Source organism: Pieris napi, chromosome 23 (assembly GCF_905475465.1).
Source record: "Pieris napi chromosome 23, ilPieNapi1.2, whole genome shotgun sequence".
In the NCBI taxonomy this organism is placed as follows: Eukaryota; Metazoa; Arthropoda; class Insecta; order Lepidoptera; family Pieridae; genus Pieris; species Pieris napi.
Genome location: NC_062256.1, coordinates 7,800,401 through 7,936,651, shown reverse-complemented (window position 1 = coordinate 7,936,651; position 136,251 = coordinate 7,800,401). Strand labels below are relative to the sequence as shown.

General features: G+C 34.8%; 1 protein-coding gene across 1 annotated transcript; it reads left to right on the top strand.

Moving 5' to 3' along the window:
• Window positions 1-16,795: 16,795 nt before the first annotated feature.
• Window positions 16,796-110,611, top strand: LOC125061612 (semaphorin-2A-like). Its single transcript, XM_047667121.1, has 14 exons — window positions 16,796-17,181; window positions 91,538-91,625; window positions 93,817-93,868; window positions 94,513-94,683; window positions 95,935-96,205; window positions 96,889-97,119; window positions 98,136-98,281; window positions 98,889-99,004; window positions 100,338-100,492; window positions 102,221-102,401; window positions 105,006-105,281; window positions 106,617-106,751; window positions 108,574-108,682; window positions 109,378-110,611. Exons 1-14 carry the CDS (start codon window positions 17,043-17,045, stop codon window positions 109,447-109,449), a joined length of 2,142 nt encoding a protein of 713 aa, XP_047523077.1. The 5' UTR covers window positions 16,796-17,042; the 3' UTR covers window positions 109,450-110,611.
• The last annotated feature ends 25,640 nt before the right edge of the window (window positions 110,612-136,251 follow it).

Sequence of the window (136,251 nt, the reverse complement as noted above, 5' to 3'; positions counted from 1 at the left end):
ATCTAGACTAACAAGACCAACCAAGGAGGCTAGTGCGCGAAGGTTTTATTCACACCGGAATAAAAATATAAAAACTGCATAATATTTCTAGATCCAAAGCCAAGTCGATACGTTAACTGACGCAGTACGTGTAGGTTGGTGCTGACACAGAGGAAATTACATTTCACTGCTATTCTTCATAATCACAGTAACCTCCCAGGATTCTAGTTTTAAACTCTGTATTTTAATATGTATTAGACACTATTGTAAACTAAATTTATGTTTAAGTGTTGACTTCTGAGAGTATTGGTTTAATTGAATAGTCCTTTACGCAACGTGTAGCCAAAGCAAATATATTAAATAAATAATGTAGCTACTTAAAAAATTAATATAGTTCATTTTTCAATCTAATTGGCAAGTAGGTGATCAGCCTCCTGTGCCTGACACACGCTGTCGACTTTTTGGTGTTTCCTCACGATGTTTTCATTCACCGTTCGAGCGAATGTTAAATGCGCGTTAAAGAAAGTCCATTAGTGCACAGCTGGGGATCGAACCTATGACCTCAGGGATGAGAGTCGTACGCTGAAGCCATTAGGCCAACACTGCTATATGTATCTACTTATAAGATTAAAAATGTATCAGAATTTAATTTAAAAATTAACTATAATAAACCATGCCCATTCGCAAGCTGTGCCTAGCGAAGGTCCTTATTGTAACAAAATCATAACATGTAAAATATGAACATAAGGAATGCAAAAAAGATTTGTCCTTTTTCACTTTTGAATATAGGGAACATTGAAAACCCTGATAATGTTGTACGCGTACCAAAAGAGAGTAATTGTTCTACCTCCATTGCTGCACACATGGCATATAACACGGAGTGCCTGAGTTCGAATCCCGGCATAATAAAATATACCTAATTATGTAAGTAAATAAAAAGCATAGTATAGTGAGAAAATACCAGTATCCTAGAGAAAACTTAACGACTCGTCGCAGTTACGAGTGGAATTTAGATATAGAATCTGGTCGTAAATACTAAAAGTATGATAGTATTATGACATCACTCAGCAGGGTACTTTATTAGGGAATGCAAGAATCATCTCAATTATGAACCATTTCTTTACCAATTCTTGAAAGGCCGGCAACGCACTTGCGAGCCTTCTGGCATTGTGAATGTCCATGGGTATCACTTAACATCAGGTGAACCTCCTGCCCGTTTGCTTCCTATTACATAAAAAAAAACCATTTTACATAATACATAGTAGCAATGCTGATTTCCGTGAATGCAAGAATTCAGTTCGATAAAATGTTTTCAGTCCATTGTCCTTATTGAATAGAAAACCTATCTAAGCGAAATAAATGCTTGTTGTGTTCACCTGGTTGGTCTGGAATGTTATTTTAAACAGGCATCATTGTAAAATGGTATTATATACAAATATATTATCTGCTGACAGTTATATTATGTATGTACTACAGCACTATATAAAATAATAGTACGACATTAATATAAAAAGAAAACACTTTTTAACCGGATTGAAGTTATGTTTTTAATTTACAATTATTTTACATAATTTTAAATTTAACCAACGTTTCACAGCTGTAGAAATTATATATGATACTTTTTGAGATTCAACACCTTTTGTCTTCAGTCACCGTGACCACGCACGCTATAAAGCACGCGAAACGTCGGTTAAATTTAAAATTATGTAATATAATTGTAAATTAAAAACATAACTTCAATCCGGTTAAAAAGTGTTTTCTTTAAATGTGTAAAGGTTATGTCAATAAAAGAGAACCTTAAAAAATATATATTATTAAAAGGAGTTTCTTCAGGATAGGCTCCGAAGATACTGGCAGCAGCATAAATTGTATTGTAATTAGCTAAAACCCGAATCATTGTCGAACGCCGATAATTCGCGTTCGTACACATAAAACAATTGTGAATATCATGTTGCATACATTTTCCTAGAAAAATTACGACAGCAAATAGGTTTAAGTAAACTCTTAATTACCGACTCAGAGTACGGGCGGGTACGCTTAAATTATTTGCTACATTAATCCCTGCACGAGAGAATGGTTTAAAACAAAAAAATAAAGTGCATGTGGTGTTACGTAGTAAATAATTCCGGTGCGAGCCCGCCATCCGCACTTGAAATGAAATGAACAATGCAATTTTCGTTGAATCCAACCGATTCCTCCATTGTGTACAAATATTTCTGTTCTATGAACCGTGACTTTATTAGTAATAATGCCTCAAGTGATTTGTTTTAATGCCAAATAACTTTGTGCAAATAAAATGTAAACAACTCTTTTCAAAAAAACTCTTTTTAAAAATCGTGGGATATCCTAATGAAAAAAGCGTATTATTAGTAATGATTATGGCATAGTGAGACGACTCATTGGTCTAGTGGTTAATACCCCTGACTGCGAATCCATGGGTCCCGGGTTCAATCCCCGGCTGAGACGAACATCGATGGTATGAGCATTTGGTGTTGTGCTTAGGTCTTGGGTGTTTAAATATGTATTTATATGTCTATCTATCTATAATATGTATGTATATCCGTTGCCTAGTACCCATAACACAAGCTTCACCAGCTTAGCATGGGACTAGGTCAATTGGTGTGAATTGTCTTTTAAAACTAAAAAAAAAATAGTGTCCTGGTATTACTAAATGTTATTACGAACAGTAAACGTGCCTTCATTTTCAGATTCTTCGTGTTTTTTTGTAACCTATACCCCCCTACCCCCAAAACGTAGTTATTTAGCCAATATTCATTTCCAGCATCTCTTGACATACCAGCAATTGCGATCAGGACTGCTTGTAAGGTGTACAAGTCACTGCTCTTTATGATCTTTCCGAACCAATAAGGGAGCGTTCAAGTTTTACGTAACGAATTTTGGGAGGATTTTTCCTTTTGTAAAACGTTACGATGCGGGGCGGGGATTGAATTACTGTTAATATTATTTTCTACTTATACCACATAATAGTAACTAAAGAGTCACTAGGTGGTCATGAAAAGTTTTACTAGACTTGGGTACTGAAAAACGTTACGGCGAGTTCATGGGGGGGGGGGGGGGAGTCAATAATCTCCAAAAATTGCGTTACGTAATACTTGAACGCTCCCTAATCAAGAAAAGATCTGATCTATCCGAACCAATAATCAAGAAGAGAAGCAATAGTCAAGAGACTTACTTGACTATATATGACCCCTAGATGGGCCTAGGGCTTCCACAGTGAGGCCCATATTTCACCTCGCTCCAAGTCTTTTCGTCAGTTTTCTTGGGACTGCGGGTTCCAATAGAGCAAGATATATAGATAAGCTCATGAGATCCGCTCTGCTTTCTTTCTCTTCTCTTTCTTGAAATTCAATACAAAATCAATTTAAAAGGACAAGGCTCATACAATTTCCAACGTAACCCAATTTTGTGGGAAATATAAATATTTTAAGGCTTTGCTGTACTTACAATGCACTGTCGGTCGTATCACTCGCCTGCATAAAACATGCAAATTGGATTCGCTGCCGGACCTAACTCGCATTTGCACTTTTATTTCAAAATTAGGGGCATTAGTCATGTAAATATTACTACGGAATGCTAGTATCGGAGTATTTCTTAGGAATTTTTATTAATGTTAGTTGTTATGTAACTTTTATTTTATTTTTATGTAATAGGAGGCAAACGGGCAGGAGGCTCACCTGATGTTAAGTGATACCGCCGCCCATGGACACTCACAATGCCAGAAGGCTCGCAAGTGCGTTGCCGGCCTTTCAAGAATTGGTACGCTCTTGAAACCTAACAATTAAAACATAATCGGAAACGAGAATGTTAAAATACAATTTATGTGTGTAAATAGTCTAGTCAACAAGTTCAAAAACGTGAAAAATAGAGATAAAGGTCCTAAGAATATGAGCGATGGCTCATTCGATTCGGGATCAACCCCAAGAAAAATGTTTTTGAAGGATTTTGGTGCAGGTTACAAAATGCAATTGTTATTAACAAAAAAAAATCATATTTCGTTTTTTGTTAAGAACTCAAAAAATATTAACATTTAAGCAATTTTGAAAAAAGATCGTTAAAGAGGAGGAAATCTATATAGGTATATAAAAATGAAACCCGTTTTCCGTTGTCACGACATAACATGAAAACGGCTTGACCGATTTGTCTGATTTTTTTTGTTGTGTTTGTAATTGTCAGGAGAAGGTTCTTATAAAAGAAAAAAAATGCGCGGAAAATTAGAAAATTTAAGAATACTTAAACACCATATAAATCGAACTTTTTGATGTAACCTTATGGCGTTTGACATAACATTGACAGAATGCGTGCTGCAAATATCGTCAAAGAGGATGTAAGAAAAATTTATATCGTTTAAAATAAATGCTTCGATCGGAGTTATTATATTGATAATATAATAATATGCGAGCCAGAAAAACAAACAAAGAATGTTGTATAACATAAAGCATTAGAATAATAAACACTTTGTTTCTGAAATATTTTTTAATTAATTATACCAATTTGAAATCAATATTCATAGTTAAGACAGGACAACGTCTGTCGGGTCCGCTAGTTTCCAATAAAAAAAGTCTAGACTTCCGGAACTCTATCTCCATTATTTATAATTTTAATTAGACGTTGAAAATAAAAACGCTAAAGAGAGTTCAGCAATAAAAATATTTTTTTTATAACATAAAATGTGATTTTAAAAATTAAAAAAAATTCTAGTATTTTCTTAACACTTGAAAGAATCGATTTCCGAATCGAATGAGCCATCGCTCATATTTTTAAGACCTTTAACTCTATTTTTCACGTTTTTGAACTTGTTGACTAGACTAAAAACTAAATGGCTCTATATTGGCTTCAAGCGCGAAGAGTGTTTACATATTGTTTACGTTTCTAATTAGTATATAGTGTGTGTGTTATATATATATATATTAAGTATGTAACTTAACCAAAGTTAAATTACATAACTCGAGACTTAATTTTTTTTAATGTAATAGGAGGCAAACGGGCAGGAGGCTCACCTGATGTTAAGTGATACCGCCGCCCATGGACACTCACAATGCCAGAAGGCTCGCAGGTGCGTTGCCGGCCTTTCAAGAATTGGTACGCTCTTTTCTTGAAGGACCCTAAGTCGAATTGGTTCGGAAATACAGTGGGCAGCTGATTCCACACAGTGGTAATTTTTATACAAGTTATGTTTTTGATGGCATCGTTATTACAGAAGTGTTTCACTGTCCGCTGACTTGCCGTGGCATAAAACATTCAGAGCAGCGAAGCGACTTGAAAGCATTATTAGAAGTTTACACAATGGAGCCTGATCGACTTCCATACTAAGCGAATTGTTGGCATTTGGCGTAATAATGAGGCTTTGTATCTTAATGAGTTAGGTAACGATGCTGTAATTTACAGGACGCAAAATGTTGGTAATTGCTTGCTTTCTTTTGTATTTAGAACGTTTAGGATCTTACCAATTCGACTTAGGGTCCTTAAATAAAAGGGTTGGTGGTTTCTTCTTAAAAGACCGGCAACGCACTGGCAAGCCCTGTGGCAATGTGTGTTTATGTATATCGTGTAATTGTATTTTGCGTACAAATTTAAACTTGTAAATCTCAACCATGAAAACCTGTATAATAGTAGTAATTAGTCTTAGATTTCTGTTTTTCTTTATAATATAGTTTTTTGGTTTCAATTATTTGTTAAGTTACTATTTCGTTATACCATTGGAAGAGCGGAGTACCCTGATGTACAGGTCTCCCTAGACTTAGTTCAGGGGCTCCAATATCTGCTAAAAACATTTTATATTTTTTTTATACCACTCAATATCAGGTGAGCCACAGGCACGTTTACCCCTTGTTATATAAAAAAACGTATTTAAGTTAAGTTTATATAAATTTTGTCCCTCTAAAGATGGCAGAGAACCACTGAAACTTAAAGACACATCACTCATCTGTTCTTAAAATGCCGGCAACGCACTTGCGAACCCTCTGCCAATGTGTGTGTGTCTATCACTCAACATCAGACGAGCCTCCAGCCCCCCCCCCCTGTTATGTAAAAAAGAGTCTTAAAGCAGTTTGCTGCTTTTTTTGGCTGGCCACTGAACCAATTCTTCTTAGGATCCTTCAAGAAAAGATCGTTCCAATTCTTAAAAAGCCGCCAATTCACTCGTGAGCTCTCTGTAGTTGAGAGTGGCCATGGGTATCACTTAACATCAGGTGAGCTTCCTGTCCGTTTGCTCGCTGTTCAAATAAAGTTCCCACGTAAAGCAAACATGAGAATTAAGGAAACATCTTTTCAACCTCCAACCGACTGAGTACAAAGTCACTCAAAAGTTAATTTAAAATATATTGCGTAGGAATGTCATGGCCAAAGTGTCTCACGTCGCCATCATCAATTATCTAGCCCCTCCTACCCCGAACCAGTCGACTTCTTGCATCGCTGCAGACACGCCTCACATCTGTTTCGAATCCTTGAATCTCATGATTAATGTCTCTTAAACGATACTCTTATACGGAATATTGTCTTTTGTTTACGGTAGTACTATTCACATTAATCTAGACAGCCCCGAAGCATTCGTTACTTCGAGTGTAATCTAATTCATGGTTAAACCCGATGTACCATGGATACAATTCAAGACTGCCCTGCGATTCTGTAACTCACTTCACGAACTCACACAGCGGTTTTCGCATCGGCGGTCGCTTGTCGCGAAAAGGTGGGAGCTTGTAGTTTATTGTTTATCAGAATGCCAAATCATAAAATGACTGCTTGACGACTGATTTGAGAGCGACCGCCGATGCGAAAACCGCTGTGTGAGTTCGTGAAGTGAGTTACAGATCGCAGGGCTGCTTGTGAGGGCCTGTGTAAGAACACATTTCTTGAAGGACCTTTTTGAAGTTATACTTCTTTAGGCGCGTTATGAAAAATCAATGTGAGTGAAATTTTACGATCCGCGCGCACCGTGACACAATATTAACAGAATGAAGTTGCCCACGGAAGATGCTACGGCATTGGACATAATTTAAAAACAACATTCGAATAATAATAAATATTTATTTATTTAATTTTTCAAATGTAAACTGAACTTTATTGACTATAACGACTCCTTTTCCAGTCTTTGATTATTTAATTGTAATTAATTATTTGCATGCAATCAAAAACTATTTTTAATAATGCCAAATAATATATATAATGTTACGCGCGTATAATAGTACACGCACCCTTTTTGAAGTTGTACTTCTTTAGGCGCGTTATGAAAAATTGATGAGAGTGAAATTTTACGATTGCGCGCGCACCTATGACACAAAATTGGCAGTGTGATATAGCGTGCGCGAGCGAGATGGGAATAAGACAAACTACAAGTAAAAAGAAATAGAATATGCGTGAAGCTAACTTCACGCATATTCTAGCTTAGCAGCTTAACAAGAATTTTGAATGACCATGACAATTGACATCTGACAATGACATTTACCTTTTAAACAAATATAGGAGTTTTAATTATTGTTTAAAATTAACAATTATATACCTAGTTATTTTCATTATACAAAATATTTGTGAAATAATATAAAATATTTGTGAAAAAACTGTGCTAACCTTCCTGAGTGCTTCAATACAATTGAGGTTAACTATCCGTATGTATTATCGAGTATTATTGTTGATTAAAACTGAAACATGAACCATTATTCATTGCTTTTGTTTATTGCGTTTGTTACAGCAACTTTTTAGAAATATTCTACGACCCTATATATCAATAATTGAGAACAAAGATTTAAGCACGAATACTAATAAGGAGAAAATGAAGGCTTGGAGCGATATAACAGAGAAGTAAACATTTTAATAAGTACCTGCATCTCAAAAAAATGACCACATTATTTAATCAAAACATCAGATTTAATCTAGCAAATATAAGGACAAGAGACAAAAAACAATTGATGAATCAGTGGAAGTGCACTAAATTGAATACAAAAAAAGAGTTGTCATCTTATCGCCGTGAAACATCAAAAACTGGAGGTGGAACAAAGCCACCATCACCTTCTCGAGACACAATGGTTTGAAGTAGATTTCAATGAATTTGATTGTGATGGTGTCGAGGTAGGAATGTTAATTATAAATATGATGTATGGTGATGTTCAAGGTTCAACCTTTCAAGCATAGGCATATGCTTACAACATTACTTTATTCCCCTACAGGGTAGTTAGAGATATTGTAATACCTCAAAACATCCATGTTGCACTTGTAGTACCGAAACTCTGTCCTGCCAGAAGTGAGCCCATTCCCACTTATAATGGACAGTGGGTATAATACACCTTAATACCTGAGTGCGAACCACTCACCATGATACTTAAATTAATAGATGTTATTTATATATTTCAGGTTATTACAAATAAAATCATTTTGGAAACAATTGATATCCCAAAAGCAAATAAAGCCAACAATGACAAGGTAATAAATCAGTTTTGACATAACTTGAATACTAAAAAAGCCAAACAAAGGTGTGCACAACAGTGACAACATAACTTAACAATTTCATTATTTTGTAGGATTAAAGAAAGGTTAAAGAAAATCATGTCGAACTGAACAACAAGAATCCCCAAACAACTCCAAAGAAACCTACAAGGAAGACACCGGTATTATATTTAAATTATCTCTATCTCTAAATAGAATAAAAGAAAGTTGCTATCCAGGTCTGTAGCATGTGCTACAAATTATATTATTAACACATTTATATTAATATAATTATAATATAATTATAAAAATGTATAATATGAATTATAAAAAACTTTAAGTTTTGCATGGACAGAGCTTAAATTAATATTCTCTTATTTGTTGCAGAAAGCAAGTAGTTTTGGAGAAGCCTCGTAGATGCACAACCAAGTAATGATTAATTTAAAATTACAAACCGAAATTCTGATGAAGACATTAGAGTCACTTAAAAATAAATAGTATAATGAAATAAAAATGTTTTAAAGATAAATAGTGTTTTATTTGTTTAATGTAAGAGAATAATAATAAATATTTATTTAATTAATTTTTCAAATGTAAACTGAACTTTATTGACTTTAATGACTCCTTTTCCAGTCTTTGATTATTTAATTGTAATTAATTATTTGCATGCAATCAAAAACTATTTTTAATAATGCCAAAGAAGTATAACTTCTTACGCGCGTACATAAGTACACGCACCCTTTTTTTTTTTTAATAATTAATGCACTAGCACTCTAAATGCATCAGGGGTAAGAGGAATTCGACTTATTCCAGATACTCTGCTACTCAGAGAACGGTGTGAGCTATACCCACTAAAACCACCTCGGGTAGTATCAATAGCATCAGAGGCCCTCGGGATCGCTCTCTCATTCAACCGGGACGTCAGTCATGAATCATGCGGATGACATTGAACTGTACCTACCAATACAATAATAGGGAAATATTTAAAGTCGCGTCTAAAGGACGATTTACATTATCTTAGTGTTTAGGAGAGTGCTTTAGGATAGTACTTTAGTTGAAACATGTAGACGCTACTTGCTTTAGTAAACGCTACGCTAAAGAACTTGCCTTTCAAGTTGTACTAAAGCACTCTCCTAAACACTAAGATAATGTAAATCGGCCTTTAGACGGAGATTCAGAGACGTATTGTACGACGGTTCAAGTCCGGACTAACCCGGGTCGCGGCTAAGACAAATTTAAAGGTGGGAACTGACCAATGTTACGAGGTGTAATGTAACATGTAATGTTGTACAGCGAGCATTCGTGCAGTCAGTACGTCGTGTTACGTTGTTTTTCCCCGTAACACGACGTACTGACTGCACGAATGCTCGCTGTATAACATTACATTACATGTTACATTACACCTCGTAACGTTGGTCAGTTCCCACCTTAATGCTTTAACATTCATATTTATTTTAATTAAGGTGGGAACTGACCAAAGTTACGAGGTGTAATGTAGCATTCGCATCGAGCGTGTTACGCATCGAGCATGTTTTAAAATCGGCGTAACATGCTCGTCAAAACTCTGTGCTCCACTTTCGCCGCCAGTGTTCACGAGATGTGATAGTGATAATGTTGATATGTTTCATTCTATTTAATTATTGCTTCATCCAAATTAAGAAGAAGAAAAAATGTTACTGGACATAAAACTTATTTAAAAACACAGGCGTATGAGGTGGTTTGTTATTGATTGCAATATTAAAAACCAAATGATTACTGGACAGTATAAAAACTTTGTACGCAGCTCTCGATTTTGAAGAACTGTTGAATTTAATTGGACCAAAAGTACTTAAAAAAGACACAATTTATTGAAAATCATAATCATGATCACTCGCGACGTGCGACGCGTAATTACTGAACCGCGTAACAGTCAAAGCATTCGCCAAAAAACCGACAGCCGGGTGGAGCACTCAAAGCGAGCAACGAGCGGCTCGTTGCTCGCTGGTTTCCCCGTAACACGACGTACTGACTGCACGAATGCTCGCTGTGTAACATTACATTACATGTTACATTACACCTCGTAACGTTGGTCAGTTCCCACCTTTACATGATTGTCTGATTCGCCATCATGTCGAATCTGTGGAATCATGACGATCTGAGTCATGAAACTATGCCCAAGCTTGACATCGTGCGTATCTGAAGGAATTAGTGATGTATATGCCATCGACAAAGTGTGGACCTCGTACGTGGCATGAAACCGGCGATCCTTCTCGCCCCTCCTCTTCTATATCTCAAAAGGGTAAATATTGTGCTCTGTCTCGTTTTCTGCAGACTACTTCTGTAGAATTATTAGCTTGCAGAAGGAAATCATAGCACTCCACTCCTCGCTGATATTTTCATAATAACACCAGACAGAGAGAGATCAGACAGATCAGATGAGGACATGGCGGAACCTTGATCATCAAGGACACTCTGATGCTGCGTTGTGTCTTGGTCCACTCCACTCTCTTGAAGGACCCTAAGTTAATTAAATAATAAAACCCTTATTATTAGTTAATTGATGTTCGTAAAGATTTTATTTTGGAATTTTAATTTTGGAAGTGTTAAAGGTGAGAAATAAGGCTTTTTTATTCAAATCATTTATGTTTATGAACGTGGTCTGAATGAATCGATTTCTTGAATTATTATTATTATTAAGCCTATATTACTGACACCCAGTGTAATATCTTATATATATAAATTACGTGTCACGTTGTTTGTCCGGTATGGACTCCTAAACTACTGAACCGATTTCAATCAAATTTGCACACCGTGTGCGGTTTGATCTAACTTAAAAGAAAGGATAGCTTTCATCTCAATTTATACCCGCAATATTATTTTATTGCAAATTATTTGTTAATTATTTGATAGTCACAATTCTAACAGATGGCACTGTGTTGAAAGTACCAACGTTTCATATAAGCTACAATTTAATGGCATTACCACCAAAAAAGGATGCTGGTCCCCATGACTTGTGTTCTCCGTGCGTTTCCCTTGAATAGTTTACTACTATGTAATATAACAAAAACCTTAGCCACAGCAACGCTTGGCCGGTCACTTGTTTAAGTTACATAAACTAACTTTATCTAATACATGAGATCTAAGACGTATGCTTATTGGTATATGTACTGTTAACACACGCCAGGGTCAAAAATGCTACCTAAGTTACCAGTTTAAAATATTTTCGCTTTGTTCCGTTTTAGTACGATTTACAGCAGTACAAATTGAATATAAGCACAAGTTTATACTCCATTTATATTGCTCACTTTACGACTCAATGTGCGTGTTATTTTGTTTTATGTCAGAATTATTGAGACCAGTGAGACTTACTGTTATTACAGTATGTCTACTGTAAAATGTCACGCTGTCTATGGTAGGTCTCTCTCACATTAATCGGTAGCTCATGTCTTAGCGTCGTGGTCAGCAAGGAATTTTCGATTGTTTCCACCGGTTTCCGTCCTGCGTCTCTCTTATGACAGTGTACAATTTGAAGGAGGCTGAGTCTTTCACTTGATCGGTCCATCTGGTTGGTGAGCCATACAAAATCAAGCATAATTACGACCTCAACTATAGCGACCTTTGAGCCGTCCTGTCAGTGGCTAGACTAGTCGAGATCCTTCCAGGTAGGAGATAGAAGCACACCTTTCCATCCTCCACGTAACTATACATATTGTTATAGAAATGGGTTGACTAAAATGTTTTTCGATGTTTCTACAGTTTAGAGAAGTTTTCAATAAGCTGAAATGCTTATGAACGTTTTAAAAGAGACTCTAAAAGATACAAGAAAATTGGAATGAGGCTGTAAGATTTCTCGGGTATTTCAGAGCAAGTGTTTTCGAGTGGTACAGTTTTCAGAAAACCCGAGATAGTTTGGACAGAGCGATGTAAGATATAGGGTACGTACTTCTAGAATTAGAACCCTAGCTATTCCCATAGAATATAGTGTTATTAACTACCTCCAGACTATAGACCCGGTTAGCCTCCTGCCCGTTTGCCTGTTGTATAAAAAAATATGATGTCTACTGTATTTTTCTGGAATTCTACTGATTTGTCTGGTTGCACAGTTATGCACAGACCAGCACTAAACACGGTTGCACCCATAGAGTATTACAGTTGATGTGCAAGCAACGAATAAGTGTGGACGTGAGCGGAAAACAGAATTTATTTTGCGATAAAATATTCAACCAGAAATCCGGATACTAGATATTATCGTATATTAAACAGAAGATACCAATCTATGAACGCACAATACCTGGTGCAACTGTATATTGTCTATTGTACACTAGCCTTTTATAAAGATCTGATTTAAAAAAATGTGTTTATTTATTATGAACAATGTATTATGTGTAAGATTTGGGAACCCTGAAAAAAATACCTGTGTTTCCAGCTCTTTCATAAAAAACTTAATAGGTAATTCCATTTTTTTGTGATTCCAATTCCAATTTTTTTTTAACTGTTTACATCTCCCAAATTGTTTTTCTCTCACGAATTATCAAAGTAATTTAATTTGATTACATATTTATGTAATAAGTATAAAATAAGTATACAAATTATTTGATACATATAAAAAAGAAATCCGCCATTTTGTGGCAGCATTTAAATAACCGTTTGAAAACACGCCTGAATATGTTTTGAATCTAAAAATCAAACCCTGTACAGACTATTGCGTGACCATTGAACTGGGGTGGTTTTAAGTATATACATAAATCTAAAATGTGGGCGCAGCGAAAGTTTTTATTGAAAAACTTGAAATGTTGATGAAAATGGACGGAGCTACGAGGGCCTCTTAATGTTATGAGTACGCAAATATATGAACATTTGGAAAGTTAAATTAACTACTAACTTTAGTGTGCTTAGAAGAAAAATATTATCTTTTGCCTTACTTATAACCCCTGGAGGCAGAGGGCGTCCACAGTGATCCTCCATATCGGTCATGAGCTAACTAACTAAAATAAAACAGTCGAAACTGAACCGAAACTAAGTCGAAATTGAACCGAAACTAAGTCGAAACTGAACCGAAACTAAGTCGAAACTGAATCAAAACTAAGTCGAAAATGGAACACAAAAAAAATCTAGATTTTGTTTTGTGTCTTTCATTGTTTTAGTTATATTTCAGAGGTAGGTTTTGTTTAAATTTGATACAGCTATCGGCATTTGAAAATGACTTATGGCCGATCAATCGATAAATCGTAAGCCAAACCATCAGAAGAACCTATTCTAAAGTGTGTATAAAAAGTACCAGTGGCGCTACAACCTTTACAGGTCGCGTCCGATTTAGTTGGTGATTAGCCTTTCTGACACGTGGTCGACTTTTGGTTCCAAGGCATGCCGGTTTCCTCACGGTGTTTTTTTTCACTGTACCAGAGAATGTTAAATGCGCACATAGACACAAAGTCTATTAGTGCCCAGCCGAACCTATGACTTCGTTCATGCAAGCTGTACAGCAATCGAATCAGTGATAAATTAAGATTAAAGTTTGGTGATTAAAATATTGACGGCTCGACCGATTATTGTGAAATTTTTTATGCATATTCAGTAAGTTTGAGAGTCGGACAACATCTATTTTTCATCCCTTTAAATGTTAAGGGTGGCCCCACCCCTAAATTGTTAGCTTAACATTAAGAAGGCACAGGGCGAGATCTCTTTAAACATACCATTCTGCCAATTGAAAACGCAGATCTGCCTTGCGATTCTGTAACTCACTTTTCGAACTCTCACAGCGGTTTTCACAGCGGCGGTCGCGCTCAAATCAGTGAGAGTGAGTGTGAGAGTTCGAAAAGTGAGTTACAGAATCGCAAGGCAGACTAAACATAGGCTCCATTAAAATAATTAATACCGTTTTTGTATTGGACATTTAAAACCAGTTTTAAATTAAACATTCGATGTCTGCTAAAATCCTTATTAATTTTAAACACTTGCAATTATAATTCCCACTTCATACTTTAAAAGGCGCTTTCGAGCCGAGGCGTCTAATTATATAGGGTACGTCTTGTTATAATTAAGTTATTCAAGATTAAACAGATGAGAAATGGATGTTCGCTCTTGGGACTAGACCAAATGAGTAATTGATAAAGCGACCCTAATTTCACCTAATCACGGTCAAGTTGGGTTAGGCCTTAGTCATTTTACATATACATTAGACAGTATGGTCGCATTCAGTCTTATGAAAGACGGTCAAATAAGATTCCAGCGTACTTCTAGAAAATGCATGAACGCGCTGCCTACCAGACTCGTGATCGTGCTTTGTTTCACGTTAAAAAAAATGTTTATTATGGAACAAAAGATAAAGGTATCACTTATTCCACGTGACTAAATTTGAATTTGTAGGCATCCCTACTCATCGGCAAAGAAGACAGAGGGTGTAGGCCGAGAGAAAAAGCCGGCGTAAAAAACTCTCGGTACTCTTTTAAAATAGCGAATCATCAAACAACACTTATTTAAAACAAATATCGCAAATTAATTAGAAGTAGCCTGTCTAGCACTAGTCCCAGGCCCTTTTATCAATTAGATAATCGTTAACTTTATAGTAAGCCTTTTTACACAGCTTTTCTTTGATACATTTCTTAAATTTATTAAAAGGCAGAGATAAAAGAGCCTCTGGGATTTTATTAAAGAAGAGGATACACTTTCCCCAAAAAAGAATTACTAACTTTAGATAGTCTAGTTCGAGGAAATTGCAGCTTGCGTTTGTTTCGAGTATTAACATAGTGCGTATGTTCTATTCTAGTAAACTTATCCAAATATATCCAAAATCACCATCATCATGAGAACAGCCTACATAATTGTGATGACATTTACACCATCACACAACACAACCGTTGTTCCACAACTGAGCGTTTCTTCTGCGCGCTCCATCACTATGTGGAACCAGCTGCCCACTGAAGTATTTCCGAACCAATTTGACTTAGGGTTCTTCAAGAAAACAGCGTACCAATTCTTAATAGGCTGGTAGCGAGCTTGCGAGCCTTCTGCGTGTGTGAGTGTCCATGGGCGGTGGTATCACTTAACATTAAGTGAGCCGCCGGCACGTTTGCCTCCTGTATCATATAAAAAAAAGACTGAGTTATTACTTAGTTACTATGTTTTGTAATTTTTTTCCTTTCGTAAATATTTGAATCTTTTTTATATATATATTTTGTATTTCATATTTGGCTATATGTTTAGTATAATTGTTTTAACATTAGAATTACCGTAAAAAAAACATCCATAAGTCAAATTTAGCAATGGGCTGTTCATGGTTGTAATTTTTTCGACATGACATTAAAAAAAGATTGAATGAGCATAACGTACAGACTATAGACCCGAGCGGTAACGCAAGTTCGGCTTTGAAAATCGAGAGCAAACCACGTATATGGCGAGAGAACGCTGAAGTATTTGCTACCGCGTCTAATAAATGGACTATCCAGTCAGTTATTAGATAGCCTAAGCACTAACGTTAACCAACATAAAAAGCAAGTTAAAAAACTACTTTTATAGCATTTCACGCGTATATTTATTATTATTATAACACAAGAATGCTATGGTTACGTTTATAGAAACCACAGTAGTTTTCTAATGTATTATGATTTTATTACATTATTCTGTAAAAAAATTTACCTAGACAACAGATTAAAGACAATGGAAAAGAAGAGTGGGCAGGACAAAAAGATGGTAGGCTCTAATAGATATAGCAGAAAAAGACTGGCAGACTGGCACCCAAGTGGGGCCATAGCCACAGGCGACTAACATATATATAGCATTTAGCTATTAGTAGTAGTAAATACTAACACCATTTAAAATGGCTTATTAGGCTTTATTATTATTATTAAGTTAAATTTAGATACGCTTTTGACATACGGAAATCACGCCTCTAAATCGTACCCTGAATCTTGCACATCCATTATGTTTTTACTATGTCAACAATAAATTACTATGTAAATTAGGCGGCGCTATATTATTAGTGACATCTTAACGACTTGTTTAAAACTAAACATAATTTATAACTCACATATCCAATTTGACGTGACTCACATCTTTACAAATAACTTCCTTTCGCGTGCTTACAAACATAAAACTTTATGCGTCTTACCCAAACATAAATTAGGTAAATTTACTTCGATTTTACAAACCATCCCCTTTATTACAATATGTCCGTAACGACGAGGGGTCATTGACAAATCTCCCCCAGGTCTTCGAAACATCATTGAATCGGCAAAATTATCAAAACTTTTTAATCCACAACTTTTCTAAGCGTGTAAACGGGACTTCCTATCCGCTGTAGCTATCCTTGTCTTACTCAAAGGATTCTCCAAAGTTTCGTTTGTCTCCAACGAGTTGATCGAGCATTTCGAAGCGGCTCTTCAGCGTTTAGTTTGCGATACGACGTTGGCGGTGATGTACGTCGCAACTCGGTTACGCGAGCGCGGATAACTATAGTCGATGGGAGTGAACCCGCGATATTATACGATTACTAAACTAGTATTTGAACGGAAACTTGCCGGCAGTCGATTTAGCGTAATGTAAACAGATGAACATTGTTCAAGATTTCCGGAATAGTTTGTTGATTTAAGCATACAATAGGTATTTTTCGGTTTAATTGTGAGTTCAGTGCAGGTGAATGTGCCCGGGCAATGGCCGGTGGTCAGAGACAATGGCTAGTGGCGCTCGTATGGGCAGCCCTGGGTTCAGTTTTGGCGGATTCCTGGACTACTTATCAGGAACAACCATGTTGTCGTCCAGTAACACATCACCGAGTTCGACACCACAGGGGTATGTACCGTAGAAGTTTATAAAGATATATTGCCAGTTTTATTTAAAAATGTTGTATTTTTTTTACTTGGAATCTTGGAAGCTGTAGGTGGAAATACAAGTAAATTTTAAAGCTAACCTCGATAACCGTCACTTGAAATAATTTACCTCGAAAATTTACTAAAATACGAAATAAAAACGTAACACTTTTGGAGACAAGGTCAGGTACGCTTCTAATTTAAAGAAACTGTTTAATAATTGAAGTTATTTCAGTTTATTTATTCAAATTATGACGACTTTTGTGAAAGCATTATTGAGACAATTAAGATAATAATTACTATTGTGTATATTTTTAAATAAAATATTTCACTTAAATGGTCCATAATTTAAAGGAAGGATTTTATACCTAAATTTCATACGTAGTCACTTATCCTACTATTACTTTTACCTACTAAATACAAAGTTTATAAAGCCAAAGTCTCTAAAATGGACTAATAATATTGTTCATACTCTTCATCACTAAACTGTGTTTTCCATTCTTAAAAACTACCCATACTTCATTCATATAAAAATAATTATGATCTGACAATGTTTCTATATCGGTGCTGGTGTTTCCGAGGGATATACAAAAAATAATTCCGACACAACGGGAACCTTTTGAACCTAGTTACCTTATTACAGTGCAAATTATCACATTTAACACTTGATACAGACCGACGACAGGTTATTAAAAGCAAATATGATTACATTTTGATGCATTAAATATAAATCCTTTCTTAAATGATATTACCTAAAACATATCGCAACAAATCTAAATAAATTTGTGAATAAAATAACTTATACGAGTTAAATCGCGTTAATTATTTTATTTGTTGAAACTACGTACCTAATTAAATTTAAACAAATATTAATTATATAATAAATAATTTATTTTAAGGATTTCAACACAAAATTTATATTTCTTAGACTTCATAGTAATTAATAATTAAAAAATGATAAATGGTAAGTAATACAAATTATGCCCTATTAAAAATGAGTCATAGTCTTATTCAAAGTTTCAAAGTTCCTAACAAGCCTATAGAAAGTAAATATATTTCTACCACGAATAAATTTCATGAAATTTTAACTATTCTAGAATCTTTGGGTTTTATGTTCTCCACTCTTTATACTTTTATTATGTAAATATGTGAGCACCATAATAATTTAGTTCTCTGCTGCATTGTTTTTATAACACCATTTTATTTTAGTTTACTAGTTTTTTTTGTTATATTGTAAATACTATTTTAAAAGAGTAAATATGGAGTTTTTTTTTATTTTTTTTATGGCTCTGACACGGTTTGTGCATAAGCCAGCGTCAAGTATAAGATTTTTATAGTTCGCACTTGTAATTTGCCATCCTCGGCCTAGATCGTATTGCTACGTTCTAAACCTTCACAGTCTCCTTTCTTAGGTAGCATACTCACTTAGAAATTCGACCGTGCCATCCATGTACGGTTTAATCACACGCCCGGTACCGCACAACCCTCCCAAATGCCGAGAACAAATTTAAATTAAATAAAAACCGGGAATCGAACCCGGTACCCCTCACCTAGCTGCCACTTAATAAGACCGCTAGACTATGAGGCCCTTAAATATGGAGTTTCTTTCTACTACAAGAGTTATTGTTTTTTAATATTTTTAACCTGTAATTTAGACTTTCAAAAGTGCTTTTAATAGGCATAATTGAAATAGATTTGACTGTTGAACCACCAGTTGTTATAAAAATTTTATAACAAGATCCATGACGGCTTTCCGGTGGTAACTAAAACTACATTTCAATGTTTACTAAATGATTTTAAGATGCCTTTGTTATTCGACCACACACATACGACCTATATGCTTACGAACGCATTCTCGGTACGTGGTTTTTAAACAAGCGAATACCGCACAAGTGTTTTGTTCTGAATAAGCTGTAGTGTGAGGCAATAACTTCGCGATTTCTTATTGTTTTCTTTGGATTGAGATTTGTCAATTACATCAAATTTTAATTGAATTTTACGTTTTTAACGGATTGAACACAGCTTTTCCGGAGCTGGATATAGGTAGTGGGCTGATCGGTTTTAGAGAAAGCATTCTCGAACCTAAGTTCGAGAATGCTTTCTCTAAAACCGATCTGATAATTTGCGAACTGATAATTTCGCTGTTTTGCTGATGATTTTTCTTTTTTTTCTGCTTTAAGTGCCTACAAATTTATGTAATTTTATTTTATTGTGTGCTTGTATTATCTTGTATATGTTTTAATTGGATTTTTTAATTTCTATTTTTTTTGTGAAACTTATGTTTACTTTAATTGTCACACATTTTAGATGTAAGATTTTGTAAAATAATTAGTAGATTAAGTACTGTGTGTGATGTCGTAAGCTTAATAACTAAATAAATAAAATAATAAAATAAGTTCTCTTGTCTTATGAATGGAGCAGTGTTGCTTCTGCGTGCGGCTCTCATCACCAATGGCTGTCTATGTGCAGTTAACATTCGCTCGAACGGTGAAGGAAAACATCTTGAAACCGGCTTGCCTTAGACCCAAAAAGCTGACGGTGTGTGGCACAGGAGGCTAATCATCTACTTGCCTATTAGGTTGACAAATGATTATGAAACATAGAAATCTAAGGTCGAGTTTTTTGCCAGTTCTTGTCTCTACGCCCTTGATGTGAACTGGTAGTAAATTAAGACTTTCCATTTTGAATATTGACGTTCATAAGTGTTAGGTTACTCACCGGGTCTGCGACCCAAAAAGTGTCTTGGCCTGCGAAATGAGAATCTTCTAGTGGTCCCTATACCAAGCTTCCTCCAATTGCTGGCTTTCAGCTGCAGCAGGTCGTCCTCTACTCTGATCGGGCGGTGAAGAAGGTACCGCTGGATCGACAGAGTGGAGTGTACAATATGATTAAATAAATTTTGATTTAGTTCTTACCCCGAAAGGTTCGCAACAATAAATGTTTCTATATTTAATTATCAAATAGACATAGAATGTTTCGTGTCTATCAACCTGCTAATCTACGGGTAATTTTGAGTAGGTAACATAAACATTTTGTTAACAACTTGTTAATGAGTTTATCCAGAGTTGTTCTGTAACTTACATTACAAGTAACATATATTATTAGGGATGCAACAATCGTTAACAAGCAACCTCTTCTAGACAAAAAGTGCATAACCAAATCAACAAAAATATAATTACAAATAACACTGAAAAATTATACAACTACCAAACTCTAAAATAGAAAAGTTAATAAAATAATAATTATTTATAGAATTTATACGAACATTTGTAGTGCCGATACATCCCTTCATCCAGTCACAATTTTTGTCTGTTTATTTATCGCTTAACATGCCATCTTTTTTATTTATACGAGTCGTAATTAGCGCTAGAACTCGCCGGTTTCACTATGTATTATATATATATCTCTATATATAAAACTCAGTTTTGTATCGCGCTGGACATACAACGACCAATATTTAAGCCTTGACTTGTTTAAGATATCGCGGAGTATGGTTAAAAGGGTATTAAGAATATCCATAGCGCAATATCACCTGCATGAGCATACCTTATATACACACTTCTATACTTCACGTACATACCACTTTTACACCATCACACGTCACAGCCAAATTAGATATTACTTAGTTAAATGAATTGAATATTTTTTATTGTTTTTTCCTCTTTTGTAAATGTTTGAACCTTTTTGTAAATATTATGTATTCCATTTTTGTAGGATCACGTAATAAATAAATAAAAGAAACAATTCTTCTTCTTCTGCGTCGTATTCTTCATTGTAAGGTGTCTGCTGCGCTGCTGCATCTCTCCTCCACCTTGTTCGATCTATAGCTTCTTTTACCGCAGCTGTTATGGGGCGGATTGGTGACCTGCCCCGCAGCCTTTTGCTTTCCATCTTGCAACGACAACCAGGTTGTCCAGGTCATCTGGTTTGCGATGAGCGATATGACCAATGAAATCACCTACAGCATATTGTTGAGTCTCGTAGGAACTTTGACTATCACGAAAATAGGCTAAATGAATTCCCATTTAGGAAATTTCCATGTCAGTATAATATTTAATTTCTGACTGGGAATGCCTTCCGAATTCTTCTCGGACATCTGACGACGACAATTTGGCATCATTAACGTAGCAAGAATTCTTAACGTTAACACGTCTGCAAATATATATATTTGAATAGCTCATTAAATAGGTAATTAAATAATATAACTTTAACAAATAATATTTAATGTGACAAGGACTTATTTATAGGCAAACATAATTATACAGAAAAATTAATACATCATTCATAAATTGTAGAAGATGAAAATTGATTTCAAATTTGTTTATTTTTAATTATCATTATTACTATCTTGATGTATTTGTGTTATGATTTAAATAAATTATTATGATTTATGATGAATTATAATTTGGTAGTTTTTATGTTTATAGAGGAAGTAGACAAAAGTCTAAATCACCTTGATTATCTAAGTCTAAATCTTGATTGAGTGATAGCGCCCATGGTCACTCTCAATGCCAGAAGGCTCGCGAGTACCGGCCTTTTAAGAATGTGTTTTTTTTTATAAAGGACCCTAAGTCGAATTGGTTCGGAAATACTTCAGTGGGCAGCTGGTTCCACATAGTGGTGGTGCGCGGCAAAAACTGTCTTAAAAATACGCTCAGTTGTGGAACGACGGATATATAAGATATATATTGTCGTTTTTGTTTTTTTTAATGCCAATAGCCAAGTGGGTTTCTAACTTTAACTTACCTTTTTACTTAATTTTGCCTTTGTCTCATTCACAACCAGCCAATACGGTCGTAGCGTTATAAAGCGTTTCTCTATAAATGGGACACAAGGACGCGAAACTCTTAGGTATAATTTTGATTATACCTAAGAGTTTCGCGTTCAATCAAACATTCAAACACTTCAGCTTTGAACAATGCAATATTGATATTTTAACAGTACGGTACAAAAACATTCCTTACAGATTTCTTTACAAATCGAAGTGCAAAGAATATATGTTGCCGGCTGTATCTTATAACAAAGGATGCGTCGTTTCCTGAGAAGTCGCAAGCAAAAACGCCGTTGCGGAATTCCGATATAACCTTACGCGATTTTAATACGACCGCAGCTATGTTTCATGCAAAGATTTATTTTATTATTTTCCTTATTTCCTATTTTTAAAATTAAACTAAACACAATAAAAACAAAACAAGTAAAATCTAAACCTTTTTATAACTAACTACGCTTCGCTGTGGCAAATTGTGATTGAATGGTTGAGAAATGAGAAACAAAACAAAGAATACATATCATATAAGTTTAATTTTGCAATACTTGTGGAAAAAAAAAATAAAAAAAAAATAGATGAAAATGCTTTTTGAACCGTACACAAACCAACATAACATTTTTATATACATATATGTATAATATATTGATTATAAATAACGCAATTCTTGTGAATTCAGCCAGAACAGTACAGATATTATATGTACACAATTTTTAATCAAAATTAAAATAAGCGACCTTTTTTTATGGAACAGAGGGCAAACGGGAGGTTCATCTGATGTTAAGTGATACCGCCCATGGACACTATCAACGCCAGAGGGTTCGCGTTGCCGGCCTATTAAAAATTGTTACGCTCTTGAAAGAATCGAAAGAATCGTCGAATTGGTTCGGAAGTTAAAAGCGTAGTATTACCCGTTCTTTTACATCTATATATATCTATTTAATATAGTAAGTTAAGTAGTCGTATTAACGTTCGAAAATCGTACAATTTTGCGACGGCGCCTGTTATTAAGAGATCAGTAATAGGCGTGTCGTTCCAGTTGTCTGCGCAAGGCGAGGTGCGGGGTGTATCACAAACCGGCTTGCGTGTGCGCAGGTAACCGACCGGCCCAACTAAATTGAGCCATAAAACCGTTTATACACGACGAGCCCGTGTCTTTGACTGCGTTTTATTGGATAGCCAATAAACTTTCGAGAATGTTTCGTTGTTAATAAATAGTAGGAATTTTGTCAGACATTTAATTTCCATAAAGGAAGATAACAGAAGAGTATATGCATTATCAATTTCCAATAATCCACAAGATTAACTAGACATAGACATAGACATAACATTTATTACAAACGAAAACACACACACATAAACACACAAAATAACAATACTTAAAGAAAAAAATAAAATAAAATAAGACATCAAAAACAATAAAAATTAAAAATTCCCTTTTGCCATTCGATTCGCTTCTAGTGTGCAATGTGTGTGTACTGTGGTTGTAATTGGCCTGTTAATTTGTTAACTAAATCGCCCGTCAAGCGATTGACCACCCCGCGGCAGCACAAGCCGAGGTCCGTATCTCTCAGGAGAAGCACTTGCGCTAGTCGTGGGAAAAGGCCATGAAGGCCGAGCTACACACGACAAAACCCGTGCTGACAACAGCGAGATTACATTCCATAAAAAAAACTTATTTATTTGGACACTATAAGAAAACAAACCATAGCTCACAGATGTTTATGAAAAAGACATGTAATTTAAGAAGAGGGTTTTTTCATTGTTTATTCAGAACTACTCTTCGTTCGTGGACAGATCGCGAACAAATTGCAGACTAGAGAGACTTAAAAGGCCGGCAACGCACTTACGAGCCTTGGGAGCGTTCAAGTATTATGCAACGAATCTTTCCTCTTGTAAAACGTTACGATGCGGGGCGGGGATTGAATTACGCGTTAATTATTTTCGACCTTAAAGTATTTTACACCACATAATGGTAACTTTTAGTCATTAGGTGGTCACGAAACGTGTTACTATACTTGTATAGAAAAAGCGTTACGGCGCGTTACATGGGGGGGACGTAATACTTGAACGCTCCCTGGCAATATGAGTGTCCATGGGCGGCGTGTATCACTTAAAATCAGGTGAGCCTCCTGCCCGTTTGCCTCCTATTACATAGAAAAAGACTTGTTTCTATAATAAAAAAGTTATATGTCGCTGACTTTTTCTAGGCATTTAAAGCTCTAATAAGCTTTTCTCTACATCTATCATTAAGGTAGTGTTCGTAAGTTTTCGGCCCTTTTATTTTACCTCTTTAGAATATATGCATTATTTTATCGGAATTTCCATAACGGTTTGGGAGCTTGACCGCCATTTGCATATTTTAATTTATTGTTATTTTATTTATGGACGCGATAATAATTATGTTGTTGAAGTTAATAACTGTTCGTTATTATTTATTATGTATTTAATAGCTGAATAGTGCCTCAAGCATATTAGTACCACTTTTTATTTCAATTATAGAATTGGTGTTTAGACCTTTGCGTGGTTGGATATTTATTTTATTAAATACTAGCTGACCCGACAAATGTTTTGCCGTTTCTATTATTTCTTGGAAACATTTTTTTAGCTTAATAAAATAACTATCTACTATAATAAAAAATAGGAGTTGGTGATAGAAGAGTGAAAATTTAGGGTTGTATGTATTTTTTAATGCCATAGTCAACAGTAACTATTTACTTTTTTACACATTACCCACACATTGTCTATGCTTGAAAACGAAATGCATTTTCGAGGATTCCTACAAAAAATGAATACGTTTATGTCCTATTATTTTTGAGAGCTTTGCTTACTTTTGCTGACAAGAGGCAGGGAAGGAAAGGATAAATTGCAGTAACTCTGCTTACGTAATACTTGAACCCTAATGTTAATTTGAATATGTAGTACACGAATAAAGGCTATTTTTATTTAAATTAAATTAAACATTAGAGGGTATTATGTGATGATATCCCCAGTAGTGTTGCGGTTTCCCTAATGAAAGACGGGGAGGCTAAAAGCCATAAATCTAATTGTTTAATCATTCCGAGGTCCTATATGTCAGAGCGAAGGGCTGATTAGTGCGTCACCGCCGCCAGACACGTTAATCGCTAGTGGCTGTACCATCAGTTTGACAAAGTATTAGACGTCTCTGTGTTATATATTTGTATTTAAATTAATTTTGTACTGATTCTTATGTTTAGTTTTGGTTATTATTATTATATATGGTCTAAGATCCCGCTATACAACGACCTTCACCGAGATGCTTATTTAATGAAACTTATTTTATGTATAATTTAATATGTCAATAAATATAATCCATATGGGTTGCCTAGCAAATTACAGTCCAGAGTATTTTTAATTAATTAAAAAAAAAAAATTTTTTAAACATTTCACCGGTATGTTTATTAGATAAATTCTATACCAATCGAAAGTATGAAGCCCATAGAATGTGCAAAAGTTAGGTTGTTTTTAATCAATTAATTATTTATGTGTATATTTTTTATGTGACACTAAAGTATATATACATCTTTAGTATAAAAGAAGGTTTTAGTGATACATATATAATACTACCCTGATTAAAAATATTGATTGAAAAAAGTTCAAAAAATTTACTACATGCAAATTATAATTTTTTTTTTTTTTTTAAATATTAATTAAACATACTCTGGACTGAAATTTGCTAGACAACCCATATGGATTATATTTATTGACATATTAAATTAAATATAAAATAAGTTTCATTAAATAAGCATCTCGGTGAAGGTCGTTGTATAGCGGGATCTTATACTAATATATATATGTTACTGTAAAAGCTCGAACTGCAGTAAATTCTAAGATATTCCAGTAAAACCTAAGATCTACCAATTCCTAATGGTAAATGTCCCAAAAGGTTTGCGATTCGAACTCTTACCACCATTCCGTTGGTAAATCTTAGGATTTACATTAATGGCACGGTAAATGTTGAAAAACAAAAAAAAATTAAGTAAGACTAGCTTATGTAAGCATTATGTTTGTATTTCGTTGTTAAATTCCAAATAGAGAACTACTGATTCAGTTAGATATGATAGAGATTGAGATATTCAAAGATATCGTTGTGTTTTTTCAAAATAATTTAAATAAGTTAGTATTAGTTTGTACTTATTACTATCATATGATACCTTTATAATACTATGTACCTGTTTTGTCTAATAGTACATTAAAGTAAATAATTAAGAATTACTCATTGTTTTATTCCTAAAACCAACATCTACCAGCTGACAGTGGTAAAACCTAGCATATACTGAATTCGAATGGTAAAAGCTCGAAAAAATCGTCGTGTTTTCAAAAAAACTTACATTTACCAACTCATGTCGGTAAATCCTAAGACTTACACTTAAATCTTAAGATTAACCGTAGTTCGAACTTTTACAGTAACATATACATTGCAAACTCTTCATAACGTCATTCGTTATAAGGAAAACCCCTAAAACGTAAATATATTTACATTAGTTTCTGTTTGGTAGGTACATATTTAGACATCAAGCTTACAAAAGTAACCTTTTGTGGTGTCGAAATTTCTAAAAAAGACACCTATAGTCATAAACAGCCGTCTCGCCTTTGTTATTGTTTATAGCATTAGATTAGATTACATTGATCTGAAATTTGGTCTCAGTTACTAAACGCACCACCGTCACCTATCGTGTATTATCAGTCGTAAACCAACTTCGAAACTGTCAAGATGGCCAGTAAAAGAAAATTGTATTATATGCGTTTAAAATAATTTACCTATTGATAGTAATAAAATTAGAAATTATTGTAGGTTAATTTTTTTTTCTCTTCCCTCCCTATAACGTAATCTCTATAACGAAAAAAATTCTCGGTCCCTTGCAATTCGTTATAAAGAGTTTGCACTGTATATATTTTGTACCTAGGGGATATGAGACGGCGAAGGCTTAGATTGTTTCTGATAAGCAGAACCAGTCTGTTGTACAGACTGTTAATAAAGACGTTGCGACTAGTGAATGCTGTCTCTGACACTATCGACATCTTTATATATTCGCGGAGTGTTCACTACCGACATTGTGTATCTTATCATCAACTATTTCGATGGGCTTCATTTTAAAATTCAATTTCACACAACTCAACAGCTCTGTAGATGAAAGCTTGTTTGAACGGTAATTCCAAGTACGTGTATGACGAATATAAAACCGCGAACCAAGGCTAGTATAGGCATGTGGTCGCAAACATTGTGTTTATATTTTGTAAAGCAATCGATCTGACAGCTTGATTTTATAGCTCTTAAATTTGACTTTATTTATTATTATTTTATTTATGGCTAGCTTTCGACGTTGGCATATTTTATAGCAATGTTAGGCTGAATTTAGTCTCACGCTCACCGTCAGCGCTCATAGATCAGCGCGTAGTTTGTCAGCGCTGACGCTCAGCGTGGTTCGTTTTAGTATCGTACTGACCGCCTTACTCGACCTGTATCCACTTCGCGATTTGCCATGACTGTACACGCTGACGACGTCCGTTCGACACTACAACGCTCACTGAAAGCAGAGGCGCTCTTGCGATCGTCAGCGCTGACAGCTACGCGGCGCCGACGCGCGACGCGTACGGCCGCGCAGCCATCGGCGCTGACCACCGTGCGCGCTGATAGCTACGCGTCATTCAAAAACGCTTCCTAGAAGTTCATATATCTCGACCATCAGCGCCGACGGTGCGCGTGCGTTCGGCGTGACACTAAATTCAGCCTTAGCCTAGTGGCTTCAGCGTGCGACTTTCATCCCTGAGGTCGTAGGTTCGATCCCTGGCTGTGCACCAATGGACTTTCTATGTGCGCATTTAACATTCGCTCGAACCGTGAAGGAAATCGTGAGGATTGCCTTACACTAAAAAAGTCGACGGCGTGTATTAGGCACTCCTGAGATACACATTGGTAATGAAACAGATACAGAAATCTGAGGCCCAGACCTAAAAAGGTTGTAGCACCAATGATTTATTTTATTTAATATGATATTAACATCACTAAAGATACAATTAGATATTAAATTGCGATACTAGGTCATACTTACACGAGATAGTCGCTATAAATCAACTTTATTGTTACCCGCAATAATTTTAAAGGAGCTTTTGAATTTTCACATTTTCACGTAGGAAAATTGTAGTATCTTGAGAAAATTTGCTATAAATCAACCTTAACATACACTCGAGATATTAACGTCCTATTCGGCAGAGTATTGGGATATTAATCGCCCGAAGCTCAGTAGTTAAGCACTTATTTAAAGTAAGTGTGCTTTTTAGTACTTTTCAATCAACTTTAACTTATACCCAAGATATTCACTTTCTAATCGGCAGAGTATTGGGATATTAATCGCCAGTAGCTCAGTAGTTGCGCACTTATTTAAAGTTAGTGTCATTATATATTGTTCTTCAATCAACTTTAACTTATACCCGAGATATTCACTTTCTATTCGGCAGAGTATTGGGATATTAATCGCCTGTAGCTCAGTAGTTGAGCTCTTATTTAAAGTAAGAGTCATTATATATTGTTCTTCAATCAACTTTAACTTAAACCGAGATATTCGCTTTCTATTCGGCAGAGTATTGGGATATTAATCGCCAGAAGCTCAGTAGTTGAGCACTTATTTAAAGTAAGTGACATTGTTCATTGTTCTCCAATCAACATTTACTTATACTCGAGATATTCACTTTCTATTCGGCAGAGTATTGGGATAAATCGCCCGAAGCTCAGTAGTTAAGCACTTATTTAAATTAAGTGTGCTTTTTAGTACTCTTCAATCAACTTTAACTTATACCCAAGACATTCACTTTCAGAGTATTGGGATATTATTCGCCAGTAGCTCAGTAGTTGAGCACTTATTTAAAGTAAGTGTCATTATTTATTGTCCTTCAATCAACATTAACTTATACCCGAGATATTAACGTCCTATTCGGCAGAGTATTGGGATAGTAATCGCCAGTAGCTCAGTAGTTGAGCACTTATTTAAAGTAAGTGTCAATATTTATTGTTCTTCAATCAACATTAACTTATACCCGAGATATTCACTTTCTATTCGGCAGAGTATTGGGATATTAATCGCCCAAAGCTCAGTTGTTAAGCACTTATTTAAATTAAGTGTGCTTTTTAGTACTCTTCAATCAACATTAACTTATACCCGAGATATTCACTTTCTTTTCGGCAGAGTATTGGGATATTAATCGCCAGTAGCTCAGTAGTTGAGCACTTATTTAAAGTAAGTGTCATTATTTAATGTTCTTCAGTCAACTTTAACTTAAAACGAGATATTCACTTTCTATTCGGCAGAGTATTGGGATATTAATCGCCCAAAGCTCAGTTGTTAAGCACTTATTTAAATTAAGTGTGCTTTTTAGTACTCTTCAATCAACATTAACTTATACCCGAGATATTCACTTTCTTTTCGGCAGAGTATTGGGATATTAATCGCCCAAAGCTCAGTTGTTAAGCACTTATTTAAATTAAGTGTGCTTTTTAGTACTCTTCAATCAACATTAACTTATACCCGAGATATTCACTTTCTTTTCGGCAGAGTATTGGGATATTAATCGCCCAAAGCTCAGTTGTTAAGCACTTATTTAAATTAAGTGTGCTTTTTAGTACTCTTCAATCAACATTAACTTATACCCGAGATATTCACTTTCTTTTCGGCAGAGTATTGGGATATTAATCGCCAGTAGCTCAGTAGTTGAGCACTTATTTAAAGTAAGTGTCATTATTTAATGTTCTTCAGTCAACTTTAACTTAAAACGAGATATTCACTTTCTATTCGGCAGAGTATTGGGATATTAATCGCCAGAAGCTCAGTAGTTGAGCACTTATTTAAAGTAAGTGTCATTATTTATTGTTCTTCAATCAACTTTAACTTAAACCCGAGATATTCACTTTCTATATCGGCAGAGTATTGGGATATTAATCGCCTGTAGCTCAGTTGTTGAGCACTTATTTAAAGTAAGTATGCTTATTGTTATCATCAATTAATTTTGACTTATACAAAAGTATACATCTTTTTTGAACATGCAAAAATCTGTCTGACACGTGCCCCATTGTTACGGGAGGTTTTGACAGTCTGATCATATATTTATTTACTTTTATGAACGTGAACTCTGAGGGTTAACAAAGGGTTAGTAAAAGCCTTTATTGTTGTAAGTACTTATACTAGTACATAAAAATGTGAAGTACTAAACAATTAAGGCTAATAATTAATCGGCAAACCGGTTGATTTTTGTTATGTACAGCTTGTCCTCGGACCTCCTCTAAGGGCTTCCAATCTTCTCTTTTTCTAGCTTTACGTAGCCACATGGGGTCAGCTGCTCTTCGCACATCATCTTCCCATCTTATAATTTGACTTCCTTGTTTTCTTTTGTCATAGCGAGGAAGCCATTCCGTCACTTTCTTCGTCCTTCTTTATCTTCTCTCATAATGTGTCCTGTCCATTTCTTTATTTTTTTTAGGGGTTGAGACACCTAATCACTTAGGCCTTAGGGGTTTGAATGATGGATAGTAGCCGATTCTCAGACTTACTGAATATGCATAAAACATTTCATAAGAATCGGTTGAGCCGTTTCGTAGGAGTATGGGAATGAACATTGTGACACGAGAATTTTATATATTAGATGTACTTTATTGACTTATGTTTTATGTTTCTTTCTTTTATAATACGTATATGTGTAGCTGTAAGATTACTTTTTTTTTATGGCTCTGGCACGGTTTGTGCATTAGCCAGCGTCAAGTATAAGATTTTTATAATTCGTGCTTTTTGCCTTAGAAATTCGACCATGTCCTCCATGTACGGTTTAGGCACTCGCCCGGTACCGCACAACCCTCCCAAAGGCCGAGAACAAATACATTAAATTAAAACTTGCCCTCGAACCGGGAATCGAACCCGGTACCCCTCACCTAGCTATAAGATTACTTATAAATAAATTATGGTAACTCTAGGATAGATAGAAAATCTGTCTACTGTCTTTGACCTAATTGAATTGTCAGGATGTTTACGATTGTAATCTTCGTTCCTACAGGATTGTTATGGGATTTCCTGTACCGTGTTTATTGGGCGTGTGGCGTCAAGTCGCGTCGGTAAATTGAATAGTGCATTTGACTGACGGTTTCTTGAATTCACTGTATCGAATTTCAAAGTGAGAAATCCCTTCACGTTTAAATATTTACAACATAAGTATATATATAATATATATTGTGTAACAATAGTAACCGAAATTGTTTTCGTGTAGGTAGGTAAGTAATAATTATGATAATTTTAAAATTAATTATTAATCAAAAGCTTGAGTAAATATTTATGTTTTTTTACAAAGTATGATGATGTTATTTGACTCTTTTTAAAATAAATATTGCTGTTTTTTTTTGTTGTAAAGGTCGGCAACGCAATTGCGAGCCTTTTAGCAATGTGAGTGTTTATGGGTATCACTTAACATCCGATGAGCCTCGAAATCGAAGAAGATTTTTTTTTCTTATCGACCTGTCAATAATTACGTAGATAAGAGCCCTATTCATAACCAGACACAAACTCATTGCGATTCCACTGTATAATCATGTTGACGTTTGTATCAGTTTGACGTCATTCATTTAGAATACCTGCTTAATAAACGTCACTAAGCTGAATTAGGCCTCAACAGATTAATAAAAAAAGAATTCAGTGGCGCTTCAACCTATATAGGTTTCATGATAATTTGTCAAGACAGGTGATCAGCCTCCTGTGCCTGACACGACGTCGACTTTTTAGGTCTAAGGCAAGCCGGTTTCCACACGATGCTTTCACCGTTCGAGCGAATGTTAAATGCGCACTTAGACAGTCCATTGGTGCACAGCCGGGGATCGAACCTACGAACTAAGGGATGAGAGTCGCACTCTGAAGCACTAGGCCAACACTGCCTCAGCAGCTTAAGGCATTCAAAATGTGTCCCTGATGTGATAAAAACAGCCAAGAAGGTTAGAAATTATCATTCACTAATTGTAACTTAGGGAGCGTTCAAGTATTACGTAACGAATTTTGTGGGGGGGGGGGATCCTTTTGTAAAACGTTACGTTGCGGGGCGGGGATTGAACTTATTGTTACCTCGACTTTCCAGTACTTTACACCACAGAATGGTAACTTTTAGGTATAGAGAGTCACAAGGTGGTCACGAAACGTTTTACTATACCCAATACAGAAAAACGTTACAGCGCGTTACGGGGGGGGGGGGGGGGGTCAATAATCTCCAAAAATTGCGTAATACTTGAACGCTCCCTTAGTGATAAGTGATAAACCGCTTCAATAGTTTTATTTTATTTCAGTTTTATTAATTAAAATCAGAAATCTCTATACATTTTACAAATGACTAGGCAAACGGAGCATCGAAAAATTATTTTTTTGTGCAATCCATACCTGCCGGTCTCTGTTTATGGTGACGCTTAGTTGAGTGGAATGATTTTGTAAAACTGTTGGACGGTTTCCAACGCATGAGAAACAAACGAAACAGTCAAATGAGATACTGGGCTTCAGTGAAGAGGAAATCAAATTATTCTTTGGAGTTGGGCCATGATTGGAATTAAGTTTTTACATATTGAAACTTTGCAATGCAGTTTATGAAACTTTATAACGAGGGATATTAACTGTAGCTGTTTTTGTTTTTAGTATTGTTCAATATATAGTAAGTATCTCTTTGAGTATTAATTTTAATTGTGTGTATTATTGATTAATTTTGACAATTCAATATTAGTGTATTTACACAAATACAGTATTTATAATTTTCTTAACCTATAAAGTAATAATAAAAAAAATTAAAAATAAATAAAATGAAAATCAAAACAAATTAATTTTTTTTTTAATTATATTAATAATTTATTTTTTAAATTTTAATTATTTTAAAAATTTGACAAATTACATTTCTCAGTTTGGTTTATTTGTAAAGCTGCTTTCAAGCAAATAAATAAATAAGATACTAATGTTATTTGCATTACTTTCAAGGGAGATTTAAAAAGAAAGTTACAGGAGTATAGGAGAAACATTAAAAGGTTAAGTAAGAGTTTGCAACTCCTCTCTAGATCTATGTCTGTAATTATGTTTCAGGGTTTTTGGCGCCCACGTTTCCTGGTATTTGCACAGACTATTTCATTGATTTCTATTATTTATTTTTTGCCTCAATGGCTCAGTTGTAAGTGAGGTTATTTATACTAAAAAAATGCGCTGCAACCTCTTTAGGTCTGGGCCATTTCTGTTTCACGTTCATTTGTCAATCTAATAGCCTAAGCCGGTTTCCTCATGATACTTTCCATCACCGTACGAATTTGTATTAAATGCACTCTACAGAAAGTCCATTGCACAGCCAATCGAACTTACGACTTCAGGCTTGAGAGTCGCACGCAGAAGCCACTAGGCCAACACTAGTTTAAAATCTCGGCAAAGATGGCGTGAGGGTCGTGTTTGTAAAATGATAGAATATTCTTAAAATACCAAAATACCGTATTCTCTGACTTTAACGAAATATTATACTTATAATAGGAATAATAAAATTGTCGTCCCTTATTCATTCCCAAGGTTGAAAATCAGCAGAATTATCCAAATTCTGTCTCCAAAAACCTAGGAGTTCAGCCACCTCTCATTCCAATTCTTCGCCATTATAACGGATTAAACAGTACTTATCAGGAGCTGGATATATTCGGTAGTGGGCTGATCGATTTAAATAAACATTGTTAATCTTTCTGTTACCCAATCCGCATTAAGCAAGAAATTAATAGTAACATCTAAAAGTGTAATATTTTATTTTTTTTGTAACATTTATGTTTGCCATAATTGTCATATATTTTAGAATAATAGCTTGTAACAGATACTGTACAAACATTATACATATATGATTTGGTGATTATTAATAAATATACAATATAAACTCTTTATACGATACTTGTTATAGCGAAAACCTCTCTAGGTACAAAGTGTTTCCTAACCGCACTTTGTACCTAACACTAAAATTGTAGACCAATTAAAAAAAAAATTAAATTAAACTTAAAAATAATTACATTTGTTTGGTTTAACACAAAACCCATACATTGGTTCACTCTTTATAACGCGATATCCACTCTCTATAACGAAGTAATAATTTCATACTTAAACATCAACAACATACTTAAGTGTAATTGTTTTTATAATCAGCTTAAAAAAGTAACCTTTTGAGGTGCTGAAATTTCTAAGAAAGACACCTGAGGTCATAAACAGCCGTCTCGCCTTTGTTATTGTTAATTGCATTAACACTAATTGTGCCATTGTTCTTAGATTACATTACCTGTAGGAAATTTTGGTCTCAGTTACTAAACGGACCACCGTCACCTATCGTGTATTATCAGTCGTAAACAAACTTTGATACTGTCAAGATGGCCAGTAAAGAAAAGCGTTATGTTTAATATGTGTTTAGAATAGTTGACCTATTGATAGTAATTAAATTAGAAATTTTTGTAGGTAATTGGTTAAATATGGTTTTTTTTCTCTCGTGCCTTGAAATTTTTTATAACGAATTTACACTGTATTAGTATGGTAAATGTACCCATAACGAAAGAAATCCGTCGGTGTCATATTATAAGTATGCGATAAACTGTTGAATGGCTAATTTTAACTCATAGATTAAAGAGCGCGTTTCTCTGGCGTCGCTCCAGTCGTTTCAATTAAACCCACATACCACATGACGCTATAAAGCCAAAGTTGTCTGCAAATAAGTTAAATAACATACATTTAACATACAAAAATATTCACAAAGAAATATGATGTTATTTGTTTAACTCTTTCTTTGTTTTTAACCTGTCGCATTAACTGTAATGAGAACAATATAAACTAAAACTATCTTTATGGTTCTTGCTCTTTATGTATTTCAGAAAAGTAAGGTAAATTAGTATTACTAAAATTGTGCAGAAAATAATTTCCGTAAATAAAGACATTCTCGTGTTTAAATTTTTTTTTGTTGCAAAAATTGTGAAAAATATACAGTTATCACCCGTATTTGTATTATTCACCGTACGGACGCGTGTTAAATGAGCACATTTAAATATTTTTGAAGTGAAACTTCTTTAGGCGCATGAGGGTAAATTTTTACGGAACGTCACGAAGATGTGCAGCGTTTTTGTCGAAGAAAAGGGAGAGAGCGAATGAGCCCGATTGAGAGAGAGTGAGAAGGGTGAATTATCTTAAAGACGTAAAATGCCACGTGTTTTAATTATCGAAGAAATAAATTAAAAAAAATATATAATTTGTATTAATTTTCGACACTTAATATTTTAATAACAATTAATTTCCTAACATATCTTCCTTTTTCCCTCCCTCTAAGTCGCGGAAATCTAAAATTTTAGATTTGTATAAATATGAACAAGACTTAAAAATTAGTTTGCCAAAGAAGTTTCACTTCTGACAAGTGTACTTTGTACGCACGCACTTTTTTTTATGTAATAGGAGGCAAACGGGTTCACCTGATGTTAAGTGCCGCGCCCATGGACACTCATTGCCAGAAGGCAAGTGGGTTGCCGGCCTAAATTCCCACCAAGACGCGCAATTTTGTCGCACGTTCAAGCCATAAAAGCTGTTTATTAATTTGACGATACGAAACAAGAAATATTGTACATCGATATCTTCACGATCGCAGCGGAGGCGTTCCATCGTACAATTTATATTAATATTATGAATGTTCTACATAAATCGCTTAGAAAACAGGCTATTTATTTCGTGTATTACAAAAATATTACGAAATCGTTTAATCTTGAAATAATATTATTTATCTGTCGTTAAACAACGGAGCTGTACTTAGGGCTTTTTGGCTTGGAGCTGACCATGGAAGTATCCGCACCAATTCTACTAAGGGTCTTCAAGAGAAGAAACCTTAAAGGCTGGCATCGCACTTACAAGTCTTCTTTTGCTGTGTGTTTTTTTATAGAACAGGGGGCAGGAGGCTCACCTGTTAAGTGATACTGCAGCCCATGAACCACTCACTTTTCCAGAGGTTTACCCAGTCCGTTGCCGGCTTTTTAATAATTCGTACGCTCTTTTCTTGAAGGACTTTGAGTCGTATTAAATCGGTTATATTTCAGTGGGTGTGGTGGTGGTGCGCGGCAAATACTGCCTTAAAACCGCTCAGGCTTGCGATTCTGTAACTTACTTTTCGAACTCGCACAGCGGTTTTCGCAGCGGTGGTCGCGCTCAAATCAATCGTGAAGCAGTAATTTTACGATTTGGCATTCTAATAAACAGTAAACTACAAGCTCCCTCCTTATCATCAGTTGTGGAACGACGAACGTCGAGGTGGTACGGTGTCCATGGGTGACACCGTACCATGTCTGTCGTATAGCCTGCAGCCCCAAAACAATTGTATATATATATGCTATTTTGCCTATATCTTGATTGTTTCAATTCCACATATATTTTTATTTTGTAATTTCTGTTTTAATATCGTTACGTGTCAGAACATTAAATAAATAAATATTTATTGTAGGTACTTAATAAAACGATACCAAAAATAGTAAAGGTATCTTCAACTATAAATACACTAGCAGACCCGGCAAACGTTTGTTTTGCCATGTATATTATTTGTAGGAAGCATTTTCTTAGTTCAATAAAATAATTATTTACAATAATAAAAAATAGGGGTTTATCGTAAAGGGGTGAAAATTAGGGGTTGTATGTATTTTTGTATACTGTATCATAAAAAAATAAAAACAATTTTTTTTGCATAAAATATATTTAAAAAAGTATGGGGTAGACACCCCTTATCAGTAAGGGGTTTGAAAGATAAATAGTAGCCGATTCTCAGACTTACTGCATATAAAATCTCATAAGAGTCGGTCGAGCTGTTTTGGAGGAGTAGGAACGAACATTGTGACACGAGAATTTTATACATTGGATATTTAAAAAAAATGGAGTAAAACAACTTATAAATAATAATACTTATTACTACACGTTAGTCAAGTGGCAAAAAAGGTCATATTAGTCGAATCAACGATTGAGCAGGCTTGTAAATAATGTCTCAATGACAATTGACACACTAAATACATGACGTTTGTTTACGTGTCTATAACCATGGTATGACGCCATCTTACGTATAGATAGATATATTTCAATGATATTGCAATTCGTCGTGAAAGCCAGGGCGGGCAGATAGCATCATCTTCGCTACTCCGCATAAATCTAGCTTTGATACATTTTGGTGGGAAGCCAACTGTGCACCGGCCACCAAGAAATAATTCAAATAAAATAAACGATTAAATGTGTGTGGATTTGTGTGTTATTTGTTAAATAACTTTTATTTATTATTATTTTGTGTTGTGTTAAATATACCACAAAACGGAAAGCGTAAGACAAAAGAGATGTGCGATTCCCTTGACGGTCAAATAAAATGACGGATTACAAGGATTGCAAACCTCGCCCGGGGGTAGGCTATTAGGAATAAAAAAAGGTTATATTAATTACGCATTAATTACATAAGAATACGGGTAGTAAATTAACATTTATTCAGTAACCTTTCCTTTGAAAAACATAACGATCTTTGCAATCGAAGGAATTGGTAGTACAAATCTTTACATTGCAATATATTTTCACCGTATTCACTATTAACCCATTGAACAACTTCTGAAACACACACTTTGAATGCATATAAATGGATGCTTTCATGAAAAGCCTTTTATACGAACACGTTTAATTTATAATAAAGAAAAGAATATGTTACTTAAAACAAATGATATAACGAAAATATTTGTAATCAAGTAATGCTATTTATCTTAATACATTTTAATAAATTCAAATAAGGAATAAAAGATACTTCAACAGTTTAATATTACAAATTTGAAAAAAGAATTTAATACTACTTAAAAGGCACAATATTATATTGTTTTTAATAGACAATTATAAAGATTCTTTTTTTAAAACAAAACATTTTTTTTATGGCTCTGGCACCATTTGTTCATTAGCCAGCGTCAAGTATAGGATATTTTATAATTCGCGCTTGTCTTTAGAAATTCGGTCGTGTCCTCCATGTACGGTTTAGGCACTCGCCCGGTACCGCACAACCCTCCCAAAGGCCGAGAACAAATTTAAATTAAATTAAAACTTTCCTCGAACCGGGAATCGAACCCGGTACCCCTCACCTTGCTGCCACTTACTAAGACCGCAAGGCTATGAGACCCTTAATAATAGACAATCATAAAATATTCTTTTTTTAAAACAAAACATCAAGAATACAAATAAAAATAAAAGTTTCGATTCCAAATTTAAACAAGAATATACCATACAGTTCAAAATCTAAACAATATTTAAGTCCAAATAAAGAGCCGTTCCAAATTTAAATTACTACAGATAAAATATAGAGTTCAACATCACTATGGTATTTAAGCAAGTTTAAATAAGGAACGTTTCGAATTGCAACTTGCAAGTGTAGCCAATTAAGCTAATCTATGTAAATTCGTCCAATGAAGCGATCACAACATTACGTAGAGATCTTTAATTAAATAGGTAAATCGCTGATGTCTTATTGAAACCGGCAACGTTGGCTTGACATAATGAATTGCTAGTGTTAGGTCTGAGGATGGGACCGACAACCATTGCTATCAATCTCCCCACGGCTGTGCGTAAATCTATCAATTCTAGGGCTAGGATGACTTAATAGCCTATATATTCTGGCTTTGACACGAGAAATGAGTCTTGTCTTCAACTGGTTTTCAGTTCAACGATCTTCACCTTTGTGAATTTCTATAAATAACTTGTTGTTTTTTGAACGTCTCGTTATTTAAAAAGCACGTACAAATAATGTATATAACAATTATTATGCTTTGTTTATTCATTTATGAAACATAATACGCTTAATAGTTCGTAATAAATATAAAAAAAGGATGCGTGTACTTATGTACGCGCGTAAGAAGTTATACTTCTTTGGCATTATTAAAAATAGTTTTTGATTGCATGCAAATAATTAATTACAATTAAATAATCAAAGCCTGGAAAAGGAGTCATTATAGTTTACATTTGAAAAATTAAATAAATAAATATTTATTATTATTCTCTTACATTAAGTGTAACATAAATTCTATTATTATTCGAATGTTGTTTTTAAATTATGTCCAATGCCGTAGCATCTTCCGTGGGCAACTGCATTCTGTTAATTTTGGGTAACGGTGGGCGCGCATCGTAAAATTTCACTCTCATAAATTTTTCATAACGCGCCTAAAGAAGTATAGCTAAAAATATGGCCTCAGTAGGCAAGTAGGTGATCAGCTTGGTTGTTATCACGCCTGGTAAGACGCACTTGTAATTTTTTCGGTTGTTTTCAATTCTATTAATTACGCCACAAATTATATTATTGTCTCTAACCTTTCTCATTGATATTAATTGATCCCTTATCGCTACGACTGACAATTGTGTGCCTGTTTTGTCAATTGAGTTATCAAGGATACGTATGTACAGGGCTTAGTGTTAGTACAAATTGTGTTCTAGTTCCAGCATATTAAAACATACTGCCTTGCGATTCTGTAACTCACTTTTCGAACTCACACAGCGGTTTTCACAGCGGCGGTCGCGCTCATACCAGTCGTAAAGCAGTCATTTTACGATTTGGAATTTTGATAAGGAGGGAGCTTGTAGTTTATTATTTTTTTTTGTTTTTATTTTTTTATGATACAGCATACATAAATACATACAACCATTAATTTTCATCTACCCTCTACGATCAACCCCTATGTTTTATTTGTTAGTTAAGAACTTATAACTTAAACTCTGAGGTTTATATAGTGAAAAATCACAGAAAAACCTAAAAAGTTTTCATTCCGGAAAACCGAAGTCTCTGGGGTAGTATAGCAAAATGTTCCATGTTGGTATAATTACTAAATAGGTAGGCTAGGCATTAAGGAGAAACAAAGTTAGCGGGGCCAGCTGTATATATTATTTAGACACGTTATTTTGGTTTTTCGAGGTCGGCAATAATTAGGGAAGTTTCTTTCCAAGCGATAAGTCTGCTAAGTAATAGGTTCATTTTCAAGTCGGTGAAGCGAGCTCATTAATCAGCGTTGGTCGAGCTTCCGTCGCCGTTTTCGCCGGAACAACGGCTTATTTCTGATTGTTTTTGATAAAACAAACAAAGAACGATTAACAGGCATCGTTTATCACGTGAATATTTGTTAAAGAAATCGGCAAACGTTGATCAGGGCCCCAAGAATTTTGTCCCGTTTTTTAAATGTTATTTTTACGTTAACTAAGTGCCGCTAGATGGCACTAGTGATAAACAATGATCATGTGTAAATACAGGCAATCCTCGTACTTACGGCATTTTAGGTTCACGAAATACGCGACGTAAATCGAAACGACGTAAGTCGAGACATATTGTATGTAAAACTCAAGGGTTAGGTTCCACACGGACTCTAAATTAAACAAAAACTGCATTTATAACAAAGGATATACATACTTTATTATCAAAAGTATGTTCTTAAAATAATTATATATGCACTTATGAAATTGCTAGTTATTTTTGGTATTTGTGTGTTTAATTTTATTAATAATTATAAAACTTTAATATGTTCGCTACTTTCTACATACATATCTTGGTAACACTGATAGGCTGCACAAATTTTGTTATTAACTTTGAAACTTCTCTCAATATTAGGATCATTTTCTTCAAAAAATTTGATGGCATTCGCCAAATTTGCACAATGCCGGAAATCAAAACAAATGACGTATGCTTGAGGAATTGTGTCAAAACATTGTTCGACGTAACTTGAAACGACATCATTCGAGGACTGCCTGTAAATATATTTATTTGAAAGGTTTCGCCTTCAATTAAACATTAAAACCAGTCAAAAATATCAGTACCTACCAGTACTCTCAAAAATAATAGTACCTAAACGGATTAATTTTTTGTAGGAATCCTCGAAAATGCATTTCGTTTTTAGGCATAGACAATGTGTGGGTAATATGTGTAAAAATTTACATAATAACAGCAGCTGTAGACGTATTCACCAAATAAGAAAATCAAAGACCCCCCTTCCCTCTAAAGTGTCTTCCTCTTAGGAGACTGTAAGTAGTGTTATTTGACACTTTCTTATGTTAAATATCCCTATTAGTAAATAAGTTTAGTTTTAAATTAATTAGTCTTAAGTTAGCCTAGATCTTAATGTCAAATAAAGACTTCGTGCAGAGACAATTTATTTAAAAAAATGTATAATTGTTGATGACCTGTATTTATTACCCTTGTTAGTCTTACGTATATAAGTTTCATTTAGTATAATCTGATACCTAAGTGACAGAATCAATATCAAGAGAAAGCACAACAAAGATTTGAATATCGCTCGGTCTCAGCTCACCGGTCACAGGAAAATTAGTTTGAGGCAAACGACGTGAATTATGTTTCTAGATTGACCGGAGTTTAGCTGCAGAATTGTTCCATTTCCGAAAATTATACGTCTAAGAAGACGTTTCGGTCGAATATTCTGGTTGACAAAGCGAGACTATTGTATGTAGCATTTGTATCGATTTTGACGTGACAGCGTCTACTAAATCAATGAACGCCGGCTGCACGCATGAAAAAAGCTTGACGCATTGTCCCATTGCGCTCATTGTCCCGTTACGCTCATTGTACGCTTGCGCCGCATTTATATTTCTATCACTCGATTATATTTCTTTATTATCGAGCAGTGTTGGCTTAGTGGTTTCAGTGTGCGACTTTCATCCCCAACCCCATCATACCCCCTCGTGAAGAAACCACATGTCTAAGACCCAGTTGGCGTCGTGTGTCAGACACAGAAGCCTGATCACGAAACGGATATAGACATCTGAGGGGCAGATATTAAAGGTTGTAGGGCCACTGATTTTTTTTAAACTATATTAATTTTTTTATTTATACATATTGACGGACCCGTTATTTTTTTTGTATGTAATAGGAGGCAAACGGGCAGGAGGCTCACCTGATGTTAAGTGATACAGCCGCCCATGGACACTCTCAATGCCAGAAGGCTCGCAAGTGCGTTGCCGGCCTTTCAAGAATTGGTACGCTCTTCTCTTGAAGGACCCTAAGGACCGTTATGTGTGGACTATAAATCAAATAAGGCTAATGTGTTACGGATCATATTGGGTGGTTATGCAATTTCTTATATATATATTTATATGCCATTTAAAATAATAGTTTCATCAGCCATCATCTCTTAATGAAGCTCTCCAGGTATTTCAAGACAGATTGACATGAACATAGCTCCGGACACAAGAGTCTGCAAAATTGATTAGATCGCGAACAAAGCTATCGAATCAGCTGATAATCTTGACACATAACGAATCTATTGTTGTTGAACCGTTCTGAATTAATTAACGTATACTATTGTATAAATAATCAATATATAGATTATGGTATCAAAATTCTCTTGTTTAACTCCATTTGGTTGCGTTCTACCAAAATATATCCTAGTACCAGCTCCTTCTGCTTGAACGAAGAGCGATTCGAATCGTCAACGACCAGTCAATTACCGTACAGCTTGATCCTTGGCGTTGCGTAGAGTTGTGATGTCTCTCTGCATCTTCTACCGCTTTTACCGTGGAGTGTTCGGTCTAATACCTGCAGATGAATTTCAAATATATTTTGGCGTCGGGACGTGACGACCCCATCGCCCACTGGTGAAATAACCTGTGACAGAGGTTATTTCATCAGCGCAATCAGTCAACCCCTTCCTAGTGGGAGTGCCATGCTGTTGCCTTCGGGCTTCAGCCAAATGGGCAGGCACGACCGGGGCAGTACCACTGTCTCTTAGAAAACCGGCGTGAAGTGATGCAATAGGTTCGCCTTATTGTACTCGCGTTTCGTGCGGTGAGAGAGACTCCCGGAGCCCATCCCCCCCCCCCCCATATGAAATATGAAGGTGCAGAAAAAAGAGAATCTACCCCAGGGGGGTACCACACGCGCTCGCGGTGGAGAATCCCCCTCTGGGCGTCCAACACCGGGACACTCAGCACCCGGTGGTGGACGCACAGGCTGCCCTTCGTATTCTGGGGGGGGCAATTCTGCGCTGAACATCAAAAACAGTTATCGTTCTCGGGGCAAACGGAGCAACTCAACAAAGGCACCCCCGTCCACGCTCGCCGTGGACTTCACAAATGTTAGGGGGCTCAATTCCAATATCAACGCAGTCCACTACCATTTAGAGACTGCGAAGCCGGCCTTGCTCTTTCTTACCGAGACTCAGATTTCCTCTCCGGCTGATACTTCCTACCTCTCCTACCCGGGGTACAAATTGGAGCATTCATTTGTGCCGCGGGCGGGAGTTTGCGTGTACGTCAGAGAGGATATCTGTTCTCGTCGCCTCGGGACGCTTGAAGGAAGGGACCTATCCAACCTCTGGCTGCGCGTAGACTGCGATGACCATCCGCGATTCTACGCATGCCTGTATAGGTCCCATAGCGGAAATACCGAAACTGACCGACTCATTGAGCACATCCAAATGGCTACAGATTCCCTGCTCGAAAGGGTTCCTACCGCTGAAATCGTGATACTTGGCGATTTTAACGCCCACCATGCCGATTGGCTCGGCTCTGAAACCACCGATCACGCGGGAAGATCCTTTCACGACTTTGCTTTAGCCTACGACCTGACACAAATGGTCCCTGCGATTACGCGAATACCAGATGTGGATGGTCATAAACCCTCTTTGTTGGACCTTCTGCTGACTTCACATCCGGAGAACTATCAAGTCTCTGTTGACCCGCCATTGGGTTCATCAGATCATTGTGTGGTCCGGAGTACTGTGCCATCTACGCGCCCTTCACGGCCCCGCTTTATGGGTTGTCGCCGTATTTGGCACTATAAGTCAGCAGATTGGGACGGGATGCGGTCTTTCTTTGCGTCCTACCCTTGGGGGCCTATGTGCTTTTCGCCGGAAGCTCCAGATTCCGTCGCCGCCTCTGTCGCCGAAGTGGTTCTGCAGGGCATGGAACTCTTTATTCCGTTTTCTGCAGTGCCGATCGGTGGCAAGTCTCAGCCCTGGTTTAAACGATCTTGCAAGGTGGCCTCGCGTCGAAAGCGAGAATGCTTTAAAGCATGGGCGGAAGCGGCGAAATCTCGTGATGCCAATACCAGCGAACTTAAAACAGCATATAACTCAGCCTCCAGGTCCTTCAAACGGGAAATCACTAAGGCAAAGTCAGAGCACATCGCCAGATTTGGCGAGAGATTGGCCCAACTCCCATCAGGGACTCGAGCCTTCTGGTCTCTCGCCAAAGCTGTCCAAGGGAATTTTTGTCAGCCCGCCATTCCGCCACTGCACAGGGAGGATGACTCTCTGGCCCACACTGCGAAGGAGAAGGCCGATCTTTTGGGCTGTCTCTTCGCGTCCAACTCGACTTTGGATGACCGAGGGAGATCACCACCGACCATTTCGCGGTGTGATTCTTCGATGCCGGAAATCACATTCCGGCAACGTGCTATCCGCAAAGCACTATCTTCCTTGGACATTCATAAGTCGAGCGGGCCGGATGGTATCCCCCCAATTGTGCTGCGTACTTGTGCTCCTGAGTTGGCTCCGGTCTTAACGCGCCTTTTCCGGTACCTGTACTCGCTCGGCACTGTCCCGAAGTGCTGGAAGACCGCTTCGATACATCCGATCCCAAAAAAAGGCGATCGCTCTGATCCGTCCAACTATCGCCCAATAGCTATAACCTCCTTGTTCTCCAAAATAATGGAAACCATTATTAATAGCCAGCTCTTGAGGTATCTAGAGGGCCACCAGTTGATTAGCGATTCTCAGTACGGCTTTCGTCGTGGTCGCTCAGCTGGTGACCTCCTTGTATACCTTACCCATAGGTGGGCAGAGGCAATTGAGTCCAAGGGGGAGGCGCTGGCGGTAAGTTTGGACATAGCGAAAGCCTTCGATCGGGTGTGGCACAGAGCACTGCTCTCGAAGCTTCCAGCCTATGGGCTACCCGAGAAATTATGCGATTGGATCTCCAGCTTTCTGGCCGATCGGAGCATCAAGGTCGTCATCGACGGAGCATGTTCCGACCTTAAACCCGTGAACGCTGGGGTCCCACAAGGCTGTGTTCTATCCCCGACCCTATTTCTTCTGCATATCAATGATATGTTGCAACTTAGCAACATTCATTGCTATGCGGATGACAGCACTGGGGATACTTTTTACACTGGCCGGGCAGGTATTTCTCGGGCAGTTGTCGATGAGTACCGGAACAAACTTGTGTCTGAAGTCGAAACTCTACTACGTGGAGTCTCAGACTGGGGCAGACTAAACCTAGTCCAATTTAACCCCAAGAAGACACAAGTTTGCGCGTTTTCCACTAAAAAAACACCCTTTGTCGCTACTCCTCTTTTCGAAAACACTCTTCTTAAAGCCACAGCCAGCATTGGAATACTTGGCGTTGACATATCGAACGACGTTCAGTTTCGCGGTCACTTGGAGGGAAAGGCTAAATTAGCCTCCAAAAAGCTTGGTGTGCTCAGCAAGGCGAGGCGGTACTTTACTCCGGGCCACCGCATGCAACTATATAAAGCGCAAATTCGGCCCCACATGGAGTACTGCTCTCACCTCTGGGCGGGGGCTCCCCAGTACCAGCTCCTTCCACTTGACCGTATACAACGCAGAGCGGTTCGAATCGTCGACGACCAATCCCTCTCCGAGCGGCTTGATCCTTTGGCGTTGCGTAGAGATGTGGGGTCACTCTGCATCTTCTATCGCATTTACCATGGAGAGTGTTCAGAGGAGTTGTTCGGATTAATACCTGCAGCTGAATTTCATCATCGGACGTCGAGACAGAATACGAAATTCCACCCGTATCACCTCGACGTCCGCCGTTCCACAACTGAGCGTTTTTCAAGGCAGTTTTTGCAGCGCACCACCACTATGTGGAACCAGCTGCCCACTGAAGTATTTCCGAACCAATTCGACTTAGGGTCCTTCAAGAAAAGAGCGTACCAATTCTTAAAAGGCCGGCAACGCACTCGCGAGCCCTCTGGCATTGAGAGTGTCCATGGGCGGCGGTATCACTTAACATCAGGTGAGCCTCCTGCCCGTTTGCCCCCCGTTATATAAAAAAAAAAAAAAAAAAAAAATCGTAAGGGCAGAATACAAAATACAAATATAGATATATGTTGAAACTAATAAACAAAGAAGGTATATAACATATCCATTGCACTCCCTTTTCCCCGCATAACCAATACCTGTACCCCTCTTACGCAACACCGTTATAAAAGGAAATGGACAATAGAGATCAGTAGCTTTTGATCGGATACCTCACATCGAACCGGTCAATTCTCAGCTAGATAAGTTTATATTATAGATTACTAGCTGACCGGGCAAACGTCGTTTTGCCATGTGTATCATTTATAATAAAAAATAGGGGTTGATGGTAGAGGGGTGAAAGTTAGGGGTTGTATGTATTTTTTAATGCTGTATCATAAAAATATAGAAATTAAAAATTTTGTCTAAAAAATAAATAAAAAATTTAGGGGTGGACTACCCCTAACATTTAGGGGGATGAAAAATAGATGTTGGCCGATTCTCATAGATACCGGATAAGCACAAAAAATTTCATAAAAATCGGTCAAGCCGTTTCGGAGGAGTATGGCAACGAAAACTGACACGAGAATTTTATATATTAGATTTGTCGTACACCTAATATCGGGCCGATTAAATAGTTATATTTAGTTAAGTCTTAATTATTGTAAGTGATTAATTAAAGTAATTTAAATACATTTTGTTTATTTTTGGGATTCACCGCTGGCCCTTACTTAATTAGTATCACAACACAGCGAGGAAATGCTGCCAGCGATAAAGGTACACTGCCAAAGGGACCAAACTTTTTAAATTCGTTTAAATTTTCTTTTTATTAATATTTAATTATTGAAGTGAAACTTCTTTATCGGGGTTGGAAAAAAATTTAGTGTAACATTTTTTCGTTACGCGTCACATTTTTCGTTACGCGCCATCTTTTGAAGTGAAACTTCTTTATCGACGTATGGGAGAAATTTTGAAGCAGGTTACGCGCCATCTTTTTCTTGTCCCTACCACGGTTGATCCGAAGAGATTCGAAGCCATTAGTAACAAAAATATATAATAACGATAACAATGATAGTAATACTAATAATTCTATTACAATTAATGAAATTCTGTAATAATCTTAGTACTACATAGTAGTACAGTAATAAGTTAAAATGAAATAATTGTATTTGTATTCATGTCTATGATAATAAAAGCCTTTTGTTAAACTTTATCTAATTTAACTTTATTTAACCAATTTCTGTAAAGTTGCATATAGTTGATCATTTTTCGAAAAATAAGGTCATAAAGAAGTTTCACTTCTTACGTGTGTACACCTAGAATACGCACACATTTTTTTATATGAATACTATGTAGGTTAAGAAAATTGTAAATACTGTATATTTGATTGTTATGATTACTAACAAACATCAAAAATAAACAAAGACATAATAATAACATAAAATATGTGTATTCATTTCGATTTAAGAAAGTATTTTTCAACAATAGTGAACAAAATCGGACACGGCGCGGTGCAGTGGACTCAATTTTGGAACAATAAGCGTGGAAATTGCTTTTGAATGTGTTCGAAAATCAGACGTATAGTACCGTTAACATTTTTATCTCCTCGGATTTTGTTCTGCGGTACCATGAGTTCAGAGTGCGACTTGCAATTCTGATGTCCTCTGGTGAATCTGTCTAATTTGTTTGTTACGCGCAATAAATACTCGCTCGGAAGGTGTAGGTATAGTAAACTATAATAATAATAATAAAAATGTGTGCGTGTACTAGGTGTACACACGTAAGAAGTGAAACTTCTTTATGACCTTATTTTTCGAAAAATGATCTACTATATGCAACTTAACGAAATTGGTTAAATAAAGTTTAACAAAAGGCTTTTATTATCATAGACATGAATAAAAATACAATTATTTCAATTTACCTTATTACTACTAAGATTATTACAGAATTTCATTAATTGTAATATAATTATTACTATCATTGTTATCGTTATTATATATTTTTGTTATTATTGACTTCGAATCTCTTCGGATCAACCGTGGTAGGGACAAGAAAAAGATGGCGCGTAACCGAAAAACGTGACGATTTGCTACAAAATTTCTCCCATACGTCGATAAAAAATTCATTCTAATGCCGATAAAGAAGTTTGACTTCAAAAAGCAACATGTCACGTAACGGAAAAATGTGACGCGTAACGAAAAAATGTTACACTAAATTTTTTTCCAACCCCGATAAAGATGTTTCATTTCAATAATCTTTATTTCTTCTCTCACATATACATACAAGGTTATTATGATTAAACTAAGATGATAACATTAGGAAGTGTATGTGAGAGACTGGTCTCTGTAACAGGAGACCTGAGTGTCAGATAGCCAGCCTCTCCACCACCGGTCCGGAACACGTACAATCAGGTCATTGTCATAAGAAGAAAATAAGTAAGTGCTTAAAGAAAACATTGCAAACGGAGTCGTAAAAATAAATTTGGTGTGTGTTTGTGTGAGTGTGTGTGTGAGTGTATGTGTGTGAGTGTGTGTGAATGTGTAAGTGTGAGTGTGTGTGTGCTATGAATTTGACCCTATCTATAAAGAAGCGTACCAATATAGATGGATATCGATGGATCCTGACTTCGCATACGGACTCTACCATATTTTTTTTATTTATTAGACAACGAATTTTATCATATTTCGGACATACAATGCGCAGAGGCACCGATATCAGGGGCTAACCCTCTTATAAAAAAAAATCTTACGTTTTTTGGCATAGCAAAAGCAAGGGTATATCGATACTCGCCATATAATAAACCTAATTGGCGCCACGACTTTCATGATTCTTCGATCGTGTTTTTCTCGTGTGAACGGGTGAATGCCATAAATCTGCTGACCGAATGGGTTTGAAACGTCACCATAAATAGTCCATCACGATACTCACTAAAGAAACCCGACTGTCTCAATAACACTCGAAGTTTTAGAAGATTTATCGAGGTACGGGTGATGCTAATCAATAATGTATGTCAGGGTATAAAACATATTTTATGTATGTACAATGTACATATGTATTTTATGTGTGTATGAACCTATTTTGTTGGTTACTTAAATGATTAGATTTTTCGTTATGCTTGAATTACTCTTATTACAAACACCGCAAGCTTATTAGGGACCTCATTGTGATTATTGTTAATCAAAATTTGGCTGGATATAAGGGAAGTTGGGACTCCGTTAGAAGGTCATCTAAATAAAACATCAGTCAAATTCGTATCATTTGTATCATCATGCAAAATTCCACCCGTTCTACCATGACGTCTGGCGTTCCAGGTATGTATGGAACCAGGTGCTATTCCAGGTATTTCTGAACCGTTACGACTTAGTGGCTTTTAAGCGTACACAACTGAAAACATGTTTGCAAAGATCCAGGTGTTGTGGATGTAAAGTAACCGGCCTGCTTGTTTACCTCCTGTCCCATAACAAAAATATTCTAGGATAAATCTAACAGTCAAAAATAATACCAGCGCGGATAAAACTTCCAATAAGTTTAACGTATGCAATTTCGATCTAGTTCTCTCAATATTTATAGCTCCGTAAACACTAAACATACACACAAAAACTTAACATCCAATTCAAGAAGTCGGAATAGCAGCTGGAACTTTTAAAGAGAACCGGTGCAGGTTACAAACAAAAGACGAAACGTGTCGATGTGTGATTGGTCGATGTATTGTAACGCGTCTGTGATTGGGCTAGAGATGTCCAATGAGAATTAAACGAAACGCGACATGGCTTTTGCTGCACTGAAAGTTATTAGAGCCATTTGTATATGTGACGGGCGACAGTCTGGCTAATTAAAATGCTACCATTTATAGTCTATGGAGCTTATAAATGTCCCGGCTCATTCATTAATAATGCATTAAAATATTTCAAGATTAAAATCATTTATTTCGCTTGTGATAGCTTATATGTGTAAAAAGTATAGAACTTTTCCTTCTCTCTCTCTCTCTTTTCTTGAAGGACCCTAGGACCAATTAGGGTTTGGAAATGCATCGGTGGGCAGCTGGTTGCACATAGTGTTAGTGCAAAACTGCCATAAAAAACGCTCGGTTGGGGATCGACGAACGTCGAGGTGATACGGATGGTATTTTGTATTCTGCCTTGACGTCCGATGATGAAACTCAGCCGCAGGTACTAATCCGAACAACTCCTCTAAATACTCTCCATGGTAAATTCTGGGTGATTGATTAATGCGAAGTGTAAAATGACTTGTGTATTTATAAAAAACGCCATTATTAAAAATTGTTATGAACGTCAATCACGTGACACAAAACTATCACAGATTAGTCGAAGCGACGATGACGTAGCATGTTAATAACGTCTTCGTCTATTTCTAGTGGTTTCTTAGAGTTTTAATTCGTCTGTTAGTTCGTCTTAGACTGATATTTATAATATATTATGTGTAATTTTAGAATGATTGATGAAACACGTAAAAAACCTGACCTTTGTTCACGTGTTTACAGGCATGGTACGCCATAGACACAGGTGCGACGCCATCTTGAATAGACAAACGTTTTGGCGGGTTTATGAAATTATTGACATTATTTTAAATTTAAAGCCACTTCTTTAAAAACATGTGTTCTAAATACTAATGAATCCATTTTTAAAACTTTGTCAAATTGTTTTAGTTTATATTGAATATCTTGTAATACGTTGCAATAAAAGGCGAATTCGTGCCGTTAAAAGCAATGTTGAATCAAGAACGTTGACGCGTAAAAGGTAAATGGGTAGCGCGTCTTTGTGAATCTCAAACAGTGGGGAATTATTTCGGCCCAAATCAATCACAGTTTCATGTCTTGGCTCATTTATATGCGAGAGTTTATTTAACTTTTATATAAGAAATTTCGTAGTATTTTTTAAGTAAGAAATTTCTTTATTGTGTTTTTATCGTGTATATATTTCGCGTATCTGTACCTATTCTTACTATTATTTCCTTATTATATTTTTTTATTTTTTAAAGGCCGGCAACGCACTCGCGAGCCCTCTGGCATTGAGTGTCCATGGGCGGCGGTACCACTTAACATCAGATGAGCCTCCTGCCTGTTTGCCTCCTGTAATAGTTTTTTATTGTTAGTGTAACAATAAAAAACTAAAACGTTGACTATAACTAACTTCAGGGTGTCGGTTTTTTGTCACGGTGTGGGCGCGGAACGTAAAAATTTACTCTCATCATTTTGATGCCCGTACCTAAAAGCTTGTGTCGGTTATTTAAAATAAGTCTAGGTCTTTTACGTATCACCTCGACGTCCGCCGTTCCACAACTGAGCGTTTTTCAAGGCAGTTTTTGCCGCGCACCTCCACTTTGTGGAACCAGCTGCCCACTGAAGTATTTCCGAACTAATTCTACTTAGGATTTTTACAGTTTTTAAAAGGCCGGCATTTTACTTGCGAGCCCTCTGGCATTGAGAGTGTCCATGGGCGGCGGTATCACTTAACATCAGATGAGACTCCTGCCCGTTTGCCTCCTATTACATAAAAAAATTAAAACAAAACAGTTGCAAATTTTTGAAGTTATACTTCTTTAGGCGCGTTATGAAAAATTTATGAGAGTTAAAACTTAAATTTTACAATGCGCGCGCACCTGTGACACAAAATGATTATAGCGTGCGCGAGCGAGATAGGAATAAGACAATCTACAAGTCAAAAGAAATAGAATATGCGTGAAGTTCGTATGCCAAGAATTTTGAATGACCATAATGACAAACCTTTACCTTACCTTTACCTTTTAAACAAATAAAGGAGTTTAAATTATTTTTTCAAAGAAATTTAGCAATGCTTTTTAAATTATAAATGACCACATTGTTTAATCAAAACATGTAATTTTTCTGATTTAATCTAGCAAATATACAAGAGACAAAAAACAATTGATGAATCAGTGTAAGTGCACTAAATTGAATACAAAGAGTTGTCATCTTATCGCTGTGAAACATCAAAAACTGGAGGTGGAACAAAGCCAAACTATTTTGAATAATGCCAAAGAAGTACAACTTCTTACGCGCGTACATAAGTACACGCACCCTTTTTTTTATCATATTCCCTGTGTCCACTCATTTATCGGAAGTTACTCTTCAGTCTCAGTTTAAATATTTAAGGGTTTTTAAATCTAACACACTTCTGTTACCTATAAAGAATATAAGTGTAGGCGACCTGGACATTATCGCAGCAGCATTACATTATGCAGCTCGTTTGCCCCCCTATTTTATAAAAAAAAAAAAAATAATCGGAAACGAGAATGTTATATTACAATTTATGATTGTGGGAAAAACTAAAGTGATCATTTTGGATTCAAGTGTGTGTGATTGCTAACATTGTGTTTGCACGTCTAATTAACTAAAATATATACATAACTAGCAGACCGGCCAAGCGTTGCTGTGGCTATGGTTTTTGTTATATTACATAGTAGCAAACTATTCAAGGGAAACGATAGGAGAACACCAGTCATGGGGACCACCATGGTTTTTTGGTGGTTATGTCATTAAATTGTAGCTTATTTGAAACGTTGGTCATTTCAACACAGCGCCATCTCTTAGAATTGTGACTATTAAATAATAAACACATATTTTGCAATAAAATAATATTGCGGGTATAAATTGAGATGTAAACTATCTTTTAAGTTGGATCAAACTACACACGTTGTGCAAATTTGATTGATATCGGTTCGGTAGTTTAGAAGTCCATAGCGGACAAACAACGTGACACGTAATTTATATATATTAAGATATATGTAACTTAACTAATGTTAGGTTACATAACTCACTTACATTTTATATTTACTATTGTTGTATAAAAAAAAAATCTGTTTCACCATGGTAGGTACATATTCTGTTACAGAATGTACAGTGTTTATTAAAGTCATATTATACGCTAGTTTATTTTAGCTTTTCATCAGATGTTTATGCGTTGCATCATCTATTTGCAAGGAGTGACCTCATAATCGTCGCGTCGCCTTGTTCTAATTCTGTTCATATTACTTACGAAGTATTTCATTGCACAGACAATATTTCATACTCATTTAAATTGCAACCCAAACAGGCACAGAATACCGATCATTGCCTATATTAATGATACATGCAGAACGCTTGCATACTTTTAAATAAAACTTCGTTTATTATTATAATGTTGATAGGCCAAATTAAGGAAGCACAGGGTAGTACAGGGCAGAGAGTGGGGCAGTGTAGAGACGGTAATAGCGGGATTTGGAGGAGGCGTTTGCCAAAAAGGGGCACCCTAAAAGAATCAGATCAAAGAAATATGTATTTAAATAAAAGGCTTTTATTATTAACTATACCCTGCCACGCTTCGCAGTGGCACATTGTGTTTGAATGGTTGAGAAATGAGAAACAAAACAAAGAATACATTTCATATGTTTAATTTTGCAATACTTTTGGAAAAAAAAATAAAAAAAAAATAGATGAAAACAATCCTTGATGCGGATTATATATCATGCTAAAATTTCTGAGTTCGAACTTTTTGAGTTTTTGAAGGGTTACACAAACCAACATAACATTTTTATGTATAGATTAATATAAACGCGAAATTATTACAAAAACCTTAAATATTAAATAAAATAAATATATAATTGCACCGTTTTAACTAAATCATCTATCTCTATGTCATCAATTGAATTCCAATTTGACAGAAAGAGAAGTTTAGTCAAAGAATACCATTACACAGATTTAGTTAGTGGAGGAAGGAAGGTGCTTCTCTTCCTCCGACCTGCCGAGGATTCTCCACTAGCCTAACTACTGACTAGCCCCAAAGCTATTTTTAATTGTTTGATTGGATTATCCGGATCCACTTTTATAATGTTTAAAAAAAACTTATCAAAAATGCTTCGAAAACGAGGGCAACAAGCAAAGAGACTGAGGTGGGAGAAACTGTTTGTGTGCGATTCCTCGTAGGTATCTCAATTCTTGCTCTCATCTCAAAAAATCTCTTCTTTAAGGCACTCTTACTACTCTTATACTCGTATTTTTTATTCTATGTACAAGGCTTCATACATAATTATCAAATGTATACAAAATATTGTAAAAACTATTTTTAAAGAGTAAGTATTGAGTTTCTTGACCATTATTCTTCTACCTTTTGGAAGGGTCAACTAGTCTTTTTTAAATATTTTTATCTTTCAAAAGTGCCTTTTAAACATGCCTAATTGAAATAAATGATATCGAGGAACCACTGCATATCAATTTTTTATCTAACAACTGGTACGACTGGTACAAAGTGTTGAAATAAATGAAAAGTTTCATAATATACGTTAAAAAATGTTATTTATCTAGAAAAACAGCAAGCGCTACCACATTATTATTTAACTTCTATACAGCAGTGGCTTAAGTTGACACTACGACGATATTCCACATTCGCTTTTAGGGTTTTCAGTTCACGAAGCCGGTTGTTTATTTATTTAGAGGGATTAAACATGCAAAGCTCGAATAGTGGAATACTCAACTTAAACTTTACTAAACGTCCAGTTCTAAAAACCTAAACTTTGACTGCATTTCCGCTCCGCTTTAGGTTGTACACTTCGTTACGTATGAGCAGGCTTATTCAACTTGTTTGAAATTTGAATGGTGTTCGATTTTCAATTCGAAAATGGAATGTTTATCATTCATTAAATTTCGATTTACAATTCGAAAATGGAATTAAATATTAATAAGTTAGTTTTGAAAATTGGTGGTGTTTCGGTTTTTAAAATTCATAAATGGAATATTTCAATCATGTTTCAATTTTAATTTTTTTAAACTTAGTATTGTCTTTTATTGACATAACTTTCACACATTTGATAATAAAACAATTTTTTTACCGGATTGAAGTTATGTATTTACAATTATTTTTCATTATTTTAAATTTAACCGACGTTACGCGTGCGTGGTCACGGTGACTGAAGACAAAAGGTGTTGAATGTCAAAAAGTATCACAGCTGTAGAAAAAGTTGTATTATCTGTATTTGTTTCCCAGAAATGAGTTTTGGCAGAAATGATAATTGTAAATACATAACTTCAATCCGGTAAAAACATTGTTTTTTTAAGTTTATAAAGTGTTGATTGTCATTTATGTATTTATGTATCGTCAATACTTGAATTTGGTATTAAATCATTGTCACTTTTAAAAATCGAATATATTTATTTTCGAGACGAAGATGGCGATATTTATAGAATGTTGCTATATTCCCACGAGATTGGAGTGTGGCTGTGTGGTCATAACACAGTCTTGCGGGAAGAGAGACGGCGTTGCATTTATACGAACTAATATATTTTTAGGTTGAGAGTAGGGTTGCCACCTTTTTCTGCAATTAAAGCACACAACAAAAGTACATGGTATCAAAGTAAATTACAATTTAAAAAAATATATATATTAATTATTAACTGTTAGTTAATTATAACAAAATTATTACTTTTATTATATTCGTACGTCTGACTTTAATTAGTTTTTTACATTTTTAGTCTATACAAGATTCGTCCATAGAGTCAACGTTCAAACAGACAATCAATCATATCTGATCTGTGCAAGTTAAACAGCGAAGTTAAAAACCTTAATGCTTTTAAATAAGTTCTCGTTTTCGTTGTAGATATAGACTAGCTGTCACGGCAAACTTTGTTCTGCGATATAAATTCTTTCTGGTATTTCTAGCGCGAGTATTGGAGTACTAAGCGATCTGTGATCAGGCAGCTACCGTAGCCCATGGTCACTAATAATAAACTCAAACTCCTAATAAATTTATTCATATAGGTAACCTAGTACACTTATGAACGTCAACGGAAAAGATGTTGAATTGATCTATCTATCTCCAACTCCCATCCCATCCATCAAAATTCAAATTCAAATTCAAAAATCATTTATTCACGTAGGTAACACAATGTACACTTGTGATTCGTCATTAAAGATATAAATATTAATGCTTCTAATTTTACATTTACTGCCAGTTCTCAAATCAAGGGCGTAGAACGGAAGAGAAGAACTGGCAATAAACTCTCCGCCACTCTTTTTAATCGCCATGTTTTTTTTTTTTTTTTTTTACACAACGGTTGTAAGGAGCTGCAACCATTACACCATGTTCCACATGACATTTTAAGTAATTAATAATAAGAACATAAATAAAAACAAAGACTTGTCCCCTATCAGCAGGAGGCATGGTGAAATAGGAGCACGCACTTACATTCTCGTGGGAACAACACGCAAACACATAGTCGAAATAATTAACATCACCGCATACACGAATTCAAGTACGACCAGTCACCACAAGCAGCACCCGTTCACGAGTATGACGCATGGCCAGCCATCGGCCCCCTCGCCATATTTTAGGGAGAGAGACAACCCGACGCATGGACGCCGCCACAAGCAATGACATTTAAGCGAGCATGACGATCCTTGAAATGTGGACTTGGCTACATAAGAAAATAATAATAATACTGAAATAATTGGATACCACATGGATCACGGTTTGTTCCCACTTTACATTAAAACAGTCGTGGATGTTGACGATCGCCCCAGAGTCTGGAAATGCAGCCGAGAGATTCAGTCGTGTTACCTATAATATATACTGGAGCAACTCATATCCAAGCACTAGGATCGTTTAAATATTCATTTATATTATAATAAGCCTTAGTAAGCAGTTTTACTTTAATGTACGATTTAAATTTATTTATTGACAACGCTTGTATTTCACTAGGGATTTTGTTGAAAAAACGTATACAATTGCCTTGGAAAGAATTACTCGTTTTATGCAGCCTTCTGGTTGGTGCGCAAATTTTGTCTTTATTACGAGTACTATAATTATGGAAGCTACTATTCTTTTTAAAGATATCTATATTTTTCCGCACATACAAAATATTCTCATAAATGTATTGACTTGCCAGAGTCAAAATATGTAATTCCTTAAATTTGCTTCGGACCGACTCCCGTGGGGACAACCCACAGATCGCTCTTATAGCCCGCTTTTGCACTACAAATATCGATTTAATGTCAGCTGCATTACCCCACAAAATAACACCATATGACATTATACTATGAAAATAGCTGAAATAAACAAGCTTTGCTGTGTTCTCATCCGTAAGATCGCGTATCTTTTTAACTGCGAACGCTGCGGAACTTAGCCTATTCGAAAGACCTTCTATGTGTCGGCCCCACTGGAGTTTACTATCTAAAGTAATTCCCAAGAACACCGCATTATCAACAAAGTCTATTTCCTCGTCTTTAATTATTATTTGAGAATGACTACTTTTTACATTTGTAGTTACAAATTTAACACATTTTGTCTTCTTTTCGTTTAACTTAAGATTATTTGTATTAAACCAGTGAACTACACTGGAGATGGCACTGTTTACGTTATCAAGTGATGGATTTTGTCGTTTCACTTTAAATAAAAGCGAAGTGTCATCAGCAAACAGTACTATCTCGTGAAGCTCCTTTACAAGAAATGGCAGGTCATTTATATAGACAAGGAATAAGAAGGGACCAAGTATGGAGCCCTGCGGTACTCCCATAGTAACAGAGGATCCCTGTGATATAGCTCCATTTACATTTACCTTTTGAATTCTATCGCTCAGGTATGATTCCACAAGATTTAGCGCCCTTTCGCCAATGCCATAGTGTTGAAGTTTCTTGATTAGGATTTCGTGATGGACACAGTCAAAAGCCTTTGATAAGTCGCAAAAAACTCCAATGGCATCATGAGAATTTTCCCAAGCATTTAAAATCTCGGAAATTAATTGAATGCCAGCATCTGCTGTGGAGCGACCTCTTGTAAAACCAAACTGCTGGCTATGCATAATTTTATTATTATTAAAATGTGTCAATAATTGTTCAAGAATGATTTTTTCAAAGATTTTACTCAAAGCCGGCAGCACAGATATGGGTCTAAAATTTGTGGGGTCCGAAGTGCTGCCCGTTTTGAATAACGGTGTGATTTTACTTATCTTCATCTGGTCTGGAAAGACTCCACAATCTATACATTCATTAAATATTATAGCCAACTCTGAACTGATAGTATTGATTACTGATTGTAAAATGAAAACAGATACACCCCAAAGATCTTTAGTTTTTTTTATTTTTAGCTGTTTAAATGTTTTTATAATGTCATTGCAGCTAATGCGGCTAAATACAAACTTATGATTGCATACAGGAACATTCTTTTTCAATAATAAAAGGGCGGCTGATGGTGAAGAATTTAAAACGCTGGTTGTATTTAAAGGAATGTTAGTAAAAAACTCTCCCCTCCTAAAGATTATCATTCTGGTGCGTACAATTCTTAAAAGGCCGGCAACGCACTCGCAAGCCCTCTGACATTGAGAGTGTCCATGGGCGGAGGTATCACTTAACATTAGGTGAGCCTCCTGCCCGTTTGCCCCCCGTTCTATAAAAAAAATGTAAACCTGTACCTATCCTTAGTTTAGTAATTAGTCTTAGATTTCTGTTTTTCTTTATAATATTGTATTTTGATTTGAATTATTGTTAAGTTACTATTTCGTTATGCCATTGGAAGAGCGGAGTACCCTGATCCCTAGACTTAGTTCAGGACCTCCAATATCTGTTAAAAATGTAACTTGCTATTGAACAAAAAAAAAGTTTTTTTTTTGATTTTTGATTCTAATTTTACATTTACTACCAGTTCGCAAATCAAGAGCGGGCAAGAAGAACTGGCAAGAAACTCTCGGCCACTCTTTTTAATCGCCAAGTTTTGAGTCATACAATCTGTTTGTACTGGAGCAAATCAATCAGATTAGGATCATTTAAATAATCGTCAAACTTATAAAAAGCTTTATTGATAAATTTAATAACGTACGTATTTATGTTAGTGCGTGCGTTGCCGGCCTTTTAGGGAGGAATATACTCCTTTTTAAACTATTAATTTATTTTGCAAATTCTACCGCTTTGTGTTGGCGTCATTTATTTATAACTGGCCTGGCGAACATCGTACCGCCTAACAGTCGATTCTTTATTTTTTTTAAATACTTATTCTGCTATTCGGGACACCGGTCTAGCTAGTAAGATAAAAAAAAGAAAGTTGATAAGACAACAAATACATTATGTCAAAAAATAAAAATTTACCTTCCTGGAACCCCTCCACTAACACTTGAACTTTATGATATGGTATTACAGTTCAAATTGACTATTACGAATATTTTGTATGGGAATATAGAAAAGTGTTGTTTTTAGACTTTTTCACTCAATTTTTTTAAATTTTTCTCTCCGTAAGAACCATCCTCGTACTTCAAGGTAAATTTAAAAAAAAGAATTGGTCAAATTTGTCCAGGCGTTGTTGAGTTATGCGCTTACCAACACATTTTGCGATTCATTTTTATATTATAGAAGATTGTAACACAAAGTTGGTATTGAATTCTGGAAATTATTAAGTTTATTCTTGGTTTGAGAGATAAAGCAGCATACAAGTCTTTGCAAGTGTTCACGTAGATAACTTTTCTGGGTGTGTCAAAACTTCTTACATTTACCTGCCAGAAACTACTCCGAAATTTGTAAATCTTTTATACATATTTAAAGTTTTTGATTCCAGAACAAGATAGGCAAAGCTTGTACCTGTACCTAAGTAATTTGCTTTTCAATAAGTTTTTATTAATTTATTCTTAATAATAATTTATTTGCAAGAATATATTACAAATATGTTATGGTGGTACAATATAATAATATGCCTTTTTATTTCCTGCTTTACAATAGTTGGTAGTTTTTTTATTAAAGTAACCAAAAATATTGATTTTCTTAGTAGGTTAGCTTAGATTATGTTAGTAATATATATATTATTTATTTATGAATTAACAGGAATTCCGGTTTGGGTAAAGGCCTCCTCCAAAGATGCTCATTTTTGTCGGTCCCGTGCTATGGAGAGCTAGTTTTTGCCAGTTGATCTTTTCAGATCATCTTCCCAGCGGTCTCCCCTTCCGCCTCTTGCCTGGTGGTCCTTTCCATTGAGTAACTCGTTTGGTCTGCTAGACATTCTTGCTACATGGCCAGCCCAACGTCATTTTATTTTTTGAGCAAAAGTTAAAGCATTTGTAACTTAAGTGACGGCTCTTTATCTTTGTGTGTCTTATTTTGTCCATTTTCTTAATGTTCAACATGCTTCGCTCTAAACCTCTTTGACATACATTGATTTTAATCTCAGCTTGTGTAGAGAATTTCCAGGTCTGGCTTCCATAAGTTAAGCTGGGTACAATATAAAGTTCGCATAGTCTGCCACACATAATAGCGTGCAAATTTGTCTTAAAAGGTAGAATAGAAGTTACAATTACTTTATGAGTCTATGGATAGGATAATAAATAAATAAATCTATCGATTGTGGTGTATCGTGTCACGTGATTCATAGAGATACCATTGACCAATCACAAATAAACGCATCGTTTTCATTTGTTCGTTTGGCTGTGATTGGTCAGCAGCTTACACGAGTTTACACGAGACATGATATGTCTCTACAACTGCACATTCAATCCTCCAACGATTTTGTCTTTTGTCTATGGTATTATTCCCATCCTCCTTTCTCTCACATAGATCAGCCTTATACGTCCCCTAATCAGCAATTAAACGTATGCTGGGTGTTTATCTCTTTGTCATTAATTAAAGCTCTTTTTATTCGTGTTTAGATTGCAAATAGCCTCAAAGTTCTTTGTCTCATTTAACATTTATTTACGGCGTATTCAATTTAAATACCGCTCCTTTCCCGTTTTATCGCTTTAGAAATTGTTCCACTTGGACCTCGAGTCAGTTTCATTTAAATTTGTCAGTTTTGTTCTTATTGCCTCTGGTACAATTCAGTCAAATAGCAACATTTTTTGTTCCCTTTAATTGGATGGAATTCATTCATTTGTTTCGATGTAATTAGTGGGTTTAATAAGTTAGATATCATTCAATTTTTGTAATAATTAGGGGTATTATTTGAGGGCCAATTAGCGTTTTATAATTTGTGTAAGGTATTTAGGTTAAGCGATATTTGAAACCTGGGAGTTATAAATTAAAAACAATATTTTTTACGATGGGGTCGTTGAAGTATTACGTAAGCAGATTTACTGCAATCCCCCCCCCCCCCCCTCTCTCTTGTCAGCAAAAGTAAGCAAAGGCCTCAAAAATAATAGTACATAAACGTATTTATTTTTTGCGGGAATCCTCGAAAATGCATTTCGTTTTCAAGCATAGACAATGTGTGTGTAAAAAGTAAATAATTACTGTTGACGTGATCACCAAATAAGAAAATCAAAGAAGAAAATTAAAAACTATTAAATATTTACATAATATGCTAATCAGCATACTATCTATGTACTTACATCTATCATTCGATTTTTAAATTGCGTAAATTCTTAAATTAAATTCGCCCATAATACCTGTTACAATAAAGAATATCGTCGTTAAGCAAATAATTATTAAAATTCTCTTAGTTAAGTGTAATTAAAACCTAAAAGTTTTATTGCAAGAAAATCGCTGTGTGGCGCGCGAGCTGTGCCAAGCGTCGGATTTCCTACGTGCCTAGATTTCGCAATATATTTAAAGCCGTGCTTCTAGAATTCTGCCTACCATAATATAATATTCCTGTCTCAAAAACGATTTCAATTTTTTGGGAGCCCATTGCACTCTTCCGAAAACATATTGTTGAAATTCTATCTCATTCTCCTTGGCGAATCCTTTAAGGTCTCTGCAGTGAGGCTGTGGACTTCACTACCCGTCCCAAGATAGTGGTACAAAATAAAAAAATCGAACAACAAGAAAAATCCGCACAATCAGCCATATTTAAATAGGCATGCAAATGTCATAATAAGAAGTCAAGTCATTTATAAGTAATTGTTAAACTTACGTTCTAAATATTCGGTCACGCTATAAAAGCACCTTGTTTTTTGCCCCCCGTTCTATAAAAAAAAAAATCTTACAGCCATGGCGTAACAATTTTTGGAATATAGCGCGGTGCAACATGCAGTCACTATTCGCTTAGCTCCTACTCTATCTTCCATTAAATCTATACTGTACAAGCATTACATGTCCACATCGTATCCCTAACTTTCGTACTAACTAATTTGAAACTGATATTGTGTCCTTTTTATATTGTCCTGATCTCTTACATATGTTTTAATTGCTTTGTTTTTTTTCATTAGATTTATTTAGTTATTAAGCTTACGACATCACACACAGTCCTAAATTTACTAATTATTTTACAAAGTCTTACATCTAAAATGTGTGACAATTAATGTACCTAAGCATAAGTTTCTCAAAAAAAAATACAATTAAAACATATACGATAATACAAGCACACAATAAAATAAAATAAAATTACAGAAATGGCACTAAGAAAAAAAAAAGAAAAATCATCAAAACAGCGAAATTAGGTTCGAGAAAGGCACCCCACAATGCTTTCTCTAAAACCGATCAGCCCACTACCGAATATATTCAGCTCCGGATAAGCTGTGTTCAATTTGTTAAAATCGCTAAAATTGTATTTAATCGCTTTGTTAAAATTTACTTAATGACACTAGTACTACTTACCTTATCTAAATTTTTTTTCTCTCACAGTAGTTGCATGGATGAGATCGCTCGAAAGCGATAAGGCATCTATTTATTTTATTTATTTATTTTCTCTAGTTCTTTTTGATTAATTATGTCAATTGTATTTTATTTCTGTACATGCAACGTAGTGTTAATAATACTTCCTTATAATATTTATTCCACCAACGTAGGGGTTGCTATTAAAAATAACTAAAACAGTTGCAAACCTTTTATCATATTTCCTCTTTGTCCACTCATTTACCGGAGGTTAACGTGAAGCGTGTCTTGTACACTACGCGACTTTCCGTTTTTGCATATTCCTTGTCACTTACTGGTTCAAGCACTAACAATGGTCTAAGATCCCGCTATACAACGACCATCACCGAGATGCTTATTTAATGAAACTTATTTTATATATAATTTAATATGTCAATAAATATAATCCATATGGGTTGCCTAGCAAATTTCAGTCCAGAGTATTTTTAATTAATTTAAAAAAAAAATATTTTTTTAAACATTTCACCGGTATGATTATTAGATAAATTCTTAAAAATATACCAATCGAAAGTATGAAGCCCATAGAATATGCAAAGTTAGGTTGTTTTTAATCAATTAATTATTTATGTGTATATTTTTTATGTGACACTAAAGTATATATACATCTTTAGTATAAAAGAAGGTTATAGTGATACATATATAATACTACCCTGATTAAAAATATTGATTGAAAAAAGTTCAAAAAATTTACTACATGCAAAATATAAAAAAAAAATTTTTTTTTAAATATTAATTAAACATACTCTGGACTGAAATTTGCTAGGCAACCCATATGGATTATATTTATTGACATATTAAATTAAATATAAAATAAGTTTCATTAAATAAGCATCTCGGTGAAGGTCGTTGTATAGCGGGATCTTATACTACAAGGTTTTCTTGTAAATTGTCAGTAAAAGCTTTCTGTCTAAACTTATACATACATATATGTATTAATCCAATTATAACATTTTATTAAACTATGATTCGGTAATGAGTATTAAAATAGACGACTCATTTGTCTAGTATCCCTGACTGCGAATCCATGGGTCCCGGGTTCGATCCCCGGCTGAGACGAATATCGATGTGATTAGCATTTGGTGTTGTGCTTAGGTCTTGGGTGTTTAAATATGTATTTAAATGTATATCTATCTATAATATGTATGTATATTCGTTGCCTAGTACCCATAACACAAGCTTCACCAGCTTAGCATGGGACTAGGTCAATTGGTGTGAATTGTAAAAAAATATAAAAATAAAAATAATATAATTAATAAAAATTAAATGATATTTTAATTTGAATGAAAATATAAAACGTCTAATTTAACCATTAGTAATTACACCCATCATTAAAGGTAACATTTTCTCTAGTATTTCGTAATTGGAAATAAAACCATCCTAAGGTACTGTCTAATAGTAATTTTGCTAAATAGACTCTAATTACCGCAAAATCTTATATAATTTTTAATAGATTGTCTCATTGTGATTCATCGAAGAAATATTACACTCAAGTAAAAAAAAATATTTAAATTGTTTTAAATAACTAAATTAACTCGTAATAAGACTCTAAGGGAACTATGAATCCTATATGTCAAAATCCAATTTTATTTTGATGTACAGACTATGGGAGTCAGACTTCTGAATCTTAAATTAAGTAATTATCTTTATATATATAATTCTTCTGTGAGTGTGTATGTCACTGAACTTCTCTCAAACGACTGGACCGATTTTGATGAAATTTTTTGTGTGTGTTCAAGGGGATCTGGGAATGGTTTAGATTCACAAATCAGCCCGCCAGATGGCGCTGCAGTCTAAGGTACTTTCATACTTTGCTTTACTAATCGCTTGAAATATCATGCAGGACAACGTCTGTCGGGTCCACTAGTTTATTTATAATTGTTTAAATTCATAGAAACCGATAGACGACCTCATTCTAATTCGCAAACTCACGGAATTAGTATTTAAACTAATTATGAGTCTTCAAACCGGGAAAATATAAACTAGCATCTATTTTCAGTTAGGTACTCTAACCTACATTATCTGCGAGTTTAAAATGTTTAAGTTTTACAGAAAATAATAAGCACCAGAGAAAATAAATTCAAAGCTAATTAAAGAGCAGGAAAGAGTAGCTTAAATAGCTCGGGGCTTTTTTATTCTGTGGTCAAATGCTGTTAGTCTTTGAACCAACCTCAGTTTTTAAATGTAAATTCTTTTTTTAAAGTGGTATTCCGCTGAATAATTGTTTTATTAAAAAACTTTAATTAAATTTAAAAACAATTTTAAATTTTCTTAGTTCACTATTCTATGTAGCAAGTCTTACGTACCAATGGTGGTAAAATCTAGGTCTCTTGTGGGAGCGTTCAAGTATTACGTCACGCAATTTTTGGAGATTATTGACCCCCCCTCCCCCCCGTGTAACGCGCCGTAACGTTTTTCTGTACCCAACTTCAGTACTGTAGCCAAGTATAATAAAACGTTTCGTGACCACCTAGTGACTCTTTATACCTAAAAGTTACCATTATGTTTTGTAAAGTACTGTAAAGTCGAATAATATTAACAATATTGACGACTCATTGGTCTAGTGGTTAGTACCCCTGACTGCGAATCCATGGGTCCCGGGTTCGATCCCCGGCTGAGGCGAACATCGATGTGATGAGCATTTGGTGTTGTTCTTAGGTCTTGGGTGTTTAAATATGTATTTATATGTATATCTATCTATAATAATAAAAATAATAAAAAAAAAAAAAATATATTAAAAAAATAAAGCGTAATTCAATCCCCACCCCGCATCGTAACGTTTTACAAAAGGAACCCTCCTCCTCCAAAATTCGAACACTTCCTGTACCTGTTCCGTGATCATTTGTAATAGGCAAGTTGGCGATCAACCTTCAGTGCCTGACACACACCGTCGATTTTTTAGATCTAATGCCGGTTTCATTACGATGTATTCCATCACCGTAGGAGCAAATTGTTAACGCCCAAATAGACAAAATAAAAAAATAATAAGTAATAATAATAATAAGTTAATACCAATATGACAACACTGCTTCAAGTGCTGGTACCGTTTTTAAATATGTGTTCTGGCAATTATTTTAATTTCCCTCTGTTACATGCAGTTTCGGATTCAATAGCCTATTAGTAGTCCCACTGAATTTTGTGTGAGAGTGCCTCCAAATACATTTTCAATGTGATAGATGCGAAAATAATTTAAAAATATTTACGCCTTTCTACGTTAAATATCACGAGGGAGCGATTAAATACTCAGTCATCGTGAGCTCCGGAAAGTTATGGCATTTTAATTAAAATTACTCAGTTTTAACAGATGGACAGGCCTCGTACGTGTTTCATGCGCGTGACGGCCATTGTAACAAACTTTAAACAATTCGGATTTCGCCACAATAAGGATAATGTTTGCCATTTTAAATCTCCTCTAGGTTTTCTTTTTATATTTCCTTCATTGGTCTAGTTATTTCGACTAAAGATCTGGTTTGTTTGTTGATGCATTTGAATATAATCTTTTAGCTGTTTTCAAAAAACATTTAAATGTCCATAAACTATTAGTTATACATTTGAACGTGATTCGTTTATTAAAATCTAAATATAACAATAAAATATACAGTATTTACAATTTTCTTAACCTACATAGTAATAATAATTAAAAAATTAATATAAAGAAAATTAAAACAAATTTAAAAAGTTTGGTCCTTGTAGCAGTGTACCTTTAACGCTGGCAGCATTTGCTCGCTGTATTGCGATACTTATTCGTTGAGCGAGGAAAGCACCAGCTCTGTGGTCATTCTATCAACCAGGCGCCAACTTAAATCTTTAATCAGCGCCTGTGCACTTGAATCCCACGGCCCAAGAGTCTACTCCAAACAAAATCGAAGTTGGAGGAAAAACTCTCATATTTGATCCGTTTATTATTACCCGTCTGCTCAGCTGCAGTTTTTTTCCTTGTCCTAGGAGACGAGGCTAACATCCACATAAGTAGCATCCCATACCAAAGTCGGTCCCATCTTCCATAGGATCAACGCCATCCCATACGGCCGAAATACAAAAAAATCAATTAAATTACATTTTGAAGATCTGGCCGCTACGTCGGACAAAGAATTAGTCTAGCTATTCAAAGGGGGAACGCTGCCAGTATCTTCGGAACCTTGCCTAAAGGGACTCCTTTTAATAATATATTTTAGTTTATGTTAAGTTTAGTTATTTATTAATTAGAACCCTCTAATTTAATTTAATTCAGTTTGTTAGCATAAGGTTAATTTTGAAATAGTGTTATTTACTGGAAAGTTTTAATTATTTTTTGGCATATACCATCAGAATGATATGTAAATATTGACGTATTAGGAAATTTGATAAATGAAAATAGTTTAATATATTTGCTTCCGCGTGCCAGAGCCTCTCCACACTTAACTAAATAAATATGTGTTGCTGATTCGAGTTGAAATTTGCAAGTCTGCCAAGAATATTCGTACCAAATCGTTTTCCTATAATTGGAGTACATATGAATTTTGTATTCATTGGCGCATCGGATTCCACCTTTCTGAACCGGCATCATGCGTGATTATTGAATTTATGTGCCCCGCATCAACATGGTATTATATCAGTGTGGTGTCGGAATATTCGCTAAGATTTTTACCTATAAAAGCAGCTGTAGTCAAGTTCAGAAAATATTATTAAAAATTATAAGCTTTTTTGGCGTTTTTGTAATCATTTTATTTATTAGAAAACACTAACAAATTCATATAAAAATGATTCGTCTTTAAAATGCACTAAAAAGTATCAAATAACAAAATGTTAAAACTGGTTAGTTTATTTATATATTATACTAGTAGACTCGGCCAAGCGTTGCTGTGGCTAAGATTTTTGTTATATTACATAGTAGTAAACTATTCAAGAGAAAAGGCAGGAGAACACCAATCCACTATGCTTTTTTGGTGGTTATGCCATTAAATTGTAGCTGATGTGAAACGTTAGTAATTATTTTGATAAGTAATACCAAGGTACGAATAAAGAGCCTTTTCTAGCGGTGGTATTTTAATAAATAAATTAACAAAAAATGTTAAAGGCAGTCGAAATAGCGATAGAGTGTTGTTACAGTATCTACTGAAAACCTTAGTGGCGGTTGTTGAGATGTTCAAATGTATGCTAAATGAAACTCTTTGTTTAAAACTGGGTGTCAACTGGCATTAATCGTTTAAACTTTAAAACATGATCTTATAACTAACATAAAATTAGGGGTTGCGACGCTGGATTAACAAAAAATTAAATTGACTTATTTAAGTGTTCTTAACTCTAAGTGACACTTCTGTTACCTATAAAGAATATAAGTGTAGTCGACCAATTGGACATTATCGGAAACGACGATGTTATATTACAATTTATGAGTGTGGGAAAAACTAAAGGGCTCAATTTGGCTTCAAGTGTGGGATGATTGCTAACATTTGGTTTGCGCTTCTAATTATTTATATATATATATATATATATATATATATATATATGTTAGCAAATGTAAGGTTACATAACTGGCTTTACAAGCATTAATGTCTGGGTCTCAGATTTTTGTGTTTCGTGACCATTTGCTGCTCTTAATACACAAGTTGGTGTACCTTTTGGAGCACACGCCATAAACTTTTTGTATCTAAGGTATGTTTCCTCACGCTGTTTCCCTTCACCGTACGGGCAGTGGCGTAACAATAGAGTGGCAGGGCTGGCATGGCCACGGGCTCCCGACCCAATAGGGCCCCCCTGCCCAAGACATATTATGTTCTATGGATGAATGTGAAGTCTTCAATACGCATTGGGCTAGCGTGGGGTCTACAGACCATTCCCTCTCGCCTAAGATAGGAGGCCTATGGCCATTAGTGGGACATATACAACGTGTAATTGAGTACGCTGAAAATCTCGAAGTTTATTCAAATTAAACTTAGTACAACGTGACGATTTTTACACGCTTTATATTAGCTTCATCTGTATGTAAGTATGTAACCGACTACTTCGGACTCGATTTTAACCCACTTTAAACGGACAGATTTAATTCAAACTTTGTACACTTATAAAGAATCAGCGACAATATAATAATTTCATAGGTTTATCTCGAAAAAACAATGAAATTTTTTTTAAGTCCACAAAGCAATAGGGATTAAATTGAGACAACACGTATTGCTGCTAGGACTTAAAAGTGGAAAATAAATCGCTTCACTTTTTAGTTTGATGTGCTTTAAAAGCGTGTTTTATAGTTTTTTTAAACTATATTTATAAATTTATTACTGATAGGCCTGGGGTGCTTTGATGGGGTGCCATCTGGGGTCCGTGGCAAATTCTTTTGCCACGGACCCCAGGTTTAGTTACGACACCGCGTACGGGCACAGAACTTTCCATGACGGACAGCGGCAGTACTTCCTCAAAGATAAGAGTCGTGCTATAAAGTAAGTAATGCCCTCAATTCTAAAAATAGCGCGGGTCACGTGACTAGAGCTAAACCTAGGATTTAATATTAAAAAATAATTATGCTACAAATTATGCACTTATAATGAAAAGGCCAAGCAAATTGCGACGGGCGAAGTTTTTCAATTCTTATTTGGTTTATTTCGAGAAGACTGTAATTTTAGATGTTATACATTTTTATTTTGTTTATAATTAGTTTAGAGCGCTATGTACTAGTTATAAAAAAGCGCTGAAAAGCTAAAAAGCTTTGTTTGAGATTAGATAGTGAATATAGCTATGACTTTACGTTTAAAGTTTTTTCAAATGACAACAAATTAATAATTGTAATCTTTCTTTTAAACACCGAAAAATAAGGCAGTTTCTTGTATTTCTTTTTACTTTTATAATTTTCGAATTTGTCTTTAACATACCGAAAATGGTAGGTAGCCGGCGTATTGATATACACACACAGTACATAGTTGGATTTTTAACCGCTGTCGCGTGCGCACTAATGTTGAACGATACACCGTACTACCGCGTTTACTTTTTTTTCTGATCCAGTGCATGGTATAGGTCTAGTAGCTAGTCTTAGTCCGTTCATTATATCCTTTCTATACTGACATCAGCCGAACCAGCGCATATTATTTAAGGAAAGGAAACATTCTGGATACAGCATCCGGATACACACACAGACCGAATGGCAAAAGGGAATTTTAAATTTTTATTGTTTTTGATACGTCTTATTTTATTTTTTCTTTGAGTATTGTTATTTTGTGTGTTTATGTGTGTGTGTTTTCGTATGTAATAAATGTTATGTGTAAACAATAATTTAACTGATTTTATATGTTTTTTACGTTAGTGCGTGCGTTGCCGGCCTTTTAGGGAGGAATATACTCCTTTTTAAACTATTAATTTATTTAGCAAATTCTACCGCTTTGTGTTGGCGTCATTTATTTATAACTAGCTGGCCTGGTGAACATCGTACCGCCTAACAGTCGATTCTTTATTTCTTTTTAATACTTATTCTGCTATTCGGGACACCGGTCTAGCTAGTAAGATAAAAAAAGAAAGTTGATAAGACAACAAATACATTACGTCAAAAAATAAAAATTTACCTTCCCGGAACCCCTCCACTTAACACTTGAACTTTATGATATGGTATTAAAGTTCAAATTGCCTTTAAATATATTTTGTATGGGAATATAAATGAATGTGTTTTTAGACTTTTTCACTCATTTTTTTTTTGTTTTTCTCTCCGTAAGAACCATCCTCGTACTTCAAGGAATATTATAAAAAAAGAATCAGACAAATCGGTCAAGCCGTTTTCATGTTATGTCGTGACAACGGAAAACGGGTTTCATTTTTATATATATATAGATACGAAATGCTAATGAATATTTTGAACTAAAATATGAAGTTACAATAGTGTATTTAGTGCAGGTAATATTTGGGAGTCAGTGACACGCTGGGGGTATCAGTGTTACGGTTCGCTGAGCAAGTGGGAACGGCGCGCCGCATACATTATTTTTATATTCAACGAGTTATGCCTGCGACGTCTGTGAATATATTTATTTATTGTTAGTAATGTATACATCGTGAGCAGTGTTCAGGACGATCCCTGAGGTCGTAGGTTCGATCCTAGCACCAATGGACTTTCTATGTGCGTATCACCTCGACGTCCGCCGTTCCACAACTGAGCGTTTTTCCAGTTTTTGCCGCGCACCACCACTATGTGGAACCAGCTGCCCACTGAAGTATTTCCGAACCAATTCGACTTAGGGTCCTTCAAGAAAAGAGCCTTCTTAAAAGGCCGGCAACGCACTCGCGAGCCCTCTGGCATTGAGACTGTCCATGGGCGGCGGTATCACTTAACATCAGGTGAGCCTCCTGCCCGTATGCCCCCCGTTCTTTAAAAAAAATAAACACTCGTATGACGCTTTTATAATCTATGATTCCATCTGATAGATTGTCTATGACAAAATGTCAGAAAAGACACAGAAGTCATAGATTTTTTGTAGTCTATAAATAGTAAAAAGTATTTGGAATTTAAATAGCACTTATCATTCTTATCACTGAGTTTCAAATAACTGGTTTTAAAAGTAAATATTACTGTTTGCTACCGATAACCATGTCTTCGACGAATAATGAACGCTCAGAATACATTATGATATAATTCGTGCCCCGCGTCTGCGTACGTACGAGTACGTACGCGTACTTGAGTATAAATTAGATAAGTATCACACAAAAAAATAGAACCGAAATGCACTTAAAGAGTATAAAATAACAATATTTCTTTTGATTCCTTTTGTTACTAAAAGAATTAAATGTATTAAACTACAACCAAGCTCCAAAAGATAAACCACTTATCTGGAAATTGTATTCGTTTTTACAACAAAGTCCCAAGCGAAATTAAAGAATTATGACTAAATAAATTCAAAGCCCTCGTTAATCAATTAAGCTTTTTTACAAATTTGACGAATATTTAAATGATCCTAATCCTTGGTATTGATGTGCTCCAGTTTGTATGACTAAAACAATTTGTATGACTCAAAACTTAGCGATTAAAAAGAGTGGCGGAAAGTTTCTTGTCAGTTCTTCTTGCCCGCTCTACGCCGCTGACTTGCGAACTGGTAGTTAATGTAAATTTACAATTAATTTAACTTCTTTTCTGACGTTCATAAGTGTACTTGTTTACCTATATGAATAAAGTTATTTTGAGTTTGATAATTTATTCACTTTATAATTACTTATGACGGCTCGGCAGGTGGACTCGGTGATGGGTGCCATTTCGTGACGGATATTTTCTTTCAATTGCGCCAGAGAAGTCGGCTTATTGGCGTAGACTTTAGATGAAGAAAAAATCCATAGCGGCTAAATCAGGACTGCGTGGAAGCCAATTTATGTCACCTCTCCTGGAGATCAATTTGCCTGAGAAAATTTCACGAACTCGTGGCAGATACGTATTGGACGTGACATCGCTCCGTCCTGCTGGAACCATGTTCTTTTGTTATAGCCAGGAATGTTTTGAAGTTCAGGCACCAATAAGTCGTCACATTTTCACATAACGCTAAATAAATAAATGTAAACTTTCTTCTGAAACACCTGTTACAAAAAAATACTAGTCTCATTCGTCGTACACCGAGATACCACGAACTAAATCTCTATCCAAAAGCCGACCGCAGAATATTTTCTATTTACAGTGTTGCGGCTTAATTAATATTCATCAGGTCACGCCAAGGTTTCGCTTTGTGTGATCTCTTCAAAGATTTGACGCAAGTGGAGAAAATTTGGCCTAGACCTTTATTGTATACGATCTTTGTTAGCATTATTACTATCTGTGGTCCCGTGTAGTCAAACAACAACCTGAATATAATAAATTATGTTTAATAGAAAGATAGTGTCCTGATACGCATTCAAACACGGAGCTTTATTTTGAGCTTTTGACATTGACAATACATATGGTATGTTTTATAGTTCTATACTTATATCATCCTCTCATACATATTATGTAAAGAGGCAAAAAGAATTTTTCATCAATGTTTTTCTCATGTTATCACGTTAAATTATCGTTTGTTATTTTTACAATTCTATTTTTTACAAAACAGTGACTTTTAGAGCCCTTTCTTTTTGTTTTTTATGTAATAGGAGGCAAACGGGCAGGAGGCTCACCTGATGTTAAGTGATACCGTCGCCCATGGACACTCACACTGCAAGAAGGCTCGCAAGTGCGTTGCCGGCCTTTCACGAATTGTTACGATCTTTTCTTGAAGGACCCTAAGTCAAATTGGTTCGGAAATACTTAAGTGGGCAGCTGGTTCCACACGCGGCAAAAACTGCCTTAGAAAACGCTCAGTTGTGGAACGACGGACGTCGAGGTAATACGGATGGTATTTTGTATGTTGCCTTGACGTCCGATGATGAAACTCAGCTGCCCTATACCATCTCTTTGTGTTAGCAGCTGCACGACGAAGTATTTCCGAACCAATATTAGCGTACCATTCGTTCAAAGGTCGTCCACACACCCGCTAGCACCCAAGTGTTACGGGCGGTTGTTAGCCTTTTAAAGACTAAATGTATGAAAATTCAAGACGATTTAAAGGTTTCTTAATACGAAAAGTCATTTCCCGTAAAATGTAATTACCTGTAAGAGTCGCTTATATATGATCCCCGAGAAACTCATTTCACAGCATCTGCACTCATATTTTACACCGCCCAAAATACAGACTTTACACCCGTAAATACTCTTTATATCATGGCATTAAAGCACAATTTACGAGAACCTTTGTAGATACTTTGAGATAACTAGTTTCGCTTGGAAACAAAGGAGTCGAAATATTCGAAATTTTTACACGTAAGTTTCTGACGATTTCAATTATGCAAATATAGGGTTGCCTGGAAGAAATCGCTTGTTAGCGATAAGGCCGCCCGTTGCTTTATAACTTTTGTAGTCTGTTTTTTTATTTTTGTTATGTGTATGTTTTTGATTAAGGTGATAAAGTGTAAATAAATAATATTTTGAAGAAAAGGCATGGCGATTACTGGCTGCGCCGTGGGGTTTTAGTGGGTACAGCAGCCAGTCCTAGACCCTTTACCACGAGGCAACCGTACCACGGGAAATGCGTAACGCATTTTCCCACAAAATAAAAACGGTTTCTTAACATGAAGCATCGGTAATCTTAGCAATTTTTAATCCATCGTCACATAATTTTTTGCATTTAATTTTCTTGAAATAAATAATATTAAAGGAACCCTGGGATTTCTAATTATACGCTATTTATGTTGAAAGCCTGGAAAGGCTGCACACGGTTAAGGAATCATCTCTGTGTGACCATCTGAAAAAAAACGTGATTTTTTTTGCATTATTAGGATGATATTAGTTGGTTTGATTTTTTATATGTTAATTATTAATTATTTCATATTATTATTAATGTTTGGAAATTTCAAATATGGTCAGTGGTAACATGACGCGCGTCACGTATTACGCTTCTCTCTCTCTCTCTCTCAGGTCTGTAGCAACCAGGTTTAACCGGGATAGGCTTGTAACCTAATGTTTTAGAAATTGAAACTATTATATTTTTTGAAGTTATACTTCTTTAGGCGCGTTAAGAAAAATTGATGAGAGTGAAATTTTACTTTGAATTAACAGAATGAAGTTGCCCACGGGAGATGCTACGGCATTGGACATAATTTAAAAACAACATTCGGATAATAATAGAATTTATGTTACAATTAATGTAAGAGAATAATAATAAATATTTATTTATTTAATTTTTCAAATGTAAACTGAACTTTATTGACTATAATGACTCCTTTTCCAGTCTTTGATTATTTAACTGTAATTAATTATTTGCATGTAATCAAAAACTATTTTTAATAATGCCAAAGAAGTATATAACTTCTTACGCGCGTACATAAGTACACGCACTCTTTTTTTCCAGCGCCACACATATTTACATACCTAATATATAAATTACATATATAAGTAAAGACGTAACATTCTTTTCTAATTACATATGGCTATAAGTAGAAATAATTACTAAAATCATAGGCCCTATTAATTCAAATTAATTTATCAAAAATGTATGATAATAACCCTAAAATTGACTAAATTGAGTCAATTTCGTGTTGAATTGATTAGTAACGTTAATTCAGGTTGAGCAATAATTTATTTAAAAATATCTTAAGGTCAAATCACTTATTTCGAGAATAATATATTTTTGAATAGGTGTAAAATCTATTACGAAATTCCATCCGTATTACCTCGACGTCCGTCGTTCCACAACTGGGCGTTTTTAAGACAATTTTTGTCGTGCACCACTGGAAGCAGCTGCCCACTGAAGTATTTCCGAACCAATTCGACTTAGGGTCCTCCAATGTAATCGCGAGCCCTCTGCCATGGAGTGTCCATGGGCGGCGGTATCTTTAACATCAGATGAGCCTTCTGCCCGTATGCTATAAAAAAAATGTGTGCGTGTACTAGGTGTACACACGTAAGAAGTGAAAATTCTTTATGACCTTATTTTTCGAAAAATGTTCTACTATATGCAACTTTACAGAAATTGGTTAAATAAAGTTAAGTTAGATAAAGTTTAACAAAAGGCTTTTATTATCATAGACATGAATACAAATACAATTATTTCATTTTAACTTATTACTGTACTACTATGTAGTACTAAGATAATTACAGAATTTCATTAATTGTAATAGAATTATTAGTATTACTATCATTGTTATCGTTATTATATATTTTTGTTACTAATGCTACTACTACTCTTCGGATCAACCGTGGTAGGGACAAGAAAAAGATGGCGCGTAACCGAAAAATGTGACAAATGTGTGTAAATTTTTTTCCAACGCCGATAAAGAAGTTTCACTTCAAAAACTGCTTCAACGAAATTCAATAAAGGCTTGCCTTTTTGATTTCAGCATAATTTAATTGATCTACTAATAGGCGTGTTAAAGTGTTATTGAGATTATATATAAAACACTAGCTGACCCGGCAAACGTTGTTGCCATGTATATTATTTCAATAAAACATTTTTTAGTCCAATAAAAATAACTATCTACTATAATAAAAAATAGGAGTTAATCGTAGAGGGGTGAAAATTAAGGGTTGTATGTATTTTTTAATGCCACATAATAAAAATTTTAGAGGTGGACCCATTTTTATCATTAAGTATTTGAAAGATAGATAATAGCCGATTATCAGACTTACTGAATATACATAAAAAATTTCATAAGAATAAGGTTCGGAGGAGTATGAGAACGAACATGATTGTTAGATATTAAAAAGAATTATGGAGTAAAACACCTCATAAATAATAATACTTATTACTACACGTTAGTCACTTGGCAAAAAAAGGTCACATTAGTAGAATCAACGATGTACCAAAATAATATGTCTCAAAGACAATTGACACATTAAATACATGACGTTTGTTTACGTGTCTATAACCATGGTACGACGCCATCTTGCGCCTTTGGCGGGTTAATTAAATTATGAATCTTTCATTTTAATTTTATAAATACTTAACAGAATTTAAAAATACATCTAATATATAAAATTCTCGTGTCACAATGTTCGATGAGTATGGACTCCTCCGAAACGGATCGACCGATTCTTATGAAATGTTTTATGCATATCAGCAAGTCTGAGAATCGGCTACTTCTCTATCTTTCAAACCCCTAAGTGATAAGGGCTGTCCACCCCAATTTTTTTTATATTTCTATGACACAACATAAAAAAAAAAAAAGGGTGCGTGTACTTATGTACGCGCGTAAGAAGTTATATTTCTTTGGCATTATTAAAAATAGTTTTTGATTGCATGCAAATAATTAATTACAATTAAATAATCAAAGACTGGAAAAGGAGTCATTAAAGTCAATAAAGTTCAGTTTACATTTGAAAAATTAATTAAATAAATATTTATTATTATTCTCTTACATTAAACAAATAAAACACTATTTATCTTTAAAACATTTTTATTTCATTATACTATTTATTTTTAAGTGACTGTCTTCATCAGAATTTCGGTTTGTAATTTTAAATTAATCATTACTTGGTTGTGCATCTACGAGGCTTCTCCAAAACTAAAACTACTACTTGCTTTCTGCAACAAATAAGAGAATATTAATTTAAGCTCTGTCCATGCAAAACTTAAATTTTTTTTATAATTCATATTATAAATTTTTTAACACATTTATATTAATATAATTATATAAATGTGTTAATAATATAATTTGTAGCACATGCTACAGACCTGGATAGCAACTTTCTTTTATTCTATTTAGAGATAGAGATAATTTAAATATAATACCGGTGTCTTCCTTGTAGGTTTCTTTGGAGTTGTTTGGGGATTCTTGTTGTTCAGTTCGACATGATTTTCTTTAACCTTTCTTTAATCCTACAAAATAATGAAATTGTTAAGTTATGTTGTCACTGTTGTGCACACCTTTGTTTGGCTTTTTTAGTATTCAAGTTATGTCAAAACTGATTTATTACCTTGTCATTGTTGGCTTTATTTGCTTTTGGGATATCAATTGTTTCCAAAATGATTTTATTTGTAATATCCTGAAATATATAAATAACATCTATTAATTTAAGTATCATGGTGAGTGGTTCGCACTCAGGTATTAAGGTGTATTATACCCACTGTCCATTATAAGTGGGAATGGGCTCACTTCTGGCTGGACAGAGTTTCGGTACTACAAGTGCAACATGGATGTTTTGAGGTATTACAATATCTCTAACTACCTGTAGGGGAATAAAGTACTGTTGTGAGCATATGCCTATGCTTGAAAGGTTGAACCTTGAACATTACCATACATCATATTAATCTACTTCAAACCGTTGCGGTATCATCTCTGCCATATCCATTGTGTCTCGAGAAGGTGATGGTGGCTTTGTTCCACCTCCAGTTTTAGATGTTTCACGGCGATAAGATGACAACTCTTTTTTTGTATTCAATTTAGTGCACTTCCACTGATTCATCAATTGTTTTTTGTCTCTTGTCCTTATATTTGCTAGATTAAATCTGAAAAATTACATGTTTTGATTAAATAATGTGGTCATTTTTTTGAGATGCAGGTACTTATTAAAATGTTTACTTCTCTGTTATATCGCTCCAAGCCTTCATTTTCTCCTTATTAGTATTCGTGCTTACATCTTTGTTCTCAATTATTGATATATAGAATATTTCTAAATCGTTGCTGTAACAAACGCAATAAACATAAGCAATGAATAATGGTTCATGTTTCAGTTTTAATCAACAATAATACTCGATAATACCTACGGATAGTTAACCTCAATTGTATTGAAGCACTCAGGAAGGTTGGCACAGTTTTTTCACAAATATTTTATCATATTAATTAGTTTTGATTTAGATATTAAATTTAATCACTTCTGATTATAATTCAGACGCACATATAAAATTCGCACTTGTATAATGAAAATAACTAGATACATAGATAATCTTTTATTTTAAACAATAATTCAAACTCCTATATTTGTTTAAAAGGTAAATGTCAATGTCATATGTCAATTGTCATGGATATTCAAAATTCTTGTTAAGCTGCTAAGCTAAGAAATAGAATATGCGTGAAGTTAGCTTATATACTATTTCTTTTGTAGATTGCGCACGCTATAATCACACTCCGAATTTTGTGTCATAGGTGCGCGCGCATCGTAAAATTTCACTCTCATCAAATTTTCATAACGCGCCTAAAGAAGTATAACTTCAAAAATACAATCCCTAATTTTAATTATTTTTATTGAAGTAAAAAAATGTTTCCTAGAAATAATATACCTGGCAAAACAAACGTTTGCCGGGTCAGCTACTAATTGTATAGATTCTGCAGTCACTAAAAATAATTTGGAATTGCCAAAAACAAATAGCCGTTGGGACGTCGGCACATGCCGCATTCCCAAAGACAGACGCATAGTGATGACACTTTAGTTCATCAACACAAATACTGACAGGTAGACAGCTCCGAATCTTCAACAATGCAGGTCCACTTGCTTTACTGACCTATATCGGCTTTGGCACTGTTCACAGTCGCTTCAACTTAATTGTCGACACTTCGGTCCTAAAGACTGTGCCGCAATCGGCCTATAAGGGGCCGCTCAGAAAGTTGTCACCGAATTTGGTTCGAATTAATCAGTATGCCGTTTATACTGATAGAAGCCCAACGGCGGATTACATAAATTGTTATACAAGAAACTTAAACAATTAATTTGAATACTCGGCGACTCGGCGAACCCCGTTCAGCCTAAAGACTTATGATTTTAAAGTTAATTCGAAATTTAAATCGGTCAACTTCAATTTCGACGTTTTGTGTTTCTTTTTTAAATATCTATGGTTTGCATAGACAACACGTGAGCTGTCAGTTGCGTTTTGTTATTCTATTTATAACAAATGAACTGATGTTTAATTATGTTTTTTTTTGATGAAAATTACTGTTTAATACTTATAGAACAAGACATATCCAAACACAAAAAGATTTTCTGTTTGGATATGTCTTGTCCAAATTAGTTAGTATGATTTGAAGGCCTGATTTGATGACTTCAAATCAGGCCTTCAAATCTTCAATCTTCAAATCTCGGGTAGAATAATAATAATAATTTCCAATCATTATAAAAATAGAATATACAGCTTAGTTTTGTTCTATACATTTTTTTCTTGTTATCCTATATATCCTATAAGCTACCTTCAGTACCATTGATCGGAACCCTTTCACAGGTAAAGGCCTTCCTCAAGCTTTCTCCAACTATCTCTGTCCATGGCATCCTTTCTTCATTCGTTTCCTGTTACCGCTTCTATTTCTTCTATTTCTTCTATGCATTTTCTTCTTCCCCTTGGTCCATTCCCTTCTCTGGTGTATGAGTGATTACTCCGCTGAATTACGGCATCAGGAATTAGGTGTATTACCGCATAGGCTATTCCTAATGCACCTACGATGTGCACTTTACCTATTAAGCCTGCCTTTTAACTAATAGAATTTTTAATCAAGCTGGCTGGAGAGTAATGCGATTGCACAATGTCGCAAAGGCAAATTAAAATCTGTTTTACTGAAGTATAAACCTAATCGAATATGTTAAGGCTGGTGGAAGTCATACTTAGCGCTAAGCGATGTAATGACATCAATAAAATTAATTTAAGCTCATTTCTAGTAAAATTATCATTAGGTAAACACAAACTATACAAAGAACTCAGTTTTGTATCACGCAGCCCGGACATACAACGACCAATATTTAAGTCTTGACTTGTTTAAGCTATCACGGAATATGGTTAAGAAGTATTAAGAATATCCAAAGCGCAAAATCACCTTCACGTACATACCCTCACCATCACACATCACAGCCAAATTAGATATTACTTAGTTAAATGTATACTTAGTTTTTTAGAAAATATCAAAAAGATTAGTCGACATCACAGGAGGCCGAAGAGCTGGCAGCTTCCGCGTAGAAAGAATTAGTCTAGCAATTCAAAGGGGGAACGCTGCCAGTATCTTCGGAACCTTGCTAAAGGGACTCCTTTTAATAATATATTTAAATTATTATATTTTAAGGTTAGTTCTTTTTTTGTATTTATTACATATAAAGTACATATTTGTGAAACATTGATTGTTCAGTTAAATGTATTGAATAATTTTTATTGTTTTTAATGTTTTTTTGTAAATATTATGTATTCCATCTTTAGCTATATTTTTAGTGTAATTGTTTGTTATTATAATTGTTAGCTGTAGGATTACGAAATACATAAATAAGTTTCGTCTCAGAATGAATGTCAAATAATTATTGTGACTAACGGGAACCTTAGTTCGAGTCGTTTGTATCTTACCCTTGTCGTGTAAAATCATATTTATAATATAACTTTGAGTTTTAAAGTATTTACTTACATTTTTCATACTTCTACTTTCATTTAAAAAACAACTGTGGCGCTACAACCTTTTTAGATTCTGTAGGTATCTGTTTCATGATCATTTGTCAATCTATAAGGTAAGTAGGTGATCAGTCTCCTGTGTCTGAAACATGAAATGCACATAGACAGAAAGTCCATTGGTGGCTCGTTGGTGGATCGAACCTACGACTTAGGAATGAGAGTCGCTGAAGGCACTAGGCCAACACTGCTCTTATTTCATTTCCAGTCTAAGTCTGTTATCGTTATAGTCTGTCTCTTTTCATCTTAAATTAAACACAGTTCGACAGAACGAGACATGAAACTCATACCTACAATTTAGTCATAGGCTGTAAAAACTGTAAACAATAAGGTCATTGACCTATGTTGAATAAGGCAATGTGAACTATTTGAATAGATTTGATGATCATTTCTTTACATTAAACAAATTTTTGTTTAGTACAATACTTTATTAACAGACAATGTACGCTAGACTAATGAAACAAATACATAGACTTGCACCGATATTTGAAAATAGAATAAAATATTTGTGAAAAGCACAGACTATACAATAGAGCTTGTCAGCGGTCCACATAACGATACATTCTATATTTAAACCTAGTTTAGTTTTATAATATCTGTACTGTATAAAATACATAAAACCTCTTTAGTTCAAAACAAGCTCGCAACGTGTAGAACATACATTATACTTTTAAAATAAAACTTAAAGCGCCGCTAAAAAGGCGCGCAATGTCTGTGGTTACAATAAATCAATGTGTAAGTGCAAAAAGAACACTGTTTTCGTACCACAGTATCTGGCCAGAGACACTGGACTCGACAGATTTACGCGAAGGAATATCTTTGGTAAAGCATAGTGTGCATGTTTGGCGAAGTACAATTTCAGCGACACACTGTATACCGTAATCGCAGTAGATTATTTTTGTATCACTTAACATTAGGTGAGCCTGCGCAATTGCCGCCTATATTTAAAAAAAAAACAATTTAAAAAGTTAAACGTGGATCATTTGTAAGTAACGCGATCTAAATTACGGAATTTCGAATCCACAGAGGTTTTACTACGTATCTTTGTATGACTTTGAGGCTGAGACTTTGAACTGTCAAATACATGCGCACACACACACATTCGAACACACGTAAACACAACAACATTCACGTAAACTTAATGTATAAGAATTGCGCCTGATTAGTTGTAACACTAAAAATTGTTTTCTCAAAAAAATGTTTTAAACATGTATTAATAATTGTTATCTATTGTGGGACTGTGGTGTGGGCGATAGATGAATTTTCTCACAACCTATTTGTCTTAAATATAGTTTTTATTATTATGAGAATACTCCTACAACGCGGTTCGTATAACGCGAAGCTAATCTACCGTGTTATGGGAGGAAATACATCTTGAATTTGTTGATCGCTCCCGCAATAAGTAAGTTGTAACAGCACTGGCTCGTACAAGAGCAAATACTTAACCGAAACGAAATTTATTCTTATCAACGCAATGTATTTTCATTAGAAAGCATTCTAAAGGAACAATAACACTAGATAGTGTCATTCTATGTTCTATTACATTGTTTACATTGTTTATGTCTGGTCCAAGTAACTGATGCTGTGGAATCGCTTTCTAATCGGTTTTATTAGCAACACTCAATATTGTCTCCGTTAGTCTATATTATTAAAAAATGTTTTATATATTATTTTATATTAAAGAAAAGCTGTGTAAAAAGGCTTACTATAAAGTCAACGATTATCTAGTTGATAAAAGGGCCTGGGACTAGTGCTAGACAGGCTACTTCTAATTAATTTGCGATATTTGTTTTAAAATAAGTGTTGTTTGATGATTTGCTATTTTAAAAGAGTACCGAGAGTTTTTTACGCCGGCTTTTTCTCTCGGCCTACACCCTCTGTCTTCTTTGCCGATGAGTAGGGATGCCTACAAATTCAAATTTAATGACGTACAATAAGTGATACATGTATCTTATGTTCCATAATAAACATGGTTTATTTTTATATATTAAATGAAATGTCTCATAATATAAAATTTATAAATTTTAATTATAAATCGTAGTTTATTTAATGAATACGAATTTTACTGATTATTTTATTCATCTAATGAATATATATATAATTCTATACATAAAAACATAGTATATAGAGTTATATTTAAAATAATTTATGGTTAATATTTTTGTAGTCCCAATTTAGGTTCTAATGCTGATAATTAACGTTTATATATTGATTAAAGCCAAATTATAAACAAAAATTTGTTATTATACATAAAAGTTTATACTAGCAGTACCCTGGTTTCAATAGCGTCATAAGTTTGACACGGAGTATTTATTGCCAGTTCTCGTCCGTTCAACGGCCTTGATTTAAGAATGTGCAGAAGAAGCATTATTTCTGTGAACGTCCATTGACCGCTGATATTGTGTTTATTTATTTATTTCGCAATCTTACAGCTTACAAAAATTATATATAATACAAACAATTACACTGAGAATATAGCCAGAGATGGAATACATAATATTTAACTACAAAAAGGTTTAAAAGTATACAAAAATATATTATTCAATACATTTAAGTGGTACCTAATTTACTCATATAAATAAAATTTTAATTTTGACGTTGTATCTGAATATTATGGAGTTATAATACTCTTAAGTTATTAATTGAAATTACACAAATGTGTAGTGTAATTTTGAGTCAACTTAAAAAGCTATAATATAAACAGTTACATACAACAGGGATCCATCTTTGTGAGAGGCTGTTGCCTATAGAAGTTCTGTAGTAAAAAGCTAGAAAAATGCTGCGAGGAACGTTTAGAGGTATTTTTACTGATGTACATAAAAATAAGTTTAAGTTTGTGCAGTATTATGTGATGGATGTTATTACACATGGAGGTTGACTCGGTGTTAATGGGAGTGAAAGTAGAATTAAAAAAAAAACTAGGTAAGGGTATATTTACAATTACTATTAGTAATTACTAAGGCTAGGAAAATTGATTAGTGTAAAAAAAATCCTCCATTTTCGAAGGATTGATAAATATTTTTTGTGTAAGGTTAATCGACTTATCTAGACTTATTTCGACTATGTATTTGCGTGTTGTTCCCACGAGAATGTAAGTGCGTGCTCCTATTGTGCGTAGTGCCTCCTGCTGATAGAGGACAAATCTTTGTTTTTAATTTATTTTATTATTATTTATTACTCAATGTGGAATGCGTCATGTGGAACATGGTGTAATATGGTGTAATGGTTGGATCTCCTTACAAACGTTGTGTAAAACAAAAAACTTGGCGATTAAAAAGAGTGGCGGAGAGTTTATTACCAGTTCTTCTCTTCCGTTCCACGCCCTGGATTTGAGAACTGGGAGTAAATGTAAAATTACATATATTTCTTTCTTTTTTGACGTTCATAAGTGTACATTGTGTTACCTATATGAATAAATGATTTTGACTTTGACATCAAGAAAAGAGCGTACCGATTCTTATAGGCCGGCAACGCACTCGCGAGCCTTCTGGCAATGTGAGTGTCTATGCACGGCGGTATCACTTAACATCAGATGAGCCTCCGGCTTGTTAGCCTCCAGTTACATAAAATAATCATTTACTCAACGCAACTTTTCTAGGTTGTCCAGGGCGGCTTTCGTCCGATCGAGATAATTAGGGTATCAAAAGTCGATGTATATATTCGCAATCTCTTCTTAATTTTTTTTAATTGAGGAGGCTAACGGGCAGGAGGCTCACCTGATGTTAAGTCATACCGCCGCCCATGGACACTCTCAATGCCAGAGGGCTCGCAAGTGCGTTGCCGGCCTTTTAAGAATTGGTACGCTCTATTCTTGAAGGACTTAAGTCGAATTGGTTCGGAAATACTTCAGTGGGCAGCTGGTTCAACATAGTTACATGTACTTAGCAACAAATGTTAAACGTTTAGAACAGTTTAATGCAAAATAAAGTTGCGGACTAAGAATACAATATAAACTGGGACATTTTAATTGCATGGATTGTAATACCAATTGTGGCGGGACATTGCGAGGCATTGCAAAACAAATAAGATTTTAAAACTGCATGTGCAACGTCGACATTGTCTTTTTACTGTCTGCTCGAGACAGTTTAAGCCTATTGAATATAAAACTATTTGTAGCAGACACACGAGGACATATTTTTTATATTTATTTCATATAGGCAATAGCAGTGTTAATCATTCTGAGTGTTGTAGTTCAGCAATTCACTAGGCTCCATAGTGAAGCAATCAGCATGTCAAAGACACAATGTCATCTTGAGCGCTGTCAAAAATGTCAAACCTCAAACAGAAAAAATCACAGATCTTTAAACTATTAGACTGACTTTCTAAAATACGAGCCATCATTTCAATTAATTCTTTAGTTTCATATAGATAATCTGTCGCAAATACATCTAACTAAGGTTAGACAAATGAATCGTTTAAAAGGGATTTAACTATAAAGCTTTTCTAACGGCCAAAATTAATAATGTATCCTCAATCTATGATTATAACCAATCTTGGACTGATTCATATCTAAAGACCGATCTCCAATCTGCATGCCAATAAACATTTCTGCTATCCGATTGTTTATTTGACAAAAGATTGACAGCAATCTTTTGCGTGATCCTTGCCTCTCGACCGCGTTTCGTTCAATGCAATATGTTGTGTTCAAGCATACCAAAAGTTCGTGTTTTTGGAACGAAATAAAATAAGTAAGACTTAGGGTCTGTTTCACAATGTATGGATAAAGTAGCAATTAGCTATGCAACGTTTTGTTTATTTTTTTGTTACCAACAAACAAAGTTACAAAATTCTATAGAAAAACATAGAACCTTAACCTTTTTGCTGGTCATTTAATATTACTTGTAACGAAACGGGCTGTCATTTTCATATGGTATTATTGTTTGTTAGGTTATTGAGTATTTTAGTACATATTATTACAAATATAAATTTTCTCTGAGTAGTTTGTGTATGTTGTTTTTGTGATTCGAGGTTGGTTCTTTAACTTAAAAAAATGTCTACGCAAAAACGTGAAAGAAGCGTCAATTTCAGCCGGGAAGACGTTGACCTTCTAACTTCGCTTGTTGCTGACCATAAAAATATATTAGAAAATAAAAAGAGTGACTCAGTCACCTGGCAGGAGAAAGAGCAGTGCTGGAAGACGCTGGAGGCGCTGTTTAATAGCACAAGTGGGGTAAACTTTCGCAGTGCTAAAGCTTAAAGAGGGCTACAAGAAAAAGGTCTGCCTTGATACATGCTGAAACATATCGTACAGGAGGTGGCCCTAGTGCTGCTACTCCTCTTACCCCCTATCGAGGAAAAAGTCAAAGACATGATATTGTTGTCTGTCGAAGGAAATGAAAGTCAATTGAAAGGAAGAGCTTCTAAATAAGAGAAAGCAATGGGCATTTAAAGATGAAGAAAGAGAGCATAAAAGAGAATTCTGGGCCATAGAAAAAAATATATTGTTAAATAAATTAGAAAAATAATAGATTTTGTGCCTGGAGCGAGGATGTATTGTATTAAAAATTTGTATTTTTATTTAAATAAAAGCATTGAATTTTTATTTAATTTATCTCAAAAATGTTGTAATTTATAAAATATTATAGTAATAAAGCAAAATAATCACTTATAAGATTACTTCGCAAACTTGCATTTCCCACGTTGTCAATTGCGCTTTGATCAATATCATCAGCTTGTTCATCTACTTGTTGCAGTAGTTCAAAATGTTCATCTCGCATATCAATAGCAATATTGTGCAACACTGCACATGCCACTATCACGGCTTGTACACGAGATACTTGAAGCGAAACCTTTTTTGACAAACCGATTATGGGGAACCGATTTTTTCCAAACACCATATTATGTCCTTTCCACCACATTTCTGCTTCGTATTTGAGATTCGTTATAAAGATGTTCTGCTGGAGTCTTGAGGTTTTGCAGTGGAGTTAGTAGGTAGTATCTATAGTAACAAATATTTTTGGTTGTAGCTAATATTTAAATTTTTTTACAAAAGTTGATGAAAAGATGAAACCTGCAAGAAGTCATATATGATAGACATCACTTTGTGTAAAAGTGTCTCCAAAGCTTCTTTTGTTAACCTAAATCTAAATGTGAATTCGGCTTCATTCAGGCTCTGGATATAATAAAATCTTGTCTTCTTATGTCTTCTCACAGAAGTACGTTGTCTTCTTCCAGCTTCAGAATTACTATCCCAATCGGATAATTGCATTTAAACTTCCAAATCACTATCACTAGAACTGGAAGATGACGAAGATGAATAAATTTTCCCAATGAATATTAAGTTAGGTCGCAATCCCAAACCCAAATCATACCAGTTTCACCGATAGCAATCCGAGATTGATTTGGCCAATCGAAGCAACAGTCAAAATGGACAGAAAGGTTGTTGGCATGAGTAAACATTCATTTTCATACAGAGGGCAATCTTCAATCTCTTATCCGCCCTCTGAACGATTGGTTGAATAATTAGATAGGTATCTCAGTCCATGTATTGAATATTGGCATGCTTTTCTTTAGAAATGGATTGAATTGTCAGTCTATGACAGCTAAAATTGGATTGATATTGCATATTGGTTTTGGCCGTAAGACTGTGCTGTTTGTTGATATTTGGTACTCGAGTTTGAAGTTGTTACATAGTACTACATACAAATTTGCTTGAATAATGATATACAGCTGACTCGGCAAAAGTTATTAAAAATTGTTTATAGTTAATATTTTTCTATTCCCAATCTATTAAGGCTGAAAATTACGTTTATATAAGAGCAGGCACATAAGGACAGTTTGTTTTATTATTTATTACACTTCAGTTCAAGAAATTATTATTATTACTAGCGGACCCTACAGACGTTGTCCTGCATGCTATTTCAAGTGATTAGGATATTAAGCAAAGTATGAAAGTACCGACTGCAGCGCCATCTGCCGGGCTGATTTGTGAATCTAAACCATTCCCAGATCCCCTTGAACACACACAAAAAATTTCATCAAAATCGGTCCAGTCGTTTGAGAGAAGTTCAGTGACATACACACTCACAGAAGAATTATATATATTAAGATGTAGATAAACACATACAGCTTAATAAGCCGATGCGCGCGTATTTGCAGATTTGGAGAAATTATCCAACCTGTTTTTAAAAGAGTTCAAAGAGGGTGTTTTAATTACACTTTCCGGAAACCTATTCAGCCACTTGTAAATGCGGGAATTTGCATATAGTGGTCTTCAGTTATGAAGAAATGTGTGTTCTCACCTAAAATAAAGATCATATGTAGACAATGAAACACAACAATATCAGTGAGATCAGATACTTAGATTAGGTACTTGATGTATGACGCACGCGCACAAAAAAACCGATGCATCTAGGTTTTGTCATTTTTTTAAATATAATAAACGTTATATTACACAACCCGTAAAAGTTACAGTATTAAATGTATTAGAATACCTGCCCTGCGATTCTGTAACTCACTTTTGGAACTCACACAGCGGTTTTCGCATCGGCGGTCGCTCTCAAATCAGTCGTGAAGCAGTCATTTTATGATTTGGCATTCTGATAAATAATAAACTACAAGCTCCCACCTTTTCAGAATGCCAAATCATAAAATGACTGCTTCACGACTGATTTGAGAGCGACCGCCGATGCGAAAACCGCTGTGTGAGTTCCAAAAGTGAGTTACAGAATCGCAGGGCTGTAGTTAACGAATGGCGCATTATTATAAATGATTTCTACCTAAATGCGAGGCATAGAATGCGATGGTTTCCTTCTGTCAGGAAATACTCCAGGAGCCCGCTGAAAGAGATTTCGTAGAATTTTTGAGAGACGGAAGGGGAGAGAAGAATGTTCGTCCATCTCCTGACTTCTATGTAGTCCACACTTTGTCGATGCCATATGGCTAGCCGCACGCCCAGTAGAATGCAAAAGCGAGGAGGGGCTCTTTGATGCGGTCGGGTTGGTTATTACACAAAATACTTTATTATTATTACGTGGTCTAATAATAATAAGGCTTTTTTTTATAGAACAGGGGGCAAACGAGCAGGAGGCTCACCTGAATCTGATATTCAGTGATATGCCCATGGACACTCACATTTCCAGAGGGCTCGCTAGTGCGTTGCCGTCCTTAAACTTTTAACGGTACTATGAATAAAATGTGAAAGAAAATACATTTTGGCAAATTTAGATAAATTAAATTAATAAAAAAGGTTGTTTCGATTCTCTAGGGGCAGATAGACGCAGCTGCCTATATCTGCCCCCGATTGAACTATGACGTAACATGTTGCTCGACAATAAATAATTTGTATCGGCTCACTTGTTGCGGTGTTCATCGTCCGATGTTATCTGCATAATGCGGTTTCCGCGCCAACTTCACATTACTAGATTTGCATTTTAAACAAATCCGTTATAAATTTACTGCCCAATTATTATATTTCAAACAAAGCCCATTATTTACACAAGGCCGCGTATTTTGCATGAATTAATATTTGTATTGAAATTGAAACTTTTTGAAATTGTATTCTGCGATTTTGAATGCGAAATGTCATCTTCGTTCGCTCTAGTTCGTGCGGTATTTAATAAAATGTGAAAACGATTTCGGAAAATGTATCGCAGATATTTTGTATCTGTCGTGAAATCTATGAAGTGTATTTTGCGTAGGCTTGTTTAGTCGTAAAGACTGATCTAATTCCCTGCTACTATTACGTAATGAAAACCTCCGCAATTAACACGTACGATGAAAGAAAAAAATCATGTTTTATTCAGCATAACATTTAAGGTGACTTCAGTCACAATAAAACGAGTATTTTTTGTTCATTACCATTTTCAACCTAAATTAGGAATTATTTTTCACTTTTTAGTTTGATGTGCTTTAAAAGCGTGTTTTATAGTTTTTTTAAACTATATTTATGATTAATTTAGTCCTGATCACTGTTTACATATGTTTTAACTGGTTTGTTTTGTTCCTTTAGTTTTGTCTAAATAACTATATGTCTTATGTATTTTTGCACTTCTTGCTTACCTTACTCGAAAACGATAAGGGCGCCAGTTGCCCTCCTTTTCCTTTAATTATGTCAACTGTAATATATTTCTGTATACAACGGTATGTAGCTGTAACTGTATTAAGAGTATTTTTAAGTACTGGTAGCTAATCCGCTGTTTTGCTAGTAATATATATTACATGTAACATTTATAATTACCATAATTGTCAAATATTTTAGAAAAAAAAATAGCTTTTAACATATACTATAGATATATCATCTTCGGAACCTTGGTTAAAGTTTTAAATAATATATTTTAGTTATATTGTAAGGTTAGTTATTGTTTTTTTTATTAAATAACTTTGTCAGAATCATTTTTTTACAATAATTATTCTGATCTAATTTATATATGTTACTATAGATATAGGATTATCTATGATGTGGCGAACTTTAATAAATAAATAAACCCTTATGTTCAGTCGTTCTCGACTCCATCATGCATTTACCCATAAATGTATGGGTAGGTACATAATCTACCTAAAACCAAAACAAATGACCATGAATGACAAGTGTGACATTTTTTTTATGAAGCGAAATGTATTATTTTTATAATTATCGATAAACACATATAATGAGGTAACTAATAGAATAATGACTTTAATTTCGAGTTTTTGGATAGTGAAGACGCGTTAACAAACTCTGAAGGGGGTCTGGTTAACTTTAATAAGTTTAAGTGGTCGGTAGGGGCCAAGACACGAAAGGTTGCGTGTCCCGCCAATAACCACTGGTTATACCACTCCCAATTAGATTCCCATTAAATTGCATATATGCAACACGGTGGTAGAATGCAAGTATAACTGCCCGAGCTGAGCTGTATAGACCCTTAAGGTTAACAGCGAGATTAAAAAAATGTGTGTACTTATGTACTTCTTTGGCGTCATAATTTTCCTCGAGCACTTTAGAGCGACGTTTCCCTCTTCGAATTGCATTATTCTCGTCCATCTTAATAGTCACTTCCAATCGAAACGATATAATATGTACTAATCGTGATATTTTACAACAAATACTATGTTTCTTATCACATTGGAGCGGGTTTTCTCGTATAGAAATCATTATTTTGTAAATAAACACGACTCTGAAAAACACTACGCCATGACAGACAATGCAACTTGTCGATAAAACAGAGCAAGCGCCAACTAGCGGCCCAGACTGTTTTACCGACGTTTGAACAGATATTCAAGGTGTCGGTTTTTTGTGACTGTGTGTGCGCGCATCGTAAAAATTTACTCTCATCATTTTTCCCTAATGCGCCAAAAGAAGTATAATTTCAACAAAAAAAATTGTAATTGAGACAATTATCTGTGAACAGGACAGATACACAGTTTGTCTGCAACATATTGTGTATTAAAACCTAAACATCACAACCAAATATACAGTATTTACAATTTTCTTAAGCTACATAGTAAGAATATAAATAATTAAAAAAATAAATTTTAAACAAATTTAAAAAGTATGGTTTCTGTGGCAGTGTACCTTTAACGCTGGCAGCAATCGCTGTATTGCGATACTTATTCGTTGAGTGAGGAAAGCGCTAGCTCTGGGGTCACCGGTACTATGTATCAGGTTTTAATTCTTATTTTATGTTTCTATATTATACTAGCTGACCCGGCAAACGTTGTTTTGCTATGTACCTATATTATTTCTAGGAAACATTTTTTAGTTCAATAAAAATATCTATCTACTATAATAAAAAATAGGGGTTAATCGTAGAGGGGTGAAAATTTAGGGTTGTATGTATTTTTGAATGGCACATTATAAAAAAATTAAAATTTCGTCCAAAAAATAAAAATAAATTTTTGGGGTGGACAACCCTCATCACTTAGGAGTATGAAAAATAGATAGTAGCCGATTCTCAGACCTACTGAATATGCATATAAAATTTGATAAAAATCGGTCGAGCCGTTTCGGAGGAGTATGCTAACTAACATTGTGACACGAGAATTTTTTATATGAGAAGATGTACTTTCCATTAAGATCATTATAATTTAAATCCCTCAGATATGTAATTCTCAAATGTTTAATATTGTTTTTGACGTTTAAAGTCTTTACTATCCTGCAGTTAATTCACTAATTCTATAACGATTTTTTTTCTTTTCAGATCACATCAGAGAGTTCGCGTGCGGGACGTTGTTCTACCGTTCCTTATACATTAATGAAGAAAGAAACACACTTTATGTTGGTGCTATGTAAGTATTTATGAGTCGTGTCTATCGCTTATCGCGACCATTTTTAACACATTTTTAAGGTTATTTATTAAAGTAACTCCAAAACGAATGATTTGATGGTATGTTCTATATTTAAAAACTGATATTTTTTCTTCAGAAAAAATAAGAAAAAAGTAAAAGTGTAATAGGTGAACTTTTGAATAAAAACATAAAGTTGTTTACACGTATTAAAAAATTATAAAACTTGATTCAGAAGGGTTATTCTGTAAAATCGAACGATTTCCAACGATAGCTTACCAGGTTGACACAAACGAAGTTCCAGTTATATCTAAACAAAATTTACTACTTATGTAGCACTGATGTTACGAACTTGGTATTAAATTCGATATGGTATAGGTTTTGAAGTTGTAGGGTAAACCTGCAATCCGAAATAGATAGCTTTCATATTGCAATCGTTATAATTTCACATCAAAGACTCGTGGGAAATTAATGTCTTAAACGAATCTTTAAATTAACTTCGTTTCCCGATAATATAACTTTTTAATACAAATTAAAATAGATATTTTGATAACGTGCATCATTTTTCCTACATAAGAACTCTAACTACATTTATTCAAATAAAAAAAAACCTTCGATTTCCGGTTAAACAAAACATTTTTGGAGTTCGTAGGCATTGTCTGTGAGATTATTACTGGACTTCAAATAGGTACTATTATTATATGGAGTAATAATGTTATGTTAAAACTCAAACTCAAAATATCTTTATTCATGTAAGTAAGCAAGTACACTTATGAATTGTCAGAAAGAAGTTAAATTAATTGTAAATTTACATTTACTACCAGTTCGCAAGTCAAGGGCGTAGAGCGGGTAAGAAGAACTGGCAAGAAACTTTCCGCCACTCTTTTTAATCGCCAAGTATTGTCATACAAATTGTTTGAACTGGGGCTAAGCAATCCCAAGGATTAGGATCATTTAAGTATTCCTCATATTTATAAAAAGCTTTATTGATCAATTTACGTTTAGCGAGAACTTTGAGTTTATTTAGTGATAATTCTCGATTTATGCTATACCTCGCGGTTTCAGTCGTCTTTATATGAAATGCGCCTGCATATGCCTATTAAACGTTCTAAAAAAGTCCAGTAACTTTATTTGGGTTTAATCAGTATTACCTTTTTTATACTTAAATTTGGTCAATATTTGTGAAGCTATTTATAATATAAATGATCCAAATAAATACGGAATTTAAATTTGACTTAAAGTTGACGTCATTTTGTTTTAATAAATACCTTAGATATCATAGATTTAAAATAACTACACAACAAAATTTGTAGATGAGTGCCTTACATTTATGATTATGGTCTAATATATACTAAAATCGCCTATCATCAATTATAGTTAGACGACTGTCATTTTACAAAGGCATTTTTACAGAGAACACTTTAATATTACGTTTTTTAATCTATGGTATTCATGTAATCGTAAAATATTAGATCTGCAATCGACTGCGAACTGACAGAGGTATTTTATTTGTCATTTGCAGATCTATATTTTATCTATATAATGTTTTGTGCTCATAGCTATTGACTGTTGTGATCTGTGCATTCCTGTAAGTTGTTAGAACCTTTTAACTCGAAGTTGTAACTTCATTTATTATTTTGTTTGTTATATTTACATAGTACATAAATTGAACATACAAGTGTTGTACCACATGTATGTAGGAGTTAAAAATTTAAGTTGACAAGTCAACAAGAGCTGTCTTAATAGAGACAACCCGAAGAACAAAATGTACGAACGAAAAGAAAACAATAGGGACCTCATAGCCTAGCGGTCTTAATAAGTGGCAGCTAGGTGAGGGGTACCGGGTTCGATTCCCGGTTCGAGGGCAAGTATTAATTTTAATTTTTTCTCGGCCTTTGGGAGGGTTGTGCGGTACCGGGCGAGTGCCTAAACCGTACATGGAGGACACGGTCGAGTTTCTAAAGACAAACACGAATTATAAAAAAATCCTATACTTGACGCTGGCTAATGCACAAATCGTGCCAGAGAAAAAAGAAAAAAAGAAAAGAAAACAATTATTTTTAAACAATTACTTTAGATGAATTAAGACTTAGATAATTTAAGTGAAGATAAATAATTTTCCTTTTGTAAGGTCTCTTCAATATTTGTGTAATACTTTGCTATGGTTTAAGGTAATTGATATTTGTTGTTTCAGGGATCGAATATTTAAGTTAAATTTGACAGATATAAGTCAATCACATTGTGAGGTAAGTTTTACTAATTTTGAATTGAGTTAGGTGTTTAGTTGTATGCTCTTTAATTAAAAAACAGTTGCGCGTCAACCCTTGGTCGGCGTCAGAATTCTGTATCTATTTCGTGATCATTTGCTGTCTAAAAGGCAAGTAGAATCATTCTGTGCCTAAAACGTAGACTTTTTGTGTCTAAGGCTTGCCGGTTTTCTCACGATGTTCTTCACCGTACTAGCGATATTAAATGCGCAATTAGAGAGTCCATTGGTGCATAGACCTGATACGAACGCACGACCGTGGTTGAGAGTCGCTCAAGCTACTAAGCCAATGTATTTGTATAGATATAAAAACAGTGTTCTTTATATACAAGTATTAATTTAAAAAAATGTTTAACAAAAAATTTGTATTATATTGTACGGAAAAAACGTTGCTAGAGATTTAGTGACGGGACCATGACTTCCGCACTTCAAAATCCTATACAATTTTAAGTCGAACCTAGCGCTTATACTCTTAGACCTTATGTTATTTTTTAGAAACCCAATTTTAAACTATCGAATGTTTTGTCACGCTCATTTAACTATAAATTAATAAGGACATCTAATAGCTATGGAAGATTGAATAACACAAGAATACACGTACTGTAACGATTTATATTATTTCAGCGAGACGCTCTATTATTAGAGGCAAGTAATGTAGCTCGCTGTGTAAGCAAAGGAAAATCAGAGCCATTTGAATGTAGAAACCACATACGAGTATTGCAGCCTCTTGGTGATGGAGAAAGGTTGTACGTGTGCGGTACAAACGCTCATAGCCCCAAAGATTGGGTGGTTTACGTAAGTATTGAGTTCGAAATTTAAAATTCGTTAGTCGTTAGAAAGGGAGCGTTCAAGTATTACGTAACGCGTTCTGGTGGGGGGGGGGTCCTTTTGTAAAACGTTACGATGCGGGGCGGGGATTGAATTACACGTTATTGTTAATATTATTTTGGACTTACTCCACATAATAGTAACTAAAGAGACACAAGGTCACGAAACGTTTTACTATACTTGAGTACTGTACTGAAAAACGTTACGGCGAGATACATGGGGGGGGGGCTCAATAATCTCCAAAAATTGCGTTACGTAATACTTGAACGCTCCCAAAGACAGTTACGTAACATTTAACTAAAATTAAACAATCTTATGTTATCATTAGCAAGATGTTTATTAGCCCGCCATTCGGGAAAAATCAGTTATGTTTATTTTCGAATTTTGAAAACTACGCGTGTGACAGATATTGTTATTGCAATAGAAACGGCATCATAGGTGTTGTAACTCTATGGTTACACAGATTAGTGAAGTGATAGGCACAGATTAGATTTTATATAAATATTTTAATACATTATTCGTTTTGAGGAATTACGTGCAATGTTTCTTTACCTGTATTGTATACTTAATAATATCCATAGTACGTCAATTACAGCTTATGTTCGTGTACATTTTAGTTTGTTTATAGGAGCCACGCCATGACACTTTTTGTGGTTATCAAACTCGTTTGGTTATGGCCGAACAAATTCTTTGTAGAATTATTTATCAAAGTGAAATATAATTCTACAGAGAAATTAAAACTACAAAATTGCTATGCGGGCTTTGTGCGTAATCTGATATTTTTTTAATTATTTTTTCTATCTATATTGGAATAGACTGTTTAAATAACTAAGCGTTATCTTTATAAAGGATGAAGTCGTCATTTAGTCTTCGATCTTTAACTTAAATTATTTCTCATCAACAGAAAACTACAACTACTACAACTTTTTAGGTCTTGGCCTCAGATTTCTGTTTCGTGATAATATTTTTTTTACTAGGCAATCAACGGTCTCCCCACAATGTTTTCATTTACCGTATTAATTGCGCACATAAAAGTCCATTGATGCACAGCCGTGATTCGAATTCACGATCTCAGGGTTGAAAGGTGCACGTTGAAGCCACTGCTCTATAGATATATAACTCTGTAGCAGTTGCACAGCCGCGTTATAAAAAACGAAAGTCTATTAGTTCATGTGCCAAATTGCATTCGGTTACTATATGAGATTATGTTCTGCACAGTTAAATCTAACGCACCTGCCCCGGCACGAATATGTGCCAGGAGTCGGACTTGGCGTGGCCAAGTGCCCCTATGACCCGGCGGACAACAGTACCGCAGTGTGGGTCAATCGGGGCAACCCTGGTGGCCTGCCAGCGCTGTACGCCGGAACGAACGCCGAGTTCACTAAAGCGGATCCGGTCATATTCCGGAACGACCTATTCGATTTACGAACGGGTCAAAAGAGGTTCAATTTTAAACGGACGTTGAAGTACGACTCGAAATGGTTGGATAGTGAGTATATATCAGATTTTAGAGTTAAAACCCGATTTTTGATGTTATACTTCTTTAGGCGCGTTATGAAAAATTGATGAGAGTGAAATTTTACGATGCGCGCGCACCGTGACACAAAATTATCAGTATGGGCGCCGAGCGTGTGCGAGCGAGATGGGAATAAGACAATCTACAAGTAAAAAGAAATAGAAAATGCGTGACGTTAGCAGCTATGCCAAGAATTTTGAATGACCATAATGACATTTGTAGTACCTTTTAAACAAATAAAGGAGTTTTAATTATTTTTTCAAAGAAATTTAGCAATGCTTTTTCACAAAGACCTATTGTTACTTAGATAAAAGGTTATGAAACCTACCTAGTTATTAAATTGAAGTAATAATATAATAAAATAATAATTATTATTAATATTAATTAATAATTGAATAATTTACTGAAAATTAAATATTGTTAAATTATTAACGCTAAATATTTATTATTAATTATTTAATATTTAAAAAAAATAAAGAAAGCCAAAGAAGTATAACTTCTTACGCGCGTACATAAGTACACGTTTTTTGGGTTGATATCAAGGCGAATGCTGGGTCACAGCTAATAAAGCTTCACAGTAATTACGCCATCGCTTTGTAGTACACGTTAGGACATTTAGAACACGATTGCCTATCTAAATTTCCAATTTATTTCAGAAACCAATTTTGTGGGATCGTTCGATGTTGGGGAGTATGTTTTGTTCTTTTTTCGGGAAACCGCCGTTGAGTTCATGAACTGTGGCAAAGCTGTTTACTCTCGAGTGGCGAGGGTGTGCAAACAAGACACTGGTGGCAAGCATATACTGAGCCAGAATTGGGCCACTTATTTGAAAGCCAGACTGAACTGCAGCATACCTGGAGAGTTTCCCTTCTACTTTGATGAGATACGTAAGTTTGAACTACAAAAATATAACTTTTAAAATTCGCTGAAGGAGTTTACAGCTTTGCTCGAACGCTACATTGTTTTAAATTGAATTTTCTTATTGCTATAAAAGCAACTTACTATGTATCAGTGCTAAAGGATTTGTTACGCGACTGTACTGTTAATACTTACAGTACGTATTTATTATTTTAAATAAACGTTTATAAGTATTTATTTGTTGCGGATATCGCCGTATTTTCAGCAATTCCATGGAGACTTGGTGTGCTAATTATTTGCTATTATTCCTACAAAATTATGTAATTACATAAACATTTATTCGCGAGTTTCATAAGTAGATGTGTGTACAAGTTACACGTGTTATTAAATATGTGTCCGTGTTTCGTCAAAATCGGCGTAGTTTTGAAAACTATTATTTGTAATGTTTTTATTATGTTTAGTATAATTTTTGTTCACCGTAATTGTCATATATTTTGCAATAAATTGTAACATACTGTTGAAAATTTATTAAACATGATGTGGTGTATTTAATAAATAAGTAGTTTTTGGCTCATCACATCATCATCACACGTATTTGGCTCGCAAATACGTTGCCGGCCTTTGAAAACGGTTTAATTTTTCAAAAAAAAAATTATATTTTGTTCTACATCTACATTTTATTTATTTATTTTAAGCCTTATCTTATTTCCTAATACAAAAATATCTAACTATCTCATGTGTTAGTGAATATCTTTTACAGTTAGTAAGTTAGTATCAGGAACCCTCTCCAAGGCTTGCCATCTTTCTCTATCCCGAGCTATTTGGACCCAGTGTGGACCCGCGATTTTTGATGTCATCATCCCATCGAGCGTCTGTCTCTGTATCGTTTGCCTGGTGGGCCACTCCATGTAGTTACTGTTTTCGTCCAACTGTGAGGCGCGCTACATGACCCGCCCACTTCCACTTCAATTTTTTTTCTCCTCACATCTACATATGTAACATCATTCCTTAAAAGTATGCTTAGTCCAAAAATACCTTTTTCTAGAAAGCGTATATCAGATGCCGGGTGATAGCAGTAAATTCTACGCGGCGTTCACAACCGGCGCAAGCGACGGTCTTGTTGGATCAGCCATCTGCACATTTACGATGGAAGACATACAGGAAGCTTTCGCTGGAAGGTTCAAAGAACAGGTAATCCTAAACTGTTAAGTGGCCTGCAGTATTTGTCACAATATTTACGGCCGGCGGCAATGTTGGGGGTTGGGATAAATTGTTAAGATATTTAAAGGGATAATTATTTATTTGGTGTGTTACTAGTGGGGTGAGATGAGATTGGAATAAGAGCGCCCGACACGAGGTCTGAATGCGAACTAACTTAAGTGAATATAATAAGATATAATGAAAATGAACACACAAGCAAATCATATTGCATGGTGTCATTTACATTGCAAATACCTGTACGGTTGTAAATCGTACAAACTCCATCAAAACCTCAGAAGTTTCTTGGGCACTTCGCAGTCTTCACTAAGCGACCTCACTGCTCCGAGGATTTCTGTTCGTTGGGAAACCACAGCCACTCATTCCTGGACTACGTGGGTGACTGATTCTTCTGCGCTTTAGCAGTGCACAAGAGACTGTCTGTCGCGCCTAGGACACAGAGATGTTTATTAATGAGATAAATACATGTTATATACTCCTTCCTCTGCTTTGCTCGCAACGGCAATAGCAGCGTCACGATATGGCCTCTTCCACAGGAGTAATTGTAATTGAAAGTAAATATATAGTAATTCCTTCGCAGGCCACATCAAGCTCGGCGTGGTTGCCTGTTCTCCGTGCCCGTGTACCCGAACCACGTCCAGGCACGTGTGTCAACAATACCGAGGCGTTGCCCGATAACGTGCTCAATTTTATCAGGTATCTCCCTCGTTACTGCCTTATCTGTGGAATTTATTAATAGGGATTTCGGAGTCGTGCATATTTCTTATTTATAAAAGCTTGCCAACGCTCGGCATACTGATACATTGATAAAAGAAAAATTCAATAAAATTTTTAATGTGTCAAGCACTTACAAACAAACATAGCATATAAGAAATAATCAAAAGAAATTAAGCAAAACAATAATATAATTTAAATAAACATTAGACGAAAATCGCTCTTAAAGTGTGAGCTCGCCATTTATTTATGAAATTAGTTGAGGAGTGATATTTTTTTTTCATTATATGAAATTAATGTCGAGATTAACTATAAATAAGATATCCTTTAATGTTTATATAAAGCCGCTATGTCGTAAGAATATATTGTTTACTTAAATTAAACAAGTAATTTTATGACATTTCGATCGTGAATTTATTAGAATAGATATTTTAAGAAACGTAATAAATTATATAAACCAACGGAATAGTAATATAATGTATAATTATTTAGTGGTAAAAAACCCACAATGACTTGGCCTACGAGAAAAGAGTCTTCCGCTACTCCCTATTCTGTTCCAATCACCTGACCGTTCTTCTGGAATCACTTATTACAAGGCGCCCATTTCACGCAGCGACTTTTTTGTAATTAATATTTTTTTTAATTACAACAATGTATAGTATGTATTTTCGTCTTTTCACGTTAGTAATTTCCTTATTAATAAAAATTAAACCGAAATGGACTAAAAAGTATTACAAAAGCATATTGCTATATAAATAAGATTTATATTCTAGTCTGGCCATAAATACGTTTACATAAAAACTTATCTTATTTTTCAACTTTTTAATTATTTTGAATTTGGAACACGTGTAATATTTCAAAAATTCTCTCGATTTTTTCATTTGTAACAGAACTTATGGCTGGACTAGTTGCAATATCAAGATCTTACTAAGATAATGAATGAATATATGCTTAAATCATTTAAATTGCAAATTACTAAAGAAATTCATTATCAGAAATTTACTTTCAAAGCGAAACCAAATAGCTAGTCTAATCTTAACGTATATGACACGAGATTTGGCGCGTGTGTTCCCGTAATTGGGTCACCGCGAATCACACGCCCGACTTTAATTGACAGCCACTGAATTAGTTCGATTTATTGCTTTTCTAATGAATTAATCGCATTGAGGCGTCCCTGACTTACTTGACTTAATGTACCCCTAGATGGGGCAGAGAGCGTGCACAGTGAATCTCCATTCCCAATATAAAAATCCGTTCGGTGGATTGTTGCGTACACGGGGACATTTTACAATGTCGATAATGAATTTGTCACCAGGTCTCACCCCCTAATGGACTCTGCCGTGAGACACGAGGGTGATGCTCCAGCTTTCTACAAGCGAGATCTCGTCCTGACTACACTGGTAGTGGATCGGCAGACAGTTGACATGCTAGCCCAGGATATCACGTATACTGTGTTCTATGCGGGAACTAGTAAGTAGCAAAACTTTGAGACACGACGAACTCTACTAACAGACTGAACTGTAGTGTTTCATGGTTTCCATTTTTAATACATAACTACGGTGTCAACCATGTTATACAATTTGGACTTGTCTAAGTTTTCTTGTCAATAATTTGTTACAAGTGAATTTGCCCAGTCTGTCTTTCAAAAGTTGTGAATTGCCAAAAGAAGAACCTGCGAGCAAATGACTTCCAGTTTTCAATAGAAATAATAAGGTCAACGCCACAGATTATCCGGAATTCCAATTTAGCTCTCATAACTACGTATTTGTATACTGCCTTATCTAACTTGGGGCCAAGGGACCTAAGGGTAAAATCAAAATCCAAACCAATTTGGACATACGGCAGCCATACTTATGTGTCTTGTAAAGAATAATGTTTCTTGTATTTTTGGATAAAACTTTTAATTGTATGTGTATTTTTTTTAAATAAACAAATAATACATAGTACCTATTCTTACAAATTCTGTAAGAATCAGTAGTCGTACAATATTTACTACTATGTTTATGTCTTTAAACGTTCTCTTAGACTGTTTCTTTAAAATGTTGCTTATTTGTACTTTATATACCTTTAATATCGTCTTATTCTTTTTTTTATTTTAACATGATCGGTACAGAAACAGAACAGAATGGAGTACTACAAACTAAACAACATTTGTAAAACTGAAGTCCAATTACACAGCATTAAAGTGGCATCAACAATACTTTACACATTATTATATACAGTATACATAATACATATATTAAATTTAATAACATAAAATAGAAGTCTTATATTAGCTAAAAAATCTTAAGATTACATAATCTCACTTAGTAAAAGATTTACTTCACGTGGTTCTGAGAGCACAATAGTGTATAACTTCTTATTTGGTTGGCTTTAAACGGACATTGTTTAAAGAGTTGAATGAACGCGATTCGATAAATTTCGATAAAGTCTGAATGGCAAAACCTAAGGTTGGAAATTTTCTAAATTTAATTCAGGGAGTACAATTTTATTTTGAACCATAGTAATGTGAGCCGTGCTTGCCAAGTGGCTTCAGCGTGCGACTCTCATCCCTGAGGTCGTAGCTTCGATCCCCGGCTGTGCACCAATGGGCTTTCTTGTGCGCATTTACATTCACTCGAAGACATCGTGAAGAAACCGGCTTGCCTAAGACCCAAAAACTCGACGGCGTGCGTCAGGAGGCTGATCACCTACTTGCCGATTAGATTAACAAATGATCATGAAACAGATACAGAAATCTGAGGCCCGGACCTAAAAAAGTTGTAGCGCCACTGATATATTTTTTTATAGCGATGTGAGCAATAATCTTTTTTACATCAATGAACCCGGAATGTACCGGGGAAAATAAAATCTAAATATCCGGTACGCATTGTATATAAAACAATTTTTTTTTAAATAACCATAAGTTTTTTAAACAGTGTAAAATATGTATACCTCTGAACTCTTAGAATTAAATAGTTTTTGAACATTTTTCTTATGTCGAATCCTTGTTTAAATATATTGAGACACAAGATGGCTAATATGTATGATTGAGGCATTGGTAGTAAATAAAATAAAAAAAATTTTAAGCGTTGTGACGGTAAATGCCACTCCACCACCACCTCTTCCTTATCTAGAATAGAGAATATAGAATCACTCTCTACAGGCGTGTACCTCTGATGATGATAAACTCTGTATTCATACTAGATTATTGTTAAGGTGCTGGTGAAGTGTATAAGATCGTTCAGTGGGCTGGAGGCGGATCCCGCGTGGCAGATATATGGCGAGCAGCGGGCGATGAACCCGTCCGTGCGCTTGCGCTGTCGAGGCTCACCCATGCCCTCTATTTGGCTACAGACAACAGATTACGTCAGCTACCTTTACATGCGTGTGCGCATCGGTATGTATACTTGCTTATTTACTAGCTTTATATCGGCCTTGGCCCATTTATGAACCATTAACACTAGTAGTACAAGCAAATAAGTTTTCTGACTTGACTTTGACTAAAGCAGAAGGCTCACCTGATGTTACGTGATACCGCCGCCCATGGACACTCACATTGCGAGAAGGCTCTCAAATGCGTTGCCGGCCTTTCAAGAATTGGTAAAACTGTCATTTAAACGTCAATGTCAATGAGTGACTTATTATTTAGGTAACAGGTACAAAACGAAAAGAAAGTACATTATTTTATTTAACTACTATCCACAGCCTTTAGTTCAGATAATATTTATATTTTTTAATTAAAAATATAGCCGAAACGGATTACATATACGAAGAACATTATGTAATAAAGTCAATGTACTAATCATTTGATTGTTGAGGTGTGTGTGGGAATGTGCAATGTGTGTAAGTGTGTGTGCGTACGTTTTTAGGTTAGGTTAGGAACTTAAAAGCCATCGGATTTGCCTATTTGATTCGAAAAATATGCGTTTAATAATAAAAATTACAATAGATCTAGTTTGACTATCACTTGGCGTTCTAGTGACGGCGCCACCTACTCATAAAGACAATAACACTAATAACACGCTTTAAAGACCACTTAACTAAAATTACATTCAAAATTATATCCTTATTTAAAAATCAACTTATACTTAACTGGCCGTATAGGAGTGTCTTAAGTCACAGTTAAATACAAAATGGTTTAAAATAGGCAGTTTATTTGACGATTAGAGCAATCCAATAATGTTTTTAGACGCCTTATAAATAAAAATAAAAAATAGAGGTTTAGAACATAAATTTGTCTGAGTATAACAAAAATTGAAATGGATGTCTATGGGCTGCGATGTCTACCCTTTTTGGCATTTTGGCTATTGTCTACTATAAAAAAAAATAACAGTATTCATAATTATTTTTTATACGTTATATAGACTAATAAATAATGTGAAATGGTTTTAATTGATAGTTTAAAAATCAAGAACACAGTACGGAATACAATCTTAAAACCATAAATTCTACGTAAATGTTTTGTTCGATTCGCTACAATGACTTCTTACTTAATCAACCTTCAGAATAAATGTATGCAAGTAATTTAAAACATATTGTTGTCCGACAGTTAAAATTTGCAGTTTTCATCTCGATCTAGACAAAGATTCTCAAATAGTGTGTTTATGAATCATTGTGTTTGTGATGAGTAATATGGACATAGCTTTCTGTATGGGAATTGGAAAGTGTATTCAGTAATTTACTGTATTTAATGTGTTATGTTTACGCAACTAAGCCCGCATCAACACAACGTCCGTGGTACGACCACAACGGAGCGTTTTTAAGGCACTTTTTGCCGCGCACCACAACTGTGGAACCAGGTGCCCACTGAAGTATTTCCGAACCAATTCGACGTAGGGTCGAATGAGAAAGGTCGAAAAGGTCAAGAAAAGAGTACTAATTCTTAAAAGGCCGTTAACCTTCTGGCATTGCGACTGTTCATGGGAGGAAGTATCACTTAACATCAGATGAGCCTCCTGCCCGTTCTCCTCCTGTTCTATATTCAAAAATTATTCTTTTTTTAAATTTTGAAATAAATAAATATAACCATATACGAGTAAGTGTTTAATATGCAGTAACTGTAAGATTCTAAAAGTGATAGAATGTTTGAAATCGGTACAGTAGTTTTTGAGTTCATTCGTTACAAACGAAAAAGAAAGAAATACACAAGACTAAACGTTGTTTATTTATTTAATTTTTTTTAACTCTTCCGACTTTTCGCGTGAAAAGTATGTCTAAACGGAAAACTTAATTATTAATAACAAAGTTAAACGGTTGCCTTATCAATCAATCCCTTCCAGGCAATGATATATGTTGTGTTTTTAATTAATTTTAGACAATATATGTAAACTTTAATTATCTAATTAAATTAATATAAATCCGGATTATATATAACTAGTAGACTCGGCCAAGCGTTGCTGTGGCTAAGATTTTTGTTATATTACATAGTAGTAAACTATTCAAGATAAAACGCAGGACAACGCAGGACACCAATCCACCATGCTTTGTTGGTGGTTATGCCATTAAATTGTAGCTTATGTGAAACGTTGGTAATTATTTTGATAAGGATCAATACCTAGGTACGAATAAAGAGCCTTTTCTAGCGGTGGTATTTTAATAAAAAAAAATAATAAAAGGACGCTTATTGTGACGTAACTATAAAAGATAGAGACATGCTGACATTTTTTATAGATAGTGGTGTGTCCTGAAAAATTGTGATATATCATTTTGTACTATCATTAATAGTTTTCACAGCGCACACGATTGAAGGAAGTGTTTTGTTTATTTTTTTACACCTTGGGTTAGATTATTCAAGTTTTAGTAAGCATCCCTAATTTTTTTTAAATAAAACATAGCCTATGTCACTCGGGAATAGTGTAGCTTGCCAACGGTGAAAGAATTTTTGAAATCGGTCCAGTAGTTTCGGAGCCTATTCATTTCAAACAAACAAAAAATCAAACCTTTCCTCTTTATAATATTAGTATAGATATTTATTATAAATTCAATTCCTCCTTCACAATAGGTATGACAGCTGTGTGCGCTGCGTCCTAGATCCGTACTGCGGTTGGGATAAAGAGGTTGGAGCCTGTCGGTCCTACACTCCAGGATTACTTCACGACGCTACAAATTCCACCCCATCTATTTGCGAAGCCAGCGCTCCACTGAAGACGGTCAGAGCTGGTTATGGACAGAGCGTGCATCTCGCCGCGTTTGCCAAGACGCCGCAAGTTTTGACAGATCAAATCGTCGCCTGGTACCATCATTCCAGAGAGAGGGGCAGATATAAAATCAGTTATAAGTGAGTATTCAAATACTACTTGCAAAAATAGAAACATTGTGGAATCGATGCCCGTGGTCCATATATATATATATATATGTATATACATAGCTGTGGCCATAGGTCAGAATATGATAAATGCGCTTTTATTACTTTACAGGACAAGCAATTAAATTATTAAGAAATCTTAAAGGCACTATTAATATATGAAACACTCGATATATGAAAAAAAGAAAAATTAAATTGTATATCTATATATATAATTATATATACATATATCTGAATTAATGTTATTGCACGGTAGTTTTATGCTAATAGTGGTGGTAAAAAATATACAACTTACAATTTAATTACTAACGTTAATGAAAATATATTTCGCAACAATCTTCCTACTAGCTGTAATTTTGTTTATTACGCTTGTTAGGTTTAAGTTAATTAAGTTTTAGTTTAAACTGTTTTCCTGCGGTCTTTTTCCTTGCTAGTGTGTAATTTTTATGATCATATTATTGATGTGTATGTGTGTAAAATTATATTGTCTTGAAGAAATGCTTTCCGTTAATATACTATAAGTATCATAGTCTATATAGTATGTAGTAGTATTTATTGGACACTTTCCGATTTTATACATATATATTATATATATATATTATATATATACTCTCCTTGCTCTGAGACCCAAAAAGCCTCGAAGTCGAGAAACTTAAATACCCTTTAATAATTTTTTTTTTTTTATAATATGTACTGACATCTTCTAATATATAAATTTCTCGTGTCACGGTGTTTGTAATTAAACTCCTCTGAAATGGCTCGACCGATTTCCGTGAAATTTTGTGTGCATATCGGTTAGTTCTGCTAATCGGACAACATATTTTTCATCCCCCTAAATGTTACGGGTTTTTTTAATTTTTAGGTTAACATTTTTTTGTTTTTATTTTTTTACGAAACAGTATACAATAATTCATACAACCCTTAACTTTCACCCCTCTACGATTGGTTGTATTGAACTAAAAAAATTTTTCCTAGAAATACTTAATATAAATGTAAAACAACGTTTGCTGTATTATATAAAAAAAGCCTTTATTCGAGTACTACTAAACTACACTAAGTCTACATAGTACTCGACCTGAATTCTCTTCTCCTGTCTCTTTTCCTCGCGACAATTGTCCAATTCTGCCCCGCTATGCGATATCTCAATTAAGAGACAATTATAATCAAATCTGCAAACGTCAGTTAAGCACTGTGCGAAATGGAATTAGAATTCAAAATAATTTAACTAAAATATAATTGCAATGTAGAAAACGTGTTCCCTAATGTCTGTTTAACTTGAAAATGGTATTACAAAGTGCGACATTACAGTTGGGAGCGAGTTTTGTTGACTTCCGAGCGTGGTTTGGTGCTACTGGCCGTTACAGAATCGGACAGGGGACGATATGAATGCTACTTTGGACCTACCCTCGTTGCTTCGTACAATTTGGACATCGATATGCAAAGGTAAAAATAAAAACTATATAAGGTATTTAGGTTTCAACTCTCAACCCTTAGGTAGTTTCGAACCCTGACTGCACCAATGGATATCTATCTAGACATTTATAAATCGCTCTGACGGTGAAGTCATCGTGAGGAAACCGTCCTTAGAGCTAAAAAGTCGAATTCATCGTGAGAATACTGTCCTTAGAGCTAAAAAGTCGAATTCATCGTGAGGAAACCGTCCTTAGAGCTAAAAAGTCGAATTCATCGTGAGGAAACCGTCCTTAGAGCTAAAAAGTCGAATTCATCGTGAGGAAACCGTCCTTAGAGCTAAAAAGTCGAATTCATCGTGAGGAAACCGTCCTTAGAGCTAAAAAGTCGAATTCATCGTGAGGAAACCGTCCTTAGAGCTAAAAAGTCGAATTTATCGTGAGGAAACCGTCCTTAGAGCTAAAAAGTCGAATTCATCGTGAGGAAACCGTCCTTAGAGCTAAAAAGTCGAATTCATCGTGAGGAAACCGTCCTTAGAGCTAAAAAGTCGAATTCATCGTGAGGAAACCGTCCTTAGAGCTAAAAAGTCGAATTCATCGTGAGGAAACCGTCCTTAGAGCTAAAAAGTCGAATTCATCGTGAGGAAACCGTCCTTAGAGCTAAAAAGTCGAATTCATCGTGAGGATACTGTCCTTAGAGCTAAAAAGTCGAATTCATCGTGAGAATACTGTCCTTAGAGCTAAAAAGTCGAATTCATCGTGAGGATACTGTCCTTAGAGCTAAAAAGTCGAATTCATCGTGAGGATACTGTCCTTAGAGCTAAAAAGTCGAATTCATCGTGAGGATACAGTCCTTAGAGCTAAAAAGTCGAATTCATCGTGAGGAAACCGTCCTTAGAGCTAAAAAGTCGAATTCATCGTGAGGATACTGTCCTTAGAGCTAAAAAGTCGAATTCATCGTGAGGATACCGTCCTTAGAGCTAAAAAGTCGAATTCATCGTGAGGAAACCGTCCTTAGAGCTAAAAAGTCGACGGCGTGTGTCAGGCACAGAAGTCTGAGTAGGCTTGGCTAAATGAGGAAGAAACAGATATTGCTTTAGTTTTTTGATTTATACACAAAACACTAATTAAATTCTAAATTTGAAGCTACTATGTCTGGTAGTGCCTTAGAATTCTGATGATCGGTCACTCGGTCAGTGATTCAGTGAGTGACAAAATTAAAAAAAATAATGAGTGGCGCTACAACCTCTTTAGGTTTTGGCCTTAGATTTCTGAATCTGTTTTATGATCCTTTTTAAATCTAATCGGCAAGTATGTGATCAGCCTCCAGTGACTGACACACGCCGTCGACTTTTTGGGTCTAAGACATGTCGGTTTCCTCACAATGTTTTCCTTCACCGTTCAAGCAAATGTTAAATGCGCACATAGAAAGAAAGTCCATTGGTGCACAGCCGGGGATCGAACCTACGACCTCAGGTATGAGAGTCGCACGCTGAAGCCACTAGGGCAACACTGCTCTGTGAGTGACAAAATTAACTTTGACTTATAATTCTTAAACTACTGATTCAAATTGCTTTGTTACTAAGCTAAGGCTAAAAGGCTTTAGGCTAAGTTTTATCCACAAGGAAGTCATAGGGGGGTTGAAAATGGCCTTAACTGCTTCGCCGACAGTATGGTACGGCCGCCCATCATGCCGATCATATCAATAACGTAGTCACACAATTGATGGCAAATAAAGCTCTTAAACTATTATAAGATGTCACCATCAAATCTCTACAATATTTTTAGGAAATTAAATTGTTAATTAAATTAAAATTAAATTATTAATTAATTAATTGTTAAATAATTGTACGCAGGTGTACGCAACCAAATAAATCACAGGAGTATAGGCAGGTGTACTCTGATTGGTGTCACGAGTTTGAGAAGTACAAGAGCGCTATGAAAGCGTGGGAGTCTCGTCAAATGGTAAGTATTTTATAGCTAAACATCCTTGATACACGCACTGCACTAGTATTCATAACTGAGGTAAATTTAATAAGCGAAATTAATAGTGAGAGATAACAAAAACGATAACAAAAATATATGTACTTCTATACTTATTTAGAGAAATTAATGAATTCAAAACTGTCGATAAACGTAAATTAATCAATAAAGCTTTTTATAAATTTGACGATTATTTAAATGATCCTAATCCTTGGAATTGATTTGCTCAAAAACAATTTGTATGACGCAAAACTTGATGATTAAAAAGCGTGGCAAAGAGTTTCTTGCCAGTTCTTCTTGCCGTTCTACTCCCTTGACTTGAACTGGTAGTAAATGTAAATTTAGAATTAATTTAACATATTTTCTGTTGACGTTCATAAGTGTACTTGGTTATCTATATGAATAAAGTTATTTTGAGTTTGATTTATCTATTATATGATGACAATTACGGTGAACATAAGATTTACAATAAAATACTACACTCCCAAAATAAAAAACAAAAACAAATTTTACTTTTTACTCAGTAGGTGGAGAACGATAGATGCTTAGCAACGCTTCATATAAAAATAGCTGTTTTTGTGTTTTTAAATTGGAGGATTGAACTAAATACTGTTTCAATTGAATGCTATATTGTATAGTTTTCGACACCATTTTACTCACGAAGATTTTATTTTCAGCAATGTTCGAAAAACATGAATTCAAACCAGCAGAATAATATGAGCAACGAGATTGTCGCTTCGCTGCGGTGATATGCATTTATTGCTTATAAATAGTTTTAAGAAAGATTATTGTTACAAAATATGTTATATACAGCTTCTAATACAGCGTAAAAATGTCCTTTATTGTTTGGACCATTGGTATACACACAATTAATCCGTGAAAATATAGTCAGTGACGACATTAATGCGCTAAAACGATACGCACAATCGAATAGTTAATAAAATGATTTATTGAGCAGCGATAGTGATAGGTATGAACTTGGTTAATCGTTGACAAATGTCAAAAACAAAAGCCAGTGTCACACTGGTGAGGGATAAATGATAATTTAAAACGTAATAACGAAACGACGTCATGGCCATCATGTTTTAGAAATTTTTATTTTTTTATGATTTTATTTGATTCCAATAGAGAGTTTTGGTGCGTGGCATGGCATATGAAATGATGCGATGGTGTGGTTTGATACTTATGTACGACGTAAGTGCTATTTCATCAAGACAACATGTCTTGACACAAATCAATGAAAACGATGGCAAAATTCCATGAATTGGGCTTGGAATTGCTTCCGCATCTACTGTATTCCCCAGATTTGGCCCCTATCAACTTTTCCTGTTCTCAAGATCTCTCTTGAGGTTCTTCTTCTCGCTAGACAGAAATTTCGCACCGATGAAGAGGTAATTGGCGAAACTGAAGCCTATTTTGAGGCTAAAAACAAATCGTACTATAAAAATAGTATCGAAAAATCGTATGATCGCTATAATCGTTGTATCAACGTAACTATATTGAATACTCAACTTCTATAAAAAAAGATTACTTCTATTAGCCTACAAACTTTTTAGCTCACCTATGCACTGAAATTGGTCATTCTTTAAATTCCCAATTAAATTACCGAATTAATTTAATCAATAGTATAATTCTGTTTACAAATGAGCGACTAACGATGTTACGGAAGATAACACAAAATTCCGAATAATCGACAAATATGTTTTGAAATGACTGGTATATTAGCTTACGAAATGACTAGGGGAACATAATTTGGTAAGGGAATGATCTAAAACACATTTGTATACAATACGTTCCAGAGACTGACTTTGATGATAGATGGATGTTAACAAATAACATTATTTGTCTATGGAAATGCTAATTTATTTGGTTAACAACAAAATAAGCTACCCTTACAGATTACTCCAATGCGGTAACTATTTACATCACATACAAAAATATAAAAATACATAGACAAAAACAACACAAAATTAAACAGTAATAGATTAAAATGTTTACAAAAAAATATTGGTTGTTTGTAAAGTAGGTTTACGATCGAGATGTTTACGTGATAACGTCTTATTGGTGATATAAGTTTTTGGGAAGTAAGGAATTAATGAAGATAACAATTTTTTCAGATTTTAAATTACATCTATCGTTTTATTCACACTTTTGATGATAAATTTCGGGTGTAAAATGACAAGTTTACTTATTCGACTATGATATACATTTTTCTTCATACATTCACGGAATGACTGGCAGCGCTCGAGATGAGACGGGAGATCGGTCCGTCTCTCTCTCGTTATACCTGCGATCGCGCTCGTGAGGTTTTGGTGTGACACAAGTTTCTGAACATGTCACCCGACTAAAACGATTTTAAAGACGTTATCACGTCAAAAACTCTATCCTTCAAAAAAAATCAGACCTTTTGTCAGTTCACTCACCGGACAATACTCTACAGTCTACACAGTACACACATCCCCGCCAGTCAGTACGTTATAACCGACAATGCAGAAGACTGCTCTCAGCTCTGCCGACACATTTAAGGACCGTGTGTACGCTTTAACATGCGTCGTATTGCGACGTCACGCCACCTCGTATGAATCAACATCAAAGTAGCCTGATAATTTATTATATACATTACTAGCTGACCTGGCAAACGTCGTTTTGCCATGTGTATCATTTATAATAAAAAAATAGGGGTTGATCGTAGAGGGGTGAAAATTAGGGGTGTATGTATTTTTAATGCTGTATCATAAAAACAATATTATCTAAAAATTTAAAAAATAATAATTTTGGGGTGGACTACCCTTAACAATTAGGGGGATGAAAAATAGATGTTGTCCGATTCTTAGACATACCTAATAAGCACACAAAATTTCATGTGAATCGCTCAAGCCGCTTCGGAGGAGTTTAACTACAAACACCGCGACACGAGAATTTTATATATTAGATGTACATAACACGAATCAAAAAAGACTACTATTGCTAATTGAAATTAATCTAACGTCAAACCAATGTTTCACTATGCCAGACAGTGTGCAATACAATATAACTAATGTCCATCAAATACCAATCCTTCCATGTTGTTTATAGTTCCGCTAAAAGCGTTTTCATCAACTAGTTTTGACATTTGACAGTCGTGATGACAGTTGACATCACGACTGTCAAATGACGCGCTAAATGTCACTGAACTCTAAAGTTACTGAACCGATTTCTGTATTTGTGTGCGACAATACAATTAGTCTTAATTTTACGCTTTTGAAAGTTTATTTCTCCCGTCTAAATATTAATAAATTCCTGTAAATAGTAAATAATGGTGATAACCACTTAAATGCTGTGATATCAGTTTGCATATAAATTGTTACAATTCGGTTTGGAATTTATGTAAATTAAATCAGGGTTCGATTGTTTGGTCAAGCCAAGGAGATGTGTAACATTATGTATATTATCGCATGTGCTGCATTGTTTCACAGAGAAGGGAACTCTGGACCTTTCGGTTCGTATATTTACTACATATTTTACTTTGACTCTATTCTTGGACTAAAAATCATTTTATAAATTTTATGCCCCAATTATGATTTACCGTACAAACCGTGCCTTTATTACACTTGCGAATTTATAAAACAATTTAATCTCATAATAAACAATAACGAACTAAAATCTGATTAATATTGAACTTTATACGAATCACAGCTACATTTATTACATCAGATATAATTTGGATGATTCAACTTATTTCAAACCAATAAAACAGATACAATATAATTATAGACATTCATAGATCGCAGACTACAGATAATAAAACCTATTATCAATATTCGATACCTGTGCAGCGATTTCAATATCGATACATAACCTCTTCAAAACTCTATATTTTATGATTTTTTAAAGCTATGGATTCAAAATCATTATCTACTAAATAAAGTATGTTAAATGACCGATTATTTTTCACCGTAATCGAACCCTGATTTTAAACGTACGAAGACCAACAGTGGTACTAGAAATATATAATGTATGTAATAGTATTCGTCCGATCAGCAAGAGCAATATAACCGCCAATTTAGATTTAAGATCTAGATTGTTCAAGCTTTTATCTAGCATTTATGATAAGGAATACTTAATAAGTTTAATTTAAAAGTGATTAAAATGATTATAAGTTCTAAAATCTTTATCTATGTGTTGGTTCGTAAATAAATAAGACCCGAGATGTGTCAGATTGTTTAGAAAGACATTTGACATTGACATAGAATTTGACATTTTAGGTTTGGTTAAAAATTTGCATTTGCAACATGCATTCATATAGATTATTAATAGGAATGTCGCTTTGTCAAGTCTTTAATTATAAGTAATATGACATTTCCCGCCACTCAAAATCTATGCGATACTTAGTACCCTTAACTAAATAGTACTTGCCGAATAAAACCACGGATTATAAAACATGTTCTATCACTGTCAAATGTCTTTGTCACGGTGACAGGTCTCTGATTTATTAAGAATATATTATTTGAATTAAGAATGTAACCATTTTATTCTAACGAAGCTTAAAAAAGCTATTATTTGTCCATAGTCACAGGTTAAAAATAAACCATCATTATCTGTTATGACGTTATTAATATAATATTTTGTTGAATAAGTTGTCGGAATTTGTAATTTTACAGTTTCGGAGTCAAACCGAATTTAATATGGGGCTGATTTGACAAACTAAAGTAAAAAAAAAATCGTCAGGTGACAGCTGGCGAATGGATAAATGCCTAGATCACGCAAGTAGCAACGCGTGAAAAGTGTCCACAGTCCATTCCAACTTGTTTCGATTTAAAAAAAAAACAGTAAGTGTTGTACAAGTATCAAAATATGAAGCATGTGTCATGGCTTGTTGACAGCTGACAAATGTTTATTTTAAGGTAATATTTTGACATTTGCGCATTCAAATGACGTATTCTATGCGTTTATAACCTGTGGTCAAATCAGTAAAATCCCAAATTTTATAAAATTATTCCTTTCGTATCTTACTAGTATAGTGCCTTGAAGCATGCTTAATAGAATTAAGATCTAAAATAAAATGAAGCAATAATTTATTAAGTGAATAGAAAATTTAACTGTATTTAGTAAATATATATTGTTAACTTAGATTATTAAGAAAGTTACGCAAATTCATTGATTGAGCTGCCAATTTAATCACGGTCTTATATGATAAATTAAACTTGCCTTATCACACTTATATTAATTTTAGTAAGCAGTATTACGTGCCCCTTTTACTGTATTTTTGATCTAGACAGAAGAATGTACGGTATAACTAGGGGTAATTTCTAATGCATCTTTATAAGAGAAAGCTATAGACTTTAGTAATACTGACCAGAGTTTACGCTGAAATTTTAAAAGCGTTTAAAAGCGACCATGTGTCATGTATTCCTCGAAGTACGCTTTTTAAATTTCAGTTTTAGCATTTATAATTATAATTAAACAGATTACTTGATTGTGATTGGTCCAGAACTTGACCAATCATAAACAAGCTGGCTATCTGCTGTTGCATTTATAGTCCTTCACCTGTTCATCCTAAAACCCCTGACCAAATATCTTAAAAAGAAATAGACCTTCTTTGGTGCAAAATCTAGTTTTGTTTTAATTTATTGAAATGGGTCTTTAAATCTGAATTTAAGAATTAATTATTCAATATCCTTAAAAATTGATTATCTTGCCTATTCCTAAATTATTCGTTAACTAATCGTTAAATGTGTTAGTTGCACCAGTCTTTCGATATATTAATCTACCATTCGTTTAATGGACGACTCTGAGGCTAAAAAAATCGTAGCCCCCATGAAATCTACATATTTAAAAAAAATAACTATCGTGTCGTTTCTTTCTGTCATATTGAGTTAACGCTGTGAGAAAAGAAGACAGCTACGGTGTGATTCCACACATTTTTTGGGGGATTTAATGCTAAACACGACGCTTCTAGTTTTAAGTTTTGTCATTTGAATATTTCCTATTACTTGCCTACTTGTTAGGATGTAAATTGTACATACATTAGGAATCTTGTAGATTGCTAAATATGTAGAATAAATACCAATGTTTATTGTAAAGATGTTGTTAAGTTAGATTATAAGCTATTGTTTTATAAAAAGAGCGCAAAATAAATTATTTTAGAATTAAACTTTGTTTTTACTTTTCGACCCCAAATTTCTTTAGGTATTCTGTAATTTAGAGGGTAAAACTTTAAGTTTCTTGCCCGTTCTTGTCAGAACAAGGCCTCCTGGTAGTTTTACGAACGGATTCCGTAGTCTTGCTCTTTCGCGGATTTTGTAAACGTTTTTGACATTCATGAGCATGGCCTAAGACCATTGATATACAAAAAACCCAAGATGCACAATCAACGTCTAAAAAACGTCCTCAAAAAATGAGCGCAACATTCTAAATTGTGCGCTCATTTCAAAGAGTCGCGTCTAATAAGTGGAGTCGATGTTATTTATTTGTGTTTTTTTTATAAATAAATTTATGTACTTTTGAACTTTTTTGTGTGTAGTTTTTGACAAATATATTTACTAACAAATTATTTTTTAATTTAAAGAAAAAACTTTTTAACCGGATTAAAGTTATGTATTATTATAAATTTACAACTATTTAATATCCAACACCTTTTGTCTTCAGTCACCGTGACCACGCACGCTGTAAAGCACCCGAAAAGTCGGATAAATTTAAAATTATGTTAAATAGTTGTAAATAAAAAAGTCATGTTCGACTCCACTCAATACCTTGTCCTACCGACCACGGTCGGTCGTAAAATTTTATTGCTTTCAGTACGTATACACTGCGTTGTAATAATAACGTTAAGCAATTCGCGTAAGGTTGATTTTGCAATAATATATGCTTGTAACATATACTGTTATAGACATACTGTTATAGAAAGGGACAGAAATAGTGTTTCGGGACACTTTCGAGCGTTACTTTTATTCGAGACTGTGCATCTTGGGTTTTTTGTATATCAATGCCTAAGAAGCATCTAAATTGAATAAACGTATTTTGATTTGAGTTGTACTCTTCATTTCTGAAGCTCGTACCGCACAACTTCCTTTACTGTCCCGTCTTCAGCAAGCCTCTGCGCCTGGTTGGTAGGACCTGTAAGAGCTTTTAATTGATCGGTCCAGCTAGTGGATCGGACTCCTGGTCTGATGCCCTCCACTCTGCCAGTCACGATAAGTTTTACGAATTTTTTTGGATATTTGCGTGTTACATGTCCAAAAATCTCAAGATGCATTGGTAACAAAGTGTCGAAAGACGATGTTTTTCCTGTAACCGGTTGTATACGGTTCCTGGGACAATTAATCTCGATGCCAGAGGGCTCGCGAGTGCGTTGCCGGCCTTTTAAGAATTGGTACACTCTTTTCTTGAAGGACCCAAAGTGGTAGTGCGCGGCAAAAACTGCCTTGAAAAACGCTCAGTTGTGGAACGACGGACGTCGAGGTGATTCGGGTAGAATTTCGTATCCTGGCTATTTTATATACACTATTCATTATCAACGGGCAGGAGGCTAACTTGTTGTTAAGTGATACATGCATGGACACTCAATGCCAGAGAGCTCGCGACTGCGTTGCCGGCCTTTGAAGTATTGCTACGCTCTTTTCTTGAAGGAACTCCAACGCTTCAGGTATTAGCCACGCTTATGATACTAAGAAAGTCTAAGTGACAAAAATGTACAGCCTTACAAATACGATCACAATCTTGCATACATAGAAAAATCGCAGAGATTTCTTTGTGCATAACGCCTAGGAGACTATAGTGAAAAGTACTATTTTATATAATGTAATACTTTAATCTTTCGTAGCTAGCTGTGCATTTATACTCCGGTTTGTTACAAACGGATTTTCTTGTTTTAACAGTATGGATAGATGAAACACATGGAAATCGGCATAGACCCAGATAACACAGTAAATAATAATCTATGAAGGCCATATATTTAAAGCACCTACTTTATGATTAATTTAAAATTGTCTATTACAAGTTAAAGGCGGGTTGCAGTTTCGCACTTTTACTATCATTTATTCATAAATTAATGGCCAAAATAAAAGCATTTAGCAGTCAAGTAATAAAACGAAATGAATTCTTTAGTCGTAACCGAGGTTTTATTCATATCATTTTACGGGTAATCAAACTGTAATTTAAGTATCGTAAAGCGTCAGTCTTAGAACACACAATTTAATTACTGAGGGAATAATTGGCGACTGAAACGGGAAAACTTTACTGCCAAATTAATAGATTTTCAGTCTCGCCAGGATCTCATTATTAATTACTGACCCAATATTTTCTTATTAAAATGTATTTGGGGATGAGAGCTGTATAATCTTTCAAAGGAAGATATAATCAATCACAATTTGTGTCAAAAAATATTCAATTATAGAATAAATCAAGGGTAATTAGATTAATTACTGTTTTTACGCCTCGATGCGCAAGCTGTCTCTCTCTCTCTCCCTCTCTCTCTCTCTCTCGAACGGAGCTCTAACAGCATGCTGGCGGTAATAGGGGCAAGACTGGATTGCCCTTACATGGGTCACTGCAATGGACTGCTTGTGCCTCGGTAACTGTGTGTGTGTTCCGGTGATGTGTGCGTACTTTTATGATAAAATATTTAGACGAATATTGAAACTAACACAGTAATAACTATATGAACTTTTTGTTGTGTTGTGTTATGAATTGTCTGCTTTTAATAAATTATTTATATGAAAATTACGGATTCAAATTCAGTTCAGGCAAAATCATCTAATACTTTTGTCATTTTGAGTCTCGATTTTAAATTTTACGCAGAACTGGCAGCTATACATCCTCATACATATATACATAATTTAAGAATTTTAGTAGAGTATTTCATTTAAAACAGTATTATTAGACTTAATATAAGTCTTCACGCCTTTCCAATTGCCGTGCCGTCAAGAAACAAATCAACCAGCTGATCTCTGCGACAATTGACTTTTGTAGTATTTATATGCTAAAAGTCTTCATGATATATTTTAATTTTATATGATGATCGGTGTCATCCTGGATTTGAATCCGAGACCTCATAACCAGTAAAATAACCACTAAGGCAGTCTATTTCGTAATCCTACAGCTTTATTTTTTTTTAGAACAGGGGTAAATCGGACAGAAGGGTCATCTGATGTTAAGTGATTTGCCCATGGACACTGTTAACGCCAGAAGGCTCGCAAGTGCGTTGCCGACCTTTTAATAATTGGTAAGCTCTTTTCTTGGAGGACTTTAAGGTCAAGTGGATGGAGCTGGTAATGGGGAGCTCCCGCCCAGAGATGACAACAGTACTCCATTAGCTTAAGATATAGCCGATGGAATACATAATATATACAAAAAGGTTTAAACATTAGTCTAATTATTTACTAGTTTGAGCTCACAAGCATAATATGACATTAAAATTTCTTCATAACAATAATGAAATGCGCTTCTTACGAAGTTGTGCAGCCTGTGCTTTCAAAGTTCTGTCGTGGGCTTGTGATTTCAATTATATATCAAATGTTACATGATACGGCCTTAAAACTTTATCTACAGTAGATCGCGTGCATATAATTTAAGTTTTGAAGACAAAAGTCATACATAATTTGCTGTTTGTACACGAAATCGTGTCACGGTAAAATACACATAGGATTAGAGGTCTATATTCATTTGTGTACAGCATTCAATAGATGAACACATATAGATAGATTAATTTATTTGTAAGTTCTAAATCAACGTGTTTGCATAAAATTATACAAGACAGTATGACATCACAAATTTTACACACATACACATCAATTATATTAGAGCATAAGCAAGCTAGCAAGGGAAAAAATTAAACAAGGAACCATAAAATACGACCTCTAAATTTCACCAACATCATCTTTATGGTTGGAGTTCTTCCACAGTCCGCTTCACAAGACATTTTCTTTTTCGAACTAGCGAACTGTGGAATCGACTCCCGGTGGGGGTCTTCCCTCAGAGATACGACCTCCAAATGTTTAAAAAGCGAGTCTACTCCTCCCTCAAAGGCCGGCAACGCACCCACTAAAAATGGGTGTCTATGGGCTGCGAAGACTGCCCTTTTTGGTCGTCCCGCAAGCTCGTTTGCCATTCTATTATATAAAAAAAAATAACTAAAACTAAATGAAAATATAAACCCCATTAAGAGCATGATAAACAAACAGGAATATATTATGAACAGTGTGTGGGATAACCAATGGATAGTATATAGTATATATAATAGAGGACGTTGTGGCAGGTTCGGAACATTCTTTCATGATGCAATTTTTTGTCTTTTTTATAGTAATCCTGGATAGATGCTATATCGAATGTAAATAATTACATTATGTATGAGGACAATCAGATACTTATGAATATATGTTATAGAAAGGATATTCACGTGTTTCAGATCTATGCTTCTCACAATAGTTAAAAACTCTACAATATATCAAACACTTTTTACACACAATTGATTATTAAACACAAATTTTACAAACAAATATAGCCTATGTTGCTCAAGGATAGGCGAAACTTAAAAAAGTATTACAAAAATATGTAAATGATTCTACTACTCTACTACATTATTTACAAATGATTTTTTTACAAATACAAGCACATAGTTAAGATCTATGACAAAATGAAAAAAAAGTAACAGGTACAGGGTACCTATCTAAGCGAATAGATCCATTCTTTACAATCATATAATGAATTAATGAAATGTCTAGACCTCAGATTTCTATATCTGTTTCGTTTTTAAAAGTTTTTTCTAACAGGCAAGTAAGCGAAGCCTTCTGTGTATCTCACGTCGACTTTTTGGGTCAAAGGTAAGCCCGTTGCACAGCTGGGGTTCGAATGTACGACCTCAGGGATGAAAGTCGCACGCTGAAGCCCCTACTAATATTGCTCTTAATACCCTGTTCTCAAAATAAAAAAATGATATTAGTAAATTATACCTAAAATTTTGCGTATAATTAATAACATTTATAATTAAAAATTATAATTGAAGTAATTATATATTAGCTAGCTGACCCGACAAAAGTTTGTTTTGCGATGTATATTATTTCTAGGAATTTTTTTTTAGTTCAACTATCAACAATAATAAAAACTAGGGGTTGATTGTAGAGGGGTGCAAATTAGAGGTTGTATGTATTTTTGTATGCTGTATAGAATAGCAAATATATAATATATAAAAAGAAAAACAATTTTTTTTCTAAATTTTGGGGTGTACCCTTTAACACCTAGGGGATTGAAAGATATATAGTAGCTGATTCTCAGACTTACTGAATATGCATAAAAAATTTCATAAGAATCGGTCGAGCCGTTTCGGAGGAGTATGGGAACGAACATTGTGACACAAGAATTATTAGATTAGATTATTACGTAAATTATAGCTATACGAAGTTCTGTTAGTATGACTGGCTTTAGACACGTGGTTAATAAGTTGATTTGATTTTCATATCCATAGTTTTTGTTATAATCTACCAAAGATCTCTGTTATTGATTAGACAAAAGCTTCTTGACTCCCAAATCGAATTAGGCAAACCTACAAAGCTCAATAGAGGCACATTCAATCAAATGACAAGTAGTAAATTGTGGAAATGCGAAACGAATCGTCGGCGTGCTAGGGTTTATAGAGACTATATAAGATGAACTTTATAGGCACACTTCATTCTAATAAACTGTCGTGTTTATTACGTGGGACTATATGGCAAATAAACGAATATATTCCTTTCCTGACTTCCTACAAAATTTTTTAAACATATTCATTGTTAATCATTATATTCACCATGCCTCCTGCTGATAGAGGACAAGTCTTTGTTTTTTTTTTTTTTTATTGGACATTTCACACCAATTGACCTAGTCCCATGCTAAGCTAGTGAAGCTTGTGTTATGGGTACTAGGCAACGGATATACATACATATTATAGATAGATAAACATATAAATACATATTTAAACACCCAAGACCTAAGGACAACACTAAATGCTCATCACATTGCTGTTTGTCTCAGCCGGGGATCGAACCCGGGACCCATGGATTCGCAGTCAGGGGTACTAACCACTAGACCAATGAGCCGTCATGTCAATTACTTGACATGTCATGTGGAACATGGTGTAATGGTTGCAGCTCCTTACAAACGTTGTGTAAAAAAAATGGCGATTAAAAAGAGTGGCGGAGAGTTTATTGCCAGTTCTTCTCTCCCGTTCTACCCCCTTGATTTGAGAACTGGCAGTAAATGTAAATTTAGAAGCATTTAAAATGTATTTCTTTACTGACGAGTCATAAGTGTATATTAACATAAACCTATATGATTAAATGATGTTTTTACTTTACTATAAAATAGTGTTTTTTTCGTTATTACAGGCGTTAATTAAAGATTCAAGTTGGCGCCTGGTAGTAACCAGTGACCTGGTGCTTTCCTCGCTCAATACGTATCGCAATACAGCGAGGAAATGCTGCCAGCATTAAAGGGCACTTTATCAATTATTATTATCGTGTGTCATAGATATCACTCTCGTTATCATAGATCTAGTCAGGGGGTTTAGTCAAGATGCCTTAACAGTAGTGTATGTAGAAAGTCGAAAACTTAAAGGTGTGTCCAAATCCAAAATGGCGACCAAATTCGAAGCCATACGCCATCTTGTTTTAAAGACATTTTATTTTATTTACGTAAACCAACAATATGTGTTAAGTACAACAAAAATTTACACGGATTTACTTTAAAAATTAATACAACTTTTCTCCATTAAATAAGTCATCGTTACATAAATAAAATTCAACCAAGTTTTATTGTCTTCGCAAAGTAAATTACCCGAACAAATTCGCTCAACGCTAAATCTAAAGCTTATCAGAGCCGGAGTCGGATCCTTAAATTGAGAAAGCTATCTCGATGAGAGACCCTTTAGTCGACACCTTGCAACGACTGCTCAGATTAAAAAAGTTTTATTACTTATCTATTACAGGCGTAGAAAACAGGTTCTTTTTAACTAGTTTTTATAATTTAAAAAGTGTTAAGCTTGTGGATATAATAATAATACACTAGGATAGCGATTTTTGTGCAAACGTTGAATTGAATATTTTTGTGTTCCGCTTTTGTTCAATGATAGGTACTGCTCACGTCTGCGTTGCACCTAATCACTAGCGGCATCCTTTTGACCAAAATCAGCGAAAAGCTTGTCGAATGGTCAATCTCCAATGTATTACTGATCGGCCTGATTCTCTCTCTCTATCATTTGGTATATTTACGTATTTTACAATGTCTTCTATGGACAGTGTACTGAGGAGTTGTGATGATGATACCTTGTTTTCATCACCGCATGAGCCGTGATAATTCCAGAGTTCCAGAGTATAGCTAAGTTTTGAATTCTTGCATTAGGGTGATCAGTTACAGAGTGTCTTTAATAATAATCGTTATGTATTTTTCTGAGAAGAGACCTGCAATAATTTGAGAGATGTTGTTAATATATTACCATGTATAGGACTCCTGGGTCTAACTAGTATAATTTTTCAGGTTGGTAGGCTGATGACATAATTAAATAATGAATGTTCCCCATGTTCCTGGTTCCGGGACTTCAAGGATAATAGGTTTTATTATTACTATTTAACAATCCTTAAAATATTGTTCTTGTAAATTATTTTGTTAACTAATTTGACAGTAAGACCTGAAATTAACTTTAAATCTAATGGTCCGAAATTAGATTAGTCCGTAGCTTCGTATGCATGAAGAGAAGATTTTTGAGGCACGTTTTATATATCACTCTTATTAAAAAAATGTCCTACTGTCAAATATGTTATCAATATTGTTACAATGGTAAATAAATTATCTGCAATGGTAAACTCAAAATAATTTTCTTATAATAGATAACCAAGTGCATTTATGAACAGAAAAGAAGAAGAACAAGAAAGAAGAACTGGCCACTTTATTTAATTGCCAAGTTTTAAGTCATACAATTTTTTTAGGATTGGGATCATTTAAATAATCGTCGAATCTATAAAAACTTTATTAATTAATTTACGTTTATTTGAATTTCTTCAGTGATAATTTTCTAATTTCGCTTGCGAGTTTGTTGTAAAAACAAAAACTGATAAGTCTAATATGTAAAAACCGCAAAAGATAGAGAAATCTTGAAGTTATAATGCTGTTTACATCAACAAAATTTATGATAATTAAATAAAAAAATAAATCAGTGGCACTACAACCTCTTTTAGGTCTGGGCCTCAGATATCTGAATCTGTTCCATAATCATTTTTCAATTTAATAGGCAAGTAGGTGACCAGCCTCCTGTGCCTGACACACGCCTTCGACTTTTTGGGTCTAAGACATGTCGGTTTCCTCATGATGTTTTCCTTCACCGTACGAGCGAATGTTAGATTCGCACATAGAAATGGGATGAGAGTCGCACGCTGAAGCCACTAGGCCTTATGATTTATTTTGCGTTTTTGTAAGAAAATTGACTTTTTTTACTAATTCTTATTAAAATTCGAAAATATCTACATCCTGTATCTTTTTCATAATATCCACTAGATTGGTACAGAAGGGTTCTTGCGTTAGCCATACTATTTATAGTTATTCTTTGAGTGTATTGAAGATAATATAAATTTTTCAAATCATAACTTTTTGTTTACTTCGGATCTCACTGTAAAAAAAATTACCCTAACCCTGTATTACAAGTTTTGGCGCATTTAATAGGGATTCTAAAAAGGTATTACACATGGCCATGAGTCGCTCTAATATCAATATACGCAAAATAAATTATAACTCTGCAGGGGTTGAGCTTAGAGACCTCCCGTAGAACAATTTTTTGCAGCTGATGACCTCGTCTATCCCCTATTTGCGTTTGACCCACGACTTTTTGAACACCCTGTATATATATATATATATATATATATATGTCACCGTAAAATTGTAAATACCGTTAGATTGTAATCTATCTCGCGAGATTATAAACTGTCGAAAGATTGTGAACCTCAACGAACTGCTTACAATTTAACGTATTATTATTCGGTAGTTATATGAAATTGTTGGGAAGTAAAATTAATCTGTAATTGACCAAAGAAGTTTGAATGATAACTAAGTTAGTGTAGTACAATCTACCGAATAATAATACGTTAAATTGTAAGCAGTAAGCTGAGGTTCACAATCTTTCGACAGTTTATAATCTCGCGAGATAGATTACAATCTAACGGTGTTTACAATTTTACGTTAACATATATATATGTGTGATAGTGAAATGAAATGATAACGGGTGCGCTTAGTTTGCGATCGAATGACAGCGCATTTATTCATCGGATTATAAACAGTTATTAGGCTCAATGGGATTATACAGCTAATTTGCATTTTATGAAGGGCTTTAAGGCTATAGATTAACAAAGATTAAACCTTTGATCTGTCTTTGTGTTTCCGGTTTGTGTAAGTGTAATCCTACTAATATTATAAACGCAAAAGTTTGTAAGTATACATGGATGTTGTTATTTTACGTAAAAACTACTAAATGGATTTTAATGAAAATTTACAATAATATAGCTAATACATCAGAGTAACACATAGGCTATAAAGATATTGTGTGAATTGTACAAAATATCAAGTAAGTAGGAAAAGATCTACCATCTGCGAGCTATTCTGGCGTGCGCTGCCAAAACCGCTAGAGTTACACATATGTTGGAAATGTTTATCTTAAATAGTCAATGTCTTTAGTAGTTTATTTCTACCGCATGCTAATATAAGCTACTTGAAGTACTAACCCTGCGCCGACCAGCTGATTTGAAATAAACCTGTAACAAGGCGGTGCTGCTTGAGATGACAATATTAAACGCTACCTCTTTCAAATGTTTGTATGTTTATTGTTTTTTGTAGTTTATTGCTTAGTTATACAATACAACAACAAAACACGAAACAACATAACGCGAGACCACACAACATGATATAACACTACACGAGATAAGACAGGACAATACAATAACCAAAATTACAAATTGTAAAAACTGTGTTGCGGTAGAAAGGCCTGTGAACCCAACAAACCCACCAAAAATATTATTTTAACAGTACAACATCCAAAGTAACATGAGGAGATACAGACAACAAAGGGGAATTATGTTTTTTTTTTATTAGGTGAAAATGCACGCAGGCCCGTGCCATGGATATCCAGCATGACGCCTGGACTTTGGGGCTGGGTTTACACTCAAAGCCCTCTGCTATTTAGAGGGGTTGACCCTAACCACTAAAAACACGGGCCATTGTCTCCTTAATAAACATCTCTATGTCCTAGGCGCGACATACAGCCCCATGTGCAGAGGCTGTTTCAGCGCAGAGGAATCAGTCACCCACGTAGTCCTGGAATGCGAGGCTGTGGCTAAACGTACAGAAATCCTCGGAACAGTGAGGTCGCTCCGTGAAGCCTGCGAAGTGCCCAGGAAGCTTCTGTGCTTTTGGAAGGACTTTACGTCAGGACTTTACGTACAACGGACCTATTGAGCGTCTAAGTACGGAAACTGAGTCCATAAACCTTAACCACTTATTTACCTAACACACCTCAGCCCTCCACACACCCTTAAGATGGGCCCTCGGGGTTCACCAAGGCATTCAACCCAAGGGACCCGGGATCTTATCCAAAATAGAGCTAAATCAAGCACTGCGGTTCTGGACAGCTTGACACCGAGACACAATTACAATTCTATATTATCCCTAGGTTAGAAGGCTTTATTTATTTAAAAAATATTTTCTATAATAAATAAAATAAAATATGTTTATTATGGAACATAAGATACAGACATCACTTATTCCACGTCATTAAATTATTAATCCCTACTCATCGGCAAAGAAGACTGAGGGTCCGAGAGAAAAAGCCGGCGTAAAAAACTCTCGGTAATCTTTTAAAATAGCAAATCATTAAACAACACATATTAAAACAAATATCGCAAATTAATTAGAAGTAGCCTGTCTAGCACTAGTCCCAGGCCCTTTTATCAACTAGATAATCGTTAAATTTATAGTAAGCCTTTTTACACAGCTTTTCTTTTTAATGTATTAAAAGACAGAGATAAAAGAGCCTCTGGGATTTTATTAAAGAAGAGTATCCCAAAAAAGAATTACTAACTTTAGATAGTCTAGTACGGGGAAATTGCAGGCTGCGTTTGTTCAGAGTATCTGGCGAAAGGCTTTAGTAATAAATAAAAAGCATTAAAATAATAAATAAGAATTTCTGTACGGTCACGAGATGTTCCGTGAGTTATGGATAACTGCCAATAACTAGCATTCTAGAATGTTTTCCTACGATTATGGCGGACCAACTACCACTGTGTCAAGCAACTTACAATAATTACTTTTACGATTGAACTCACGAAAGCCACACGAGTCACGACATATATTGTAATTATTTTGCTGTGCAGATTTCTTACGATGTACACTTTAAATTAACACACATAAAATACAATTTTTTAACACAGAATAATAAAATTTACAAATAAACCTAAATTATGACGATTAAACAACTATGTTGATAGCACCTGTATCTTAATTAAATAAAATAACTCTCCTTAGTAGCTTATCATTTAAAAAAATCAAATCGAGTTTGCTATTTTTTTTACATAACAGGGGGCCAACGGGAAGGAGGCTGATGTTAAGTGATACCGCCGCCCATGGACACTCTCAATGCCAGAGGGCTCGCGAGTGCGTTGCCGGCCTTAAGAATTGGTACGCTCTTTTCTTGAAGGACCCTAAGTCGAATTGGTTCGGAAGTACTTCAGTGGGCAGCTAGTTCCACAAAGTGGTGGTGCGCGGCAAAAACTGCCTTGAAAAACGCTCAGTTTTTTGCCGAAGCCGCGTACAAATTATTTGAAGAAGTCTATTATGTATGAGGGTGTGCAATTATTTAATCAATTACCGTCTAAAATTCGTTATATGAGCGCGTTTAATCAATTCAAATAGGCATTTAGATACATATCAGAATGAGACTAAAATTGGGACGGCTGATGGCGACGTGTATCTCGCATATATATTAAGTTTCTCATGTAAATAAAGTACATTATTTTTGTAATGAGAAATAAAGTTCTTTAAACAGATAGAAAATGGTAAATTTGTCGAATCACGGCTTACGAAGATCTGTATAGGCTTATTTAAATATGCTCTGGAATGTTTTATCTCCATCACTCTTGTGGCATTTTAATACTGAATTAATGAGACAAAACATTTTCTAAGTAAATTTGTAGAATCACGGCTTCACCTTAGGGTGTGTTTTAAACTGTTTTAAAACAGCTCCAAATTTATTTCTACTTATTTTCATCACACAGGCAAGGGTGTACCATGCAATAATGTGGTGGTGCAAGCTCTTTAGTATAGAAATTAATTAAAACATATTTGGCTTTAACTAAACTAACTAACCTAACCGGGGCCGTTCAAGTATTACGTAAGCACTATTGGGTCTTTAATTTTCTTATTTAGTGATTACGTCAACAGTAATTATTAACTTTTTTACACATTACCCACACTTTGTCTATGCTTAAATGCATTTTCAAGGACAAAAATAATACGTTTATGTACTATTATTTTTGTGAGCTTTGCTTATTTTTGCTCACAAGAGGAAGGGGGAGGAGGGAGGGGGATAAATTGCAGTAAATCTGCTTACGTAATACTTAATTACTAATCACAAACGCAAATTAGATTTAAAATTCACTGGGACAATATCATTTACATCATGCATGTAAATGTAGCTTTTTTTTAAAAAATTTAAGAGGTCCAAAGCCATGCGCCTCCTTTATATTACTTGGGGTACTACATACAAGTCGCAAAGAACGATAGAAAAAAATTGGACCTGCCTTGCGATTCTGTAACTCACTTTTTCGAACTCACAGCGGTTTTCGCATCGGCGGTCGCTCTCAAATCAGTCATGAAGCAGTCATTTTATGATTTGGCATTCTGATAAACAATAAACTACAAGCTCCCACCTTTACAGAATCGCAGGGCTGTTTTAAGATGGAGCCGTGCTTCGACAAATTCACCTAGAAAATGTTCTGTCTAATTATTTCAGTATCGAAATGCCACAAGAGTGAAATAAAGCATTCTAATAGTAAATTATGTTTGTTAGGTCACGGAGATCATTCTGTATAATAACTGTATAGGTTATACAAATTTAAAAAAAAACATCTAAAAATAGACAGCTACAAAATTATAATTTCGACAAGTTCAAAACAAATATTTGACAGCAATATTACCTTTGTAGTACTTACGTTAATTGACGTATAGACCATGTCCAATGTGTAAAATATAGGACAAGTATTAAAGTACCAAACTCATATGTTTTCGTTGGAATGATGTAAGGGGATTTCGTCGATATCTTCTCAAATAAATCAAATTGAGTGGGAAAATAGAATGTGACCAGCACGTTCCCTTCCACGCTTTGTTAGAAGTTTTCGTTGGCAACATTGCAGTCATTGTAACGAAGTTTCCTAACCCGAGTATGTACTTACGTTTATAGATATTTTAGCTATATTTATATATACATATATATATATATATATATATATATCAAAGATTTACGTAATTTAGGATTGAAAGAATAAAATGTAAACAAAGCTACATTAAAGGACATTTTAAATATCGTAAATTACTTCATATATTTTTTTGGTAATTTAAAAAAATATTAATGTTTGCTGATGTTTTTAGCTAAACTATTGTTTTATTGCATATGGCTCACGGCCTCAAAAAGACGTTCGTTTCCCAGGGTAATAAAAATTTCCTTTGGTTTTTTTTTTAATTAGGTAATTGAACCTTATTGCATTGTTTTACAGATGCTGGTCATAGTTATATGATATTCCTGTGTTACAGGTGACCAGATTCAAGATACAATGTACAAACTTTTCGACCTTTAAAATTTATTAAACAGACTTCACCTTTAGTCACGTTAGACAACCTTCCTTTGACCTGTGTACAGCATTAAAAATTGTTTTACAAAATTGAAAAGCTCAAAACTTCACGAAAAATAAAACCAAAGGCGCACCTGTCATCTGCATAGAAAAGTAAAATTCAATATTTGGGCTCGGCACTCGAGAACTTCTGAAGAACACTCACCAACGAAAATGAATAATTATTCTGTCTCTCAAAAAAAATCACTTCGCCAAGTAATGAAAACTCGGGTGTGCTTGAGTTCAGGTCCGTCGGATATTACGGCAATATATTTCAATTACATATAAGAAAAAGAACAAGTCGTTTGAAAGAGGCCAGATTACAGTCGAGAAAATAAGGAAGCGTCGCTAACAAGTGGGGAGGTTAATAACCTTTTTTGAGAGATGGAATTTTACTTTTTATTCTGTTAGATTATTTCTATGTTCTGTGTTTTTGTTGTTGATTATGTGTCTTCAGGTACCAAAGAAAAACGTGGTGTATGACTAAAGGTTTTATTAATTATAATTTAATAAATAAATGATAGATTTAGAGGTTTTATCAGTAAGTTTTTGTATATTTCTCTTTCGTAATAGTCTTCCGCGATATGTATAATGTATAAATTTAGAAGAATTATTCGGACTAGAACCGGCAGCTGAGTTTCATCATCGGACATCAAGGTACAAAATACCGTCTGTATCACCGTCTGAGGTCGTTGGTGGATCCCCGGCTGTGCACCAATGGATCCGTAAAACCTCGACGTTCAGCAATCTATACTAAACGTAATACATAAAAATTATAAAGGATGCAACGGGTGGCCTTATCGCTAACAAGCGATGTCTTCCAGGCAACTAAAAAAAGAAATATCATATTTCTATAAAAGTGCAGGTAGTGCATAACCAAATCTTATAAAAAAATATACAATCACCAAACTTAATCTAAAATAATACAACAAAAAATTAATACAATACAAATCTCACGGATTCATAAATTGCAAGCAATATGGTTAAAAAATAATTATGTAGAAGAGTTCTCAAAGATGTTAGAGAGGTAGCCAATCGTATGGAGTCGTCCAGCCTATTCCACAACTTGATTAATATTATAAAGAGGAAAACTTGATTTCTGTATGAAAAAATAAAATAAAATAAAATATGTTTATTATGGAACATAAGATACATGTATCACTTATTCCACGTCATTAAATTATATATGAATATATATTTAATGAATTTGTAGGCATCCCTACTCATCGGCAAAAAAATGTTACGACTAAACACAAAATAATGGACCGATTTCAAAATCACTTTCCCCGTACTACGTAGTACATAGTAAGGGCTAGTTGATCTTGTTCTAAGGGTAGGAAATTAAAAACTCCAATGATGACTTGATTCACTATAATTCCCTTCACTGATTTTACGTAAACTGTATAACTTCAAACTAGAACTAAGGAATTGCCCGTGCGCATGTGTTACAACCATATTATAATCTATTCCCTACTCCGATCCGACCATCCCACTCCGGGCAGTTATTCGAGTCAATTCGTAACAATTCGTACGCAACCGAACGAGTCAATGAGTAACTATTGCACATGCGCACTTTTGTTTTTTTTTTACAGCCCAATGGCCAAACTTAGACTAAAAAACAATAAAATACAATTAAGATTTACAACATTGATAGTAAATGCTATCCTCTTATCCCCTCCAGGTATACTCTGAAATCACAGTATACTACCCCCCCCCCCCCCCCCCCATAAGCTTCCCACTTGTAGCAAGATTCTTAAGAATATGTTTAGAATTTAGAATTAAAATTAATTAATAATAAAAGCTAACACTATATTCATTTTAAAAACATTACAATGAAGGAGCTTATAAAAAATCAGCTACCTACAGTGGTCAAATCGTTATGGCAACCCACAAATGTCGCGTAGCTACAAACATAAATATTTTTCGTCGTTATTACATAGCTCGCCCCGTAATTAAATTCCATTGAATCGCACAAATCTTCACCCCTATGACCATTCGCAAGCTAAACAGCAATTATACCTCATCTAAGCTATAAAGGGTTGCCATTTAATAGAATTAGTTTTAATAGGATTATAAGGAAATAAGGTTTGAATTATAAAATTTTCACTACAATTTGTTATTTGAGGGTAGTATAAAAAATAGGGAGGGAAGGATTGCCGTATGAGATGCTTTTGTTTGGAATTTGTAAGGGCTTTTCAAAGCTCCATCCAGAGCGTAGAACCAATAATACAATTATTTAATCACTATGAGCAATTAAATATTAACAAATTTCAGCAAGCTCATGACTTTTACCGTTTCAAGAGGGGCATACCAGAAAATTACAATTTACTTCAAGCTTTGTTTTCAGGAGGCTGAAACATGTTGTTCAAGATGAATCAGAGTGTGAACATGGTACAGTTTTCAGAGCACCCGTTTTAACACTTTAAATAAATAAAAATAATTTAGTGGCGCTACAACCTCTTTAGGTCTGGGCCTCAGACTTCTGGTGCTATTCTCGCTCAACGAATAAGTATCGCAATACAACATGGAAATCCAGCAGGTAAACTGCCACAGGCACCAAACTTTTTGAATTTGTTTAAATTTTCTTTTTGACGTAACAACGTCTTATAATTCGATGGAGCCGGCTGCACGCACGAAAAAACATGACGCATGCGGCGTTACCTCTGAGGCGTTCCATTTAAGGCTTGAAGTGCAAGCGAGAGCGCGGAACGAGCGACAAAGAGGCACAATCAGCCTCCGCGTTCGGCAGCATTCGACATCTGTCTCTCTCCAACTTGAGTGAGCGATGCGTCCGCGTGGACAGCTGCTATACAATAATACATTTACATGTTTTCGTCAAGTATGAAGTGCAGTGTTTTCAGTATTTTCTTATGACGTAGTCACGTTCAACTATCGTCAGTAAACCGACTTTACAGACAACCGATTTTTTTTAAATAATTATTTTTATTATTACTTTGTAGGTTAAGAACATTGTAAATACTATATACCTACTAGATTGTTATCATTACTAATAAAAACAAATAACCTATGACGTCGGACGTTTAATGGGTTTAATCATCATATTTCTCCACACGAGTACCAACCTTTTCCATTAACAAGCTTATTTTTAGCAACAAAGAGTTAATAATGCTAAAATAATGTTATTTTGTGAAGAACAGTAAGTAATTTATTGAAGAGAAACAATAGGTGCGAGAGATTTCACGAGGTTTAGAACCACGAATTGATGATTTTTATACGAAACTTAAACAGAACGAACCACTATTATAAACTATGAGTCGTAAAAGTATTAACTTTTTCCTGAAAATGCTTTTAAGATTTAATTGAAAAAAGTGAATGAAAGTATGTAAATCTCATTAGCCAAGGTATCTCGCCGTGAGAGCTTTTCTACATAGCTTTTTCTGATAGGCTTTTGTTAATTGCAAGTAAATTATGAATATAGCGATGCCCGATTCTTCCTGGATATATGATTATACTAGCAGACTCGGCCAAGCGTTGCTGGGTCTAAGGTTTTTGTTATATTACAATATAGTAGTAAACTATTCAAGAGAAACGGTAGGAGAACATCAGTCATGGGGACCACCATGCTTTTTGGTGGTTATGATATTAAATTGTAGCTTATGTGGTACGTTGGTACTTTCAACACAGCGCCATCTGTTAGAATTGTGACTGTTAAATAATAAACAAATAAATTGCGGGTATAAATTGATATAAGCTATCCTATCTTTTAAGTTAGATCAAACTGCACACGGTGTGCAAATTTGATGGAAATCGGTTTAGTAGTTTAGGAGTCCATAGTGGACAAACAACGTGACGCGTAATTTATATATATTAAGATATGGCTCAAAATCACCAAGGTGCAGAATAAGCTCGGCCAGCAGTTTAATGCCTTAAATATTGATAATAAAATACTGTAACTGGCCTGTTTTGGGCGTATATGGAACAATACAATTTAAAAAAGTGGTACATTTTATATTAAATCAATTTAAAGGCAGGAAAAGTCATTCATTCAAAATACAGATTTGTCTATAGATAGACAATAATTTTTTTTATAAATAATCAATTAAAAAGCGTGGGGCAGAATTTGTTTCCAGTTCTTCTCATTCTTAGGTAGGTAAATTTAGAATCGCATATTTTTTGACGTTCATAAGTGTTCTCAAGTTTCTCAAGAAATTACTATTTAATATTTTCTTAGGGTATAAATAGAGCAGTGTTGGCCTAGTGGCATCAGCGACCGACTCTCATCCCTGAGGTCGTAGGTTCGATCCCCGGCTGTGCACCACTGGCGATTCAATCTATGTGCGCATTCAACATTCGAATGGTGAAGGAAAATATCGTGAGGAAACCGGCTTGCATTAGACCCAAAAAGTAGACGGCGTGACATCACCTTCTTGCCTATTAGATTGACAAATGATCATGAAACAGATACAGAAATCTGAGGCCCAGACCTAAAAAAGGTTGTAGTGCCACTGATATTTTTTATATAGGGCGCCCTTAACGCTAACAATTAATAGAAGTAACACAGTACCATGCCTAGCTATAACAATATACAAATGATCATGAAACAGATAAAGAAATCTGAGGCTCAGACGTAAAAGGGTTGTAGCGCCGCCATTTTATGGAATATAAATACGACCTTAGACCATAACAACTACCAACAGTGCACCATCAGAAGACATTAACATTTCATGAATGTCTTTACAATGAAATTGTTCCTTGGCAAAAGTCTATTGGCACTTGTTCAACGGTGTGAAGCGAAAGACCCTCGCGGGGACGACTCCATCTGCTGTAAGTACCATCTATCAGGAACGAGGAAGTCAGGCGTGTCATTTTTAATGCAGCCCTGGGAACCTATTACGGGAATTGCCAAAAATTTAATATAAATACTTTGTTTAATAATTTGGATATTATCGCACGCTGACTATGTTTGCTGAAAAGCATATTATTTAATCCCCATACAGCTCCGGCATGCACACACACACACACAACCAACAATTATTGCTTTCTTCCATGCCTTGCTCCAACCTCTCTAACACTTTTGCATTACCCTACCCTTAAGGAATTCAAATAGGTCCCGAAATTATTAATAAAAGTATATCGAACTAGATTTATCGAGGTATATATACTTATAATGTTAGGTAGTATTAGCCTAGTGGCTTCAGCCTCTCTCATCACTGTCGTAGGTTCGATCCCGGCTGTGTTAAGACTGTCGGGCCGTTCAAATATTACGTAAACAGATTTACTGCAATTTATCCCTTCCTTCCTCTAGTCAGCAAAAGTCAGCAAAGCTCTCAAAATATTAATACATAAACTATAAATTTTTTGTTGCATTTCGCTTTCAAGCATAGACAATGTGTGGGTTATATGTGTAAAAAATTAAATAATTACTGTTGACGTAATCAAAGACCCCTCTATAGTGATTACGTAATACTTGAACGGCTGGAAGCTGGTGAGTATTTAACACTCTAACGCTGAAGGAAAACATCGTGAGGAAACCGGCTTGCCTTAGACGTTGACGGCGTGTGTCCTACTTGCCTATTTGATTGACAAATTATCATGAAACAGATACAGAAATCTGAGGCCCAGATCTAAAAAAGGTTGTAGTGCCACAGATTTTTTTTATATAGGGCGCCTTTGACGCTAACAATTAATAGAAGTAACATATCATGTTTAGCTAAAACAAGGTATACCAACATTTTTAGTCTTTTGTAATTAAAAAAAAATATTCTCGTTTACCAGAAATGATAAGTCCCTAACCGATATTTTAATTAAATCCAAACTGTTGTTCTGTGGATGTCATCTCACAGAACATTACAAGTTTTCCCACAAATTATGTTTACACCATTCAAATAGACTTTCTTGTATAAATGCTTCTTCAACTTACTCCATTAAAGGAACTTCGAAAGTAATTACCATAATACAGACGGAATTGTTTAATGTTTTGACGGAAAGCATTGTATAGTTTCGTATTGTAGGAATAACAATGATTCATAAACATATTTAAAATATAGTTAAAGTATTTTAAAGTAATCGTTTACATTATATAGTTAGTATAACTTGTAATATTAAAAAAAAAATATTTTATGAGACAGACTCGCGCCACAATTGCGGTTGAGCTCTTCGCCATTATATGTATATATATTTTTACGATAGGAAAGTAGAGATTTCAACGAACTGAAAGAATACCAACTTTTTGAAAAAAACTGATATTTTGACGGGTGAATTTTCGATTGAAAATTAGGGTGCTTTTTCGATATTAATTCAAAATAAGTTGAAAAAATTATTATTTCAAATCAAATAAATTACAGCGTATTAAAGACATAAAAAGGTAAGTTTGCACCAAATTTCGTGGGAAAAAAGTAAATTTTGTAAAATATAAAAATAAAAAACCAAAAACTTGGTTTTTTGAATTTTTCACATAAATTTTGAGGTTTATATGTGAAAAATGTGTACATACAAAAGTTGACTGACCCATTTGACTTTTTTCCATAGGACTTTTAGTTCTTTTGGCGGAAATCGAGATAAACCGTTTTTTTACCCTTAAAATTCCCCCCCCCCCCCTCCTCTTCTCGACCTCAGATCGCCCGTAAATTATAATTCCTGTAATTTTTATAATATTCTCCTCCTTTCCAATAGGTTTCATCTTACTATTATTTTTTTTAAAGGCTATCTATCTACCCTGGTCTACATATCTTTATTTAAAACACTTCTATAGGGTACAAATTATCTAGACGAAACTTACATAACTGAACATCCAAGATTTCTGTTCTAAATTCGAATTTCCTAGAATTATAAAGCTAAAATATTCTTGTAAAAGACAACGTCGGAAAGGTATCATATTACACCAAGTGTGCAATAACGCTGAAAGCAGCATTAGCGTCTAATGCTAATTTTTCCTATTTTCTCGTAGTCAGTGACGTCTTCTCGCCGTCGCAGCTTGGACAGACTACATTATTTAGATATTTTATTCCTGGCACATAGTAAAATTGCGCTTGAAAAATAAAGGAGCTCTTTTGAATTCGTCTCCGTAACTCTGTTGTCTATTAAAAATACTTGCAAATTATTAACAGAGGTTTTAATTAAGACTGCTATATATTAATAAAAATATTAATTTATTATAAGCATATATATGCCGGTTTTTTTAAATGAAATCTCGCTGTTGGGCTAAAGAGCCTTGACAGCTCGAGCTGTTTTGGGCGGAGCGTAGCTTGGCCGGAATGGGCTAGGACGCCACCCCACTAGCTGCCTTGCGATTCTGTAACTCACTTTTCAAACTCACACAGCGGTTTTTGCAGCGGCGGTCGCACTCAAATCAGTCGTGAAGCAGTCATTTTACGATTTGGCATTCTGATAAACAATAAACTACAAGCTCCCTCCGCTTGTCAAGACGTAATGTGAAATTGCTTAACAGAATACCATGAGATTCCAAAAATGACGTGAGTGACGAAGGGAGCGCTGTTAGTGCGAGGTGAACTCACAGATTAACAGAATCGCACGGCTGATATCGAGAAATTCTACATATTAGCAGCCAGAATAACTACGCCAGCGCGTTTCAGGGTATATCATGATCCGAGTGATTTGTAAGTACAGATTCTAGGTGTCGCCTCTTAATTACATAATACACTTGGATCTGTTTCACAATGTATGGATAAAGTACCAAATAGCTATGCAAAACATAAATTA

Bases quoted from the DNA above. Each gene is read 5' to 3' on its own strand.
- LOC125061612 (XM_047667121.1), top strand. From the start codon at position 17,043: ATGGCCGGTGGTCAGAGACAATGGCTAGTGGCGCTCGTATGGGCAGCC. The intron at 93,869-94,512 runs GTAAGTTTTACT...ATATTATTTCAG, and splicing joins TAAGTCAATCACATTGTGAG to CGAGACGCTCTATTATTAGA. The intron at 94,684-95,934 runs GTAAGTATTGAG...TGTTCTGCACAG, and splicing joins CCAAAGATTGGGTGGTTTAC to TTAAATCTAACGCACCTGCC.